This window comes from Saccopteryx bilineata, chromosome 8 (assembly GCF_036850765.1).
Source record: "Saccopteryx bilineata isolate mSacBil1 chromosome 8, mSacBil1_pri_phased_curated, whole genome shotgun sequence".
NCBI lineage: Eukaryota > Metazoa > Chordata > Mammalia > Chiroptera > Emballonuridae > Saccopteryx > Saccopteryx bilineata.
Genome location: NC_089497.1, coordinates 21,663,978 through 21,808,156, shown reverse-complemented (window position 1 = coordinate 21,808,156; position 144,179 = coordinate 21,663,978). Strand labels below are relative to the sequence as shown.

The following is a 144,179-nucleotide window of genomic DNA, read 5'->3' as shown; positions in this document are numbered from 1 at the left end:
GTTTGAGTATGTTCTCCATTCCATTTTCTCTCTCTTCTCCCTCTGATATACCTATTATTCTTATGTTATTCTTTTTGATGGAGTCAGATAATTCCTGTAGGGCTATCTCATTTTTTTTAATTTTTGAATCTCTTTCTTCTTCTCTTTGTTGAGCTTCAAGTTGCTTGTCTTCTATTTCGCTAATCCTCTCTTCTATCTGGCCTGTTCTATTAGCTAAGTTGTTACCTCATTTTTCAGCTCATGAATTGAGTTTTTCATCTCTGTTTGATTTGTTTTTATAGTTTCAATTTCCTTGGAGATATACTCTTTGTGTTCATCGAGTTGTTTTCTGAGCTCCCTAAATTGCCTTTCTGTGTTTTCTTGTATATCTCTGAGTATTTTTAGGATTTCTATTTTAAATTCTCTGTCGTTTAACTCCAAGGTTTCCAATGTCTTAAATTTTTTCTCCATAGATTTTTCCTCATCTCTCTGTGTTACCTCTCTTTCTTTTGTATCCATGATATTCTATTTTCTCTTCTTTAATGGCATCTGAGGGTGGTTTTCTTGATAGTATTAATGAGATTTTATAAGGAATAAAAGGATAAAAAAATAAAAATAAAAATAAAAAATTGCGTTTTTTTTAATTAATCATTAAATAAAGAAAAATAAAATAAGATAAAAATTTGAGGAAAAAAAGGGAATAATTCCTTTCCCTCCTTTTTTCCTCTCCTCTCCTCTCCTCTCCCCTCTTTTTTGAGAAAATCTTGTGATGAACTGTGAATTATATTGTACTAAATAGAACAAAGAATACCTGTAGTGGAGGGCCTGAATTGGGGAGAAGTAATATAGGGGTAAAGGAAAAAGAAAAAAAAAGAAAAGAAAAAAATATTTATATATAAAAAAGGGGGGAGCAGTATAGACCCACAAAAAGCAAATTAGGAAAAAATCTGGGTCAAGAATAAAATGATTTGCTTTTAGGTGTTGGCTGACTAAGAGTTATGATGAGAAGAATAAGAGGGAAACAGGAAAAAGGGGTGGAAAATTTAAAAATTACTATTGTATTTAGTGGAACAAGAACTAGGTAAAATGGAGAGCCAGGGATGGGAGCACTGCTAATGTGTTAAAAAGGTGAAGTAAAAACCCTCCAAAATGCCACAAACTTAAGTTTGAGTCCCAGATAAGATAATTTTTTCGTTATTGAGGTTTGAATGAGAGAAGACGTAAAGGAGAGAGGAAGAGACTAATATAGAGGGAGAAAAGAGAGAGAGAGAGAGAAAAGATGAAACCACTTAAAGAAGAAAAAAGAAAAAGGAGGAGAGAGAAAGAGAGAGTTAAGGGTTTTGGATTGCAACCCTCATAGAGAGAAAGGAGGAGGAAAGAAAAGATAATGGGAGATGTAACACTTATGGGTAGTGTAGTTCAAAGAGAGGCGAGAGTAAGACAGAGAGAATTAAATGACCAAATTGGAGTAGAAAAAAAAAATCAAGAATGAAGAAAAGAGACACAGACGAACAAATATAATAAAATGGGATAGGTTATAAAGTCTGCAGATTATTCTTGATTTTGAGAGGTTGTCGTCTTGCTTTTTCTTTTCTGTCTTTCTGGTTGGTGACTTTGTACCCCAGGTTCTGCCCCTGTGGCACGCTCTGGAAGAGGTTTGCAGTTGATAATTCTCTATGGCGATGTCATGTATTGGGCTTCAGTCTCGTTGGCAGTCGAGGCTTATTAGTGTTTATAGGCTCCAACAGTGAGAGGATCTCTCACTGTGAGAGTGTTCCTGGAGCCTCTCTCCTAGTCTTTCCTTCCTCAATTAGAAGCCTGATAATCCAGCTATGGGGTTGCTGCTGCCTCTGCCTGGATAGTAAGAGTCTCAAAGAGCTGGCAACTCCCCACTCTATTCCCACTCAGCACAGGGCTCTGAGTAAGGCTCAGTCAGTCAGAGCTGCTCGCATAATCAGGCGTGGCTTCCTCCCACTCAAAGACCTCTGGCTCTGCCCCTCTGTGGGATAACTCGAGTGCCCACTCCTGAGGCGTCCGGAGGAATCTCTTGCCCACTCTCCGTGCGCACCCACCAGGATGTCAGACCAGACAGGTCACACTTCGAGTGAAATCCCTACCCACACGGAAAAGATCATGCTTTGGAATTGGCTTTCGCTCTATCCCCATGCGGCTTTCCCAAGGGGCTAGGGCTGCCTGAGATTCCGCTCCTGGCCCGCTCACAGACCTCTGACTCTGCTCCTCTGTGGGAAAAACACGAGTGCCCACCCCTGAGGAGTTCGGAGGAATCTCCTGTCCACTCTTCGTGCGTGCGCCCTGACCAGAATATCAGGCTCAGGCAGGACGCCTCTCACTCCGAGAAAGCCCTCTGCCCACACGGAAAAGTTACTGGGTTGGAATTGGCTTTCGCTCTGTCCCCGTGCGGCTTTTCCAGGGCGCTGGGGCTTCCGCTCCTGGCCTGCTCACAGGCCTCTGACTCTGCTCCTCTGAGGGAAAACACGGGTGCCCACCCCTGAGGAGTTCGGAGGAATCTCCTGCCCACTCTGCGTGCGTGCGCGCTGACCAGATTATGAGGCTCAGGCTGGACGCCTCTCGCTCCGAGAAAGCCCTCCTCCCGCACAGAAAAGTTCCGCCGTTGGAGTTAGCTCCAGCTCCCTCCCCGTGCCCGGTCCCCTCAGGGCGCTGGGGCTCCTAGGAGATGCTGCTTTTTGTCCACACAGAGGTCTCTGGCTCTGCTTCTCTGTGGGTTAGCACAGGCGGCACCCACCTCTGAAGTGTTCGTAGGAATCTCTTGCCCACTAACCACGTGCGCACCAACCAGGAGATGCGGAAAATGGCTGCCCCACTTGTCTTTCTTTGTTTGGGTTTGGCGCGCATGTTAGCTTGAATTGCCCAGGTTTTTCCACGGCTTGGATCTCCGTGCCACAGCCTGGTTTGGCTGTTTGTACCGCGGCCTGGATCTATTCACTCCCTATGCCCGCCTTAGTTTCTATATTCTCAGTTCTCAGTGAAAGCCATCCTGTTTGAATTAGAGAGGAAGGCGGAGCATTTCTTACTCCTTATTTCCCCTGGGGTTTGACCATATATTTAGCCAATCTTTTGCTCGATCCTACCTTCGGGTGTGTTGTGAAGCATCTGAAGACTCCAAGGATAGGTTTTTCTGTTTCTGGTTGAAGAACTTGTTGAGTTTATAGGGAGATTTTCGGTATAGCTTCCTACCGCGCCATCACTCTGACGTCATCTCAGTAATTTTATTTTTCATATTTAACTGCTTTGCACTTATATATCTAACAACACATTGGCCAAATAATGATTCAGACACTGCACATCAATGATATTGTCTGTAAAATAAAATGTCCTCTAGGACTGTTCATCATAATTCTTATTGCTATAGCTTTTAGCCCAATAATATTAAGATTTATAACACAATTTCTCTCCAACAGGTACACACCATATTCATAGTCCGGTGTTGTCGAGACAATAACTTCGCAGAGACCAGCTGGAGTGCACCGGGGACCAAGGGGAGACCGCCTCACCATCTCCTATACAGGTTTCATGAGATGGCCCAACCCTAGTCCTCACAGGTATTTACTGATACACACAAATAGAAGCAGGGACAAAAATGAGGAAGTCAGAAAGCAGAGAAGAGAATAAGGAAGTCAGGAAGGGGAACTTCTTTAGAGCAGACAAAAGGGTAAGGGAAGTAGCTCAAATGTCCCCACCTATTGATTAATTAGAATAGCTAATTATATCCCTATTGTGCTGTGTTTAGCACATACTGGGTACTGCATTCAGTACTTTCCACCAGTGACGCCACTGTGGCTTTTGCCTCAGAACACTGTATTCTGTCCCTATTCTATGTTCCTATTCAAGGCCTTTACACTCAGGAATACTGGGAATGCTGTTCTTTGCCAACTTTGGACACCATTTGGCCAGCAGTCACGGCCGTCATGGCCATGCAGATGCAAGGGCCCATTGGTTTGGGGCAAACTGTAAAGAAACAGTGGATCCAAAGAATGGTGGGCCATTCCTTTATTAAAGTCTTGTGCTGGCCGATGAGCACCACACAGGAAAAAACACTTCCCTTTCACTCATTCAGAGCTCACAAAGCCCTGACACATTCTCCAGTTCAACAACCAGGAGAATCTTCTCCAGTTCCTTGAGAATCAAAGGCCCCACCAGTCTCAGTGGAGCTCACAAAAGCCCCTCAGCTCTGGTTCCCCCTATGCACACCTCTCTTCTCTGTACCAACATTCTGGCCAAAAACCTCTCCTCCAGCAAACATTAGCAAGACAATAGCCCTTCCCAAGCAGGAAGGTAATTTGCAATTTCAGAGATCACAGACCTGGCGCTACCCAGTGCCATTTTTTAACACTAAAAGAGAGCAAACTAAAAAAATACAAATTTTACAAACTCATTTGCCCAACACCATTCCAACCTCTTTTCATGCCTGTTGGGCAGATAAAATGTATTATGCTCACTTTGTTAAGATGGCGCTGCCCATGTGGAGGCCATTGCCCAGGTGATATTAATGTTTGTCTCTGTGGGCTGTGGGCAGGCAGAATTCCTGTAGCCTGGGGCTTGGTTTTGGGATTAAGCCTTTCCCACCCTTTTTAATATGGGGTGGTACTATCCTATCATGCCTCAGAAAGTGACTTTGTATTAGAGACTTCCCTATTTTGTATATTGGATTCAAGGTTTGGATTTCTACACTATAAAATGGAGGCAGAACGGGAGCTTACTCTCTTGGTTCCTGAGATTAGCAGAGCAGGGAGCAGAGAAAGGCCACGTGGAGTAGGCCAGGCTGCTTTGATAGTGGCAGCCCTGGCCCTGGCCACTGGCTTTACAATGCCCAGGCCTCCACCCCTTTGACAGAGAGCAAGATCTTGCCTATGGAAGAAAACTCCATTCCTCTTCAGCAGGAAGCAACTACATGAGAGATCCAATGCCCCTTTCCCTTAGAGAATTCAGAGCCAAGAACCCTTGAGTGAGGCAAATGCAGTTGGTAGTTAAGACAGACATCAGACATGAACAGAGCAGGAATGATAGTCCAGGTGTAGAGGATCACCAGAGCAGAGCCCTGGGTGCCTAGCAACAGACAAAACCACAAGCCCTTGCAAAGCTCCCTTAAGCATGAACCCCTAGAGAAAACATCTGTGCCTCAGTGTGTTTCAGCTCCTGGCCCAGAGAAGCAGCAGTCAGGCAGAGCAACATGGCTGACATCAGGACCAGCTGCTTTGACTCATGTTCCCCTACCCTGGTGCTGACCAATCAGTGACCATGACCCAGAGAGGGCACACCAGGAAAGCTGATGAACATTCTATTGAGATCCTCCCTAGACCTCCAGATAAACTGTCACAAGGGCACAGCAAGGGCACAGCATGGCCTTTTCTCCTCCGTTAGTCTCTCCAGGAGCATATCTCTCTCCTCCCTCAACCCCCAGCCCCAAGCTCCAACGGCCCTTTCTTTGCTTCAGTAACTCATTTCCTGAGCCCATTTCTTCTATGGCTCAATTTTACTGATAGGTGAATTCCAAACTGCCCTGTTGATGTTCCGCTTATCTGTCAGACCTCACCCTCACTGGACTATCGCCCCTGAGACAGAGGAATTCCAAGAAGCTGGCAAGCCCCCCAAGGAGGAGCATTCCAGACATACCAGGACTTTTGATTCAACACCCACTTGCTCGAGACTCTCCCTTTACCCTATAAATTCGCCCCCCTAGATTTTCTCCTCTCAGAACTGTGACTGAAGGCAAGGACGTCCCCATCTCTCACCAGTCTCCTCTCTGTGGGCTCCTCTCAGTCCAAACCATCCAGCCAGACTCTCCTCGGAACACGGGCTCCTCTCAATCTCAGGCCTCATAGACTACTCCTCTACTCCTTCGGGACTACTCTTTCAGGATGCTCACTCTACTCTCTGAGGTTCACAGTTTGGGAGGTTTCTACTCCAAGCGGCTAGCTTCTACAAGCTTCCTCAAACGTCTAGGTGCCTAGCCAGGTTGCTTTCTACTACCATTACAATATCTTAAAAAATCTTGACAACTTTTGCCACCAGATGGGGAGGGCATCAGAGATTCCTTATGTGCAGGCCTTTCTTCTCCCTTTGCTCCTGTCCTTAATTTCTGTGCTGCTTGTTTTACACGCAGGCCGTTTTTGGCCAGAGAAACCTCACCTAAAACCTCGGCTCCAATCCTTCCTTCTCTGAAGACTCCCAACTCTCTCCCCCTCCTGCCTGATCCCTGGGGGCACCCCTTTCTCAGGACTCCTCTCTAGTCCCTCTGCAAATCTCTTCGCTCCAGTCTCTTCCCTCCAGAAAGCCCCCTCTCCTCTCTTCGCTGAATCCTCTTTCTCATTCACCTGCAAATATCAGTCTCTCTTCTCCCCTGCTGGCCAGCCCCCCCCCTTCTCCACTGTGTTCTTAAATCCCTCCTCCCTCCTTAAAAGCTATGGCTCTGGCTGTGATGCCTGTCTCTCTTCTTCGACCCCTCCCCACTGGCTTTGGCTGTATTTTACCCATTTTCCTCTTGCCACCAGTTTCCACTACAGCTATGCCCTTCTCCCCCTCGTCCTCTCCCCTCTTTTCAGAGCTCTAGCACTTCAACCTCCTCCTCCTCCTCCTCCTGCAGATTCTGACCCTCCTTCTTTTCATCCAGCTATTCACACTGTCCATCCATCTGCTTTCTCTCTTCCTTCCCTCTATGCTGGCAACTCCCTGCCATCTCAAAAAACTTAAAAAACCAGAATTATATATTAAGCTATGTGAATAAGTAATCTGTGTTGTCTCTTTGTCAGAAAATGTCTCTAATATAATTTTTATTGAAACAAGTAAAGCACTCTCATTTAAATTCCTTAATTCATAATTTATATATAAAATCTTTGTTTACTGTGTAACTGTGTCTGTTTCCAAGGCCTTAAACCAATAATTACCCACCTCTTAAACCAGGCTTACTCATCCTCACGGACTCTCCCTGCAATACCCCCATCCTTACTGTTCGAAAACCTTCAGGGGCTTATTGCCTTGTACAAGCCTTACACCTGATCAATGAGGCAGTAATTCTCCTCCATCCAGTAGTCTCTAATCTCTATAAGTTACTGTCACACATTCCCTCAAACACCACTCACTTCACAATCCTAAACTTCAAGAATGCTTTCTTTACCATTCCTCTACACCCTGACTCTTACTGTTTGCCTTGGACTGACCTGAACACTAATGCAGCCCAGCAATTTATGTGGACTGTCTTACCCCAGGGGTTCAAAAACAGCCCACACTGTTTGGGAGGCACTAGCTCAGGATTTAGCAGCATGCAATCTCAAAACTAGTACTCTCTCACAATATGTAAATAACCTACTCTTCTGCAGCCCCTCTCTGCCTGCCTCAAGGAGACACACCACCACCCTTCTTAGCTTCCTCTCTGTAAAGGGATATCGTGTCTTCTCTGCTAAGGTTCAACTTCATTCTCAGTCTGTAGACTATCTAGGCCTCACCTTAACCCCCACTACCTGAGGTCTCACCCTAGATCGAACTTAGACCCTCCACAGTCTTCAACCACCTACCACCGCAGATCAAATCTTTTCTTTCCTCAGTCTAATAGGCTTCTTTAAACACTGGATTCCCAATTTTGCTCTCTTAGTCAAACCCCTAAGTGAGATCTTCTGAACATGGCTTTTAAGGTCTATAATGGCCAAGGAAGTAACAGATAAGGCAAATGAGGCCCAAAGAATTCAGGAAAGACCAGCTTTTGGCATACGCTCGTAAAGGCTCCAGTGCCCTAAAGGGCTTCATAGAATTCCATCAGGGCCCTGCTCCAGAGTGGAAAGAAAGGTCATTGAACTGAAGTCTGTGAGGCTACCTTGCCCCACCAGTTGACACGTCTGTGCTGTGGAAAAGGGACACAAGAAGGAAGCTGCCCCCTTGCTCCATGGAGGGAGGGTTCAGTCTCTTCTAGCCCTGCTCCATCTACCTGTGACCTGACCTGGCCCAGCTTACTGGGAATTGCCACTGAAGGCCCAAGGACGTTGTTCACGGGCCTAAGGTATTTATTCCAAGTAGCAGATAAACTGGTCTCATTTCCTGTGAACACAAGGGCCATCTACTATGCCTTGCCTGAATATTTGAGTTTTATTTATCCCTCAAAGATCTCTCTATTGTGGGTATTGACAGTTTGATTTTGTTGCTTTATTTAATGTATAGTATCTCCTTTATTCCTCTTGTCTCAATGCTTCATGCCTATTGTAGGCTGGGACCTGCTGCTAATTCCAGCTAGAAGCAGTGGTCACTAGGACTTAAACTCTAACTGCAAAGTATAGAAATGTAACCATTCTTTCCCTAAGTACTTGCAAGATTTAAAGGTTACTCAGCAAGCTGTCCAAAGACTGTCCAAGAGGTGCTTCCAGAAGTACATCACCCAAGGACTGACTTTCACATGGACAGGTCCACACATCAGGATCCTGACAACTCCCACTGCTGCTAAAGTAGAAAAACAGCATAGCACCTATATGTGTCTTCCTATTAATTGGACAGAAACCTGTACCCTAGTCTATCTCACCCCAAATAATCAACCTAATCCCACCCCATGAGCCTCTTCCAGTTCCTAGTACACTACCCATCAATCTAAGGACCAAATGAGCTGTACGAATAATCCCTCTTCTTGTTGCTTTAAAATTTTCTATAAAAGTAGGTCTAAGGGCAGGGGGACTGGCCACTTCCCTGTCTTATTCCTTCTCTCTCTCTGAAACCCAGTGAATTCATAAACATGGAATCAGTGGTTTCACACAAACTAGGTGTCTTGATTATTGCCTTTCATTAGTCCACTCACTCTCCTATTTATTTTTCTAACTTTTGGACACTGCCCCTTATGTTTGTTCACTAGTTTCTTTACAGAACCGCATGCAGACCTTAGCCAATCAAAAAATTGAAAAAATCTACCTAACCCTACACACCAACCCTGAAACCTGCCCTCGTGAAACAGAAAAATCTGAAACCCTATATCAGCAAACCTCCTAAATCCTATCTTTCAACCCCTACAGGTCCCCTAACCCTAAAGCTCTCCCGTATCCCTGAAGAACTAGGAGAATGAATAGCATTCACCTCTTAACACTTCTCAGTCTTTTTACCCTTCACATAAAAGGGGACAAGATCACTGGATCTTCTTGGCTGAAGAAGAGCCTACAAACGGACATGAAACATTTCTTTAAGCTCAAGCTAACTGCTCTCTCCAGGGCTGCCAGGAAAGAATATCTCTAACTTTACCATGGAAGAACTTTCACCCCCGCTATACAACCTCCTTATCTCTGCATTCCTAATCTCCAAATACTTACCTCCTCTTTATCAAGTTCCTACAGGCCAGGATGAGAGAAATCTCTAGGATTACCTACAATCAAATGCTCCTACACTTCTATTCTCCAATATCCCAAGGAGAACTTCACGAGGGAAATATCAAATAGGTAGGGATGACAGCAGGAAGAAGCCGCCCCTCAGCCCGAGAAGTTCCCTCCTGAATGTTCTCCAAACCCCCTTCCTTTTAAACCACACATATTCAGTCCTTCTAAAAACTTACACCAACAGGTTCTCTGTCTATAAAAATCTCCACATGTCCTCCCATTTGAGAGGAACCAGACCAGCACGTCTCATGAGGCTCATCTAGGAGACCATGTATCGCTATGTCACTCTGTCCACTCGGCACTTGCAGCAAGCAATTCACAATTATTACCTCGCAAGATTTTTTTACTTTCTCACTCAGGTTTTCGAAAACATCACCTGGTTCAGACCTTACAGCACGGAAATTGATGACCTCCGAAACTGGATGGGGAACTGGCTTGGCAAGGTTCCCTTCTTGAGTTCTCTCCAGAAGAAGCAATAATTTTCCAACTTTTTTCTCCTCTTTCTTCTCGTTACCCCTCACCATATATTATAAAATTAATAACTGCCTTTCTTTTATATGTAACCACAGAGTTGAGAAATTATAGATAGGTGAATTCCAAACTGCCCTCTTGATGTTCCACTTATCTGTCAGACCTCACCCTCACTGGACTATCGCCCCTGAGACAGAGGAATTCCAAGAAGCTGGCACGCCCCCCAAGGAGGAGCATTCCAGACATACTAGGACTTTTGATTCAACACCCACTTGCTTGAGAATCTCCTCTTACCCTATAAATTCGTCCCCCTACTGAGGCTCTTCTCCCTGGAGAAGTGCCTGGCAGTGTTCCTTTCTTCCTTTCAATAAAGCCTGTTACTCTGGTCTTTTCAGACTCCCATGGATTCCAACATTTACATGTGACTTTTTTTGCCATAAATAATAGTTAACAAGGTCTGTTTGTACAGAATTCTCTCATTCTCAATTTCCTATGGTTTAAATTTTTTTTAATTGATTTGAGAGAAGAAGGGGGAAAGAGTGAGACAGGAACATGGATCTGTTTCTGTATGTGCCCTGACCAGGAATCAAACCAGCAACCTCAGCATTTTGGGATGAAGCTTTAATTAACTGAGTCATCCAGACAGGGCTCTGTGACTTTCTCAATAAATTTTCTTTTATAGTTTAAAGAAAAATCCTCTAGAACACATATAATAGGAACTGCAACTTTCTCTTTGCTAGAACTTTCCCAATAGCTTTTTTCTCCTGATTGTTCTGATTATACTTGTTTAAAATAACATTGAAACTTTTTACAAGCTTCTTGTCAAATTATTTATTACTTTGCTATAGATTTATTTAATATATGAACCTAGTCTACAAATTCAGACCGACATGTTACAGCTTCATAGTTGTCAGAGGCTAGCATGCATTATTTCTGAGGAATACATGTTTATTACCCAAACATAAAACACATACAGAAAAATATACATAATCATTAAGACAAAAGATGTTAAAGTGTCTTAAGTGTCCAAATAATTGACCCAAGGTGGAAACCCCAGGGACTGATGTTAAGTGACATGGCTTCCTGCCATCAAGTGCTCAGTGTGCAGGAATGCATCTCTGGATGATACTTGTGATTTTGGACTCTTCTTCACCTTGTATGACAAATTTTAAACTAAGATGTATTATTTTTCACTTGCTCAGGAAATATAAAATTACTTAAATCATTTATCAGATGTGAAAAATCTTACAGCAATATGCAAATATTTGACAGACCACATGCTACCTACCCGTGGTAAATGGAATGCAGGCCAAAAAGAAGTTTCAATATTCATCACTGTCCTTCCTTATAGTTCAGCTGATGTTTTGAAAACATCACACCAAGAATCTCCTGCACAGCACATGAACATCCTAATTGTGCATTCACACTGGAGTTTTTTTTTTTACTATTTAAATTATGACATTTAACTAATAGTGGTTTTTGTTACTATCTTCATCATTTTTCAGTGAGTCATTTTTGTGAACTGGTATTAAAGAAATATGTATCAACCGCAAAAAGGCAAATTCAACCAACTTTGAAATTAATCCAAAAGCCCATTACTGAAGATGAACACCAAGTTAACTTCATGCCGGCTGAGGTAAACTGATCCACATGGTTCTTGTCATGTACACACCCACTTAACGACTATAAACTAAAGAACATAACACAGTTAACTTCATGAGTTTTTATAAAAATCATCTTACATTAACAATTTGCAAAATCTGAATTATGTGCATAAAGTTGGTCAAATATAAGTTTGGTATGTGAAAACAAAGTTTCAGTGCATTTTTTTCCCTCTAAAATTGCCAAAATATTTACCAAGAATCTCCATTCTTTTGGCAGCATTGTTCTAATCCCAGGGTTAGGATTTTCCCTATAATTCTAAGGAAACAACACATGATGACAATGGGTCAAGTAGTAACAAGGGCATCAATGAGATCACAGAGAAACATTTTCTAATAAAATAAACTTTATTAAACAGGAAACATTATATAAGTTAAACAAAGTGAGAAAAGCTTAAGAAACCAAACGAAGATATATTATGTGTCGTGTGTTGTCTGTTAAAATACCCAGTACATGGTAAATGGTCAGTAAATGTTTACAAATTGAAAGAACATTTAAGAGAAAACACTGATATATTTAAAACCAACTTTTTTCTTAGTCCTAAACTTTTATAGATTAAGGTTGCTTTTAGAGTTAAAGGATGGCTCATTCTGCAATTTCTCTTAATTCCTTAGAAGTCCATAAAATCTCTCCTAATGATTTTGTTATTGTTTCTACTAGTTCCAGCATTAAAGCTTCTGACATGTTTACCTTCTGTTACCTTGCTTCTGTGCTAAAGCTAATAAATAGTATCATAGAACTGTATTACTCCAATCGGTACAATCACAACAGTAAAACCTCATCTCTGCTAAATAAATCTTTTGTTTAAACTTCCTAGAATTAACCCAATGACCTTATGAGCAGAATTCACCCAGTGCCATGCTTCCCACAAAAAATCTTGTCCAAATCTACCATCTGTCTCCAATGTCACTCTTAAATATTTGTCCACTCCTATTCTCTTTGAAAAAATTATCTATATTTTATTATTTTAGTAATATCTTTATTATTACTAGAGATTACTGGCAGGCTGTAATTTGGACTTCTGTCAATGACTTTGTAGTTTTCTTGACTAACACATGGAAATATATTTAGACCACATGAAAACAAAGCAAAAGTTATACAGAACGGTCATTTATTTCTAGTGATTAGAAAATAGAAAATTATTTTAATGGCTTTGTATTTTTTTCTCTTTTCTAGTCTAGATTTGAGATATGTAATATTTTCACTTGTTTGTTCTTTCCTATAAGTAGAAATACACACACTAAACACATACACACGTACCCTTAAAAATGTATGTTAGAAAAAACAAAGAATAAAATGTTTTTCAATAAGCATAATTTATGAGGAAATAATAAAAGATTTCCTCAACAATGAACTTAAAAGTATTATTCTTGCATTGCTAAGACTGAAACAAATAAGGTGCTCTGATAAACATTAACAAGAGGGTCCACTTGATCTGAGGGGAAGAAACACTTAAGCCAAATCCTCAAAATGAAAACCAAGCGGCCACACAAAAAGCTAGGGAAAGATTAGACAGATGATGTGCACAAAAAGTCTGAAAAAGAAAAACAAATGCTCGACTTACTGAAATTTCCAGTTGTTAAACTCCATTTCAGTCATAATTCTTTTCTTTCTACAGTAGATTGTCAGACTGAAACAACAAAAAATTAAATTCTTCAATTCTGTATACTTGCCAATAGAAGCAAAGGGCTAGGTAAACAAGGACAAATAAATACAAAGACTACATAGTAGATGTCAGATCAAACAGTGTGCACAAATGAGTGGAATCAAACCTAGACGGTGATGAAAACCAGAGTGTGAAGTCTGGTCTTTGTTTTGGAGGTAATGAGACACCACTGAAAGTTCTGAGCATGGACCAAATGGCGACAGTTGTACCTTAAAGACATTGAAACATGTGAAATGAAGACTAATTCTGAGGCTGCAAGTCCAAGTCTCATTAATAGGAAGGGAAGAGGACAAGAAGTTGGTGTGACAGTGAGTTCAAAATTTTTTTTGATACATACTGTTACACATATTTTTACATTATTTTTGTATTACCCAATTACTTTTATTTTTCCATATGTAATACTGTCCAAGCAGTTTCAAATAACTAAACCAACTTAGAGGTATAATTAAAAGATAATAAAGTGTGCATTTAACACACTTAACTCAGTATTTAGATAAACAATTCAGAGGAAAGTAAAGATATCTTTGCTTTGGCAGTGCCAGCAAATCACAACCTTCATAATGAACATAAACAGTCAGAAAGGATTCCTCAGAAACCTCCCGCATACAAGGGGCCATCCAGTGTCGTAGTTACCCACGGCTCTCAGGCTCTCCCACCTGGCTTTAAATCTAGGCTCTCCCATCAGCTCCAAAAGCCGGGAAGCTACTCAAACCTGTTTTCTGGAAGTAAAGAAAGTATAATGGTCCGAGGACTGAGTTAATCAACACAATGTGCACAGAAAAGTAGCCAGCATATTAAGCACCTAAAATATAGCTTATATCAATATATCCCAGGGGTCCCCAAACTTTTTACACAGGGGGCCAGTTCACTGTCCCTCAGACTGTTGGAGGGCCGGACTATAAAAAAAACTATGAACAAATCCCTATGCACACTGCACAAATCTTATTTTAAAGTAAAAAAACAAAATGGGAGCAAATACAATATTTAAAATAAAGAACAAGTAAATTTAAATCAACAAACTGACCAGTATTTCAATGGGAACTATGCTCCTCTCACCGACCACCAATGAAAGAGGTGACCCTTCCGGAAGTGCGGTGGGGGCTGGATAAATGGACTCAGGGGGCCGCATGTGGCCCGCGGGCCGTAGTTTGGGGACCCCTGATATATCCTGTCCAAGGCAAAGGGAAAAAGAAGACTGAAATAGAGTCACCAGTTCTAGGAATTTTACCATCTATGTTGGGAGGCAAAGGTAACTTATATGTAACAATTTGATACAATTAAGTGTTGATACTAACCATTAGTATAGTAAAATATAGATTAAAAAAGTTAATGCAAATTTATGCAAATAAACGGTTCCAGGAAAGTGGCTTTCCTAAGTCGTTTTTAATGTTAAGAAAATATATTGGACAAGTAATCCTATCATATTGGACAAGTAATCAGTTGGCAATGGGCAGAGGATTCCTTCAGCCTTTAAATTAATTAATTCAAATGTAATTTCATACTTGAGATTTAGGGTGTCGAATGACTGAAAATGAAAGCTGCTAACCAAAAGAAGCCTCACTAAATGACTCACTTCAAAGGGAAATTAAATTTGGCAGGCCCGGGAACAGAAATGAGGAGGTATCGAATTCTAGGCCGGTGATTCAGTGATTCTAATACAGTAATTGTGAAGTTTCTCATTTAATATTTCGATGTCCATTATAACTCACAGTAAATAGCACATTTAATTTTATTATTCACGCTTTTTACTGAAAGACTACTGGAAAGGTTCACACTAGAAAAAATAAAGCTAAAAGGATTCAGTGCACTCTGATACAATTCTGAAATATTTTCCTTCCCAATCTAAATAAAGTGGTCTGTCAAAATTTTCTTCAAATCTATATGACTTAGCTAGAACCACATAGATATTTAAAATTTTAATTAAATGTTTTTTGTTGTTCTGACCATATAAAAGGATATTGCCAAATCCTTCTGCAAAGGGCCCACAGTAGTTCTCACCTTAAGAAATCTAAATCCAGAGACTGAGCTTTGCATTAAACATAAATTTAGGTAAATAACCTACTAATGGATTATATGATCTTGCACTTGATTCAGTAACTTACAAAAATCCTGTTTCTAGCGCCGCTGCTGTGCTACCTGCACTCAAGCTGAGTATATACAAAGGTCTTAAGTAGGGTTTGCAAGGAGTGGGGGTGGGGTGGGGTGGTGAGAGGAAGCAGTGTAAGGTAGATCACAAATTTAGGGCTGCAGAGAAAATGTTCATATTTCTAAAATCCTTCATCAGAATCAGCAATATACAATCATATTATTAAGTACTCCTCTTCTTAGGATAGTTTTTGTAAAGGTTTTGAGAATATATATAGTATATTTTTTCTTTGACAGTGACAGTGGAAGAGTGAGAGAGAGGGACAGACAGAAAAACAGACAGATAAACATTAATTCTTCATTGTGGAACCTTGGTTGTTCAATGATTGCTTTCTCATATGTGCCTTGACTGGGGGGCAGACTGAGTGACCCTTTGCTCAAGCCAGTGAGTGACCTTGGGCTCAAACCAGCGACCACGGGGTCATGTCTATGATCCCACGCTCAAGCCAGTGACCTCAGGGTTTTGAATCAGGGTCCTCCGTGTCTCAGTCCAATGCTCTATTCACTGCACCATTGCTTGGTCGGGCGATAATATATTTTTAAAAACATTTTCCTTTTCACATTTTTACCACTTTCTCCAAAGCATGTTCATTGCTCATTAAATTTCTCGTCAAAATAAAATCTGACTTTTATGTTTTACTTGACAGTTATTTCATCAGGTTTTGACTTAAATCTGACATCTTTTGAAAAACAAAACTTAAAGCTAACAACTAACATAAACAAATTTCCTAGAAATCATTTATAAGATTCAGTATTCTACAAATTTTCTAAAAATAAATTTTAAAATTTTAATATAGTAGAATAGTAATCTGGAAGGAAATAAAACTATTATGGCAGGATTTTAATATCAGAGTATAAGAATTCCTACAGGATTCACAGATGTGCTTTATAGAAGTCCAAGAACTCATGAAACAATCATAATATTATACACAAAAAATATTTTTTCTGGGGAGATGAAACATAGCTCTCATTTTTCAAAAGGTTGACAACAATCCCCAACAACCCAAATTAAGAACCAGTGAAGAAAAGGGCATCTAAATTTGTGAATATAGATACTAAGAAATATGTTCAAGTATAGTTTTCATTCGTTTTTATGATCTACTTAGTCTTAAGACACATTTTATTAGAACACAATGTTTCTGATAACCTATTTTTAAAATCAAACCTCTCTTCTTTAAATCCTTTTCTGGTGCTATTATGATTTCTTACTAAGTAATTACTCTTCCTTTAACATAAAACTGTTACTTTTCTGAAAACCCAGGTACATTTCCTGACTTGTATTTGCTATCTGCAAATTGATTTAATAAATTAGAGATGGTTTTTTTTTCTATTTGACATTATTTAATAAGACATGAAATATGGGTTTTTGTTTTTTTGCATTCTAGGCACTAATAAAATATCCTGACCTAACTATTATTTTAAGATTTTTTTATTATCACAAAAAAGGATACTTGATAAAGCATCCTTTTATCCTATTAATTAGGCTAGGACAAGTCAGCTTCCAGTAAATAAAAGTTCGACCACCCAATTACTCTAAATTATGTATAAGAAAGTTTTATTCTTTACCAGTTGCCTCTATAGATTTTCCAAATACCAGCTGAATGAAATAAAGCGAGGGACATACAGCTGGGTGGGGTATTAGCTAACATAAAAAGAGCCATGGGTAGTAGTAAAAAGTTGAGAGTTCAATCTGCAGTGTGCTTCTGGACCTTCTTAGAGGCCTGACCAAGTTTTAAGCTTCATGAGTGAATTTGAGTTCCTCCAGTTCTTTATCCAAACTGGGAAGTATCCACTTTCCCTATAGTAGTTTCTAGGTCAGGGGTCCCCAAACTTTTTACACAGGGGGCCAGTTCACTGTCCCTCAGACCGTTGGAGGGCCGGACTATTAAAAAAACTATGAACAAATCCCTATGCACACTGCACATATCTTATTTTAAAGTAAAAAAACAAAACGGGAACAAATACAATGTTTAAAATAAAAAACAAGTAAATTTAAATCAACAAACTGACCAATATTTCAATGGGAACTATGCTCCTCTCACTGACCACCAATGAAAGAGGTGCCCCTTCCAGAAGTGCGGTGGGGGCCGGATAAATGGCCTCAGGGGGCCGCATGTGACCCGCGGGGGCCGTAGTTTGGGGATTCCTGTTCTAGGTAATCTTAAAGCCCTACCAGTGTATGTCATTCTGACCTCGGGCTTCTGAAATTCAGCATATTTTAAGTGAAAGTTAAAATATCTCCCAGATCTGCATTAGTGTAGGGCCTAACTTTTTGTATATCCACATGAAAAACTCAAATAGACTACATAATCAAAAATCCACCACTGATAAAGAATCACCAAAGACAAAATCTATAAATAGATGCAGAAGTCTTTTGTTCACTCTTTTCACTCAGTTCAACATCAGGTCCTATGGGTATGTCCAGCTGTAGATATTCACACAAACAGTTCCTATTTTAGTCTAAAGATTTCAAAATTTTAAGTGTGACTGAGAGAATACATGCGGAGATTACAGCTTTACTTGAACATTACACACATTCAAAATTCAATATTAAAGATAGCCAGAGGCAATTTCTTCCCATCATGAGCATATGTAGTTACATTTCTGCAGCTCCTCAATCAACAGCACAGAGAAAACCAATGGGGATAGTTTTTAATTCATCCTTTACTTAGCAGATGACTTCCAACTTTAAGAAAATTTGGCTTTAACTCTAAACAATACACTATTCTAATAGCAGACAAGAGAGATTTCCCTCCTTTATTAAGTTTTAATTTGGATCATATCAATTTGTACTCCTTATAAGAGGCGTAACATTAAATAAAAACAAAAGTTTTTTCCTCCTGCTTCAAAAATTCTTCTCAGTAACCCTAGATGAACACGAGCAGTGTTAAAGGCAAAAAGTTGGAGAACACATAAAAAACATCATTCCACCATTTCCCAGTTGAATATTTTCCCAAATGGCATTTTTGGAAATTCAAATACAAACTAAGGCAAGTAGCTGCTGTAGGGTGATGAGTCATTTAAACTTTAAAGCAACTATGTAAATATTTTGACAATTTAGCCTCTTAAACCTAGAAAATCAAATTAGAGGTGAAAAAAATCCTAATAATTTAATTAATGGTGTAGGATTATATGCCCACATTATAATTTCTTTTCTTTTTTTCTGGTCACCCCATCTGTTAGTCAAATAAGTTTGTAAATATGATATATGTTTGCTTGCTTAGTTTGCAATGTGTGTGGGAGACAGGCTGTAAGCTGGCAGTTATTATAGCCTAGCAGGCATCCCCAAACTACAGCCTGCGGGCCGCATGCAGCCCCCCTAAGGCCATTTATCCGGGCCCCCGCTGCACTTCCAGAAGGGGCACCTCTTTCATTGGTGGTCAGTGAGAGGAGCACTGTATGTGGTGGCCCTCCAGTGGTCTGAGGGACAGTGAACTGGCCCCCTGTGTAAAAAGTTTGGGGACTCCTGAAAACTAAGCTTTGGCCCACACCCTTGACTGTTACATGATGTAGGGTGGTGCACTCTCATGAGGAATCCCATTATGCCTCAGATAAGTGACTTTGTATTAGAGACTTCCCTATTTTGTATATTGGATTAAAGGTTTTAATTTCTGCATTATAAAGTGGGGCAGACCGGGAGCTTGCTCTCTCGGTTCCTGAGATTAACATTAGAGAGGAGAGCAGAGAAAGGCCATGTGGAGAAGGCCAGGAGAAGCAGCCAAGATGGTGGAGTGCTGAAGAAGCCAGTTTGTGCAGAGTTTGTGCAGGGAGAAGGAAGGAGATGGGGAACAGAGGTGAAAAAGTCTGGTGAGCTAGAAACCTCTGATTCTAGGAAACTCAGTATAAGTCAGTAGCTTTGTGAGCGCTGAATGAGTGAGTTTTAGAACCCACTGTATGTATTTCTTGCCCGTCGGGTTCAAGCTAGGATTAAAGATGATGGCCCACCAGTTCCTGGCTCCGTTGTTTCATTACCATCTGCCCAAATCTAATGCGAACCTGCACAGGCCAGGCGGCTGTGATGGTGGCCCTGGCTACTCGCTTTACACCATCCCAGATCAAGTAAGAGGAAAAAACAGTAGTCAATCAGTTAAAAGTCAGAAACTGGGAACACCTTTTCAAAATTTTCAACAGTATGTTTCCTTTATATGATGTTATTACAATAATTAAACACACCATAGGCTGTTTTGAGAATAGCATTTGTAATTGTTCAAAATAGTTCAAAGAATGCTGTAGGTTATATTTACCTTGGCCTACAGTGTAGAACTTTAAGTATGATCCTCAAATTTTAAAAGTAAATTTTTCTACACCTGCTAAATTGGGACTTTTTACAAAAGAATGTCATTCAAGGTTTCCAAAATAAGAACTCTGAGTTTACATTAAACAACTCTAAAATACGCACTTTTAAACAATATTGTCATAAGATGTGTTTGTAAGCCTATCCAAATTGTTAAAAGGAAATTTGAAACGGGGAAGGCCTGAACACCATCCCTCCTTTCCCACATGGAAAGTACACACAGTAGCAGAATATCTCAGTAAAATGAAAATATTACCTGGTTTCTAAGGCACACCGTTTATAACATCTAAAGTACGATTTATTTGATGAACTACATTAAGCTCTCAGAATATTTGTTGCAATCAGGTAGAAAGAGACAAGTGTTCACATATGTTAGTCTGTAGTCAAAAAAGATATTTCAACTAAAATATGTCACTGTAGTATCTGGCAGAGTTCCGTACAGCCTGCCATCCAGGGCTCAGTGCGCCGAGGGTCACTCAGCCTCAGCTTTGTTCCGCGACGCCTCACTTCCACTGCACGGATCGGTCTCCCCCAGTGGCACCGCCCAGCGCCTGCCTTACGTTCTGCTGTCCTTCGCTGGTACGCAGGGAAGTGACTGCATTATGAAAGGCCTCCAGATCACCTGGTTCAAAGGTTATAGATGGTCTCCCTAGTGCTCCAGGAGCAAGGGAAGCCTCTCCAATAATCCTCAGGTTGACAAATTTGATTTTCCAAATATGCGCTGCAAAAGGGCAGCGGATGAGTCCAAATATTTGTTCAAAAATGCCCAAACAAGTGTCACCTCGGTGGACAGTTCCGGCAACTCCAACCATAACCAGACCATGGGGAGAAGAAGTACATTTCAATCCATGGGAATCAAGGTTGGGACTGAGGAAAAGATACTCTTCTTTCACTAGCGACAGCAGACGGAGGCTCACAATTTCTGCTCCTTGGAAGTCTGTCACGTTTTGTTCCGAGGTTCTGTAATAGAACCTGAGCTTGACGTCATGCCAGAAGTGCTGAGGCCCCCATTCCTTCCGAGGTGGTCCAAGAAACGGGTTCTGGGAATTCAGAAGCTCAAAGAACCAGCGGCAGAATTCTTCTCCTAGTCGATGAAAATCAAGTTTTTCCTGCTGATTAAGATAAATACAAAATAAAGCCAAGGTTAATCCTCATATCTATTTTTCTATCTTGTCTGCTTGAGAACGAGGTTTTAAGGTACTAATTATAGCACAAGTGAAATGAACTACATGTAAATTCACTGAGCCCATCATGCATAGTAAGTTCTTTCTGCAGAAAGGGAAAAAACATTTTAATATTTCACAGCTTAAACAACTAAAAGTCAGCTGAGAAACTGAGTTTAACAAAGCCTCTTAAACTGACGCACAAACAGTCAACAATAATGATTTACAAAGCATTTTCTCTTGATTGTGGGACTGGTTTCATAGGTGAGGAAAAAAAATGTCAAAAAATGTATGCTTTACATGAATATACACTATGGCCATAAATCATACCACAATGAAGCTGACAATAAACAATCATTACCATCGTCTTCAAACAAATACTTCTAACACTGAAATAGGTTACATTCCATGATTGTAATGAACTTTATACTATTAGTTCTCTTTACTTTCCCAAATAAACTGTTGTGGCAAAAGAATACCTGACAGTTAGATTTTAATTCTCTGATTTTTCCAGAGCACAGTACCTTACTTACATGTTATGAAATCCTGTATTTACTGAGCACATGCTATTGAATATACTGGGCACTGTCCTTGGCACTTAGTTTCCTTTAATCTTCGCAGGCCTTACTATATAAATATTATCCTTACGCCCATTTTAAATAAAGAAAATGGGGCTCAGGCCCTGGCCAGTTAGTGCCGTCAGTTAGAGCGCTGTCCCAAACACCAATGCTGTTGCTTCTATCCCTGGTGGGGGCTCTTATGGAAAGCAACCAATGAATACACAACTAAGTGGAACAACAAATGAATGTTCCTCTCCCTCTCCTTCTTCCTCTCTGTCTAAAATCAATCAATAATAAAAAAAAGCAGGGCTCAGAAAACTCAAGTTACTTGTATAATTCACACCCAGTATGCGGCAGACCCCAATGTGAAGTTACATGTTATGATTTCAAAGTCAAGATTCTTTTCAGTACATTAAGAAAGCTCTTGTTAAGATCCTTTGCTAATGTGAAGGTACTACTATCTTTCACTGTAAAATCTCATGAATTCCAAGTTATGTGGTATGTGGTTTAAAAATCTGCAAATAACCTTGGGGTTCATTCAGTCAATATTTAAATATTCACATAGTACCTAAAATGTAGAGTGGAGATATAAAAAACTAGAAACTGCCAGTATCAGGCAGAGGGAATTAAAACAATTTTTTCTAGATTAAAAAAAAATATCGGGAGATGACATCAGAGTAATGGCGGGGTAGGAAGCGGTACCGATAAATCTCCCCCAAAACTCAACAAGATTTTCAACCAGAAACAGAAAAACCTATCCTTGGAGCCTCCAGATGTTTCACAATACACCCAAAGGTATGGTCGAGCAAAAAATTGGCTAAATATATAACCAAACCCCAAAGGAAATAGGGAGTAAGAAATGCTCTGCCTTCCTCACTAACCTAAACACAGCGGCTTTCACTGGGAACTGAGAATATAGAAACTGAGGTGGGCAAAGGGGGTGAACAGATCCAGGCCGCGGCACAAACGGCCAAACCAGGCTGTGGCACAGAGATCCAAGCCGAGGAAAAACTGTTCCTGTGGCAACCCAGGCAATACAAGCTAACACTCGCGCCAAACCTAGACAAAGAAAGACAAGTGGGGCAGCCATTTTCCCCGATCCCCTGGTCGGCGCGCGCAGATAGTGGGTGAGAGATTCCTTCCAAAGCCCCGGAAGTGGGCGCCCGTGTTATCCCACAGAGAGGCAAAGTCAGGGGCCTTTGTGTGGGTTGAAAGCAGAATCTTCGGACCGCCCCAGTGCCCTGAAAAAGCCCACGGGGAGGGAGTGAGAACTAATTCCAACGCTGGAACTTTTCCGTGCGGGTGGGGGTTTCACTCAGAGGGTGGGGCGGCCGGCCTGATATCCTGGTCTGCACGCACATGGATAGTGAGCGAGAGATTCCTCCCAGCACCTCAGGAGTGGGAGCCCATATTACCCCACAGAGGAGCAGAGTCAGGGGCCTTTGTGTGGGCCGAAAGCGGAATCTCGGGCTGCCCCAGCGCCTTGAAAAAGCCGTGCACAGGACGGAGCGAGAGCCAATTCCAATGCTGGAACTTTTCCATGCGGGTGGGGGTTTCACTCAGTGTGTGAGACTTCCAGCCTGATATCCCGGTCTGCGCACAGATAGTGAGTGAGAGTTTCCTCCAAGCGCCCCAGGAGTGGGTGCCCGCCCATGTTACCGGACAGAGGGGCAGAGCCAGAGGTCTTTGAGTGGGCAGAAGCCCCGCCTGATTATGCTAGCAGCTCTGACTGACTGAGCCTTACCCACAGCCCTGTGCTGAGTGGGAATAGAGTGGGGAGTTGCCAGCTCTTTGAGCCTCTTACTATCCAGGCAGAGGCAGCAGCAACCCCATAGCTGGATTATCAGGCTACTAATTGAGGAAGGAAAGACTAGGAGAAAGGCTCCAGGAACACGGACTCTCTCACTGTCGGAGCCTATAAACGCTAATGAGCCTCGACTGCCGAGGCAGAAGCACAATACATGACATGGCCATAGAGACTTATCAACTGCAAACCTCTACCTGGGCGTGCCAAAGGGGCAGAACCCGGGGTACAGAGTCACCGACCAGGAAGAGGGAGAGAAAAGAAAAAGCAAGAAGATAACCTCTCAAAATCAAGAATACTATGCAGACTTTATAACCTATCCCATTTTATTATATTTGTTCGTTTGTTTCTCTTATCTTCATTCTTGATATTTTTTTTCCTCCTCCAATTTGGTCGTTTAACTCTCTGCCGGTTTTACTCTGTCCTCTCCTTGAACTACACTACCCATAAGTGTTACATCTCCCATTATCTTTTCTTTCCTCTTCCTTTCTCTCTATGAGGGTTGCACTCCAAAACCCTTAACTCTCTCTCTCCTCTTTTTTCTTCTTTTTGTGGTTCCTTCTTTTTTTCTCTCTCTCTCTCTTTCTTTTCTCCCTCTATATTAGTTTCTTCCTTTCTCCTTTACGTCTCCTCTCATTCAAAAAAAAAAATCAAATGTAAAAAAATACTTAAGTTTCTTTCATGGAATTTTTGCAATTTAATAAGAAAGTTTTTCAAAATAAGAAAGGACTTACAATAGTATTCTTTGAAAGTAGAAAATAATTTACAGAGAACTAAAGGCTAAATTAAAATTAAATTGATCCTACAGTCTATACACCCTCCTTTAGAAATCTAATAGCCCTCATTTGATAAGGGAATACAACTTTTTTCCCTCAGAAATCAGAATATTTTATATACATTACTAAATGTCAAAAATATTGTCTCTGATGCTCTACTGGTTTGCCTTTAGGATACAAAAGATATAAAGTAAATCTGAAATTATAAAAAGCAAAGTATTATTAACATTTTACCCCAGATTTAGGATGATGTAAAGAGTTTGAGACAGAGCTATGGTTCAAGTTATAAGATCAATTTTACCTGTTGAAAGAGTCTAATGTCCTCAGAGGTCTTAACTGGCTTTGGTGTTTCTCTCAATTTCAGATGTAACTGCTTTTTCCAATACTCCTTTGCATGCTGGATAAGACTGTGCTTTTCAGCAGCTGGAGGTGTAATAACCCCCTGTAATGCCAAGTACTTAAATATGACATCTCGATGAACTTTTTTACGCCTCAGAAGTTCTTCTACACTTTGACTGTATGCTAATATTGCACGAATGGCATCTAGAAGGAAATTGTAAAGATTAATAGAAAATCACGAGTCAATTGTAAGTTTCTACAGGATCAGCAGAAACTGTACCAAATGTTTATACTCTTGTCAAAGCATTTTTGCTTCTGCATGAGATGGTTCTTATTTTTAAAAAACAGGAAGTGGGTTGTTCGGTTTGGGGCTTTTAAAAAATTTCTCTATATTTTAAACTTCCCTACCTAAAATTTCTTCTTCCTTTCATTTCTCAGAAGATATAGTGAAACTTGAGCATTTCTTTTAAAGAATGGTATGTTTTAAGAAAAAATTTGAGCCAGAGAAAAAAATGTTTTTCTAATAAGGGCAATGAACCTAAAATCAGTTACATCCCTAAAAATCGGTAAAATTAAAATATATTAGATGGGCAAAAACTTGTAGTTCAAGCTCCTCTCTCTACAGATAATAAAACTTGAGGATACATTCAGTATCAAAATTATACTTCTAAGAGTGGCAGAACCCAGAATTACATATTTTTAATTAAAACTTATATTGGATGACAGATCAAAAGATTACTTTCAATATATGAGGCATACAGAATAGCAATAAACTAGACATACCATGTACCTACCACACAGGCATATTTTTACCCTTCCCTACTTAAAACCATTCCATCTTTCCACCTACCTCACAGGCAGCTGTTACCTTAAATGTCTCTAAACAATAAAGTTTTTTGGTATTTATTGAACATTCTGTAAACTCAACCTATCAACAGATTGTCTTTTGTAATCAGCCCTTTACTTAACGTTGTTTTTGAGACTGATCTATAAGAATATACATAGCTCTAGTTAATTCATTTTCCCTGTTGTACCAGTTAATGATGTGACTATAATATCACAAGGTATCCATTCTTCTGCACATAGGGCTTTACTGTGTGTGTCTCAATTACAAACACTAGTTTCATGTCTCCAAGTGCAGAGGGGCAAGCAGATGAGTTTCCCCTAGCCTAGGAGCTTGTTAACAATGTGGAATTTCTGGGCTCATCCCAAAACCACTGTAACAGAATCTGCACTTTTATAAGACCCCTAGGCGATTCATAGGCACATCCAAGTTTGCGAAGCTCAGGTCCAGACTATGTGCCTTGGAGTAAACAAATCTTGCATTTTAGGAGATAATGTTAAACTTATTTTCCCAAGTGGTACTTTTAAAAGTTGTTCAGATGGTCACCAATGCTTGAAATTTATATACACTGCTCACAAAAATTAGGGGATCAAGGAACGTGCATACACTCCAGTACTATCAGCCTTTTGTATAGTGCATTTTTACCAATAAAATAAAAGTTGGTTTTGCATCTCATCCACATAATCAACCTTCTTTGACTTGTCGTTTGCTTTTCTGATGTTCTTGTTTAATAAAAAAAAATCAAATGCTTCCTTTTTTAATCGCTTCATATTCATTTTGCAATACCCCCTAATTTTTGAAAGCAGTGTATTTAGTTTTTTGCCAATTTGGTACAAAAAAAGATTGCATTTTGGTTTCCATTTCTTTGCTCTCTAAAAAGATTACCTTTTCATATGTTTAGCGATCATTTTTCCCTTTTGAAGAAACGTTTCTTCAAATCATCAAACATTTTTGCACTAGTAATTTTCTTTTTCGTATTTGTTTTTAGAGCCATCAATTAAATCTGGCACTTTGACCTATCACAATTTTAAATTCCCTCACTTTGACTTTAGAGGTGACAGCATGTAAAATGTTTAAATGCTGAAGAACTATGGTAAGTCTAAAATCATTTTCAGTCTATATTGTTAGGAATTTCTTCTTTCAATGTTCATGGTTCAAAGTTTCAATCGAAAGATTTTCTAAAATGACAAAAAATGTAAATCTGACTCAAGTAGAGAAATACAGCTTTTAACTGCATAGTCTTTTGTAGATAAATCAATTACTAATATAAGGGGGCCGGATTTTTCACATTTTAAAGTAAAACCCAGTAAGTTTAAAATAAAGCCAGCCAGGTGACACACAAAACGAAATAAACGCTTAGGCTCTCCCATTGCATTTTTACCCTATTCCCTTACACTCAGGCCGAATGTTAATAACCCTTGAAATACACTCCACCGAAATGTTTACTTGGCTCTGAAAGTGATGTATTTCCTCTACTCAAAATCATCTCAGAAAAAATCTGGATCCAAAAAAAGACGTAACTTCGAACAATCTGCTTTTATTACGCAGCTGCTTGGACAGAAAGGAGCGACACCCTCTTCCAAGCTCGACAATGCCCGAGCAGAGGCTGACGCCCCCGTGTTGGTCGAAACAAAATGAGAAACACGCTGGTCCCCTAAAATGTTAAAGTGACTATTCACGTACTGTGTGACTCCTCGAAACAACACGCATTCGCCCAAAATACTGAAAACGAGTAAAACCAGCACGGCTTCCAGGGCCGCGACCCCCCGTCCCCCCGAGAGTCAAGGCGCGGCAGGGCCGCCCGAGGCCGCGGGACAGCTGCCGGGTCGAGACTCCAGAGGGTTCGGCCCCAGCGCGACCCGGGACGGGCGCGGGGAGGCCGGGGAGCGGCGGCCGCGCGCGGGGACAGGGGTCCAGCTGAGCTCACCCTGGCGGTCCTCGGGCTGCACCAGGCGGTTGGTGATGGTGTCGCAGAGGGCCATGATGTCGTCGTTGTCCAGCAGGCCGAGCAGGTCACGACAGCCCTCCCTCTCTGGGGGGCTGAGGGCCGACATCCCGGCCCCCAGGAAGGGGCAAGAGGACGCCGCGAATCCTGTCGCTCCTCCGGGCCCAGGGGGCCGGCGCCCCGCTAACAGGCACCGGAAGTGCCTTCCCGGCTGTTCTCCGCCAAAGCGCGTCGGTATTCCAAGCCCTTAAGCGGAAGTGGCCGCTAGTGAGGTCCAGCAGGGAAGTCGGCACCCCCACTTGTCGTTCCGGGCTGCCCGGGACGCAGCGCAGGCCCACGGAGCTCACTTGAGGGAACCACCCGTTTACACCGCAGACATCGACCGTCCACCAGAGAGCTGGCTGCGGAAAGCGAAGCCCCGCCCTCCTCGGGAGGCCTCCTCCGAGAGAGCATCTAGGAGGACTGCGCAGGTGCAGGTGCGTGGACAGCGGGGCGGGTCCCCAGCGCACGGCGGACTCCCGTCATGCCGCGGGGCCGGCCAATGGAGGCACCCGCTCCCCGCCCGCCGGCCCGCCCCGGGAGCGCTTGAAAGTCCTCGCGGGCACTTTTAAGTCGGTGCGCCTGTGGTTTGATATTTCAGGTTGTATGGTGCTGTGTTAAAACAATTTGGTTTTAACATCGCACGCTAAGTTTTCTTGTTTGTTTTAAATCGCCTGTCCTGCGCCACGCCTGCCCGCCTTCCAGCCGACTGGCCGCTCCAGACAGCCGAGGTCGGCCGCGGCTTCCATTCCGGACCTCGCGGGCTCGGCCGCGGGCAGCGCTGTCATGTACGGGTGTAAGGTCAGCGTCGCTGCAAGTCAGAGGTCAGGGTTGTGATGGCGATTTACTAACGGTGACCACGGGCAAGCTCTTTACCCTTTTTGTCCCCCAGTTTCTTATCTCGAAGCGAATCTGTCAGATACCGACAAGGGTTGTTGGCGAAGAGGGTTGGGGGGCGGGTGAAGAACAGTGCCTGGCCCTTAGGAAGAGCTCGACAAATATTAGTTGTTATTATTACTATGAAAGCAACCCATATTCACGAGAGAGAAAGAGTCATGCCATGCTGGGCCAAGTCCGGGTTAGGAATCAGACTTAAAACACTCGTGTCTGTCTCCTTCCATAAGTATGTTTGTTAACATTTAGTCAGTGTATTTATTGTCAGTTAGTAGCTGAAATGTATGCACATCTGCGATCCCGTGAGCAAAGTTAATATTTTTTAGTGGGGTTTTTTGTTTTTTTTATGGCAGAGACAGACAGAGAGGGCCAGATAGGGACCGACAGACAGGAACCGAGAGAGATGAGAAACATCAACTCTTCGTTGCAATTCCTTAGTTGTTCATTGATTGCTTTCTCATATGTGCCTTGACTGTGGGGCTACAGCAGACGGAGTAACCCCTTGCTCAAGCCAGCGACCTTGGGTTCAAGCTGGTGAGCTTTGCTCAAACCAGATGAGCCCTTACTCAAGCTGGTGACCTCGGGGTCTCGAACCTGGGTCCTTTGCATCCCAGTCCTGTGCTCTATCCACTGCACCACTGCCTGGTCAGGCAAAATTAGTATCTTTTTTTTTTTAATTATAGTTGTCAACCTTAAAATGTACTGTAAATATGTTCTCTAAAATAGGCATTCAAAGCGTGGGCGTTATTTAGGGTATTTTACTAAACAGATACCACTTCTTCATTTTTCATTAGGCATTAGTGAGTGCCTAGTATCTAGGTATTTAAGATTCATATAAGTGATACAAACTTTCCTTCGAGGACCTTTTGGGAATTTGTTAAGGAAAGAGATGACAAGTAAGTGCTCATAATGCTAGTATGGAACCACATGGACGACATGCCCAAGTTTTTTTTCATTCATTCATTCATTCAAAAATGTATTTATTGAGTATCTAATTGCTTGCCAGGCACTGTTCTTTATGCTTCAAACAAATGCAAGTCCTCTGGAGCTTGCATTCTAGTGCAAGGAAACAAACAATAAACATATAAGAAGCTATATACTGTCAGGAAATGCTATGGAGAAAAAAACATCAAAATGAGGGTGATGGAGGATGTTGCTATTTTATTCAGGCTGTCAAGAAAGCTTTCTTTAAGTAGTATTCCAGGAAAGACCTCAAGAAAATGAACATGAACTATAGAAGAGTGTCTAGAGGCAACAGTAGACCTAAGAAAGGAATGGGGTACTTGTCATGTAGGAAGGAGGCCAGCAAGCTGGAGCAGCTTGTGGAAGAAGGGATTAGCAGTGAGATTAGAGTTGTAGTCAAGATTGATCTAGAGCAGGATATGATAACGCTTTGTTGTGGGATGCTTAACAGCATTGCTGATCTCTACCCACTAGATGCTAGTAGCACTGCCTCCCCGTTATGGGTAACAAAATATATCCAATTTACCAAAGGTTTCCTGGGGGACAAAAAACACCACTTCCAGCTGAGAATCACTGATATTGAACCACCTGTTCAAAAGTGCTTTCTGAGATGGTGTAAATATTCTGTATCTGTTTTGTTCACTATAGTAACCATCAGCCACAGGTGGCTTTTGAGCTCTTGTAACATGGCTAGTACAACTGAGGGACTCAATATTAAATTTTATTTGAATTTTAATTGTTTTAATGCCACATGTAGCTAGTGGCTACTGTATTAGTGCAAATCTAGAGCCTTGCAGGCCATTATAGACTTTGCCTTTTTTCTCTTTCTGTCTTCATCTCCTGTTATTCTCTTGCTCTCATGCTAGAAGTGTTTCTCTTGCTGTTTGTTTCTTAAACTTATCTCTTGCTATTTTGCCTAGCACAGTCTTATCTCAGATCTCTGAATGGTGCTCTTTTCCTTCCTTCCTTCATTAAAGGTCGTGCTCAGAAATCACCTTATCAGGCCCTGGCCAGTTGGCTCAGCGGCAGTGTCGGCCTGGCGTACGGAAGTCCCAGGTTTGATTCCTGGCAGGGACACAGGAGAAGTGCCCATCTGCTTCTCCACCCTTCTCCCTCCCCTCTCTCTCACTCTTTCTTTCCCTCCCGCAGCCAAGGCTCCATTGGAGCAAAGTTGGCCTGGGCGCTGAGGATGGCTCTATGGCTTCTGCCTCAGGTGCTAGAGTGGCTCCAGTTGCAACGGAGCAACGCCTCAGATGGGCAGAGCGTTGCCCCCTAGTGGACATGCTCAGTGGATCCCAGCCAGGTGCATGCAGGGGTCTGTCTCTCTGCCTCCCTGCTTCTCACTTCAGAAAAAGTCCCCCAAAATCACCTCGTTAGAGACTTTCATCCTGCTTAAAACGATCACCCACAATGCCATCCTGATTTATCTGCTCCCTACCCCCTTAATTTTTCTCCATAGCACTTATGTTTGTTGTCCTGCAGTAGAATGACAGTTCTGTGACTCAGGGATTCTTTTTTATTTTATTGTCTAGTACAGAGTGTGGCACATATTAAGTATGCAATAAATATTTATTGAATAAATGATGGTTTGCTAAACTATTGTGGATTTTAAACTGAGGAATGGTTTGGTATCACTTGTTTCAAACAGGATCATTTTTGGGTGCTGGTCTGAAGCACAGACTGAAGAAGGGCAAGGTGAGAGAGAAGGAATCCAATTAGGAGATTAATACAGTGAGAGAAAACGACGGATTGAGGTAGAGTGGAGGACACGATCATGAGTCAGAGAAGACTGGAAGGTTTTGGTTGTGCAAGCAGAGTTGCCATTTACTGAGAGGAGGAAGACTGGGAGAAATAGGTTTCAATGGAGAATAATGAAGTCTTCAGATGTGACCAGGCTCCTGGAGAAAGTGATGCCCAAGGGTATAAGCAAAGAATGAGGGCAGGTCAGAAAGAAAGTGAAGAATTACAGGTAAAGGGAGCGGTAGTGAAAAACGCATGAAATAAAACAGCATGGCTGTTTTTTTGGCTGGAACCAAAGACAGTACGGGAGCCATAATGTGAAGAGAAATTTAATAGGATTATAACAGTAAGGGCTCAGCTCTGGGCCCTGCACAGATTTAATTCCTATAACCTTGCAAGAATAGCTCTTTTAACAGATGTGGAAGTTTGAGTTTAGGAATGCACTTAATTGCTTAAGGCACCACAAGCATAAATAAATATAGCTGATCCCTACACCTCTTTCAGCTGTTTCCATTAAATCATGTTCTGGCAGTTTCATTTACTGAATGCTTTTTGAGGAAAAAAGTTTTCTAGATTAGAGTGATTTGGGGTATTATATCATGCTATTAAAATATCCATTCACCCAAAAGTAGTTAAGTACCTATTAACAGGAGACTGCTTTAAATTTCCTGGAAACTGAGAGTTTCTGAAAAGACTGAATTTAAAGGGAAAGAGTTCATCTTATAAATAGGAAGAAACTTGCTTTAGATCTGCCATTTTCAAACCTAACAGTGCACCAGTCACCTGGAAGACTTCTCAAAAAGACAGATTGGTCCCCCACCTGTCCAATATTCAGCATTTCTTATAAGTTCTGAGGTGATGCTGATTCTGTTGCTCTGGAGACCACACTAAGAATCACTGCTGGTAGAAGAGAATAAAATAACAATACAGCTATGTCTGTAGCCAACTTCATCCACTGTCTCTGAAATCACTGATCTTCAGACTAAGTCTAGCCTTCTCAATTTGGACTTATTAGATCCACTCATGCTCTACATTTGTAGGGAAAACTGCGTGACAGAATGGAAACTGCATGGCATTATGGTTTGGGGACACATCTGATTTCTCAATTCCATCTATTTATAAGCTGTTTGACTTTAGTCAAGTTATTTAACCTTTCTCAACCTTCGTTTCTGAAAAGTAGTGTTCTTACCGTTGTTTCAACAATTAGGGATTACACATGTAAAGTAGCTGTTACACAGTAATTTAGTAAAACAAGAAGCTATTTCTTCTCCAGTGTGCAGCACCCATAGATAAGACATGAACCTCTCTCCCACTTTTAGTTTTCATTCCATGTACTGTTGGATTTTATTCATTTTAGAGAGACAGAGACAGAAGGGGGAGAAGCAGGAAGCATCAACTCCTGAATGTGCCTTGACCAGGCAAGCCCAGGGTTTTGAACTGGCGACCTCAGTGTTCCAGGTCAATGCTTTATCCACTGCTCCACCACAGGTCAGGCATCATTTGGTTGTTGATATCAGTATGGATCTTATGTTACGCTATGAAAAGCAAGATATCTGTGAACTTAGTAATATTTGATTGCTTCTCAGAATTCCTGAAGTTTCAGAAAAGAAAAATTGAAAGTGTAGTAACCGCAATAATTTTATCTAAATACCTCAAAACACTTAATAGTCTTAAGTTCATATGACCATAAATCATAGTCTGAGAATTGTAGATCTCAGCTCTAGAATGCTTTAATAACTTTCTCATAGTGTTTTTCAAAGTATAATAACATTTGTAATATGTGCAAAACACTGTATTTAACACAGTACATGTTCTTTTATTGATGAGTGCTAGCTCATCGAATTAAAGAGGTTCTTTTTCTATGTCAGGCCTATTTTTTCCAGTTGCAAGTTATAGCAAGTAATGTAGGGGTTTTCCTTTGTCAGTGCACCAACAAAGTAGGAGCCCTCCTACCCAAGGATCTGACTTTTAGATATAGATCAATTGGCTTAGTCATTTTCCTATTGAAATGCTTTTGCAGATAGTACTTTTCATCATCATCATTTACATCTTATTTCCAAATGAATTCACAGTTTTTCATTTTTTTAAGTTCCACCAGAAACTCTTCATCTTTGAAGAATTATCAGCGTAGATAAATCCATCCAGTGTCTTGTTTTTGGAGTTCTGACATTTGTCTTGTACCTGCTAACCCTGCAGCACGTACTGTCTCACCCTGAAGCCATGTACCTGACAGGACTGTAGTAACCAGCATGCTTATCAACGTGTAATCCCTGATGTGGGCATTAGGTAAAATAATTTCTAAAAAGGTCTGTTTATGTAAACTTGCTTTTTTCTCTATATTTTTTAAATCACTCAATAATCTGAATATTAACAGAAATACCTCATTCTTTTAGGAGACATAATAGAAACTTCTTCTATATACCTTAACCCTAATTTCTTTTGAGGCATTGTGCTACATAAAACTGAACACTTCATTACCAACGAGGACAATGTTTTATTGAACAAATCTATGTACAGTACAAAAAATTTCTTGAAATGAGACACTATTGTTGATTATTGCAGTTCAATGGCTCAGTTTTAACCTGTACTCTTATAAAATGCAAAGTAAAATAATTTAATGTTCAACAAGGAAGCACAAATTCCTTTCTTGCTGAATCTGTAATATCTTTCACATAGTAACAATTCCAAAATGCATATGCAGCATTTAGTCATTCTGAGAAGGTGTTTTACAGTACCAAATAAATTAAAAAATAAACACTATCATCCCTTTTAGGTTTCTCATCCATACAACAGTTTAAGCAAAACATGAAAGGAGTACTTGTGAACCTTCAAGTGTGAGCTGAGAAGAATCGCAAGTTCATTATTATAAATTATCTACTAATTATATAATTGGTGGTTTAAAAAAAAAGAATATGGCTAAAGCCCAAAGTACCAGTGTCCTTGTCCACGGAGATTTCTCTTTTCTACCTCCTCCATAATATCTGAGCAGCAAAAATTCAGATTTGCTCTTTTCTTGACCTTACTGAAACAAAGCAGAAAGCTAATATTTAATGTTTTGAAGGCAATTTTTATTTAAAAACAAAGGATGGAAACTTGGTCCATGTAAGATAAACACATCCTCAAAATAGTAGAAAAGAAAGAATAAACTGAGGAAAAAGAAGCTTTTCTTCTGGATTCCAAATTAGAACTGTTGGAAGTTTATGTATCCTCTAAAAGCAAAATGATGTAAGTTTATGTTTTATAATACATATATAAAATGTACACATTTTTTCAATAGCAATCACTTGAGTATATGAAGAGGTTAGAACAGGGTGGTCAAACAGAATTTTATAAGACATTTCTTATGTATAAACCAATTTGATCTCAGTCTTTCAGAAACAGTTTTCCCTTAGCAACACAAAAGTAGAAATAAAACCTCAAATTAAAGACAAAAAAATAACCTATGGAATATGTTTAAAACATCTTGGTATGAACTGGAAAATGAAGGTAATTTGTAGACATCATAGTTTCAACTTACAAAAAAAAGTTAAAAATGTGATAGAATGTTAAGTTGTAATTTTAAACTTCTGGAAAATGAAATAAAAATTATATTAAAAAAAAAGAAAACAAACCAAAAACTTCATTGTCCAAATGAACTAGTTTCCAAACAGACTTTTTATTATGCAATTATTTTATACTAAACTTAAATAGGTCTCTAGTACTAGATTTTTAGTGTAAGGAGTATGGAAAACATTTTAAGCTGACTTTAAAGAATTTTAAAAATCTGATTTGTTTACTTAAGTTATTTAAGTATGATTCTACAGCCTAATGTAGGCTACATAAAAAGACAAAACAAACCTAAATTTTATTGGAATGAATTTATGACTGTCAACTATATAGTACTGAATGCCCATGACAAATAAGCTAATAAAAATGGGAAATTATTTAGATATGATCTATCATGATTTGAAAATCCTAGTTAATAGAAGTCTTGATGCTACTGTGAAAGAAATGTCCCACAAGGGTATCACTCAAGAAGCTTTAATATCCAAAAATCGAATATTCAAAATATTTGGATGTAGTAGGGCCTGATCTGATTATCTGCTTTGAACAAAAATGTGTCAGTTGGAATACTGGACTATTTGGCCAACACTGGTACTTCACTAGCTCAGGTTTTGAAGAATCTGCCTTCGCATCTTGATTCGTTTCTCCCTGCTACAGGTTAACGCATTATTAAGTAAAAGGAGGTCGTCAACCTTCCTCTTTTAAAGAATGTACAACACATCCAAGAGGGCATTTTAAAAAACTTTTTCTGTCTTAATGATTTATTGACTATTAAGTTAAAATCTTCCTTAGGAAAATTACTGGTCATTAAGGAAAATAAATGCATCAATATATCTTATTGTGTTCTTGCTGTGCAAATTTTTGTGTAAATATTTATTTTCATATATATATATATAAAAATTACAATTCAGACCAAATTCATCACTAATAAATAAGAAAGCATGAGTAGTATGGCTTATTTAATAATTAACTTCCCTAACTGAATAAAACCAATTCTTGACCTGATTCCTAGCTTACATATTTTTTTACAGCTAGTTATTTTTATAGGACTGTACTTAGATAACTCACATTAATGTCTAAAGGACCTTACTATGAATCATCAAGCAATGTCCTAGCACTACTCTATATACAGATAAAAATATCCCAGTGTGCTTATACCATTATTCACATTGAGAAATTTGTAATTCAGTGTTTTCCTTCAACTAGATAGCCTTTAATGGTCTTAGACTCCTCCCATCTGTCCCCAAAGTTACCAGTGGTACTTGTTCTATTTAACCGACACTGCTGCCTTTTAAATAAAATTCATTGGTATTGAAAGGTCCTCTCAAAGCACTGTTTTATTCTTTTGCTTTTTAGTTTTCAATGTTAGCATGCCATTCATTGATCTGTGACCTATTTAATCATCTGAAAATAAATTACCATCGTTTATGGATAGAATGATGATAAATCAAGTTTAATTTTCATGTGTCAGTTTTTAAAATATAATAAACTAAAGAGCAGTGGATTCCTTAAACCATGTTTGACCAGAAGGGAAGTCATAATCAGATTACACATGATAAGAAAACAAATTTCATTTGTAGAATACTATAACTTGTTCATTGTAAACCAACCTCTCCTCTTTTTTAAATACAGTGGTACCTTGAGATACAAACAGAACAACATATGAATTTTTTTAAGATACGACCTATGACTCAGTCCGTATTTTTGTTCGAGATCCAAGCAAAATTCCGAGATATGAGTGGTGATTGGGGAAGCCACCGCTAGGTGGTGCATTGGCGCACGGGTCCAGTATAGGCAGTTTGATATATGAGTTGACTGACTTATGGAACGAATTAAATTCGTATCTCAAGGTACCACTGTAATGGGTTAACTTTTCCCTTTCTGTAAGGCTATAGCTGGTTTCTCTTTCTGACTAGTTGCCTGAACATGTTTCTCACATAAGCGAAACTGAACATGCTGCTATCAATCTCACAAACTTTTTTTAAAATGTGGTTTTCTGGATAACTGGTACTTTGGGAGTTTTGTAATAACACTTTTGGACTCTAAACCAGCACATCTCTGTGAGTTCATTCTAGACAATGTGCTTTGTCTTTATCTTTGTTATCCGAGACCACTCTAAAATTAAGGCCATCAGGGAAATAGCAAACTGATGATGCATTTTCTTGTAGTGCTTTTTTCACACTACTGCTTGATTGACAGATCTTTCTGAAACATTTTAATCAGGCACCTGTAAAACAGAACACATCTATTAATTCAGATTTTCTAGATGTTCAACTGGAATTCTAAGTCAGATTCCTGTTTATACTCTTACACATTCAAAGAATATTGATATCAGCAGAAAGGCAAGCTCTTTTGCTCATTTTTGTTTTTCACTTATTTTGTGATTCTTGTAAACTGTCTTTAGGCTCAATTTTATTTTGGTTACATTTTAGCAGAGAGATGAAAGACATTTCCATCATAATTACTTTGTTACTAGAACTTTAATTACATGAAGCTCAGAATGAAGAAAAGCCTCAGATACAGTGAAAGCATAATCAAAGAGAATGAAATACGTGTGTACAAGTTATGGCTCCCACAAGTTCACAGGCCTGTGCCCATGCAAATTACTTAATTTATCAATTTCAGTTTGATCTAAAAAACAGGACAGTACTATCACCTCATAATGGTAGTATGGACTAAAGAAAATATATAAGACGTGCTTTATTATCTAAGCTCCACAAATGTTATTTTTTAACTTCAGAGACCTATGTCATTTTCTATTTCTACAGATATAACTACTGAGAAGGTAGAAGACTTACTTTCATCATCTGAATCAAATCCAAAGAGTGTCTGACATTTCTTTTGTGCAAGGTGAGCCTCAAGTGCTTCTGCATTACAGTAGGTGGTCAGGCATTTGCCACATCTTAATCTTTTCATTGATTTTTTACAAATGTTATCTTGATCAGAACAGGCGTCTATCCTATCAGTCAGAAATTTTCTGCGTTTTGGCATACTAAGGTACCGTTCATCAAGGTAACTGGGAGGCAAGGGTCTGACATATGGCTTTGACACAATTAGGCCATATGAAGTACGTTCACTCGTCCGATTTGGTTTGGATGGTGCCTGAGATACTGGCAGGGGACTGTGTTCTTGTGGTACAACAGTGGGTAAAATGGAACCGTTTTCTGTCCTGGTTCTATTTGTATCAATTTTCAAAGCAGGGTCTGATGAAACTAAAGGTGTCTGTTCTATTCCACTGTGTCCATTGACTAAATCACTAATACAATTATTTTCAGAATTTGGCTCTGTGTCAGGCATCTTTTGGTCTATCAAGCTTGTATCAGAAACAGTGTCATTAGAATGTTCATTTCCATTCTGAACTAAATTGTCTGTCTTCTTCTCCCTACTTTCTAGATATGTCTTTGGTTCTGTAGAATCTTTCCTTGATTTGCTAGTAGAAACTGGCAGGCTAATAGCTTGTTTCTCATTAGTACATGAGTCTTTTTCCTGATGATTAGGATTGGAGTCTGTAAGAACATCCCAAACAACTGCTTCACCTGGTTGTGCAGATGATTCTGGCGTTTTACTTAAATAGTGCTGAGCTTCATGTTCATATAGCAGAGGAAGATCTTTGAAAAGCTCATGGCATTCTGGAAAACTACACTGAGCTTGAAATATCCTGTGACTTTTGATGTGCTGAGCAAGCTGGAATGGCAGCTTAAATGACTCACTGCAATTAAAATGCAAACAAAAGTACACATTGGGATAGCTGTGTCTATTGAGGTGATCTATAAAATGCTGAGAATCTTCAAACTGCCTTTGACAAAATTTGCATTTCCCTTTGCTCCACTTCATTATCGTTTGCCGCACATTTAAGTCAGTTGGATGTGCAGTTCTTGCATGTTTATTCAGAAATCCAATTCTTTTAAATATCCTGACACAGCCAAGAGCAGGGCACTTAAAATTTCCTTCTTGATCTGTATCATATATGTCTTTTGGATGGCACACAGTTCCATTGATTTTATGAAGTACTGAAGTTTCTTGATTCAGATCATAATCGTCTTCTTCATAATCACCTTCTTCATCCTCTTCCTCCTCATAGTCATCCTCACATACAGGTAAAGGCTCCAATACATTATTTACATAGCTATCAGGACTGCCATTTTCAATAATGTTTTCAACAGCATTTTCCGATACACGTAAGGGAATTTCAGTGAATTCAGCCACACACGCAGGGGTCACTTCTCCATTTCCATCACTGGAAGTATTAATAATCTGCCCTTTCAAATCTTTATCACCAGAATTCCCATTTTCAAATGAAATTAAAGAATTGGAACAATATATTTCTCCAAAGGCAGAAGTTTCCTGATCCTCTTGTTGAGCTGCAGCAATCTGCTGTCTTTGTATTTTTTTAACATGATTCTTTAAATGCTTCTGCATAAGTCCTTTGTTTCTAAATTTCCTACCACATATAACACAGGAAAAACTGCCCTTTTTCTGATGCGCCTGGGCATGCCTTACAATGTGACCACCTAGAAATTCCTTGTTACATAACATACAGCGGTGCCTCGGGACGCTGTGATCTCCTTTAGAAACATTAAGAGCGGTCAGGTTTCTCTTGGTGATAACATGGCCTTTAGGTTGTACTCCACATCCATCATCAGGGTCGAGCTCTCCAGTGCTCTGGTCTGTAAGCGAGTCAAGCCCTTCATCTAAACCTTTCTGTTCCACTGTTCTTTTAAGATTACCTGTAGAATTCTCCAGTGTATTTTCATTTAGAAATCTAATTGCTGACTTATCACTCAGTAATGCTACACAGTTTTTCTTAATCATTACAAAGTTCCAGAACTCAGGATCAAAAAACAATCCCTTTTTCAAAATTGGAAGTAATTCAAAACGAACACGATTTTGAACACTACTCATGCCTTCATTATATTCTTCATCTGGACGTTTGTAAAGCTCTTCAACAGTATGATAAGCTTCCAAGGAGCGCTCAAGAAAAAATATTGAGAGTGCACAAATCCTGAGGATCTCCAAATCATTTGGCAAAAAATGTGCAATTGTTTTATATATTAGACACTTAGTTTTGGGATCATCATGAAGGTCGAGTTGTAGAGCACAACCACATATTTCAACACAAATTTGTAAGCCTTCTTCTTCCACCTATAAAAAGAAAAAAATATTAGTACTAAATACCTTTTAAAAAATGTGTATCTTTTTAAAACACAGCTCTGAAATGAAAACTAAATACATTGTATCTCAAATGTGCAATTTTCCTCAATGGGTATCCTTAATTCTTAATTAAAAAGAAATCGTTTTAAATTTGAGAATTACCTGGAAAAGATAGCATTTTCACTTTCAATGTATTTAATTTTCAAGTTTGTTAAGCCATACTATCCGTAATACAAAGTGTTTCATAACCTTATGATGATTTAAAATATAAAATGCATCATAAACTTAAGAAGATTAAAGTTTCTTATAAATCTAGATCCTGTTTATTTTAGGTACCAATCTCACAATCTGACAGAAGGATTAAATGATATGTATTTAAATACACTTGTCAATTTTTGATGTTAAAAATATAATTTAAAAATGCTTAAAGAAACTTTCATAAAGCTGCACTAAATATTACTTTTTTTACTTAAGTAATATCATTTATTCAAGTAAGAGGAGAAATGTAGAACACTTGAAGAGGGCACTTATAATCTTTTCAAATCTAATAAGGTATCAGAATAATGAACCTATCTGAAATTTATCTAAGCTTTGAAAATTTTATGTATGACACAAAGATAGTAACTGTATTAGCTTTTACTGGGGAATTTGTTGTCTGGCCACCCTAATTCAAGTTATAAATAATGATATTAGTGATTTGGAATGATTTAAATGCTTATTTGAGTAGAAAGAGGTACAAAAGTAGTATTCTTTAAAATTGTTTGTGTGTGTACACATCGTACTTTCCTATATATGGTATGCCAGAGGCGACAGACAGGAAGACTACCTAACTAATAGTTTCATGTCCTATTAGTCCTTTACATGCTATGTGACCCTGCTTAACTATTTACAATCCCACAAATAGATCGTAACTTCGCACATCATATTCTTGTTTTATCTAGATGCTAAATTCCTACCTACCTCCTGTTCGTTCTTTGGGCATCAGTTCTACTCTGAACTGATTTTGGCCCCCACGCTGGAGTAGAATTAAACATTCTCCGTTCTCCAAAGTCCAGTCTGCACCCTCTCTCATCTCATGAAATTATAATATACACAGCTGCCCAAGTTTATAATTTTCAGGAACATGAGAAAAGGACAAAAAGGAACAGGACACTCTTGCCTGACATCCTTTAACAATTCCAGTATATTTATGGACGGAAATTTCAACTTTTAGTGTAATATTCAAGTCCCTTTAGTATAATATTTCCAGCACCTACCCCCACCTCCTGCAGGCCCTCTGATTAGTTTCATCTCCTATGGACTCCACCTAGGTTTCTTTAATACACTATTAATGTCACTGGACAGTTGTGAGAAACCATAAAATGAGGCAACAGTGCTCTGTAAAATACAAATGTATTATCCTCCTTTATTATTCAAAACTCCGTTTAAAGCCCCTTCTGTGAAGCCTTTTCACATATGCCATCGGTAAGGCCTCCTCTGACTCCTTCGGCCTCTGTGCCCCTCTCCACAGCCCTGAGGCATGCGCATGGCCTATTCCATTAGACAGGGAGGACTGTAAACAATTAAGCACATTTTTAATATTTATTTCATCTTTTGAGTTTTTCCTCTTATAATGTATTCTTAGGTTGACCAGACTTGTGAAAATAAGAAAGCTTTATGAGAATTGGCTGGATTTCACCTATGTTAAACTTTCTTTAATAAGTTAAAGTCTCTTCATTTTGGTGCAAATTAGTATCATATATAAAAAAAATATATAGATACATCTTTATTTTTTTAAAAAGTTTTACACGTGACTCTGATGCACTTTAAATGTTGAGAAGTATACTGTAGCATAATTTGTTTTCTCCCTTTTTTGGCAGGGAGAGAGGTTAACTTTGACAATGCATTTGACTGACATTTCACTATTTAGTAATGAAGTTATTAAGGCTATTAGCAGAAGAAATAGGAAAAAAACAAAAAACCACTGATACTATGTTGCCAACTTTATGTCATGGGACTATGATCTCTACATGGTCAGCATCTAGTGAATGACGTGATAATGAATGTGATAAATAAATAGATACGGAAGAGAAAAAAATCACATATATTATTTAATGGATGCCTCCTTATATATTTAAAGTAACCCACATAAAGATTCAGTTAAAATGTATGTTCTACTCAAACTTGTTAATATTTGAGGGGAAATAGTTCAAGGAGCTGCAGGATGTATTTTTATGTCTATATAAGAGTCATGTAGAATTGCACTCGCAGGTGGCTCATTAAAAACTTCAGAACTATTTTAAAAACAGATAATGGGTTTATACTACAGTATTATATAAAATAAACACTTTAAAATTTGTCCTTATGTTTCAAAATGCCTTGTATTCATGGCTTCTTTTCACCTAAACGTCTGACTTAAAACTATGAACCATATTTCTTTTTGACAGTGAGTTGGTATTGCTGATATATAGTTTGTCTGCAAATTAGTTAACTGTCATTTAATTTTCATTTAAAATAAAGGGGTAAATATATCCTCTTTACCTCATCCTTAATGATTTTCATGAAAGGAAATATGACTCTCACATTAGTTGCTGTTCTTAAAAGCTGGTAGCATTGATCTACAAAAACGTGTTTTGAAGGATTGGACTTAAGCTGAAGTTTACTCCATATGAAAATCAACTCCCTGTAATTGAGAAAAAAAGAGAAATATCAAAAACACAGTTTATAAAAACACAGACATTACTTCTCCAGTGCCCTGACTGAGACGGACAGCGAGTGGGCCTCAATGGGTATCATGTAAAACCCCCAGGCTGCTTCTGCCGCCTGGATGAGACTAATGGGAGCCGGGAGTGGGGTGGGGAGCTCAGAAACGACAGTTTGCAGTAGTAAGGAATGAATTCCAATCATATGTTGACAAACCTAAGGCATCTCTAGTACCTAATCCAAACAAATTCTCATACCAGTGTACCAATATTATGACATTACTTTAACAAAATAAACAAACTTTGGCCATTAATTAATACCCTACCTGCAAATTTAGAAATCAATGCTATAGACTTTCAGCAAAGACATGGTTCTTATTTTTCATCTATTAAGATACCAAAAGTACTACAGATTGAACGTGTAAGTATATTAGAGTACTAATTCTGAAATGTTTTAGGTTACCTGCCTTTCCATTACGATGCAATACTTTCAGTATAGACAAGCTATGTGCCATTTAAGGTGTTTCAGAGGTATATTATTTTCTAAAATATGGCCAAGGTTATTATATAATCAATGCTATTAGATGAAGCAATGGGTTTTGAGGCAAAGGATATCATAAGGTATACTTGATATATTTATATTTGGATATCACATTTTAGCAAATTAGAACTCTTTAAACATATCATTAAAGTTACATAAAGTACCTCACCAGGCGGTGGCGCAGTGGATAGAGCATTGGACTGGGATGCAGAGGACCCAGGTTCGAAACCCTGAGGTTGCTGGCTTGAGTGAGGGCTCATCTAGTTTGAGCAAAGTTCACCAGCTTGAGCCCAAGGTCGCTGGTTTGAGCAAGTGGTCACTCTATCTGCTGTAGCACTCCCCATCAAGGCAATCAATGAACAACTAAGGTGCTGCAACAAATAATTGATGCTTCTCATCTCTCTCCCTTCCTGTCTGTCCCCATCTGTCCCTCTCTCTGTCTCTGTCACACACACACAAAAAGTTACATAAAGCATCATAATCTGAAAAGTATTAAAATAATTAATGAAAATGTTCTTTTTGAAAAAAGTGATTTACTCAGTATGTACTTTGAGCCCAGTATATACACACACTATTAAATCTAAGGGCAGCTGGACTGTCATGAAGATGGACAGTCTACTTAAGACAAAACAGAAAATGATGGCAAGCAACATATTAGCACTAAACCCAAACTTCCACCTCTGTTTCATACTAGCTATGTGAGTGTTCCTAAGTTCAGTCTACCACCCACTTTTTGTTCTGCACACATACTCCTTTCAAAACTCACTGGGTTTCACACCTTGCTCTCAACTCTCTAGCTCTTACTTTACCTATTTCCGTGCCTTGGTATATTTCAATTAAGATTGCTTTCTATCACCTTAACCCTCTTAGAACAAATAATATTTCTGCAAAATTGATGATCTTTTCCTACATCAGTCAGTGGCACTACACATTCTTCTAACCTATCTATTTTTCATAGTCTTTGCATTTTGATTCTACTTTTCCTAACAGCCACCCCATTTTTTTCTCTATGCCACCACCTTAGCCTTGTATTTTACACAAGTACTTCTACAGCGTTTTTAACTGATCTTTTTCACCTCCCCAGTCATTTCCTTAGGCACTTACTCTATAATGCCATATAGTGTCAATAGCAATGGAAACGGGTTTTAGAATAAGAAGCATCAGGATTTGAACCCTGGGCACTCTTCTAGGTTGGTTCCTCACAGTTAATTTGCTTCTTTTAGTCACACTTTTGTTTATGTTGATTGCTCTCCTTGGAAAGTATTTCTCTATTTCTAAGATAAGCTTATCTTTTCAATGTCCGTATCAAGTGTCTCTTCAGGAAAGCTTTCATGAATACAACTAAACTAACGTGGTAAGACTTCAGAACAGATCTTATCCTTCTTTCTGATTTCATGCCTTTGTATATTTTCTTGCTTAGGTCCTGGTTGCCCAACTACTAATAACTATAAATCTCAATGATATACTCTATAGAAATAGTGGCAAAAACCCTGAGATTGGGAATAAGAGAGCGCTACAATCAATAGGGCACGATATGCTACCTCTATGGAATGGCATCACCCAGTTTGCAGTGAGCTACCTTTACCTGGCAGTACCCCAATACACAAAGTTGGAGCCCCAGTGACCATGTCTCCTATGTGACCCTCCTTTCCCCATTTATGCCACAGGTTGAAATTTTTGAAATTCAGTTCTTCAAAAATTTTCTTAAAATTCACATCACTTTGCCTGACCAGGCGGTGGTGCAGTGGATAGAGCGTCGGACTGGGATGCGGAAGACCCAGGTTCGAGACCCCGAGGTCGCCAGCTTGAGCGTGGGCTCATCAGCTTGAGCATCGACTAGCTACATTAAGAGTAGGGTTGCTGGCTTGAGCGTGGGATCATCGACATGATCCCAAGGTTACTGGCTTGAGCCCAAAGGTTGCTGGCTCGAAGCCCAAGGTCACTGGCTTGAGGCCCCAGATCAAAGCATGTATGAGAAACAGTCATTGAACAACTAAAGTGAAGCAACTATGAGCTGATGCTCCCCCTTACTCTCTCTCTCAAATCAATTAAAAAACATATATTACTGCCTGTCTTAACCTTTAATAAAAAGAAATTAAAGATAAGTGAAAACACCTGGGTAAAATGTCTGATATATAGTGTGTCTGTAAAGTCATGGTTCACTTTTGACCGGTCACAGGAAAGCAACAAAAGACAACAGAAATGTGAAATCTGCACCAAGTAAAAGGAAAACTCTCCCAGTTTCATACCTAGTCAGTGCTGTTCGATGTGGGCTCACGCACAGATTTTTTAGGGCTCCTTAGGTAGCTATCCTGTATAGCAGGGGTCCCCAAACTACGGCCCGCGGGCCACATGCGGCCCCCTGAGGCCATTTATCTGGCCCCCACCGCACTTCCAGAAGAGGCACCTCTTTCATTGGTGGTCAGTGAGAGGAGCATAGTTCCCATTGAAATACTGGTAAGTTTGTTGATTTAAATTTACTTGTTCTTTATTTTAAATATTGTATTTGTTCCCGTTTTGTTTTTTTACTTTAAAATAAGATATGTGCAGTGTGCATAGGAATTTGTTCATAGTTTTTTTTATAGTCCGGCCCTCCAACGGTCTGAGGGACAGTGAACTGGCCCCCTGTGTAAAAAGTTTGGGGAACCCTGCTGTATAGCCTCTACAGACTCGTCACTGACTGATGGCCTACCAGAACGGGGTTTCTCCACCAAACTGCCGGTTTCCTTCAACTGCTTATCCCACCGAGTAATGTTATTCCTATGTGGTGGCGCTTCGTTATAAATGCGCCGATATTCATGTTGCACTTTGGTCACAGATTCGAATTTAGTGAGCCACAGAACACACTGAACTTTCCTCTGTACCATCCATATCTCGACTGGCATGGCCGTGGGTTGCTCTGCTGTATACACGGTGTTACGTCATCATCTGCGCATGCACACATGCTGCCACATCATCCTACAGAAACTGGGAGGGTTTTCCTTTTATTTGGTGCAGATTTCACATTTCTGTTGTCTTTTGTTGCTTCCCTGTGACTGGTCAAAAGTGCACCATGACTTTACAGACACACTGTATACTGATGTTTAAGACTCACTAGTTTCCTGTATTCTTTCCTTGTCTTTATAAATATTTTTTTTAAATTGAGAGGGGGCAAGGCAGAGAGACAGACACTCACATAAACCCCAACTGGTATCCACCCGGCAAGCCCCATATGGGGTGGATACTCTGCCCATCTGTGGCTGCTACTCTGTCACTGGCAACTGAGCTATTTTTAGCACCTGAGGCAAGACCATGGAGCCATCCTCAGTGCCTGAGGTCAACTTGCTCAAACCAATCAAGTCATGGCTGCAGGAGGGTAAGAGAGAGAGAGAGAGAGAGAGAGAGAAGGGGCAGGGGTTGAGAAGCAGATGGTCGCTTCTCTTCTGTGCCCTGACTTGAATCGAACCCAGAACCATCCACATTCCAAGCTGACACTCTACCACTGAGCCAACTGGCCAGGGCTTGGCATTGTAAATCTTACTAGTACCAAGCTATGAGATTTGTTCAATAGATGTTTGCTAGTGATCTAAAAAAAAAACAGTATTTTTAAATATTCAAAGCATTTAGAGGAAGCCTCTTGAGGAAATAGGGTAAAGGAAAATGTAGACATGGAATGAGATAAAAGATGATGGTGGACATTCTAAGGAAGGGGTATATTATCAACAAAGGAATATAGATGGAAGAATACAAACTGATCAACTGTATCTAAAAACACATGACATAATCTCTGCAACAGATTTAAAGATAAAAAATGATAGTTGGAGCCCTGGCCGGTTGGCTCAGCGGTAGAGTGTCGGCCTAGCGTGCGGAGGACCCGGGTTCGATTCCCGGCCAGGGCACACAGGAGAAGCGCCCATTTGCTTCTCCACCCCTCCGCCGCGCTTTCCTCTCTGTCTCTCTCGTCCCCTCCCGCAGCCAAGGCTCCATTGGAGCAAAGATGGCCCGGGCACTGGGGATGGCTCTGTGGCCTCTGCCCCAGGCGCTAGAGTGGCTCTGGTCGCAACATGGCGACGCCCAGGATGGGCAGAGCATCGCCCCCTGGTGGGCAGAGCACCGCCCCTGGTGGGCGTGCCGGGTGGATCCCGGTTGGGCGCATGCGGGAGTCTGTCTGACTGTCTCTCCCTGTTTCCAGCTTCAGAAAAATGGAAAAAAAAAAAAAAAAAAAAAAAAAAATGATAGTTGGAAATTATGGGAAAGTATTTCATTCAATATTATATAAATGAATGTTTAATATATTAGAAATGTATGTATTTATTCTCCAACTTATTCCAAAAATAATTTGAGACTCCTTACAGAGATATTTTCAAGGTATAATATAATTTTTTTCTCTTTTCTGAAGAGAGAGAGATCTTCTCTTTATTTCTGTTAACTCAGGAGGAAGAAACTTAGTAAACAAAATGTAATACAAGATACAGTCAGTTCTGCAGGAGAAGGCTACCAGTATGGGTTTTAGCTTTCCAGCAGGCAAAGCAGAAACATCAGGCTGTGCTTGTGAAGCTCCCTTCTGACTCAATTTACAAAAGGAGGATCAGGCTTTACTTGTATACTAGGTTTTGAAGGAAAACATGAACAAAAAACAAAACACCCTAAAAACCACTAATATTCTTCTTTGTGAAGACCCAAAGGGAATGTTTTATGAAGCTAAAATTTTTTCAAACAAGAGTCCTTTAGAAAATATAGCACCAGTCTGGTGCACAAACACATTTACCAGGTATCAAGTGCTAATAAAATCAAAGCCATCAATTTATCTGGTTCCCGAGTGTAGGCTGTAACAGCTTTCACAAACCACCCTTACTACATAGGGTTTTTGTTTTTTTTTCATACTTGACCCATTTATAGTAAGTGATGTTTAAAAGCAGAGGCTGTGAGTCAGGCTACCTGGGATTGAATCCTGGCTTTATTATCTAATAGTTGAACAGCTTGGGTATAATATAATCTATCCCATAAAACTTTGAATAAATGAGATAATGCACATATATAGCAAAGCTTATAGGAAGCACTCAGCAAATATTAGCAGCTGTGATTACTACATCATTGTTATTCTAGTGATGGCAAGAGAAATAGGTTTAGTAGCTTACTCTACTAGCTTGAGATAGAGCAAAACTGGACTGGGGATCAGGTTCTGTTCTTAAAGGGGAAAGATAAAGGGTAAGCTGACTCAGGGAAGGTCCAGATGAAACAGACAACACAGACCTTGTAGGCTGGAAAAAATCCCGCTCTTCAAGTTACAGTGAAAATCAACTTTGAGAAGAAAAAGGATCTCAGCATTAAGAACTATAGAGCAGAGGTGGAAGAAGTAAGAGGGCAGACCATCAGAACTCGGCCTGCTCAGAAGCAAGGACAGAGAAGCAGGCTCAGGATCCCTTCCCAGCCAGGCAGCTGCCAGCTGCATTACCCAGCTTCTATTCTCGGAGGGCGACTGGCCAGGAGCAGCAAAGATAGGCACTGTTCTCTTTTTTAAGGTCCCTCCTCTGAGAGTAGAAATTGGTGAGCCAAGGAAAGAGAAAATAAAATGTTTATTGTTGTTTACACTTGATTCCAATTTACTTAAGAGTAGATTAAAATGAAAGACTGAAGATACCTTGTTTAAATATTTGAATACCACCAAGGGTAGAGAACATTCCTATCCCACAGGAAAAGATCTACTATAATGACCACATTCTGTCTTAGAGTAACTACATATCAAATGATAATACTTAAGTGTAAGTATTACCACTGCCTCCTGATCCCCTCCTGTATTTGGAATTCCAATTTCCCACATTCTAAATTACATGATTGTTAGGTATATTTGATGCTTCATATATTCTACTAATAACTTCTAAGTAATTCTTAAAATGTTTTTTAAAAATACTTAAAATGTTTTAAAAAAACTAACACAATACCATTTACATTATACACAGGTATAAATTTAACAAATATGTACAAGATTGGATGGGGAAAACTACAAAACTTAGGTGAATTTATTCAAAGAACTAAATAAATGGAGAGATTTTTCCAGGATAATAAGATACAATATTTGTCAAGATATCGGTTCTTCCCAAATTGACCTACAGATTTCTTGTAATCCTAATCAAAAGGTCATTTTATGTATATTAACAAACTGATTCTAAAGTTTATACAGAGAAGCAAAAGACCCAGAATAGCCAAGGCAGTATTGAAAAATAACCAAATTGGAGGACTCATCTACCAAACTTCAAGTCTTACTATAAAGCTAATGAGGACACTTGTTATTATTGAAAGAACAGACAAATAATCAATGGGACGGAATAGGAGTCCAGATATGGGCCCATATACAGGCAATCAACTGATCTTTGATGAAGGAACTACAATGGAGGAAAGACACTCTTCAACAAATGATGCTGGAACAACTAACTGGACTTACGCATGCAAAAAAATTAATCTAGACACAGACATTACAACTGTCACAAAAATGAACTCCAAATGGATCATAGACCTACACATAAAATTCAAAATTATAAAACTTTTAGACTATAACATAAGAAAATACCTAGTTGACCCTGGGGATGGTGATGCCATTTTAGACATTACACCAAAGACATGGTCCATGAAAGGAAGAGCTGATAAGCTGTACTTCACTGAAATTAAAACACCCTGCTCTGTAAAACACAATATCAATACAATTAAAAGACAAGCCACAGACTGGCAGAAAATATTTATAAAAGTATGATTCCAACTATATGATATTCTGAAAAGGCAAAATTATGAGGACAATGAAAAGATCAGTGCTTTCCAGAGATGGAGGCCAAGGGGAAAGATGAACAGGCAGGGCAGAGGGGCAGGCAGAGGGTAAGGGGCAGTGAAACACTCTGCATGATACTACAGTAATGGGTATGTCCTATCTGTCGGAGCCTATAGAGAATATAACACCAAGAGTGAACCGTAGATGAACTGTGAGCTTTGGATGATGATGACGTGCCAGTGTAGCTCATCCTTGGTAAAATCTGAGCCATTCTGGTGAGTGACCTTGATACGTATGTGTGGGAGCAGAGCGTACATGGAAAACATCTGTACCTCCCTCTCAATTTTGCTGTAAACATAAAGCAAGTCAGATAAAGAAAAAACTAACAATCTACATTTAATTTAAACAACTGTTTCATTATAACACAAACCTTAAACATTTATAGTATCAATGACTGGTATATGTTTTGTTTTGTTTTTAAATCTTTGGGTCTTATAAACTATTGCTTCTTATTTAACATTTTCACATAACTTTTAAAAAAATATCAAGTCCAAACTCTGCTGACCAATTCTCCTTTGGTTCCCCATCTTATTTCCATTTCTCTATTAGAACACTCACCAGACACAGTACATGTCCCCGTTCTGGAGCTGGGGAACAAGAAAAGATTCACAGAGTTGCAAGGCTAACATAGTCTTGCCTTCTTTTTCAGTGTTACAGATGATATCAATTCCACTCTTACGATCAGTTTTCAATAAATGCTGTAAAAGGAAAAGAAAAATCAGTTCACATCATTAAAAATATCTAAAAAGTTAGTTGCAATAAATGTTTAAACATTCAGAAGAAATTAGATTTCTAGTTTTTTTTCAATAAAGACTAATTGTAGAAAAATTCTCATGGTTTCAGTTTTACTATATGGAACCTACACTTTACAATGATTACTTTTAATCTCATTAAATGTCTATAATTTGTAGGTCAGTAGGGTCCATATTAGGAAAAGATTCTTTCATCTGAAAGAAAATAACATGAATATTTATTTTAATATTTTATTTAAAAGGCACAGTAATAATGCTTCTCAGTTTTTATTTGATCTGCGTCACATCAAAAACTCAACATAAAGAATGATTATGAAATGAATATTTTGTTAATTTCATCATGTTACTATCAGATTTTGTCTAATTCAACAGGAGTTTAAAGAATGGTGTCAAAGAGAATTCATCTAGATAATGTAATTTAGAAATCTTTGGTGTTACTATAAAAGGAATTTAACAAAACTTGGCTATATTTTCTTTTCATTATTGTAAGGTTAAAATGATAGGCAAACAGAGTGTTAAACAATACCTCCTGGAATAGCTGATCTTCTACAGGTGACATAAACAGACACGTGAAGAGTGCTTGATGGAAATACAAGTCTTTGCTGATTTCTGGGTGATTTATACAGGATTTAATAAGAGCCACTGCTTCAGGTATGCGTTCACAAGCAATTAGGTATCTGGCACGTAGTTCAAAGAACAGTGGGTTTTCAGAACTTAAGTATTTGTTCACTATATTAAAAAGAGAACAGACTCGTATTACTCTCAAGAAAAGATTCTCTCAAACTTTTGTTTGAAACTTTATCACTAACATGTGGCACCTAATTAGATTAACTAGTTATTTAATTAAATAATACTTTCTTAGGAGTTTACTTTTGAAAAGAATATACAATTATTTGATTGGAAAAATGGAAATATAAATGACAACAAAACAGTGCTCAAGAAACACCTGTGATTTCTTCTCAGTCTAAAAAAAGTAAAAGTAATTTTAAAAAAACCTGAAATATTATTTTTTCAGTTCACTAATATGTTAAAATAACAGAGTCTGGATATCCAGTCTAAGATTATGTACTTCTCATTCTTAGTGCTAAATATTTTCATTACTATTAAGATGAAAAGGCTGAATCCTAGTCACTAAAACCACATTAGTTCAGATTAATTATAGAGAAATATATCTGAATTAATAAAAAAGTTAAATCATACATATATTTTACTTTTCCACAAAAGAATAAGCCAAAAGGACTACTTAATATATGCTCATGTGTTACTAAGAATAATTACTATTAAATACTTTCTTTTACACAATTTAAAACAATACAAACACATCTTTATCTATATCAGTTTATTTAGACCTAACAACAACCTTATGACATGTATCATAGTATTTGTTTTAGAGATCACAAAACTGAGTCTCAGAGAGGTCAAATGACTTGCCCAAGGACAAAAATTAAGTGGCAAAGCAGGAACTGGAACCTATATTTCCTGATTTTGGACCCAAAACTATTTTATTTAATTATATATGTTTACATTAACCCCTAAAATGCTTATGAGTGATGTTTTATTTGGGCTTCAACATTTGCCTTGCAGTTGTTTCCAGTGTATGATAAACATTTATTTCTACAGTTAATGCAGAGATACACTTCAGACTAGTCTTTACCCTAATGATCACTAACTAGAAGTCACCGTATTAATGGGGCTCTAGAGCAGCTTTTCCCAGTGAGGTATGTCACTGTAAGCATGAAAGGATTATGTATAAAAAATGATATAGACATATATTAAGGCCATCAACCCTCACAGAAACCCACAATATGTTCTAGCTCCTACTCAGAGAAGCCTAAAAGCTCTACTAAAAGCCCAAACTTTCTTGTCCCGTTTTCACTCCTTGTAACGCTCTTTGTCCACCTCCTGCCCACTGGCCTCATTCCCCAGTCTCCTCAGAGCTGCCTTCAGGGTGTCGCTATGGCCTCACCTACACTTGACTCCTCATACCTTTCCTCAATAATCCAATTCTTCCTTCTCAGTTCCAGCTGCCTCCTTCTTCCCTTCTTTTATTCCTTCCCGAGACCCCCACATCCAGTTCCAGTCTCCTCTGATCCCTTGGGCAGACATCACTATACCGCAGTCACATACATACCTTCGCCCTTTCCTGGCCTCGTCTCACTCCCGTCTCACCCCACCACTGCACTGCTTCTGCGGCCTTACCTCCCCCTCCTCTCACATCTGTCGTAGGCCTCCATACTCGTATCTGGGGTCAGCTTGCTCCTGAGCCCAAGAGGCACAGCTCTTCTCCACTCTGCTCTCCTCACCACCCGCCACCACCCCTTGCGCTGGGACAAATGGAAAGATCCTAACCTGCTCAGCACAATCTGTGGTGGGAAGTGTCTTTCTCACCAGACCAAGGTCTGAATGGTTCCAGAGCGGGGAGTTCTTGTCTTTCCCTTTGGCCATCTTATCATTGCACTTCACAGGGTCTCCAGCTTTCAAATGTTTCCAGTTTTGAGTTTATTTTCTACTGCTCAGCTTATATTCTAAGTTCTGGTGACCAAAAATGTTCTGCAGCTCAGGAATAATATTGCAAATTTTTTAAAAAAGAATTAACTAGAAGCAGTTGACAAAGCCTCCTTCCTCAGAAGCAACTGTTGGCCCTCAGGAACCACTGTGCATCTAGGTTTGAGAGGAGGTGTTGTCAAAGAAGGATGCAGGTGGTAAGGGGATGAGAGAAAATTTCACTTCTATCAATGGAGGAAGTTTGGGAAATACTGCTCTACAATATTTGGAATTGAAACTTATCAATTAGTCACCATGTGGCCATTCATTCAATCAATATATACATATACTGAACACCTCCTCTGTGCCAGCCCCTGGGGCTAGGTGTAGTGACAGTGACAAAAATCCGACAACTTGCAGCCCTCACAGTTTCCTGTGTAAGGGAGATCTCATGTGCTTCAGTAGGGTGTTTTTTGTTTTGTTTTAAATGGGTGTTCCTACTTAAACAGATTTTAAAAATACAACTGAAGTGACAAAAAAAATGAACTCTGTAAGTAACATATGGACAGTAAATATGTTAACACTCTGAATTCTCATTAGAATGGGAAATTACTAGAAATAAATGTACCTATGTCTAGTGTCAAAAATCACTCTCAGGGCAGGTTAGTACAACAAATTAAACATACTTCATGTGAAAATACATAATCTTACTCAATATTATAAAATAAATAAAAATAACTATTACTGCTCTAGTTAGAAAAGGAAATTGTGTTTGCTTCTCACAAATGGTGGTTTGGATTTTGAGTCCCCTGAAGTACCTAGCTCCTGAGATGCGGGCTGGGCTTTAAGAACAGCTTGCAACACTGGATCTTCCCATGGGCCACCATCTCTAATGATTCGAGTCACCAGTTCCAGATTCACATTTCCATATCTGCGGAGGTGATTCTGGCATTCCTAGGAGAGAAAAATCATTTTGGCTTTGTGAATTTAAAGGGGTTAAAAACTAAACTTGATCATCATTGTCAATAAAATGACTGATGGCCAATGAGGCAGCTATTAAATTATAAAAGAGAAAGGGTTGCTAAGTAACCTAAGTAGGGTATCAAAACCCCATTAGTACACAAATCGACTTCAATTACAAAGGTTACACAGTTTGTACATAACTGGACTTAGGGAACCCCATTATAATAGGGATCAAGTGTAACCTAAGGAAAAATCTTAAGGGATGCATCATTTCTAGGAAAAGAACCAGGTTGCAAAATGTAAAACTTAAATGCTCAATTAGGTTTACATGAGGGCTCAGGAAATTTCTGTTGACAACGGCCTGACAATAAGAAGGGGGCAGAGGAGTCCAGCGCAGACTCTGAGTGACAGGTAGACATGGGTGCCTTGCCCCGATCCCACATGTATAACCTTAGTTGTGGTAGAAGGTTGAAAGATGAAAATTCTATTCCCCTTTGTTGTGTTAGTGCATTTGCAGTCTTGGGACAAAGAAATGACAAGCTAAAGGAATGAATCCAACCTATAATACAAAGATTTTGCATTATTAAGATAAAAATGTATTGATAAGTTGGGCATTAATTGATAATTTGTCTATGCATATTCTGGATTTTAAAAAAAAAAATTTGAAATGTTTTTAGAGAATGTGATATCTTAGACTTCAGATTATAATATGAATTAAGTAACAAGTTTATAAGCATTTAATATTTAGGAGAACTTGGCTTAATGAATTTATAAGTTTGATTTTATTAGATTTAGATTTACAAGAAGTAACTTTGATTTTGCTTTTTAATTTATTATAAACTTTGTTCAATGTTGTATCTTAAAATGTTTCAGGGTATTTAATTTGGTAATTGGAAAAGACTGACTGAAGGCCTAGTGAAGTTAATAAATTCATTTTTTTAAATGCATAAACTGAGCTTAAAGCCTTAAGAAAACACTAGATATTGCACATCAATTAAAGCAAAAAAGGCAGAATTTCTTTCTGTTCCAAAAAAAAACAAAAACAAAAAAACCCTCAGACATTAAAAAAATCAGTAACAGTTGTAAAGCAATGCTTCAGGATAAAACAATATACAGGGATGGGCAAAAGTAGGTTTACAGTTGTGAATATGTGAAAAGCAGAGTTTATTCTTATATAAATATCATTAATTATTGTATTATTTGTATTATAACTGTAAAACTACTTTTCCCACCTCTGTATGTATAGTAACACATAATACTTATTGGATAAATCACCAGGCTGCATATTCAAAGTGACAATAAACACTATGTTTTTTACTAAATTGTTATGGTCTTTCATCATTTGCATGTTGCACATATATGTCACTTCACATCTGCATGTTCCATATCTATATGTCACTTCACATTCCTTGTTAGAATATATGAGGTTTTGTTATAAGAGAATGAGGTAATAGAAGAAATCAAATTTAAGATAAAGAATCATTCAGTTAAAGAAGTCAAAGGACCCTTAACTCAAAACATGAAAACAAGTATCATCTAAAAGTCATTTTTAGGACATTCCCAAATTAAAACAAGCAAGCAAGCAAATGAGCAAGCAAGCAAACACCCTATAAACAATGGGCAAGTTACTTAACCTCTCTGTGCTCTTTCAGTTAACTCCTCTGCAAAGAGAATACTAAAAACACCACCTTCATAGGATTGTTGTGAGGATTAAATAGTAAAAAGTACTGAAAAGTGTTTTATACAGTGTCTAGCATACAGTAAGCACTTAAACACTAGGTATTGTTTCTTCTAGTATTTTCTAACATTTTGAATAAATATTCTATTTTAGGACACCCAATTGCCCTGGCATAAAATTATGTTCCCCTGTGTCAGCTTGTTATAGCTGACTCAAAAAATAAGATATAATGCTGTTGATAAGCTATGCTTTTTAAAAAGAACATAGTAATGTTTTATTTACAGAACATAGTAATGTTCTGTAGCAAAAGCTTCATGGTTAAAAACAATCATCAATTTCAAACCTCAAGGTCAACAAACTCCTAGATTACTCTAGACACACATATTGGAGTCTGTAGAATTCAAGTTGGCTTTTGGTCCAATCAGAGAACAAGAAATAGAAGGAAGGTGAGCTGGATGCTAGCCCTGAATCCCTGGTGAGCTCTAGCTCTGCTGAGTGCTTGGACAGCCCACCTTTCCAACTGTGTTACAGTAAGTGAGGCACCAATCATACAGCTGTTAACACTGTGGGACCTAGAACTGGACTTAGGCTGAAGTCAGGATATGGTGAAACAGGTCTGTTGCTAATTTCCTAAACTTAACTGAAAATAAGAATCACTTGGAGGTCTTGTTAAATAACAAGTAACAGATTCCCAGGCTCCAGTTCAAACCCACTGAATCAAAATTTCTAGGGGAAAGCCCTGATGACCTATCTGTAAATCTAACAACTTTTACCCTATTGTCAATTTTGGCATAGTTTTTGATCACACCTCCTACAGTTACTGGGTACTTTTATAAATATTCATACTATAAACTATACACTTGTATTCCCCTCAATCTTTCCATTAACCGTTAGTAAATTGGTTTAAAGGTCATGTTTTCTAAAATAATTATAAATATGAATTTTGTTTTGTGTATGTGTGTACTTCTTGAGTCAAATACACTATATTTTGGAGACCATTTCTATGAGAAATTGCTCTGGATAGGAAAGGAGATTAAATAAAATTTTATTTTGTTCCATTTTAAAAAAACAAGATGGAAGAGAACAAAGAAGTTTGTAAGTATCTTTTGGTTCTTCCTTCCTTACATAGTATGGTGGCTTTTTTGGATGATATTTAATCTAAAAACCTTCAAAATGAAAAAAGTAGTAATGAAATTACTTTAGAATTCACATCTTATCTTTCCTAGAGTATATATACATATTTTGGGGTTTTTTTTTAGAATGTTTACTTAATGATTTGGACCTGTATACTAACCTAATCCTTTACTAAGTCATCTGTCTGCTGTTACTGATACCAACTGCACTGTGCTAAATATACAGGGAATTACACAGGGTGGGGAAAAGTAGGTTTACAGTTGTTCGTGTAGAAAAAGACAATAATAAATACTACAAGAATAAACTGTGTACTCACAACTGTAAACCTACATTTTTCCATCTGTATAATTCCCTCAGAAACATCACTGCCAAAGGTAGAGAGTAAACAAGACTCCTTCTCTCACTCTTCTTTTGGAATCCATGTGATGTGAGCTTCAGGTTTTGTCAGATTTTTCTTCCCTGAACTGGTTGCCACTTTGCTGAACTCTTGCTGGCTACGGGAAGATGTCTGTAAAGCTGCAGATCCGTGTTCTGACTACTCTGCACACTTGATCGGAACCCTTCACACACTTACCTCAGGATGAAAGTCTTAATGCTCCAACTTCCTGATTAAGGACCTCCGGTCTCACCTACACGCTCACTCATCTATTACACATCAGGAAGTCTTTTCTCTAGTCGGGTCTCTCCCATGTCTCTCAAACTCACTGTTTATGCTTTTTCTCATATGCTCTTTCTCTTACAACGTCCTATGAACCCACCTAAACCTTCCTGTAAACCTATCTAAATCCTTTCCTATCTAGCTTCCCACTAACATTTTTTGCTAAGAAGCCTCCACTAGCTACCTTACTCCTAAATAAACTGAATTCCTTCTCCTGCAGTATTGAAAATCTCCACCAGTCCAGTCTTCTGGTGTTTATCATGTGAGAGAAGGGCCTTGCTTTATTTATTGTTAACATCACACTTCCTAGGTAGTTAAAAGCTCCAAACAGTCAGGAAAGGAAAGACATACCAAAGAAGATATATACTTAATAATAACTTCTTAAATCAAAATAGGGTTTTATGGAAATATGTGTAAATAGAAGCACTATGCAATATGTCTTATTTTTAATAAAATGCAGATTTCAGAGTAAAATTACAGAATACCACAGTCAGATTCATCCATAAGCAAGTTATTGTAACAAATCAAAGCAAAAAACATAAAAAGTCTTTTTAATGGGGTTAATTTTATAAAAACAGAGTCTTTAAACTATATTAAAATATTTACAATATTTTGAAGTGAGATGAGAATGATCATGACATCTTTTATTACCATTTTCATTGGTTACCTTATGGTGAAGCACTTCAAAATTTGTAAAATTTAAAGATGTTATGCTGTTTTCTTTTACAAAATAAAAAAAAATTATTGCAAGCTTGCTGTTCTTTTCTGTGATTAAATTCCTATGGAGTAATTACATATTTTAGAAAAAAACACTCTGAGTTTGCCCATATAAAGAGGATAGTATAAGAATGAAAAGTTACTGCTTTTCAAAGGAAAGTTTTTATGAAGAAAATCATTTTAAATGAATGTTTAGAAGTGTTTGCATCATTACATGGCTATTGTTGCCAAAAATCAATGTCATCTATATCGCTTATATCTATGCCATAAAAAACTTAAAATTTTTTGTTGAAAAATATTTCACCTGGACCATTTTAATGAGTTTTCAATTCATTTATTAAAAATGGTTAGTATTCAAGAAAACACTGATTGACTTCAGGAACAATGGATATTTAATACTCAAGTTTCAACAAAACTATAAATTTGGATGAAGACATTTAAAATGGAGAATCATAACTTAAAAACAAAAAGTTTCCATGTAGGTCCACCAAAGGTAACTTCTTCACCTATATGATGGGTATTAAAACAAAGTAGCAAACTCAACTCAACTTAAAATTACTCTGAATTATTACATGACCAAATATTAAAAATTTTCAAAAATACAGCGTACTTACACTGGTGTTAAAGTTTTTACACTATCAAACTACTGTATATTTTAAATGTATTTTTATGTTTCATAATGTATACAGTATTAGTACATGTGCACATAACAAATATATATAGATAGGGGATATCTATATATCAAACTGAAAAAAGAACATAGATGCGTAAGCTATCAGAAGTCGGGACACTCCTAGTTTTAGGAAGTACTTGTTTTTAAACTCAGCTTTTTCTGTTGATCCTAATGTCATGTCAGTTTTTTTTTGTTTTTTTTTTAATTTATTCATTTTTTAGAGAGGAGAGGGAGAGACAGAGGGGAGAGAGAGAGAGGAGAGACAGAGAGAAGGGGGGAGGAGCTGGAAGCATCAACTCCCATATGTGCCTTGACCAGGCAAGCCCAGGGTTTCGAACCGGCGACCTCAGCATTTCCAGGTCGACGCTTTATCCACTGCGCCACCACAGGTCAGGCTCATGTCAGTTTTCTTTTTCTTTTTTTCCTGAATTGAGAAGCAGGGAGACAGATACACTCCTGCATGAATCCAACCGGGATCCACCTGGCATGCCCACTAAGGGGCAATGCTCTGCCCATCCGGGGCACTGCTCCATTGTAACCTGTGTGCCCTGGCTGGGAATCGAACCCAGGACTTCCGCACACTGGGCTGCCGCTCTGCTGCTGAGCCAACCGGGCAGGGCCATGTCAGTTTTCTTTAACATCTCCTGACCTGCTTCTTCATTGTCACTTTTATAGTCTTACACTCTTGTCTAGACCTCAATCTGCTATTACTCAGATAATCATAGTCAAGTTTCTTCTTCCTCCTTCCCAATAAGGCAGTTTTTAGAAGGTTTTAAAAAGTCAGACCATGAAGTATTTAAGCTAGTAGTATAAATTAAACATCTTTATCCCTTTTCTTTTGACATATACATTATTGCAAACACATGATTACATTATTTCATGTAATAGATTAGAGAATACTGGAAAGAATGCTGGACTGAGAGTAAGACACAGGTCCTTATTCTGCTTCTAGAAACCTCACTCCATTGAAGCTTAATTTTGTGATATGTAAAATAAGGGATATTTAATTAAACAATTTCTAAGGTGAATCCCAGTTTCAAAAATTTAAAAATACATGAATACCTATAAACTAGATATACTAAATTTTTTATAAACTAGAATCATGTACTTAGTGAACTTTTTAACATATCCCTTGTGTGACTTTTAAAAAAATGAATATTTAAATTATGTCACAGGTTACCTGTTTAATAAACATAATTACACTTTTATACATTAAAAAATTTAGGTAATAAATGTAAATGTTACTTAAATAAGCAATCACTTTTATCTGAGAGGGAAGCCAATCATAAATATAATAAAATCATCAACTGAGAGCAGCTACATTTTAAAATTAGTGACTGCCATGCTATGAAAGCGTATACCTCCATTAACATTTTAAAATAAAAAATGAAATATTATGGCCAACAGAGAAGTGCTATTGTTACAGTTCTAACCTCCAAAACAGACCCTGAAGCAGAATTAAGGGGTATGCATGATTTGAGCACAGATTCCTACACAAAGAAATAAATTCTGTATAAAAACTGATTCAGCAGAAAGAGCTCTAGAGTCAGTCAAGAGAGCAGTCACAGTTCTGGCTATGCCACAAATTGGACAAGTTATTTAATCTCCAATAAATACTGTTAATAGATGAATGAATGAATCTTCTAATCCTTGGTTTCATCATTTATTAAAAAATTAGATTGGATTTACTGCCCTCTGCCATTCTTTAAAGCTAAATTTTCTATGCCCCAATATTTTATCTGGGAAAACATAAACTACTCCAAGCACTAACACGCTGATAATTCTAGTTATCTTGTATTAGTACACTCTTCAAGTATGAACAATGAATGCCTCACTGATCCTGATGTGCTTTCAGAGCTAGTCTCAAAGTGTAAATCCTGTCATTGATTTTGAAGGCACTTACATGCCTGTTCCAGACAACACAAAATTGCAAGATGTTCAGAATATAAGATCTTTATGATTGGAGGCTACAGGCATGAACAACTGTTAATGCACACTGATGAGTAGTACCCACTTAAATGACTGCTGTTCTATGTGTCAGGGTACAGTGACCACTCCTGAAATGCAGAACTTACTGACGCTGACAACCCTATCTTCTGGAGGCTAGCTCTTGGTCCCCTGAGTTTAAATGTCTAATTTATTTATTATATAGTATTTTAAGCTTGAAATCAGGCTTTCATGTCTCTTCAAGTGATTATAAAACCTTACCAGTTATACTGAAGTAAGGTATTTCCTTCTCCAACAGGTTATTTAATTTTTATTGATTGATTTTAGATAGAGGAAGGGAGGGAGAGAGAGAGAGGGAAACAAGAACATCAATCTGTTCCTGAACGTGCCCTGACCAGGCATTGAACTGGCAACCTCTGTGCTTCCAGGATGACACTCCACCTGATCGAGCTATCCAGCAGGGGCTCCACAGATTATTTACTAAAATATATAGAGGAAGTAGAAAATATTTCTGAGGTCATGATATATAACAATTATTAATCATGAGTAACAATTTCAAAAAGATAAATTGCCGGCCTGACCTGTGGTGGCGCAGTGGATAAAGCAGTGGAGGATGGACACAGAAGGAATAACTAACTCAAGTTCAGGAAGTAATATTAGTCGTTGCTTACTCAGTGTGGCCCCGGGACCCACATATCAGTGTCACCTCAGAGCTTGTTTGAAATGCAGACCCTCAGGCCCCACTCCAGAATACTGAGCCATAATCTGCATTTTAACAATATCCCCAGGTGCATGGCAGAGAAGAAAGCACGATCTTATGCTGGTATGAATCTATGAAAGATGCACAGAAAGAAACCACTTGGAGAAAGAGTTTATATTAGCAGTATAGAATTTCAAAAGAGGACACTGAGACTGCTATTGGATTTTCAAAGGTCAGTGAAAAGCCTGGAGAATTCGCAAAGCTTAGTAAATGCAAGGTTTTAGTGGGAAGCACATGATGGACTGCAGGTTGGCCCTCCTGGCTCTCTAAGGGCACAGCTCAATTCGGAAACTGGAGGACGCCTGACCAGGTGGTGGCGCAATGGATAGAGCGTTGGACTGGGATGCGGAAGGACCCAGGTTCGAGACCCCGAGGTCGCCAGCTTGAGCGCGGGCTCATCTGGCTTGAGCAAAGAGCTCACCAGCTTGGACCCAAGGTCGCTGGCTCCAGCAGGGGGTTGCTCGGTCTGCTGAAGGCCCATGGTCAGGGCACATGTGAGAGGGCAGTCAATGAACAACTAAGAAGTCGCAACTCGCAACAAAAAACTGATGATTGATGCTTCTCATCTCTCTCTGTTCCTGTCTGTCTGTCCCTGTCTATCTCTGCCTCTGTAAAAAAAAAAAAAAAGAAACTGGAGGACAATTCTAGAGGTAGAGCTAAAATGAAAACAGATGGTGAAGTCCCTCCTAAGAAGATGTAAAAGGCACAAGAAATGCAGAGTGGGAAAAAGCCACAGCAATGAAATGGAAGAAATGGAAGAGAAATTAAAAAAAAAAAAAAAAGGCACAACAAAAAGGAGTAGCTTTAGATTTTAAGCAGGAGCTAGAAATGGTACAAAAACCATAAACCTTCTCTGAGGAAATAATTATATACTTTTTAAAAATTATTTTTATTTATTTATTCATTTTAAAGAAGAGAGAGAGAGAGAGAGAGAGAAAGAGAAGGGGGGGCCCTGGCCGGTAGGCTCAGTGGTAGAGCGTCGGCCTGGCGTGCGGGAGTACTGGGTTCGATTCCCGGCCAGGGCACACAGGAGAAGCGCCCATTTGCTTCTCCACCCGCCCCCCTCTCCTTCCTCTCTGTCTCTCTCTTCCCCTCCTGCAGTCGAGGATCCATTGGAGCAAAGATGGCCCGGGCACTGGGGATGGCTCCTTGGCCTCTGCCCCAGGCGCTCTAGTGGCTCTGGTAGCAACAGAGCGACGCCCCAGAGGGGCAGAGCGTCACCCCTGGTGGGCGTGCCGGGTGGATCCCGGTCGGGCGCCTGCGGGAGTCTGTCTGTCTCTCCCCGTTTCCAGCTTCAGAAAAATACAATAGATAGATAGATAGATAGATAGATAGATAAATAAATAAATAAATAAATAAATAAATAAATAAATAAAAGAGAAGGGGGGCGGGAGGAGCAGGAAGCATCAACTCCCATATGTGCCTTGACCAGGCAAGCCCAAGGTTTCGAACCGGCAACCTCAGTGTTCCAGGTCGATGCTTGATCCACTGCGCCACCACATGTCAGGCAGGAAATAATTATATTGATAACTGAATGGAAACCCTGCTTATAAGAAAAAAAAAAGAAATATATTCCTTGAAAATGTTATGATTTCACAGACTGAAGACAAGTCAGACACTGCCTCTCCTCTATTCTACAGACACCTCACTCGTTCCCACTGTCAACGCTCAGCCAACATCTCCACGAAGGATTCCCTGACGACTCATTTAACCCTGAAATTTCCTCCCCAATTACTCTGTGCCATCTGTCACATTCTAAAATACTCTAATATACCAGTTTGATTTATTGTCTTTCCGTTTTCACTCTAGAATAAATTCTCCAATAGAAAGATTTTTCCGTTTGCTTGCTATCGTTTGTCCCAGAACTTAGTACCTAGCACATAGTGGAAATTCAACAGGTATTTGCAGAGTAAAAGTTTAAGAATGGATTATCAAGAATACAACTGTCAGAAGAAAAACTGAATGGGAAATTAGTAAGTTTTAAATACCTGAATTTAGGTTCTACTTGAAATGTAAGCTCCATGGCAACAGGTATTTACCTCTTTGCTGAACGTAAGAATGGATAAAGTAAAATGTTCAATATAATGTTCCTAATTTCACTAATTCTAACATGCATTTTTTGTCACTTCGCACAACTCTAAAATCAGAATATGCTGTATATTCAATATCTTAGAATCCATGTCAGCATAGTATTGGTAATAATGCTTAAGCTTTTAAAAGCCAAGTACAATAGCTTTTAGTTATTTTATTAGAAAATGCTGGATTACTCACACTTTTAATGTCACTGAAGACAAAATGGTACAGAAAAACAGACATGGATGACTGAGTGGAAAAGCAAATTGGCCCTGGCTGGCTGGCTCAGTGGATAGAGCATTGGCTCGGTGTCTAGATATCCTGGGTTTGATCCCAGTCAGGGCACACAAGGGAAGCAGCCATCTGGTTTTTCCCCTGTACTTCTCCTCATTTTTCCCCCACCCCCCCTCACAGCCGGTGGCTCAATTGGTTTGAGCTTCAGCCCAGGCACTGAGGATAGCTTGGATGGTCTCAGCTTCAGCCCCAGGTGCTAATAGTAATAGCTTGGCTTATTTGAACACTGGCCCTAGACGGGGGTTGCTGGTGGATCCCGATAGAGGGCACATGCGAGTCTGTTGTTTGTCTATCTCCCCTCCTCTCGCTAAAAAAAAAGAAAAGAAAAACAAGAAAAGCAAATCTATACTCAGATCCTGAATGTGAAGAAGTTTTAGATATGCCTTAGCCAATTAAATTTGCTTATAATTTTTCTATTTTGTGTATGTACCAGAGTGATTGATCACAAAAATCTATTTAGTCTAAAAGCTTGCTTTTAATTAATATGAAATAAAAACCCTAGGTGAAATAAAGCACTGCATGCCCTGGCCGGGTTGCTCAGTGGATAAAGCATCCACCTGGTATGCCAAAGTTGCAGGTTTGACACATGGTCAGGGCACGTAGGAAAAGCAATCAATGAATACACACTAAATGGAACTAAGAAGAATAAGTTGATGCTTCTTTCTCTTACCTTCCCTGCCCCCTTCTCACTCTCTCAAATCAATGAAAAAAATTTAAAAAAAAAGAAAAAGAAAGAAAGCATTGCATGACTTTTACGTTATTCTGCGGATCAGGAGATCACCTAAAGATGGGACAGTAGTACTCCTGCTTGACCAGCAGCCTCTCTTTTTTACACCATAGGAATAACTAACTGTAAGATGTGTTGTCTGAACAATTTACCTCTAGGGGGAGCTCAAAGCACATCTTCCTTTATTCTACCCAGGAGCTGTGCTGATGAGATAATTCCAAGGACACATTAGTGAGCCACAGTACTCGGTATTTCTTCCTAAGTAAATGGTAAAATGATCAAATGTTCTTGCTATCTACAGAGAAGTCTTAGATATTTTTTACTCTCTTCTCTCATATAGAATGCCCCCAGAATATCTGCCTTCTATGTTGGGGCAGCTATTGAGAAAATGGATGAGAAAATAATGGTACAACCAAGGAGAAAAGTGGCATGGAAGAGACAGCTTCAGTCTAGTCTAGGTAAGGGCTGAGCTCTACACGGGGCTTTGAAACCAGAGCCTAAAGCATTAAAAAAAAATGAATGTATGTCCAGGGTTTACGTAGGCATCTACAAGAGCGGTGGCAGCAGGCTCCAGTATAGCAAATGTAGAAATGGAATCCGATACCAATCTATGAACTGCTTAGAAAGACAGCTGGAAGTTCATTTTAAGAAACCTCCTTTTTCCACTTAGTATAATGGGATCCAAAACATCATCACCTTAGCAAATATAAAAACATACAGGCAATAACCAATATACTATTTTTAGGGGAAGACAAACGCCTGTTTTAAATGTAGACAAAATGTGAAGTAGTAAATTGTTTTACCTGGAACGATCCAAGAATATCCTTTAAGGGCTCTTCATAAAACTCATCTCTTCCAAAGAACAGCAGCAACTCAAAGAAACTCCTAGGAAGAAAAAGTGAATGATAACTTTCATTGCTTCTTTGACTTTTTGTCCCAATTTAAGAGTCTAAAGAGATAACAATTATGTAATATCAATTATTTAGTTTTAAAACAGTTGGTTTTGAAACATTATATTGATATTTAGGATTCATGTTTGTTTTCAATAAAATTTTAATAGAAGTGTCCTCAAGGAAAATTCAAAGAAATACACTTACTGTTCTACAACAGAATACACAATTACATTAATCATGCCTCCCAGTGTTCACACTGCAGAAAAATGCAATAGGATACTAGGTGGCAAACTGTGGCCACACATGTGAAGATGATCTAAAATGGGCACATACTCCTATTATAATTGCCCCCCCCAAAACACAAAATCTAATTTTTTCAGAGGGATATAGGGATGAATAAATTGACACAAAAATCTATTATTGAGTTACCGTGAAACTCAGCCAACACTTATATTATAGCACTATCACCAATTATGTATTTAACTAATGGCACATGGATCCTCAAACTCGAGGCTTACATTAATTATAATTATCCTACTATGACAGACTGCCCCAAATCCTCATTTTTAAATAAACTATTTGGAAAATATTGTTACTAAATATTTTATGTGCCTTTAATAATTCATTAGTTCATACATAAAAAAAATCGACTTATTTCCTAACCATAAACATGAAAAGCTATAAAATTATTAATGTATTATAGCAATCCTAAATGATAAATCCCTCAGGATCTTTAAAATTTAATTTCTGTAGAAGATACTCAACTAGGAATACCTAAAGTATTTTTATAAACACTTTTTTGCTTTTAACCTAAATTAATCACTAATAAAGACTGAAATTTTTAAATGCAAACATAACTATGAGACTGTATTGTTTTAAAAATGATATAAAAGACCTAAGCATTACACAATAATTACAAAGACCCTTCGAAATACAGCATAACAACGGTGCCCCACCAACTGATATTTTTATGAATTTGACTTAAAATTTTTAAATGTCAACAAACCAAAAACCATAAAAGCAGTCAAAAGCACAATGATACACTGAGAAGGAATCTTTGCTGATTTCCTTAATTAAAAAGCTTATACAAGCAACTTTTTAAAAGGTAAATAACCCAGTAGAATACTGGGAAAGACTACTTCACAGTAAAGAAATGCAAGTGGATTTATTTTTCAAAAATGAAAACATGTTCTACTTTACTCATAACTAAATAAGTAATTATTAACATGAACTACAATTTTTCCTTCATATTTTTAAAAATAACAATGTTGACACAGTCTATGCTGGCTTTAATATGGAGAAAAAGACTCTTGATACTTTGTTGGAGGGGCAATAAATGGTACTCTGCAGGGCAACAAAGTAACAGTCATCAAAAATTTAAACGCATCTGATTTAGTAATTCAACTCATAGAAATTTAATTCTCAAAATATATACATATAAGCTCAAAGATGTATACATAAGAATATGCATCCATAGCTGGTTTTTAGTAGCAAAAGAATGGAAACATATTAAATGCCCATCCCAGAGGACTGGGTAAATTGATTATAATACACCTATACAATGAAATATGCAAATCTGAATGAAAATATTGAGAAGATATGTCTATATGAATAGATAAGGAAGAAATTTCAAGATATACTGCTAAGCTAAGATGCAGAAATATATTCATTTCATTATCATTTGTGTAAGTAGAGGGTACATGTACACCCAATGTATATTGTCTACTATCAGAGGGATATGCAACAAACTGATAAAAGAAGTTGCCTCTACATAGGAAAAACAAACGAGGTCAACGATGAAAAGGAGAACTGTTTTTCATTAATAACCCTTTTTGCAATTATTGCACTATTTTTTTTTTTTTTTTTTTTTTGCATGTCTCCGAAGCTGGAAACAGGGAGAGACAGTCAGGCAGACTCCCGCATGCGCCCGACTGGGATCCATCCGGCATGTCCACCATGGGGCGAGCTCTGCCCACCAGGGGGCGATGCTCTGCCCATCCTGGGCGTCGCCATGTTGCGACCAGAGCCACTCTAGCGCCTGGGGCAGAGGCCACAGAGCCATCCCCAGCGCCCGGGCCATCTTTGCTCCAATGGAGCCTTGGCTGCGGGAGGGGGAGAGACAGAGAGGAAGGCGCAGTGGAGGGGTGGAGAAGCAAATGGGCGCTTCTCCTGTGTGCCCTGGCCGGGAATCGAACCCGGGTCCTCCGCACACTAGGCCGACGCTCTACCGCTGAGCCAACCGGCCAGGGCCAATTATTGTACTATTAATAAGTATGAAAAATGCCCCATTAATGTACCTCTGCAATCTTCTCCATATGTATTAACAAAGCATTAATTCACATCTATCTCTTCTTTAAATTTCTAACAGAATAGGCCAGTCTAGCAACTCCCCACTTAACTAAAACCCATGTCTGCCATTGTTATCTTCCTGAAACAGAATGATCTACTTTCAGACTCTACAAACTGCTGTTTGAATTGTACCGTCTAAAGCAAAGACCTTCTGCTGACACAACTGCTTTGTTTAGATAAAATCATTATTCTAAAATATTTCACTCAGTGGCAAATATTGAAAAACTGTGATGTTTCGGATGAAATCTGGGTTTCTTTGTGCTCTTGAAAAGCAGGAACCCCTGTAGCAGCATCTCCCCCTGGCAAGTAAGCTGAGTGGTGGCTGCGGGGCAGAAACCTCTTTTCCAATTTGCCAGTCTGCACCCACCTGTCCAACACAGGGCCTGCTTGGCTGATTTATTACTTATACTGCCTCCCAATTCTATTTAGGTATTTGAGACCGCTGAGCTAGAGCAGGAAATTGAAATCCCTCATCATAACATAAGCCTATGTCTGATCCAAAACTGCACTTACACACGTAGCTTTTCCCACAAATTCCATGCTCCCCAAGCACACCTAACTCCATTCCCTAATACTCCCCTGCTCCTAAGTCTTTAGATCTGTTGCTTCCCCAAGACCTATTTATATACTTTCACCTAGGACCTTGGCCTAAAATTCCCGTCCTTTTCTACAGACAAGCAATTAGTTGATTCTTCTATACTGTCACAGTACTGAACTTTGCATGTTATTATAACACAAAGGCATTAAATCTGCACTAGGTAGAAGGGATTGGGGCTGCATCAGTATGTTGAGTAGATAGTACTGCTGGCCGAGCAATTGCGTTGAATTGAAGACAGAGTTACAGAGGTAGGTTATTAGTAGAAATAAAATGTGTTATGGCACTAAATTTAGAGATGAGTATGTAGATCAACATGACCTTTAGGTAATCAAACAAAATACGTAGAATTATATGTCTGCATTATGTGAACATGAAAGGGGAACCGACATATTTTCCAAAAGACAAGTTTGTGCATGTGCCACAATCAGCTACCTCAATAACAATGTGCCACTCCATGATAATGATATTAAAATGAGAAAAACCACATGCAAAATAAGTAAAGAGTAAAGAAAGACAAAACAACATGGTATAGCGAGCTCTGTCTTAGAGTAAGATTCAGGTGAGTCAATAAGCACTTATGCAGTAGTGAAATCAGTAGGGGGTAAAAACCTCGATTATATGTAGAAGTAGAAATTTCATATTTCATGCATGTTGTATTTTCTATTGTCTAGTGTTATAAAGATGAACTGTTTAGAAATCACGTCTAGCATTCATGAAAGAGAACTCTACAAGGTATGGGTAAATGAGTCCAAAATAGAAAATAGGACCTGAAAACGTACACAGCAGTCTACAGCTGGTCTGGCAAACTACTGCCCACAACCCAAATCTGGCCCAAGGGAGGCCTGTTTCTATATAAGAATAGTTCGCCATATTTAAATTGTTTTTAAAAATCAGAAGAATATTTTGTAACAAGTAAAAAATTGCATGATACTTAAATATCTTTTTCAATAAATAAGTTATTATTGGAAGACAACCACACCCACCTATTTACATATTAATTATGGCTGTTTTCACACCACAATGACAAAACTGAGTAGTAGCAACAGAAGCTTTATGGGTTAAGCCTAAAATATCTGGCCCTTTTACTCACCAGTAGTCTTGAGCCACACTAAGTTTGAATCTCAGCTCCACCACTCGCTTGATATGTAACCCTAAACAAGTCACTTAATATTTCTATCTCTTGGTTTCTTTATAAAATAGAAACAAACAGTAATAGTAGCTACCTCTTGTAAAACACTTGAACAATTCCTGGTAGTACTATAGGTACTAATTTGCTAATAATAATATAGTACTACTATTTTTATTATTAACATTGCCATCCAAGTTTCCTTCAGTAATCTAAGGAAACACAGATTTTCAGATTTGTTCTTCTCAGCTGTGCATGTGTCAATTTTGTTGAAATATAAACATTAATTTTTCTTCGTTTAAATTATGAAGATAAAGACATCTGACTAAATTCAAAACAATTTGTTTCTAGAAATATTATATGATATAATATCCGTTTTTAATGTTGAATGTTTAAGACGTTTGCATAATATGTATTTAATGATTAAAATGTAATAGCTTATACATTAATCAATTTATAATTAGTTCTAATCCAAACTACAAGTTACCTAAAGTTCACTGATCTAAATTAATTATTCAAGATTGAATTACCTAAACAATTATTTTTTTTTATTTTTTTTTTATTTATTCATTTTTAGAGAGGAGAGAGAGAGGGAGAGAGTGAGACAGAGGAGAGAGAGACAGGGGGAAGGAGCAGGAAGCATCAACTCCCATATGTGCCTTGACCAGGCAAGCCCAGGGTTTTGAACCAGCAACCTCAGCGTTTCCAGATTGATGTTTTATCCACTGCGCTACCACAGGTCAGGCTAAACAATTATTTTTAGTGGGAAAAATACATTATAGATGGTATGCCTTCTGAGTTAAAAACAAAAATACTATATATAATCATACCTATTTACTTTTCATACATCAGTATATTCCTGTTAGCTATGAAAGCTTTTATAACTAGAGTACCTATTTATGAAACAGACTATATTGTCATTGGGATGTCTGGAAGTCAGACTACATTTTTGCATATATTACAAACGATAATAAAGTACCAGACTTCCTTAAAATACACAGACACTAAAGTAGATTTTTTTGGTAATTAGAATTACTATTCTCTTTTAGGTATCTGTGGCATATAAGTAATTTTCACACTGAAGAATATGGATTTGACATCTATCTACCATAAGAAAATTCCAGTAAATTATGATGCTAAGTTCTCTAAATACAAGAAACCCATTTAGCAACAGAGAGTGCAATACAGAGAAACAAAGAAATGGAAAATAAACAAGAGTTAAAGACACAGGAAATGGAATGTACCAGTCTAACATGTTTAATTGGGTTTCCACAAAAAGAGAGAGAATATGATGAAAGACAAAAACTGAGTAAGAATTTTCAAAACTGATGAAAGATACCAATCCTAGATCTAGGGTAGCCCAAGAAATCTCAATAAGGACTAATAAAAAATAAATATATACCTAGTTATATGACAGTAAAGTATAAAATACTAAGAGCAATGTATAAAACCAGAGAAAAATATAGACTGTTTACAAAGAAATAGTTAATTAAATTAGGAAGAAGAGTCTAAGACACAAAAATGTATAGACTAGAAAATTTGCTATAATAACTAACCTTAGCTTTAAAAATTATATAGTAAAAATACATGACATCAATAACATTTAAGTTGCAATGAGAAGTTTCAGTGTGTTTCCGTGTCCTAGACTGTAGGAATGTAAAAAGCATATAAAGGTACACACTTCAACAAGTTAAGCACTAAATTCTCCTTAACTAATTTATAATTTACATAAAGTAAAAGTTCCTTCAATTTTTTTCTAGAAGTACTGTACACAAATTGATGACAAAGGTGAACCTCTAGGAAAACTATGACATAACAAGAGTAATGTAAAAGGAACTAGTCAATTAAAACATTTCGTAAACCCTCTACAATCGAATCTAAGCATTGTATTGGCACACGGACAAACAGCCTAATAAAATCATACAGAAAATCCAAAAATAGCAATTCATGTGAAAAGTGAGTACATGAGAAAAGCAGCATCTCTAATCTGCTAGTAGGGGAAAAGTTGACTTCTTCATATTGAATAGCTAAACATAAGAAAAATTCAAACTGAATGAAAAACTTAAATATAAAAATTAATTCAAAAAAATCCCATATAACCTGATTATAGGATTCTGAACTAGGATTCAAAATTCAGAAGCCTAGAGGAATATTGATAACATTTAGTTACATTTTAAATGTCTAAAAATATAAACATAGCAAAAGTTAAATGAAAAATATACATTTGCAACTTACATCACTAGAAGGGGTTGAAAATATACCTAATACATAAAATGCTTATAAAAATTAAGACAAAAACTCCAAATTACAGAAAATGGACTTGAAATATATATATATAACCATATATATATATATATAGTTCATGTAAAAGGAAATAAATATGGTCTTTAAGAACAGGCAAAGAAATGTTCAGCTTCACTCCCAATAAAATACAAATTAAAACTACACTGAGGTCCCATTTCTCTTCTTTAAATTAGCGAAATATTAAAAGTTTGACAACACAAAACTGTGGTGAGGTCAGAGGTAAATAAGGACTCATTTTGTGGGTAAGAATGCAAAATGGGACAATCTGCATAGAGGGAACTTTGGGACTTAGAAAAATTACATATCTATTCATCCTTTGACACAAATTCTAGGAACCTTCCCCCAAAACCTAGCAAAAATACAAAGTGATCTATGCAAAAGGAAATTAATCATAGCATTATTTGTGCTATGAAAAAGAATGGAAAAAATTCAAATACCTATCATTACAAGACATTGAATAAACTATGGTAGATCTACAGAACAGAATACTATTAATTATAAAAAGCAGCCTTACTTTTTGCCCACTCCTTACTATTAAATGAAAAAAGCACTGTAAAATATGTATTCATTTATCTACAAAAAGGTCATGATGTATGGATGCATATCTGTTACATGGATCTTGCTTTTCTATCCAACCAATTTCTATCTTTTTTAATAGGTTTAGAATATTTATATGTAATGTAGTATTTTTAAGTTTGGGTTAAAATCTATCCTAATAGTTGTTTTCTATCTGTTCTAGCTGTTCACTGTTCTGTTTGACCTTTTCTTACACCTTTTATGGATTGAGTAATTTTATGATTCTATTTTATCTCCACTTGAACTTTATATATACACCTCAATAGTCAATGTTTTCAGTGATTATCCTAGGGTTGACTATATACATCACTAATAAGTCCTAGCCTATCTTCAAATAATATTATCTGCTTTAGGTACAGTATAATGTTTGTGCTATTTTTTTTATTAATTTTAATTTAAAATATACTATAAGCCAATAGTACACTTCACTACAATTGTTGGCTTAGTCTTGGCATTTAGAAAATATAAGCCGTAGGCTGGCTACCAGTTTTTGTAAAGAGTTTTACTGGAACACAGCCACGTGCATTCATTTCTGTATTTGTCTATGGCTGCTTCTGTGCTACAAGAACATAGAGCAGGGGTCCCCAAACTACGGCCCCCGGGCTGCATGCGGCCCCTGTGCACCCGAACGTGGTATTTTGTGGAAGAGCCACACTGACCAGGTGATAGGAGGAAGTGTGTGTTGTAAATGATCCCGCTTATGTTCTCTTAATTTCTTGAATCTGTAGTTTTAGGGTTCTCTTCAGCAGTAATTATATCTCTTCTGAGGCCTCCTTCTACACAAGTCAGTGGTTCTTCTCATCAACCATCTCGAGTCTCTGGGCTCTACCAATACATTCTCTTTCCTACATCCTTCCATTTTGAGGGTCAACAGCAACTTATTAGAGTGCTAAGTCTGATTCACCATCTTCTCCTTGTCTCTTCTCTCAAGGAAGAGGGTCTATGAATTAAATTCCCTTGATTGAATTCTCCATAATATATGATTACATTTCCCTAACTAGTTCTTGGCTAAAATAACATATATCTTAATGAAAAAGGAAACAAAAATAAGTTTATTGATAATCATTTCCTACAAGACCAACAGGAAATTATTTTCTGTTCTCCCATGTTTCAAAATTAAAATGGAAAACTTTTTCAGAATATCATAGCAAAGGAAAACCAGAGCCAACAGAGTACAGTCTACATAAGTCACATATTTATTTCAACTATGTAAAAAAATACATAAGTTTGTCTTGGTGCTTTGATCCTGCAGGATTTTCTTTTTCTTTTCTATTGAGCTATAATTGACATGTAACATTGTATTAAATTCAGGTGTACAACAAAATGATTCAATATTTGCACTGCAAAATTATTATCACAAGAAGTTTAGTTAATATCTATCACCACAAGTCACAATTTTATCTTCTTGTGATAAGTGCCAAGATCTACTCTCTTTAACAACTTTCAAGTAGTATTAACTAAAGTTACCATATCCCATTACATCCATATGTGTATGTTTGTATGTATATCCAATGTTCTTTATCCATTCATACATCAATGGGCACGAGTCACTTCCATGTCTTGGCTATTGTAAATAATACTGCAGTGAATACAGGGGTGCAAATATCTTTTCGAGTTCGTGTTTTTGTTTCCTTTGGATAAATACCCAGTAATAGAACTCCTGGATCAGATAGTAGTTCTATTTCTAATTCTTTGTGGCACTTTTATACTGGTTTCTACAGTGGTAGCACCAATTTACACACCCACCAACAGTGCACAAGCAGTGGTGGGAGTCAATTTAACAACCGGTTTTCAGTCCTAATGACCGTATTAAATATAAAAAAGTGATTTACCAAAAGGTAGTTTATTATTCAGTGCATTTAATACTTAAACAAGAATAAAAGAGGTACACAAAACTAGATTATGTTATAGGAAAGAATCTTAAAATACAAATGAAAAAATATCAAATAATACCTGACAAAAAACAGTAAGACTGCTATTTAAGCTATTTCCATAGTGCTTCTTGATTGGTGTCCTCACTTGCAATTTTTTTCACCTTTGGATGGAATGATCATTACCACGGGCTCTTAGCATACACTGTTGCACAGATGAACATTAAAAAAGAGTAAAGAATATAAATTTGTGATTTCCACATTGGGAGGCTGCCCAGGCACCCCCCTTAGATAGAACCCTGATAACAAGTGCCATTTTAACAACCGTTTTGCTGAACACCACAAAAAATTAGGTATCAGCTCTGCCGAACTGGCTGAATCCCACCACTGCACACAAGGTTCCATTTTGTTTACATCCTTGCCAACACCTGTTACTGTTTGTTTGTTTTTTTAAATGTAAACAACTTTATTTAAAAGATATGCTTTCCTGAAAATGTTTTATTTTTTTTTCCTTTTTTGCTCTATACCTCCACCTCCCCCATCCACTCCCCCCACCCCCACCCCCCTGCAGCTGTCAGTGTGCTCTATGTATGAGTTTAAAGCCTTCTAACAGGTGTGAGGTGATATCTCATTGTTGTTTAGATTTGGACTGGGTTTCCTTTGCTGGGCAAAAGTTTTCGTGGGATTTTTTTTAATTTGATATAATCTAACTTGTTTACTTTTGCATTTGTTGCCTTTGCCTACAATGTCAAATGAAAAAAAAATCCCCAACATTGATGTGAAGGAGCTTACTGTCTACGTTTTATTCTAGGAGTCTTATGGTTTCAGGTTTTATGTTCAAGCCTTTAATCCACTTTGATTTGATTTCTGTGTAAAGTGTAATTAGTGGTTCAGTTTCATACTTTTAAATATGGCTGTCCAGTTTTTCCAACACCATTTACTGAAAAAACTATCCATTCCCACTGTATATTCTTGCCTCCTTTGTTGTGTTTTACTTGACTACATATGATGGGTTTATGTCCGGGCTCTCTATTCTGTTAACTATGTGTCTGTCTGACCTTTGTGCCAATACCATACTGTTTAGTTAGTTGTGTAATATAGTTTGAAATCAGGAAAAGTGATTCCTCTAGCTTTTTTCTTCTTTCTCAGTACTAGCTTGGTTATTCAGGATCTTTTGTGGTTTTTTCTAATATTGTGGAAAATGCTATTGGATTTATTATAGAGATTGCATTAAATCTGTAGTTTGCTTTAGGTAACATGGACATTCTAATAATCTTCCAATTTATGAACATGTTTTTCTTTATTTTCTTTCGAGTTTCTTTCATCAGTATCTTATAGTTTTCAGTTTATAGGTCTTTCATCTCCTTGGTGAAATTTATTACCAGGTATTTTATTCTTTTGGATGAAATTGTGAATATAATTGTTCTCTTAATTCCTGACAGTTATTAGCATATTGAAATGCAAAGAATATTTATACATTAATTTTGTATCCTGAAACTTTACTGAATTAGTCTATTATCTAACAGTATTCTGGTGGAGTATTTAGGATTTCTACATAATATCATGAAATCTAACAAAGACAATACTTCTACCAGAGAATATAGTAACATGTTTAACTATTTTATTTATAGATATTATATAGATATACTTATGTACAGAATAGTGTAAATATTAATTTAATCCTTTAGCTTAATTATAAATATTTATATGTCAAGTGATTTAAAAATTAAAAATACATGATATATATTATAAACAAGAATTCTACAAACTGATATGAATTATAATTAAATATACTAATACTTTAACATCCTGTCTAGGTACTTTGAACATTGTTTGCCAACCCTGGGAGGCTCTACTGCTCCTTCATCTAAGTTATCACAATCATTCCTTCAGAGCTCAGCTCAAGTGTGAGCCCCCTAGCAAATTTTCTCTGACTTCCCAGACCAAGTCAGGTCCCTTGTTATATTTCCTCACTGTAACCTATAATTCTTTCATGGCTATAATTACAGAATAATGTGACTGTTTAATATCCTTTAGCTCTGTCAAGTCTTTGAGAACAAGGACTTAACTACTTTATTTTCTATTTTATTCCTAAAACCAAATACCGAGATATACAGCATGGATAAAGGAATGACTATGGAATAATTATTAGAAGGATTTTCTGGCTTACATATTTATTTAAATAAAATAGAATTACAGAGTTTTTTTTTTTTTTTTTTTGTATTTTTCTGAAGCTGGAAACGGAGAGAGACAGTCAGACAGACTCCTGCATGTGCCCCACCGGAATCCACCCGGCACACCCAACAGGGGGCGATGCTCTGCTCCTCCGGGGCGTCGCTCTGCCGTGACCAGAGCCACTCTAGCGCCTGGGCAGAGGCCAAGGAGCCATCCCCAGCGCCCAGGCCATCTTTGCTCCAATGGAGCCTCGGCTGCGGGAGGGGAAGAGAGAGACAGAGAGGAAGGAGAGGGGGAGGGGTGGAGAAGCAGATGGGCGCTTCTCCTGTGTGCCCTGGCCGGGAATCGAACCCGGGACTTCGCACGCCAGGCCGACGCTCTACCACTGAGCCAACCGGCCAGGGCCTACAGAGTTACTTTTAATACCACCATGTTGCTATTTCCCCATTTTTCTTCTGGTATTAAAAATACAATGAACTTTTCTACTAAAGTAACTTTAAATAATGCAGAAACTTTTCTTTAAAAAAACATTACTACTTGACAAACCAGTAAGATAATTTACTTTCTTTTGTCTAGCACTGTCATGTTATATATGATTTGCTTCTGCTTAATTCATTATTCCTTTAATGAGATATAGCAAAAAGTCGAGCAAACAATAATACAGAAGTCAACAAACGACTTGATTCTTTTCTTTCTCTCTCTCTCTCTCTTTCTTCTTTCTTTTTTCTTTTATTAAGTGAGAGGCAGGAGGCAGAGAGACCAACTCCCACATGTGCCCCCAACTGGGATCCACCAGGCAAGCCCCCTGCCAGGCAATGCTTGCCCATCTGGCACCACTGCTTCATTGCTCAGCAACCAAGCTATTTTAGCACCTGTGGCAAGGCCATGGAGCCATCCTTAGTGCCTGGGGCCAGTTTGCTCAAACCAGTGGAGCCATGGCTATGGAAAGTGGGGGAGTGGGGAGAGGGAGAAAGAAGGGGAAGGGAAGGGTAGAGAAGGAGATGGTTGCTTCTCCTGTATACCCTGACCAGGAATAGAACCTGGGACTTCCACACACTGGGCCGGTGCTTTATCACTGAGCCAAGCCGACAGGGCTGTTGACTTAATTTTCTTTAAAAGTACTTTTATAATCCTTAAAAGCACTTTCACATTACAATACTAAAGTTAACAAAAATTATATGGAAGGGGAGAAAATCTACATAGTCACTAAAAGAAGAATACTTTTTCCTTATAAATAATGTATATCAATACTTATTTTATTTTCCTCAGAAATTAGTAGAAAATAACTGAAACTGTTTTAGTAGTTTTCAAAATAAACATATAAAAATATTCCTCATAGTTACCTAGTTCTCTTTTATACTATCTCACTCACTACTTGTGGAAACTGACTATCCCTCCATCATTTCATGGTTCTGGTGGGGCTGCCAATGCAGTATACTCTTTTCCCCTAGCCATTGGTGGACTTGTCATCAAACCGAGACAAAAATTTCAACCACACTCTCCTCAACACAGTGATTAGGTTCAAGCAGTGGGCACACATAACCTTGGCTAGCCTGAGTCTACCACATATTTTGGGGGTTAGAGGTGAGAGTGGGGTTTCTTCTCCCTTTGTTAATAAATTAAACAGTCTCAGAATTGTCAGCAGCCCAAATAGAATGAAACCCAAAGAGAAAGATGGAAAAAACTAGTTCTAGTCTTTGCTTTTTCAAGGTTTAGTCCAGTGGTTCTCAAAGTGTGCACCAGGGCACAATGGTGTGCCCTAGAAGATTTCCAGGTGCGCCCTATGGTATTCCAGAGAAATATGTGCCTGTTGGGGACAGAGATGTGGGGAATTGGCTGTAAACTGACAGTCTGCCCAACCCCCCACATCACTTGCCTGATTAGGTTGCAAAGGCTGTTAAGCTGTGGTGCTGGATTATTCACACTGCCCCCCCCCCCCCATGTTCCCCGGAAAGACTGGAGGCAAGTTTCTTCTATCCTTTGTTTGGTGTAAAGTTAACATTATATGTATGGTGGGGGTTTTGGATTGATGATTAAACATAAGGAATTGTTTCTTAAAGACTTTTAGATTTCTATAGAAGAAGAGTATGTGGCAATATCTTAAAAAGCTTTAACATTTTACTAGTTTTCAACATCCTATTTATGTGAATTAGGATTTTCTACCCTCAACACAATTAAGAGTAAAAAGAGAGGAATTCTTCAATGTATTGACGAGGAAATGAGAGCTTGCCTTTCAAATTTATGCCCAAACACTGAAGAAATCGCTAGGACACATCAGGCTCATGTTTCTCATAAACACAAGAATGAAAACACTTAACACATTCGTGCTGAACCTGCCAAATTTACAAAATCTTACTAAAAATGTATCTCTATATATATAAAAACGTAACTTTTTTGTCGTTTTTTAAATTTTTTAACCCCTCTTTTCTACGAATTCTAAAAAGCATAACAAAAAATGTAACATAAAAATGTTTTTTAATGTCAGAATAAATTTAATTTTGTCACGCTTGGACTTTAAATATCACCACAATCAAGGTGATTAACATATCCATCACCTCACATAGTTAGTTCCCTACTAAAATTTTAAATATATACAAATAAACCTTTAAAGCATAATGAACATGCACTCTATTGAGTCAATCTTCTAGATACTTACATGCCTGGAAACATTCTTGCTACTTTTACATTTACCAGTTAGAATGAGTATAAAATTATACAATGAAAGTAATTTTCCCCCAACTCCTTACATATACTTACTAGTTATATTCTACCACAAACTTTTGGTTGTATAAGACTGCTAACATCTTCCCTGGCAGGATAGCTCAGTTGGTCGGAGCTATGCCCCAAAGTGCAGAGGTTGCCAGTTCCATCCCCAGTCAGCGGTAACAGATCAGTGTTGCCATTTCTCTCCCTCTCTCTCATCAATAATTAAATAAGCAATAAATTTAAAAAATAAATCAATAAATTTCATAAAAGACTGAAATCAATCTGATATTTGTTCCTTTATAAGTGACCCAGTTTTTCCTCTTTAGGTGTTCAAATCTGTTTTGCATTTTTGATACTCTGATGCCAGATAATGATATATTAGATGAGTACCTTTCATATTCATTGTGTTGAACACTTGCTGGTTTTTTTCAGCCTAGAAGTTCATGACTGAATTCTGGGAAATTCTTTTATTATGTCTTTGAAAATTTCCTCCTATATATTTTATCTAAGTTTCTCTTTTCTGTCTAGCTAAATCATGAAGTTCCTACATGAAGCCAACACCATTTCTTTTCTGACACATTCCTTCTCTTTGGTTTTGATTTACATTCTACCTTAGATCGTCAACTTGACTTTCCAACCTTCCTACAGAACTTTTTAGTTTCCACAAACTCATTTCTAGTATTTTTTTTTAATATTAATATTTTTTTATTAAATTTAATGCAGTGACATTGATAAATCAGGGTACATATGTTGAGAGAAAATATCTCTAGATTATTTTGACATTTGATTGTGCTGTATACCCCTCCCGCAAAGTTAAATTGTCTTCTGTCACCTTCTATCTGGTTTTCTTTGTGCCCCTCCCCTCCCCTAACCCCTCTCTCCTTCTTCACCCCCTCCCCCCTCCCCAACCCCCCCCGCCCCTGTTGCCATCACATTCTTGTTCATGTCTCTGAGTCTCATTTTTATGTCCCTTCTATGTATGGATTCATCTCAGTTTTTTTTCTGATTTACTTATTTCACTCCGTATAATGTTATCAAGGTCCATCCATGTTATTGTAAATGATCCGATGTCATCATTTCTTATGGCTGAGTAGTATTCCATAGTATATATGTACCAAAGTTTTTTAATCCACTCGTCCTCTGACGGACACTTGGGCTGTTTCCAGATCTTCGCTATTGTGAACAATGCTGCCACAAACATGCGGGTGCATTTCTCCTTTTCAAGCCGTTCTATGGTGTCCTTGGGGTATATTCTTAAAAGTGGGATAGCTGGGTCAAAAGGCGGTTCGATTTTCAGTTTTTTGAGGAATCTCCATACTGTTTTCCACAGTGGCTGCACCAGTCTGCATTCCCACCAGCAGTGCAGGAGGGTCCCCTTTTCTCCACATCCTCGCCAGCACTTATTCTGTGTTGTTTTGTTGATAAGCGTCATTCTGACTGGTGTAAGGTGATATCTCATTGTGGTTTTAATTTGCATTTCTCTAATGATTAGTGATGTTGAGCATTTTTTCATATGCCTGTTGGCCATCTGTATGTCCTCTTTGGAGAAGTGTCTATTCATCTCTTTTGCCCATTTTTGGATTGGGTTGTTTGTCTTCCTGGTGTTGAGTTTTACAAGTTCTTTATAAATTTTGGTTATTAACCCCTTATCAGACGTATTGTCAAATATGTTCTCCCATTGTGTAGTTTGTCTTTTTATTCTGTTCTTGTTGTCTTTAGCTGTGCAAAAGCTTTTTAGTTTGATATAGTCCCATTTGTTTATCCTGTCTTTTATTTCACTTCCCCGTGGAGATAAATCAGCAAATATATTGCTCCGAGAGATGTCGGAGAGCTTACTGCCTATGTTTTCTTCTAAGATGCTTATGGTTTCACGGCCTACATTCAAGTCTTTTATCCATTTTGAGTTTATTTTTGTGAGTGGTGTAAGCTGGTGATCTAGTTTCATTTTTTTGCAGGTAGCTGTCCAATTTTCCCAACACCATTTGTTAAAGAGGCTGTCTTTACTCCATTGTATTTCCTTACCTCCTTTGTCAAATATCAGTTGTCCATAGAACTGTGGGTTTATTTCTGGGTTCTCTGTTCTATTCCATTGATCTATATGCCTGTTCTTATGCCAGTACCAGGCTGTTTTGAGTACAATGGCCTTGTAGTATAACTTGATATCAGGAAGTGTGATACCTCCCACTTTATTCTTCTTTTTTAAGATTGCTGAGGCTATTCGTGTCCTTTTTTGGTTCCATATAAATTTTTGGAATATGTGTTCTATATCTTTGAAGTATGTCATTGGTATTTTAATTGGTATTGCATTGAATTTATAAATTGCTTTGGGTAATATAGACATTTTAATGATGTTTATTCTTCCTAACCATGAGCACGGTATATGCTTCCACTTGTTAGTATCTTCCTTGATTTCTTTTATCAATGTTCTGTAATTTTCCGAGTACAAGTCTTTAGTCTCCTTGGTTAAGTTTACTCCTAGGTACTTTATTTTTTTGGTTGTAATTGTGAAGGGGATTGTTTCCTTAATTTCTCTTTCTGACTGTTCATTGTTGGTGTATAAAAATGCTTCTGATTTCTGAGTATTGATTTTATATCTTGCCACTTTGCTGAATTTATTTATCAGGTCCAGTAGTTTTTTGACTGAGACTTTAGGGTTTTCTATATACAATATCATATCATCTGCAAATAATGATAGTTTTACTTCTTCTTTTCCAACTTGAATGCCTTTTATTTCTTCTTCTTGTCTGATTGCTGTGGCTAGGACTTCCAGGACTATGTTAAATAAGAGTGGTGAAAGGGGGCACCCCTGCCTTGTTCCTGATCTTAAGGGGATTGCTTTGAAGTTTTGCCCATTGAGTATGATGTTTGCTGTGGGTTTCTCATAGATGGCTTTTATCATGTTGAGGTATGTTCCCTGTATTCCCACTTTGCTGAGAGTTTTGATCATGAATGGGTGCTGGATTTTATCAAATGCTTTTTCTGCATCTATTGAAATTATCATATGGTTTTTCTCCTTCTTTTTGTTTATGTGATGAATCACATTGATTGATTTACGAATATTGTACCAGCCTTGCCTCCCCAGAATAAATCCCACTTGATCATGGTGTATGATTTTTTCCATATATTGTTGGATCCGGTTTGCTAATATTTTGTTGAGGATTTTAGCATCTATATTCATCAGAGATATTGGCCTATAATTTTCTTTCTTTGTGTGGTCTTTGCCTGGTTTTGGAATCAGAATTATGCTCGCCTCATAAAAAGAGCTTGGAAGTCTTCCTTCCTCTTGAATTTTTTGAAATAGTTTGAGAAGGATAGGAGTTAGTTCTTCTTTGAATATTTGGTAGAATTCCGTTGTGAAGCCATCGGGCCCCGGACTTTTCTTTGTTGGGAGTTTTTTGATAACTGTTTCGATCTCCTTTAGTGTAATTGGTCTGTTTAAGTTTTCTGATTCTTCCAGATTGATTTTTGGAAGATTGTACGTTTCAAGGAATTTGTCCATTTCATCTAGGTTGTCTAGTTTTTTGGCATACAGTTCTTCATAGTATTTTCTTACAATATTTTGTATTTCTGTTGTGTCAGTTGTTATTTCTCCTCTCTCATTTCTAATTTTATTTATTTGAGTCCTCTCTCTCTTTTTCTTGGTGAGTCTACTTAAAGGTGCATCAATCTTGTTTACCTTTTCAAAGAACCAGCTCCTAGTTTCATTGATCCTCTGTATTGTTTCTTTAGCCTCTATGTCATTTATTTCTGCTCTAATCTTTATTATTTCCTTCCTTCTACTACCTTTGGGCTTTACTTGCTGTTCTTTTTCTAATTCTTTTAGATGCATGGTTAAGTTGTTTATTTGAGCTTTTTCTAGCTTCTGAAAGTGTGCCTGTAGTGCTATGAACTTCCCTCTCAGCACTGCTTTCGCTGTGTCCCATAAATTTTGAGTTGTTGTATGCTCATTGTCATTCGTTTCTAGGAATTTCTTTATTTCTTCTTTGATCTCATTCTTAATCCATTCATTATTTAACACCCTGCTATTTAGTTTCCATGTGTTTGAGAATTTTTGAGCTTTTCTGCTGTGATTCATTTCTAGTTTCATGCCGTTGTGATCGGAGAAAGTACTTGATATGATTTCAGTCTTCTTAAATTTGTTGAGAGCACTTTTGTGCCCTAACATGTGGTCTATCCTAGAGAATGTACCATGAGCACTTGAAAAGAATGTATATTCTGCTGCTTTAGGGTGAAAGGTTCTGAAGATATCTATTAAATCGAGTTGATCTAGTGTTTCCAATAAGTCTGCTGTTTCTTTGTTAATTTTCTTTCTTGAGGATCTATCTAGTGATGTTAGTGGGGTATTGAAATCCCCTACTATTATAGTATTGCTGTTGATCTCGCCCTTTAAATCCATCAAAGTCTGTTTTATATATTTGGGTGCTCCTATATTAGGTGCATAGATATTTATAATAGTTATATCTTCCTGTTGGATTACTCCCTTTATCATTATGTAGTGGCCTTCTTTATCTCTTACTATATCCTTTGTTTTAAAGTCCAATTTGTCTGATATAAGTATTGCTACCCCAGCTTTTTTTTCCATTTCCATTTGCATGAAACATTTTTTTCCATCCTTTTACCTTCAATCTGTGTGTGTCTTTTGTTCTAAGGTGTGTCTCTTGTAGACAACATATGTATGGGTCCTGTTTTCTTATCCACGCAGCTACCCTATGTCTTTTGATTGGATCATTTAATCCATTTACATTTAAGGTTATTATTGATATGTAGTTGTTTATTGCCATTTTCTTCTTTAAAGGTGTATTCCTTTTTCTTTTTTTTTTTCTGTATTCTTTTCCCACTTTATCTGTTTACACCAGGCCCCTTAATATTTCCTGCAGCATTGGTTTGGTTGTAATGAATTCCTTGAGTTGTTTTTTGTCTGGGAAGCTTTTTATTTCTCCTTCAATTTTAAACGATAGCCTTGCTGGATAAAGTAGTCTTGGTTGTAGGTTCTTGTTCTGCATTACTTTGAATATTTCTTGCCATTCCCTTCTGGCCTCAAGTGTTTCTGTTGAGAAGTCAGATGTCATCCTTATGGGGGCTCCTTTGTAGGTGATAACTTTTTTTTCTCTTGCAGCTTTTAATATTTTCTCTTTATCGCTTAGCTTTGGTATTTTAATTATGATGTGTCTTGGTGTAGGTTTCTTTGGGTTTCTCTTTAATGGAGTCCTCTGTGCTTCTTGGATTTGTGAGAGTTTCTCTTGCATTAATTTAGGGAAGTTTTCAGCTATGATATGATTGAACAAAGTCTCTATCCCTTGTTCTTTTTCTTCTTCTTCAGGAACCCCTATGATGCGGATGTTATTTCTCTTCATGTTGTCACAGAGCTCTCTAAGAGTTTCCTCTGACTTTTTGAGTCTTTTTTCTCTTTTCTTCTCTGCTTTCATGCCTTCATTCCAGTTGTCTTCTAACTCGCTGATTCGATCCTCTGCTCTATCTATCCTGTTTTTAATTCCTTCCATTGTGGTCTTTATTTCTGATATTGTATTTGTTGTCTCCAACTGATTCTTTTTTATACTTGCTATTTCTTTATTTAGGTTTTCAAACTCCCCCTCCATTGTTGTTCTAAGATCCCTAAGCATCCTTACAATCATTATTTTGAACTCCGCATCTGGAAGTTTGATTATTTCCATATCACTCAGTTCATCTCTCGAAAGTGTCTCTTGTGGTTTCATTTGGATTCCACTCCTTTGTTTTCTCATCTTCTTCTTCTTTTTTTTTTATTTGTAGAGTTGATTGAGTCTAGGCTTGGTGTTGTCTGCCTCCAGTTTTCAGTTGTGTTATTTTTAGGTCTTCGTGGGTTGGTATCAGCTATTATTTGTAATCCACTTTCGGATTTGGGCAGCTTTGAAGTCTTGATTTGTTTGTTTTCTTAACAGGTGATAGTCTTGTTAACTGATCTCAGCAGGGGGCTTCCTTGAAACTGTATCCAGGAATGCTGTGGGTGTAACCTGAGACGCTGAAGGTCTCTTCCTCCAACTAATCTCACTGGGGGCAGGGTTTTTTCTCTCAGCTTTAGTAGGGGGAGGTGTATCTCAGATCTCCATGGAGACCTGAGTTACTGCCCCTCCTCCCCACTTCTTGTTTTCAGCTGTGTCTTGTTGTGCTTATTGGAGCTGGATAGATGTCCGGAGATCTCTGATCCGGAAGCACTTCAGCTCTGTTTTGTGAAAGGTTCAGTCCCTCCCCCAGCTATGGCCGCCTCCAGCACGAATGAGTCAGCTTTTTTATTTTGTTTCTTGCATACCTTAGCCCCTCACAGTCTGTCCCTCTCCCTGTCTTTTCCACTTGGGAGATAAGCTGGTCTTTTCAACCCACCTTGCTCCCTGGTCGCCAGGTAAGTGGCTAGTAGTTTCTGCTCTTTTTCCTCTGTGAAATCCTCTCTGGGCTCTCAGCCTCACCCCCCTCCTTCCCTTCCTGTAAGCAGAGGAGATTCAGGCACTCCTTACCAGGATTATTGTGGCTTCCTCTTTGCTCCTTGGTTTTTGAGAGCTGTTCTTGCAGTTCAGTGTTGGTTTTTCATGCTGATTTTTTCTAAATTGATTTGTATTCCAGTTTGGTGTTGAGAGCTGGGTGTCTGTGCATCCGCCTACTCCGCTGCCATCTTCTCTCCCATTTCTAGTATTTTGAAATTCCTTTTATACAACATGCTGTTAATGTTTTAATACTATATATGTATGTATATATCTTTTCCACTCTCTCTGAAAACACTAATTACAGATTTTATAATTCTTTTAATTTTTTTTGTTTTAAATATTAACATTTTCTTACAAAATTTTGTTTGCTCGTTTTCATTGTATTTTTTCATGTTGAAAGTATTCCCCATGTGTCTGATGATTCCTGAATATTCATTATTGTTTAAGAATAAGGTCATAAGCAAATTAATTGGGGATCCTCTAACCATGTCTACAGTTTGGTGACTGGTGAGGTGTTTTGTTTTGTTTTTTAGGATAATTAAGTACCCAGCTAGCTGTCTCAAAGAGCTAGAATGTAAAAAAAAAAAAGTAGCAATACCATTTTTCCACCCTAGCCTTGGGCCTAAAGCCTGGTGATTGGCCGGTGTGGAAAACTGCAATTAATGCCTGTATCTACACCCTCCCAAAGTATCTCATTCCCTACTCTCCATTTCATACCTTTCCTGTTCAAATTCTACACCTTTCTCGGATGCTGTGGGTAGGGAGGAAGGGCAGATGACTTCCTCCTATCTTATAAAGCAAAGGGATAATTTTCATTGCTACTGGCAGTTTTAAAAAAATGTTTAAGAAATAAGTGATAAGTTGCTTAACAACAGGAACACGTTCTAAGAAATGTGTCAACAGGCTGTTTTGTCACTGTGTAACTATTAGATGGTATGAGCCTATTGCACCCCTAGGCTATATAGTATAGCCTATTGCTCTTAGGCTACAGCCTATACAGCACGCTACTGTCGTGAAGATTGTAGGCAAAAAAGTATTTGTATATCTACACATCTCTAAAAATAGGAAAGGTCCAGTAAAAAGGACTTTAAAAAAGGTAGCACCTGTATAGCTCACTTACTGTGAACACAGAGCATGTAGCGCTGGAAGTTGTGTGGGTGGGTGAGTGAGTGAGTGATGAGTGAGTGTGAAGGCCTAGGACACTACCGTACATTATCGTAGACTTTATAAATAGTATATATTTAGGCTACTCTACTATTATAAAATAAATGGGGGGTTTTTTTGTTACTAAATTAACCTTAGTTTACTATAACATTTTTACTTTCCTATATAAACTTAAATTTTTTTTAACTTTTAATTCTTTTAATAATAATTTGCTTAAAACAGTGGTTTTCAACCTTTTTACACTTGGGGACTGGTGAAAATCAGAAAATTATTTCAGGGACTGCTAAGGCAAAAGTCAGCGTGAGCAAGGGCAAATTCAACTAAGATCATTGTGTCTATAGTCTTCATACGTCAGGGTGGTTAACTTCCGCGGACTGGCAAGAAATTCCCGGCAGACTGGTCCATGAACCAGCTGCTGAAAAACACTGGCGGAAACACAAACAAATGTTGTGCAGTAGTACAAAAGTAATTTTTTTTAAAAAAGAATCTTTTTTATTTTAATATATTGATTTCAGCTGGGAGGGGGGGGAGAAAGAGAGAGACAGGAACATCAATCTGTTCCTGTATGTGTCCTGAACAGGGATCAAATCGGCAACCTCTGTGTTCAAGCCAATGCTCCAACCAATGGAGCTATCCCGCCAGGGCAGCAATTTCTTTCTTTATATCCTTATTCTATACGTTTTATTTTCTATTTTTAAATTTTTACTGTTTATACTCTTTTTGTTAAAAACTAAGATACAAATATACACATTAGCCGAGGCATAAACAGGGTGGGATCATCAATATCATTGTCTTCCAACCCACATCTTGTCCCACGGGAAGGTCTCCAGGGCAATAACACACACGAGTTGTATTCTCCTGTGATAACAATGCCTCTTCTGAAATATCTCCTGAAGGACCTGCCTGAGTCTCTTCCTGAGGTCTCACTGTTTTCAGAAATATGTCCGTGGTCATTTGTTTGGTTTCTTTTTTACCTCATAGATTTGCTTGTAAGCAGATAATGCACCATGAACTTCCCTTTCTATTAGTGAAAAACACAGCCTTGGTGATTTTTACAGCCTTTGCACTAAGACATTAGGATGGCTATACCACTAAGCAATGGGAAATTTCCAGCTCCATTATAAGCCTATGGGACTTCCGTGATACATGCAGTCTGTCATTGACCAAAACGGCATTATGTAGCACATAACTACATAAAAATAAATATATATAAATACAATAGTACATTTCACAAAAAAATACTTATTCTATATGATGTACCCATATATTCTACTGTGTTTTGTAATGTTGATAACTGATTTCAAAACCCATTGTGATGTGGTTGCAATCTGAGGCACAAAAAGCAAATTAAGTTGTAATTGCTTCTGCCGTGTTTGAATGACCAACTACTCATCTACCTGTTTTCTATCCTTCAGAAAATTGTTGAAATCTTTCATTCACTGATGATTCTTCCCTCTTTTCTCTTCACTGTATTTCTCTCTTTTACTTCTTTACTATAAATTTTAGTAGGATCTAGGAGGATAAAAGGATAACCACAAGTCCTGAGTCTGTGATCTCTAACTCAAAGTCCTCTACAGTACAAGTATTTATAAAACCAGGCGTTTCCTAACCTCTTTCTGGCCTATTTAAGGTCCCTCTGCTAACTGTGGTGGCCTTACTGGCTGCAGTCTGGGACTTACCATTATAGCCCGGCAATGCAATCTGGGGAATTCAAAAGGAAAGGAAAGTGCTGGTAGTGACCATACGATTCTATAGAACGATTCCTTTTACAACCAAAAGTAAAAGTAAACTTGTGGCTAAATGTTCAAAATTAAACATAAATACTTAAATGAGGAAATGGAAATTTCTTTTTGAGGGAAGACTTTAGGAAAGGTGCCTTTCTCAAAGAAATAATCAAAAACCAATTTTCAAATACACCATTATAAGTAGTAAAGAGTACTTACAAAGCAAGGCTACTCAGAACATACTGGACGTGCTCACATTCATCTGGGAATGACGCGCTGGCCGACGTGAAGCAGCAAAGTGCGGTCTGCAGAACCTGCAGCTGTGGCAGAGGGACCTGCCATCGCCCAGCGTAGTCTTCCACCACCTGCCGGGGAGGCAATCCACACGGCACATTATTACAGACATGCTCGCCACGGCTCCATCTGGAGAATCTGAATAAAACTTACGAGATAAATTAGGTAAGCATGAACATAAATGATGGGGAAAAGGGACTTTCTTAGATTTTCATCTAAAAATAAAATTATCTTTGAAAATGTGGAAAGAAAATATATCATAACTGGCTGTATTATTCAGTTGCCGAATCTTTACCAAACTTTCTAGCTTGTGTCAAAATACCAATTAATATTACATAGCTAGACAGCAGAATATAGTAATAACAAAAAGTAGCAATGAGTATGCAGTATTATTATCTTTATTTGTAAGACGGAACTCTAAGCCTTCTGACAACAAATGAGTAGTACAAATGTAGTGGTGTGATGCTCTGACTATGAAAATTGAAACTACTATATATATGAGGAGAAAAGAGTCTATAATATAATCAGTTTTGGCGCCATCAATGGGTAGGTCATTTACATTTCTGTTTATTACTTTTCTTCCCATAAAATGAAGATACTAATGCTTATCTTTCATGTTTACTCTGAAGTTATGTTGGGATAATTTATGACAAAACATTTTAGAACCATCAATTACTATAAAATATTGATTTATATCTAGTATATATCTATAAACCTATATACAATTATATCATGCAAGACTGCCGTATTAAAACAATGTATTATATAAATATTTAAAAATTTTACCACATAAAATGGGTTGGCAAACCATGGCCTATAAGCCAAATTTGGCCTGCAACCTGTTTTTGTACAACCCACTGCTAAAAATGGATGTGATATTTTTAAATGGTTAAAAAACATGTTTATGATATGTGAAAATCACATGAATTCAAGTTTCAATGTCCACACAGTTTTATTAAAACATATCCAGCTTCATTCATTTATGTATTACCTATAGCTGCTTTCCTGATAAACAGCCAAGTTGAATAGTTATCACAAATTACATGGCTCACAAAGCCTAAAATATTTAATGTCTACCCCTTTACAGAAAGTTTCCCAGCTCTGATTTAAAGGCTGGTAAAACTAATGCAGAGTAAAAAGGCGAGAACACCCAGACAGAGCTCAAGGACTTTTCATCCTAATCACTTCCTTTTGGGAGACATATAATTTTTCAAAAAGACTCTCTGTCAGACTTTATCTTTTCAAATATATTTTATAGAAAATGACCTTGAAAACTAGAGATGACAGCTCCCTCCAGACCAATGAGCCTATTTACTGTCCTGAATCTTCATGATGTCATCTTCTGGCGCAAAGGGCAGGCAGATCTGCTTGCAGACCACTATAAAAGACTAGGGTTCCCTGAGCTGTGACGAAAACCTATTTTGAATGCAGGATCCACCTAAGCTACTCACAACACCTTTGTATGACTTGCAGGGCGAGTAGAAACATCACAGACACAAAGCTCAGGCTGCTTGCTGTACCATGAGGAGTGAAGTCACTTATATCTCCCCCCGAGATTCCTGTCTTCTGTCAGCACTCCTGAGTCGGTGGCAAGCTTAAACTCAGACCCTTCACTGTTCTCTGACAATTACAAGTCGCAATATCAGGTAGTAAGCACATGTCTCCAATGTTTCTAGGACCATGTATGGATGAAAAATAGCTAGAGGGTACTACCTCTGTGAACTTGTACCCCCTTCCAGATCTTGTAGTCCTTACTAGTTGGAAAGTAAAAACTCCTACTAATTATGACGACCCCAAGTAGGGCAGACTTTTCTAAACCTCCGTAGGCTGAAAAAGAATGTTAGATAAAGAGTGGTTTCCTAGCTCCAAATTTCCTCTTGCTACAGGGTTTGACCAGCTTTACTGCCTCTTTTTGGCCACCTTAGCACCATTTTTGTCCCATAAAAAAAACAGTCAACTGATAGTCCCCAAATCTAACACAATAAAAGTCCTTGGCAGCAACACTTCCAATGTTTGCCACAAAACCCTTGAAGAGGCATAAAACTGGCTGAAATCTATATATCTTCTTACACTGTTTAATGACATGGCTGATACTATTAACATAACACTGTAACACCATTTCTCTTTTACGTATTTTTCTTAAAATATGTAATACTATATACATTATGTTGCCTTTTTACCTTGAATTTTTTCTCCTGCACTATAAGCGCTAGCATAAGCATTCAGCTAATGAGAACTGATACCATGACATTATAATATGCTGGCCATAGTGCAGCAAACAACACATCTGCCATTTTTCTTTTTCTTTTGTATTCTAATAAGAAATAGTCCTAGCCTAATAGCCAGAATAATGCTAACATTGCTGCAAAGAAATAATACTTACTTAGACTTCTAAAATCAACTATTACTACAATTCTAAACTCTCTGAGAAATGGTCTAAGAAACAGAGGGTCAGGATCTGCAGTCCATTTGAGACTGGTAGAAACTGTTTTATTTTCCTCTTTTGAAGGGCATAACAAACATTACTGTACTGCAATTTACTATAAATTATAGAAACTATATGAGTACTGCTAAAAGCAGTTCGAGCCAAAGCCAACAGAAGTATGCCATGACATAGGGGAGTTGAAGGGAAGAGCAGAGCTCCTGCCGAAGAACGAGGCTGAAGATTCCAAAGATCCTACAGCACCTTCTCAGCACTCCTGTTTACAGAAGTACATACCTTGCTCTATCAGGATACAGCATATACTACACGCTTCCATATTATTTACCAAGACAAATTATTGTGAGAATGAGCAGATTCATTCTGTGTCAAAACTGTAAAACAGTCTTAAGGTAAACCTATTCAGTTCAAATTATTTATACATTCACTATTTAAGAACATTAAAATATATCATTCAAAATAGTATGAATTGTGTCTCCCTAAAATTCATGTATTGAAGTCTTAAACTATATTTGGAGATAGGGCTTTTAGGAGGTAACTAAGGTTAAATGATGTCATAACGAAGGGGTCCTAATCAGATAGAACTGTGGCCTTATAAGAAGAGGAAAAGGGGTCTCTCTCTGTCTCCCCACATGTCTGCCCTGAGGCAAGGCCACGGTGAGGCCCACAGAGAAGGCAGCCCTCTCTAAGCCAGGGAGAGTCTTCTCTACAACCCGACTGACACTCTCATCTCAAACTTCCAGCCACTAGATTCGGGAGAAAATTACCTTCTGTCGCTCAAGCCGCCAAATCTGTGGTATTTTCTTATGGCAACTGGAGCTGACTAATATACAAGTATGTAAAAATAATACAAATGTAGCAAATATAAGAACCCCACCCCAAAATGTTTCTTTATTGATCTCTTTTTTCTAACATAACAATAAAGATTACCAAACACAAATTTGTCACTGAGCAAACACCCCTCTTGATTTTGATCTAGGTAATGATCGATTAGATCATTAACACAGTATCAAGCATGACTTTATTTCTATTAGTTGGCCATTCACAACCCTGTCAGTTTCCTCCCCGAAGTCTCCCATTCTCATCAACTTTCAATGTTTCACACCTCACAGTTCCCAAGTGTCAAACTGTTCATTCTTTTTTATTTATTTATTTATTTATTTTTACCAAGACAGAGAGAGTCAGAGAGGGATAGACAGGGACAGACAGACAAGAACGGAGAGATGAGAAGCATCAATCATTAGTTTTTCGTTGCACATGGCGACACCTTAGTTGTTCATTGATTGCTTTCTCATACATGCCTTGACCGTGGGCCTTCAGCAGACCAAGTAACCCCTTGCTTGAGCCAGTGACCTTGGGTCCAAGCTGGTGAGCCTTTGCTCAAACCAGATGAGCCCGCACTCAAGCTGGTGACCTTGGGGTCTCGAATCTGGGTCCTTCTGCATCCCAGTCCGACACTCTATCCACTGTGTCACCGCCTGGTCAGGCAAACTGTTCATTCTTAATTTCAATGCTTGTTTATATAGTGAATACATCCACTTTCTAAACCTGATTAAAGAAACCAGAAGACACATTACTATTTCCTTCCATTATAAGAAAGTAAAAAAGTGGCTGGTACACAGGCCTGTATTAATCTGTTGAACAAAGATTAATACAATCTGCCTATTGAGTAAATTTGTTAATTTTCCTAAAATAAACATTATAATGAACACTGAGTTTTTCCCTACCCCTTTCAGTCTGATTATTCATTTGTAATGTATCTATCATATATATATAAATATATATATATTTCCATGTTCTGTCTACTGAGAGGGCCTAGGAGCAATGACATTCCAGTAACATTCAGTAATATTATGCATACTTAGGGCCTAAATCTTGGTTACTGAACACTGTACTCAAAAAAAGAAAAAAAGAAACTTGGGCTACTCAAGAACAAGGAGGCTGGGCTCCTAAAGACCTCCTACAGCAGGGCTAGAGCAGGAGAAATACAAGATGAGACTGGAACATTTTGTGGTGCCAAAAGTAATGAAATGCTAAAAGGGGGGGAGATTTAAATACACATGGGGCTATCCTGAATGGGCTCCTAATTGCTAAAGATGGAACAATTTGAGAAATAAAATAAATGATGGTAATACTGGACTTTAATCCATGGAACCAGATAAATATCTATGAGTCCATACTAATACAAAGAATCAAATAAATAAATAAATGCCAGACATGAGACAGCTCTTCCTCACAGTAGAACCCCAATAAATAAACGTGGAAGAAAAGAAATAGATAATCACCATTAGACAAATATACAACAATGCAGACAAAATCCATGGATCAACACTACTATTAGTGGGGGAAAGCTTGAGGAGATGCAGAATTTGTAGTCTCAAAGTATCTCCCGTAAAACATTTATCCACTACAAAGAGAAATATATTAGCTTAACTTTAGAAGTAGAGAAACCCCATAGACACAAATTTAACTAGGGTTACCAAGGTAAATATGACAGGAAGTAATAAAACATATTATCATAAATTTCTTGATACAATATAACAAGACACAATGGCATTTTTGTGGTACTTTTGCCAAAATGCATAAACTCATTCCAAACGTGAGAAATCATTAGACAAATTCAAACTGAATGATATTCTTTTTAAAATATATTTTTTAGATTTTATTTATTGATTTTTTGGAGGGGGGTTGGGGGGTAGTGAGGGGGGAGGGAGAGAGAGGGAGGAAGGAAGAGTGAGAAGGAAGGGGGAAAGTGGGAAGCATCTTTTCATAGTAGTTGCTTCCTGTATGTGCCTTGACTGGGCAAGCTCAGGGATTCGAACCAGCGACCTCAGCATTCCAGGCTGATACTTTATCCACTGTGCCACTATAGGTCAGGCCTCAAACAGAATAGTCTAAGGCAGTGGTCCCCAACCCCCGGACCGCGGATCGGTACTGTTCCGTGGGCCATTTGGTACTGGTCTGCAGAGAAAGAATAAATAACTTACATTATTTCCATTTTATTTATATTTAAGTCTGAACGATGTTTTATTTTTAAAAAATGAACAGATTCCCTCTGTTACATCCATCTAAGACTCACTCTTGATGCTTGTCTCAGTCACGTGATACATTTATCCGTCCCACCCAAAAGGCCAGTCCGTGAAAATATTTTCTGATCTTAAACCGGTCCGTGGCCCAAAAAAGTTTGGGGACCACTGTTCTAAGGGAAAACTGATTAGTTTATCAAGGTCATGAAAAACAAGGAAAAACTGAAGAACTGTTATAGAGTAGAAGAGACTAAGGAGAAATAAAAGCTAAGTTCAATGTTAGATCAGAAATAACATCCTGGAATAGAAAAAGCATTTAGTGGAAAAACTGGTAAATCCTTTTTTTTTTTTTAGTGTGTGTGAAAGAGAGAGGGTGGGGGGAAGGGAGAGAGATGAGAAGCATAAAGTCATAGTAGCAGCACTTTTTAATTGTTCATTGATTGCTTCTCATATGTGCCTTGACCAGGGCCTCCAACTGAGCCAGTGACTCCTTGCTCAAGCCAGCAACCTTGGGCTCAAGCCAGTGACCTTTGGGCTCAAGCCAACAACCTTAAGGCTCAAGACAGCAGCCATGGGATCGTGCTGATGATCCCAACTCAAGTTGGTGAACCTGCATTCAAGCCCAATGAGCCCACACTCAAACCAGCGACCTCAGGGTTTCAAGCCTGTGACCTCAGCATGCCACTGTGGATAGCCAGTGGTCTACCCATTGCACCGTCACCAGGGAGGCAAAATCGGTAAATTTCTAATACGGTATATCATTATTACCTCAATGTTATTTTCCTGTTCATGGTAACTACTGTTTTCTATTAAGCTCAAATTTTTAAGTGTTATTTAAAAACAAAACTATTTTGTTCCAACTTTTTACCTCAAATTTCAATGTTATTTATTTTCTGAAGGTTATTTTATAATATAAGTACAATTCTGTATTTACTTTCCCTACTTTGTTTCCTGACTACACATCAAGATTTAACCTTGCTCTTTAACAGTCAGATGGAAAAATAAAGCAGGTAGGTTGGCAGCATTGTGGAAAGAGTATAGGTTTTGGAATCAAACAACCCTGGCTTTGTCAATTAATAGTTGTGTTATATTAACTAAGTTATACTTCTCAGTATAGGTTTCCTATAAAATGAATTTAACATCTCTTGAATCATAGAACTATTGGAAGAACTAAGTAAGAAATATATTAAACACTTGGGTAATTCCTGGCACATAAGAAACAAGAGCTATTATTACCAGTATATTTTGTTTCAAGAAAATGGCAAGGTTAAACTTACTATGGTGACGACTTCATCACATCATTCTGAACTATTTAGTTATTTGTCTCAAAGTATGAGTAAGTACAACAAATTTTACTCACTTTTGGCCAGCAGACAGGCCACTCCCAAATAAATTCTATTTTAAAATTACCGCTGCATTTCAACTATTTAGTTCAGTACTCATTGACAATGAAGCATATCCTAGATACAGCAATATAAATAAAACACTTCATGCCTGAACATATAGCTGAGGATTCTTTTTTCACCCCACAAGTTTCTAATGAGAGTCAAGATGATAAAGAAAAGCTCTGTTCAAAAAAAAGAGAGTCACTTGTTACTTGACTTTTTCTAAAATTAAAGTCATGTTAAAAAAAATTAGCAATGGTTCAGAAGTATATGCTAGTAAATTAAAGTTGTATGAAATTTGCAAAGGGCATAATCTTTAGTAATAAGCAACCTAAAACCTAATTCTTTTGGGGGCTAAAAAAAGCATACTATTAGTTCAGCTCATTACTCCTTATTAGTTCTATAACATTAAGGTGTTTAATAGGTTCTGTAAATGTAATATGACTAAACTTTTTACAAAATGGAAAATGGAGTAAGCACCTCCAAATCTTTATTCCATATCATCTTAATATTAAAAGTAATCTTCATGATTAACTAGTCAAAGCTACCAAGCATAGCAGGAATATCACTGTCAGAAGGCTCTAAACTACTTCCTTGCGTTCTCCGCATCCATATGCTTATGAGGCAGGCCATGGTCTTCCAAGGACTCCCTGAGTATCTGCTTAAACTCCCAAGTTTCCTCTTAAGCAGCTCCAAACAGGGTAAGTAGCAGTCTCATTTTTAAGGCTTTAGATACATTTTGATCCCAAATTTTTCATTTGATTCCAAACTCACTAGGAATAGTGAATATATCAAACACTTCCTCTTCACAAGTATTAAAACTGACACATACACAGGGGAACTCCAAAATATATGCATAAGAAAACGTATATGAATGTCAAGTGGGAATGTAGGGTGAACAAATCTCCTTGTGTGAACACGTTAATGTCTTCATCACCCAGGCGAGCCGAGCAGAACTGCCTCTGACTTCAGTGTAGGATGGCCTGGCCACGGATGATACTGTACAGCTGAGGTGATGATTGTAATTTTGCTGTTTTTAATGTCTTTTAGTCAGACACATTTTTTAGATATTGGTAAGTGGACTTTTTTTGTTGTTTCTTCTCTCTGGTTTTCAATAAAGACTACAAGCCAGAGCTTGGGTCTTATCACATTAGTGTGTGAATGTCTAGCCTTTAAACCGTTAATATTAGTCCTAGATTAGTTTATCTAATTCTATCCCTCTCTCTTAATTTAGTTCTCAAATAACAGCTCTTCATTTCATGTGGCTTGTACAATGGCTTCTAGAATCACTTTCATAATATGGTCTCAAGTAGCTCCTGAGACTGATAAGGATGTAAGTGATCTAATCAAAGCTGTAGATATCAAACTTTTATCTGAATTTAACAAAGATAGCCAATGGATTTTATGAAGTGAACAGATAAAGAAAGGCATATTATTATATACACTATATAAATCTGTTTCTTATGCAGAAGAAAAGCTCAGTAAAATTATTACAAATCCAGAGACCAAAGGGAGACTTTAAAAGGCCTGTGCCTCAAACACTATAGGTACCAGGTATGCTCAGTCTCAAGAACTAAACTTGTTTGAAAAAGATTACACACTTACAATTAAAATAACAGTTTGAGAGTTAAAGAAATAAAGGTTATGATAAATAAGATAGAAAAAGGGGACTCCTTTAAGAATAAGTTCACTCTAAGCAGCTAAACTACACAGCTAAACTTCTTCTATCTGAAGAAGAAATACATACACCAGAACCACGTGTTCTTGAAGATGAAATTGGGTGGGGGGGGGAGGCGTATTTCAGTTGTTACTATTAAAAGGAAGGGTGAACTGGTTCCAAACCAACCAACAGAGGATGGAATCTCAGAGTGAACCAGAATGGAAATCCATTATGGCAAAATGCTCTTTTAAAGCAAGTCCATAATAAGTGCAAGTGAAAAACCACACCTTGAAAGCTGAGATTGCTATATAAGGTAACATAAAGTCTGTACAGATTTGAAAGGTTTAAAAAAAAAGCTGAAGATTACTTTAAAATACCTGAAGCATTTCAGGTGCATTTCAAATTACTACAGATGCTCTTTTACTTACAATGGAGTTATAGCTAGTTAAACTCATCATAAGATGAAAATATGTATTAAATGTAGAAATTCATAACCTACCAAACATCATAGCTTAGCTTAAATGCTCAGAACACTTACATTAACCCACAACTGGGCAAAGAAATCTATCACAATGCCTATTTTATAATAAAGTATTGAATATGTCATGTAATTTATTGACTATCGTACTAAAAGTGAAAAATAGAATAGTTATATGGGTATTTATTGTTAATGGACATAGCTGAAAGCCCACTGAAATATAGGTGGGCATTTTGTACACATGAGGGGATATAAAAACACAAAACACAATATCCAAAAATAATGGCAACACAGTACTATAGGGTATCAGTTGTTCACCGCATGATCACATGACTGACTAGAAGCTAAGGCTAGCTGCCCCTGCTTGGTGTCATAGAGAGTCTTACTACACATATCACTAGCCCAGGAAAAGATCAAAATTCTAAATTCGAAGTATGGGTTACTGAATGCATATTGCCCGTGTACTGTCATAACATAAAGTAAAAAAAAAACCTAAGTATAATAGAAGCATTGTAAGTTAGGACTGTCTATGGTTATCACAGAGCACAATGTGCAGGATGGCATGGTGCCACAAAGCCAAGTGCCCCCAAAACTCCAAGTTAGGCCTCTGGGTGAGAATAAGGAAATGCAACACTAAAGAAAAAATAGGGGGTCAGTCCCAGGTTTGAGGTTGAGCTGTAAGATCTTCTTAAGTCAGGAAGATGAGAGTGGGCAAAATCAGTGTCCAATGAATGCTTCTTGATGAACTCAGAATTCCTTGACTTCCATATCTGACACCATGGGAGTCTTATAAAGAGATACTTGAAGAAAAATAAAACCAGGGCTCAAAAGCTAAAAGAAAGGAAAAGGACAACTGGAGAGGCCAATTTAGAATAGGCTAAATTATAAACAAAAAGAAAATCCAACTATGTTTATCTGAAATGTCACAGCCTGTTGCTACTGAAAGAAATATACAAAAAAGTAATATTTATTCTGCTAATGGAGTAGAACTAATTGTGCAAGGCCTAGAACAGTTAAAAGCAGAGTTAAAAAAAAAAGTCTGGAGCTGGTGGCAGCAGAGATATTGTCTTCAATAAGTTCCTATGAGAGCAGACATTAGAAATATTAAAAACAGCTTTATTTCATGTACTTTCTTACAGTTATTATCAAAATATAGGGCATAACAAGACTGCTTTTATGACTTTAGTTCAATAGGCCTAGAAATTGCAGGGGGAGTGGCAACAGCCAGGGTAGAACAGGACTAAAAAGGATAGAGAAATCCAGAGACAGAGAAGGGCAGAACACAGGCGGGGGGACTGTGCTTTGAGCATGACATACTAGAAGTGATACACTCTTCACAGGTGGCAGTATAGAAAGTGCGGCGCTAAACGGAACCCACACTTAGTGAGGCACAGGCGTCCAGGACAGCACAGAAGAGATGGGCATGAACCTTTTCACATGAAGGAAATCTAGAGGAGGAAACATGAAGACCTGCTACCTAAGGCTGCCAGCCATGGAAATTTGTACACTTTGCAAGACAGAAATTCAGATACAACTTTCGAGTAAGTAGATATGTTGGGGCTAAGCACTCCCATCCACAAAAATATGGTAAAACATACACACTGGCACAATTAATTAACCACTTGATAAATTTTCCCAGTAAAGCTAAGTACAAGTTACAGGCTTTGGCAGGTGGTACAAATGACTGGCACCCGGGTGAGGCTGAAGCCAAAACTGACTTGGTACCGTTTCCTGTGTCTTCATCTTCCCTCTGCTATCACTATTGCCTACCAGCAGAAGTAATGTGAGTGAACTATACTGTGTACTAAGTTCAAGGAACTACTAGTGTTTCCAAATTTGAAGGGTACTGGGCTGAGTAGAATAATAAATGTTTATCCTCCTGACCTTCCTGATTCTTAAAAAAGTAAGAAACAAAAAATATTGGGGGTTAAGTAATTCTCATTGAGAGGTGTAAGAGAAGCCACTCCCATCAGAGGAAAACAACCCAAGGTACAAGAGAAAATCCCCAGTGCTAACCAGAGGCATATGAGCAACCCACTGGCTTTGACTAAGCAATACTCTGGGAAGGTTGTGGGTGCTTAACCTCTTTGGACTCTAAATATTAATTTCTCTTTGTGAACTTCATAGTGGCAGACGATTCATTTGATCTAATTAGACAGGACTGTTATTTTTTATAGATACTTGGCCCACTATCCACAAATTAAAACCTGACAGGAAATTTTTTAAAAAATTTTTTAATAATTTTATTTTTAATGGGGCGACATCAATAAATCAGGATACATATATTCAAAGATAACAAGTCCAGGTTATCTTGTCATTCACTTATGTTGCATACCCATCACCCAAAGTCAGATTGTCCTGTCACCTTCTATCTATTGATAGTTTTCTTTGTGCCCCTCCCCCTTTCCCTCTCCCCCCTCCCCCCATAACCACCACACTCTTATCAATGTCTCTTAGTCTCACTTTTATGTCCCACCTACGTATGGAATAATGCATGCAGTTCCTGGTTTTTTCTGATTTACTTATTTCACTTCGTATAATATTATCAAGATCCCACCATTTTGCTGTAAATGATCTGATGTCCTCATTTCTTATGGCTGAGTAGTATTCCATAGTGTATATGTGCCACATCTTCTTTATCCAGTCATCTATTGACGGGCTTTTTGGTTGTTTCCATGTCCTGGCCACTGTGAACAATGCTGCAATAAACATGGGGCTGCATGTGTCTTTACGTATCAATGTTTCTGAGTTTTTGGGGTATATACCCAGTAGAGAGATTCCTGGGTCATAAGGTAGTTCTATTTTCAGTTTTTTGAGGAACCACCATACTTTCTTCCATAATGGTTGTACTACTTTACATTCCCACCAACAGTGTATGAGGGTTCCTTTTTCTCCACAGCCTCTCCAACATTTGCTATTACCTGACTTGCTAATAACAGCTAATCTAACAGGTGTGAGGTGGTATCTCATTGCAGTTTTGATTTGCATTTCTCTAATAACTAACGAAGATGAGCATCTTTTCATATATCTGTTGGCCATTTGTATTTCTTCCTGGGAGAAGTGTCTGTTCATGTCCTCTTGCCATTTTTTTATTGGATTGTTTGTTTGTTGTTGAGTTTTATGAGTTCTTTGTATATTTTGGATATTAGGCCCTTATCTGAGCTGTTGTTTGAAAATATCATTTCCCATTTAGTTGGCTTTCTGTTTATTTTGTTATCAGTTTCTCTTGCTGAGCAAAAACTTCTTAGTCTGATGTAGTCCCATTCATTAATTTTTGCCTTCACTTCTCTTGCCTTTGGACTCAAATTCATAAAATGCTCTTTAAAACCCAGGTCCATGAGTTTAGTACCTACTGACAGGAAATTTTAAACGTAAAAACTATTATAGGTAAACTAACTCTCAAACACAGAAACAGTCTCTATTAAAAAGCCTTATACTCTAAGTACTGAAGTATTTCTAAAAATAGAAAAGAAATTTTGAGTTCTATAAATTTCAATAATCTTTATCATTGGTTACCTAAAAATGCATTGTTCTTTTAAAAATTTATTGATTTGAGAGAGAGAGAGGGAGAGAGAGAGAGAGAGAGAGAGGAAAGAAAGGAGAGAAACACTGATTTGTTGTTCCACTTATTTACGCATTCATCAGTTGATTCTCATGTGTCCTGACCAGAGATCGAACCTGCAGTCTTGGCATATGGGGATGACACTCTAACCAACTGAGCTACCTAATCAGGCTGAAAATGCAATGTTCATAAATGGGGATCAGTAGCCTCAAGATGAATAAAAATGTCCACCGGGGCTAATGACTAGCAATTTTGGGGACTCTTTCTCTCTCTCTCTATCTTTCTTTCTCTCTTTCTCTCTCTCCTCCCTCCCTCTTTCTTACTTTACCTCCCCTCCCTCCCTCCCTCCCTTTCTCTCTCTCTCTCTCTCTTTCTTTCTTTAAGAATGCATTCACTCTTTAAATCCAATAGTCAAAAATCCACTGTCCATTTAGGCCCCTTAACTGTTCCTTCTACCATTTACTGCTAATACTACCACCACAGCCCCAGACATTTACACTAGAACCCAATGCAATTTCACAAAATTCTTTGTACCTTGTCTTCACATTCAACCAGATGCCCTTTACGTCATTTCCATTATTCTTGAAACTGTTCCTGGATCTCCACTTTCACTGTCATTACCCAGCCAGGCCCTCAGCGCTCGTTTTCTGAAATATTGCAATCAGTTCTTTTTGGTATAGGCTTTCATTCTTTAGCTCCTTCATCTTCAAGTTTGAGATTAATGATGATACTGCCTTGCACTTAAACCTACAGATCAGAGGTCAGGAACCTTTTTGGCTGAGACAGCCATGAATGCCACATATTTTAAAATGTAATTCCGTGAGAGCCATACAACGACCTGTGTATGTTACACATTAGCCAATAAAAATTGGGTGGTGTCCTGGAGGACAGCTGTGATTGGCTCCAGCCACCTGCAACCATGAACATGAGCAGTAGGAAATGGATGAGATACATTAATTCTCATAATACATGAGAATGTTTTATATTTTTAACATTTTTTTAATTAAGATTTGTCTGTGAGAGGGGAGTAACACCGAGGACAGAGGTTATGGGAGCCAAATTCTGCCTACTACATCTGGCTGTTCAGACTTCTGGAAGATCTTTTGTTTTCCTGACAAAAGGAACAGAAATGGATCAAGACAAGATGGCGCTGGAGTAGGCGGACATACCAACATCTACCTCCCAGAACTAAAGTGGATTACAAACTAATTTTAAGAACTAGCATCTGGAACAACCAACTTTGAACTAAACTAAGAGGACTCTTCAACCAAGGAACGCTGAAGAAGCCACACCGAGACTGGGGTAGTCACATCCTGGAACTCCTACGGGTCTACCATATCATACTTTTTACTTTAAAAAAAAAAATTTACATTTCTTTTGAATGCTGATGAACAGGAGACATCAAATCTTTTTCGCCTGCAAACTACTACCTTCTTTGTTAGATCCAGCTAATAACACTGTTTTGTCTTTTTCCAAATAGCTCCAGATATATGGAAAAGGTTTATATAGGTGGATGGGGATCCTCAAACGCTTCAGCGAGATCTTCTGAGCATGGCTTTTAAGATACCTAAAGGCAGAAAAAGCCCAATAGAGATCAGGGGAACTACCAGCTTTTAGGATACACCCTTAAAGGCTCCAATGCCCCAAAGGGGTTTCATAGGATGCCATCTGGGTCCTGCTTCAATAGTGGAAAGGAAGGTCATTGAGCTAAAGCCTGCCAGGCTTATATGCCTCTGCTGTGAGGAAACAGGGACACTGGAAGGTAGGCTTCCCCCTAGCTCCTCTAAGGGAGGGTTCAGTCTCTTCCAGCCCTGCTCCACACACCTATGACCTAACCTTGCCCAGAAAGCTAGGGTTTGCCACTGAAGGCTGAAGGTGCCCAGGGCCGTCGGCTCCATCTACAACACTGTGGACGAGCCTAGGGTATTTCTTTCAAGAAGCAGGTAAACTGATCTCATTTGCACAAGGGCCACTTAACTATGTTTTGCCTGAATAGTTAGGTTTTTTATTCTTCCCTCAAAGATCTCTGTTGTGGGTGTTGACAGTCCTAGTTTCTGCTGCTTTGCTTAATATATAGTGTTTCCTTTATCCCTCCTACCTCAATGCCCCACTCATATTTCAGGCTGGGACCTACTCCTAATTTAGAGCTCTCTTTCCCCCTTTTGCCAACTTCTATTATGAATCTACCTTTGCCACCCAGCTTAGTGTATCCCAAGGTTCTCTTTACCATGCCACAGTCGCAGAGCTCCAGGGAAAAGCAACCTGGTCTCATCTCTCCAGGCAGAGGAGAACAGAAGCTCCATATCCACGCATGCTGCAAATGGCTTTTCCAGTCTACCTGAATCATTACCAGCTAGAAGCAGCGGTCATTGGGACTTGGACATGAGCTGCAAAGTATAGAATGGTGACAACTCCAGTGCCATGCGGACTTTTCCTGGATGTGGACTTTTCCTGGACTCCTGCTCCCTGTGACAGCTCCTAACAGACTGAACTGTGGTTGGGTTGCATTTTTCAGGGATTTGGCATGGTGATGGGGCCAACTTGGACTTGGTGAACATGTTAAGGACACTACTCTTTTATGGATTCTTGCTGTATTGGCCAAGAGTTTGCTTAAAGGCTTTTAATGACTATAAAAAAAATAGAAGACTGGATAAAGAAGATGGGGCACATATACACCATGGTATACTATTCAGCTAGAAGAAATGATGACATTGGAGCACTTACAGGAGAATGGTGGAATCTTGATAACATTATGCGGAGTGAAATAAGTGAATCAGAAAAAAACAAGAACTGCAGGATTCCATACATTGGTGGGACATAAAAACGAGACTAAGAGACATGGACGAGAGTGTGGTGGTAACGGGGGGTGGAGGGAGGTAAGGAGGGAGAGGGGTAGGGGGAGGGGTATGGAGAGGACTGGATAGAGGGTGACGGAGGACAATCTCTCTTTGAGTGATGGGTATGCAACAGAACTAAATGACAAGATAACCTGGAAATGTTTTCTTTGAATATATGTACCCTGATTTATTGATGTCACCCCATTAAAATAAAAATTTATTTATAAAAAAAAAAAAAAAGGATTTGTCTGTGAGCCAGATGCAGCCATCAAAAGAGCCACACCTGGCTCGCGAGACATAGGTTCCCGACCGCTGCTATAGATCCTACAAAATTCAAACTATTAAGTCATGATCTGGACCAGTCCATTTTTCTAATCTTAATACCCACAAATACTTTTCTAAATATATATTGTAACCTAGTGGCTCTCTACCTTAAGAACACAGCAGAATGATCTGAAAGACTTAGGAAAAACAAAAATTGCTGGGCCCCAACCCAAGTGTCAGATTCTGCAGCTCTGGGTGAGGCTGAGAATTTATATTGTTAATGGTGTTTAGGTGGTGCTCCTGCTGGTCAGGAGAAGCCCACTTTTAAGAATCACAATTCTAGCCCTGGCCGGTTGGCTCAGCGGTAGAGCATCGGCCTAGCGTGCAGAGGACCCGGGTTCGATTCCCGGCCAGGGCACACAGGAGAAGCGCCCATTTGCTTCTCCACCCCTCCGCCACGCTTTCCTCTCTGTCTCTCTCTTCCCCTCCCGCAGCCAAGGCTCCATTGGAGCAAAGATGGCCCGGGCGCTGGGGATGGCTCTGTGGCCTCTACCTCAGGCGCTAGAGTGGCTCTGGTCGCAACATGGCGATGCCCCGGAGGGGCAGAGCATCGCCCCCTGGTGGGCAGAGCTGTCGCCCCTGGTGGGCATGCCGGGTGGATCCCGGTCGGGCGCATGCGGGAGTCTGTCTGACTGTCTCTCCCTGTTTCCAGCTTCAGAAAAATGAAAAAAAAAAAAAAAAAAAGAATCACAATTCTAGATAATTAACTGCCACCATTCATAAAAATACCATGCCATCTACCTTTTCACAAATTATCTGCTCTACTTATGTCCTCCTACCCATACCATTTCATTTTTCATGACATTTTAACACTAACAACTCTTTAATATTCAATTCAAATGTTATCTCATCCACTAAAACTTTCCAAAATTATCAAGTATTGTAGTATTAACAAGTGAACTTCAGAACACTTAATATACATTGATTTAGTGGCAATAATCACTGTTTCCCTGTTTTAGGTTTATTTATATTTACTCATTCATTTATTCAGACTTTAGTGAGTGCTCACTATACTCTGATGCTCACCAAGTACTCTGACGCGTTCAGTTTTAGTTGAAGAAAAAGAGGTACAAGTATCTATTAGACGGTGTTATGTACCTGGAAAACAATAAAACACAGGTGAGGGGAAAGGAGAATGCTAGAGGTGGGATGCTACTCTATACTTTATCTGTAGTGTTCAGAGAAAGCCTCCATTTCTCTTATAAAAGGACACTTGAACAATGTCCTGGAACAAACCATACAGATATCCAAATGAAAATGGTTTATATAGACAAAACAAAAGCCCAATGCAAAGGTCAAGAGCCAGGAGAATACTTACTCAAGTTGAAAAAAGGGCTAAAATGCTAGTGTAACTGAAGGAAAGTAGTGTAGGCAAAGAGTGACAAGAAACAAGTCAAAGAACTAGACAGATCCTGGATCAAAAAGTCCTGCAGTCCACTTGAACGATTTGGGCTTTGAGTCTGAGATACAGAAGCATAGAAAGTATGTCTTTAAAAGGATCACTTTGGCTGTGTGGAAAATAAACTGAGAGAAACTGGAAGCAGGATGTTAAAATAATCCAGGGGAAAGATGACTGGTTCGGATCAAGGTCATAACAGTAAATGTAGCAGTCAGATATGCCGGTTCTCCCTAACTAGTGACTCAGCTCCTTGAGGGCAGGGGTTGTGACCTGTTCCTCCCAAATCACCTCTAACCATTAGGATGAAGTTTGCCACCTAGTACACAACCAAACTCTTATTTTGGGAGTACTTTATACAACCCTTTTATTGTACTTTAACTTGATCTATGCCTAAAATAATTAAGGATACTTCATTTGCTTGATAATAAGAAAAAGTAAATTATGTATTGTCAGAGATATACGAAGCATTTTATAAACACCTACTAAGTTATGAGCACTTAATAGTTGAAGTTAACTTCCAAATATTAAAAAAAGGACAAAGAATTTTAAGAGTTAAGGAAAAAATGGCTTCAGTTTATATATAAAGTTTTAAAGAATCTATAAATAGAATAATTTCTTATTTTTTCATAAAATTAAGAGTTAAGAAGGCATTACAAAATAAAGGAAGTGCCCACAAGGGAAGCAAAAATTGCATATCCATTCTTGTTTATAGAAACAGATGACAGCATAAGAAATCAAAATAATAAGAAAGCACGAATGAGTTTTAAGATTCTCACAACTCAGTTCTACCTAATTTTTTTACAACTTTTTCCCCTCTTGATTTATATTATACACACTCACTGTAGTAAATTTGAACAAAATAATAACCCTTCTTTTACTGCTCACATATACCCATTAGCATCATCCTGGTGTATTTCCCTTTTCTAGAGTGTGACTTGGTGTTAGTTGTTTAAGCTCTCTGAGTCTCAGATGTATCATTCATAAAATGAAGATAAAAATAGCACTTATCTCTCAGAGTTGTGGTAAAGAATAAATGAGAAACTAGGACAGGAACTGACATACTTTTCTTAAAGGGCCACAGAGCTGCTTAAGGGCCATATATCCTTCCCCACCCCAACTACTCAGCCCTCCTCTATCATGAAAGCAGCCACAGGAAATACAGAAATGGAGGGGCATACACCAATGAAGTTCTATTTGCAAAAACAGGCAGTGCTACTTGTATCACAGCTTAGAGCAAAGGTCCACAATACTGTGGTGTGTTTGCATTGTTGGGTTGAGTTTGTTCAGCAAGTTTTGAAATTCTTAAGAGAATCTGTTAAAAACAACAAAAAATTTTTTTGGACCTGCTTACCAAGAAAATACAAATGTAACTTCTTACAAATAATTTCCGAGAGTTCAGACTTCCAGAAGTATACAAATGGCTCTGAAGGTTTATCATCAAGAAATGCTGTTTCTGGAAAAGTAGCTCATTTGATTTTTCTTTACAGCATTTTCCTCCTCTAAAATACACGTGAGTTCAGTGGGAACGGCCAGCCTACGTTCAAGTTGCAAAATCCTGCTACAAACAAATTTTCCCACCTAATTCATTTATTTTTAAAATATTTTATTTATTGATTTTAGAGAGGGGAGAGAGAGAAAGGCAGTGGGGGAGGAGCAGGAAGCATCAACATGCTTCTCACATGTGCCTTGACCGGGCAAGCCCAGGGTTTCCAACTCACAACCTCAACATTCCAAGTTGACACTTTATCCACTGCGCCACCACAAGTCAGGCAACCCACCTAATTTTTTAAAATCATTTTTTCTTGGGTCATTATATAGTCATTGAAAACACCATTTTTAAGGCTGAATAACATTTTAGTTCGTAAGGGTTGAGAAGTTTAAAACTATTTGGATGTTCTGGTGTTCTTTCCTTTTCGTTTTTCCCATTTCCCTTTAAGTGAGAGCAGGGGAGACAGATTCCTGCGTTTGCCCCAACTGGGGTTCACCTGGCAACCCCTACCTGGGACCAACCCTCAGACCAACTGAGCTACTGGCTGACAGAAGAGAAGAGAGAGAGAATGAGGAGAGGGGGGAGAAAAGAATCAGATGGTCGCTTCTCATGTGTGCCCCAAATGGGGATCGAACCCGGGACTCTGCACGCCAGGCAGATGCTCTACCCGCTGACCAACCCGACCGTGGCCAGGCTTTTTTATTTTCAATTCATTCCTTTCATTTATTATAGTTAATGCTATGATGTACGGCTTTATGTTCAAATTTACCTTTCCTGAGAAATTAATATTATATAGAAAATTAATAAGTCAAAAGGTACAAATTATTTTTAACATTTCTAATATATTTTGGTAGATTATGGTCCAAAAAAGTTCTGGTGAATTTTACTCCCAGCAGCTGAAAACAGGTAACCATTTCACCACACCCTCATGATCATGGTATATAAAGTTTAGACTTTACTAGTAAGTTCCATAACCTGAGAAATTATTGGCAAGATTTTCAAAGCATGATGAAAGAATGGATAATAAAGTCTAAAACTGCACATCTATTGTACTCTGGATCAATATAGATTTCCATATATACAAGGTTAAATCTAAATACTACAGAAAGACCGAAACTTTAAAATTTAAGATAATCATCTAAAACATATTCAATACCCTTCTTAAAGAACACAAGATAAATAACATCAAATAACTTCTACTGGTTTGCAATGACCATAACGCTTGCATTTTAAGAATAGCCACATCAGTGAGCCATTGCTTCTGAGAGAAGTGTTATCTTATTAAGGTGGGTTTGAAAAAATAAATAAAAGGGTTGAGAGTCACTTCTCATAGAGAACTTCCAATAGCAAAAGTTCGATTTCTCTCTCTTTCTCTCTTATATTCATGAACATCTTTAGTTTCTGCTGCCTTGAGTTTTCACATCTACTCAGTCAATAATTGTTTTAGTATGTGTTGAAAAGATATGCATAGATGATATAATAGATACTAAATGCATAATTCTAGATACAAAATAATGTGTGCATATTAGAATAGCTAAATACACAGGTTCTTGACAATCAGACTGGCCAGACTCCAATCTATCACATACTAGCTATGTTTACTTAGTCAAGCCATTTAATCTCTCTCATCTTAGTTTCCTGATCTGTAAAATGAGAACAATGGCACATATCCTGTAGGGTAGTGGATGAAATGAGATAAAATAGTTAAAGGACTTATCATAATATCTGAAAAGTCAAAATATGAGCATTCCAATATAATGATCTTCCAGATATTAAAAACATAACACACACATTTCGTCAATAGAGGGAAAGCAGGGAGACAGACTCCCGCATGCACCCGACAGGGATCCACCCGGCATGCCCACCCGGGGGACAATGTTCTGCCCATCTGGGGCACTGCTATGTTGCATCGGAGCCATTCTAGCACCTGAGGCAGAGGCCATGGAGCCATCCTCAGTGCCAGGACCAACTTTGCTCCAATAGAGCCTTGGCTGCGGGAGGGGAATAGAGAGACAGAGAAAAAGTAGAGGGGGACGGGTGGAGAAGCAAATGGGTGCTTCTCCTGTGTGCCCTGGCCTGGAATCAAACCTGGGACTTCCACATGCTGGGCTGACACTCGACTGCTGAGCTAACTGGCCAGGGCCTCATCCACACAGTTTTGAGGGCCAGACCTCACTTCTGAGCTCTAGATTCTGCAAATCTAGCTTTAAAATCTTTCCTAGGATAAGGAAAGTTACCTTAAAGTCAACATGTTCAAACTAAACCAAAGAATTTTAGTTGAGTTCAACTTGCCAAGAATCTAAAAATAGATAAGCCTTTTATTATCCCCCATTTTGTATTACAGTAGTCCCCCACACCCTTATCTACCATCTCACTTTCCAGGGTTTCAGTTACTCATAGTCAACTATAGTCCAAAAATATTAAATGGAAAGTTCCAGAAATAAACAATTCATAAATTTTAAATTGCATGCTATGCTAAATAACATGATGAAATCTTGTGTAATCCTGTGCCTTCGCAGCCAGTAGGGGAACCATCCTTTGTGGGGTGTATTACCTCACTTCATCTCATCACAAAGGCACTGTATCATCTCACATCATTACAAGAAGGATGAGTATAAGAAGAACACTTTGAAAGAGAAACAATATAACTGATACTATATTGTTCTAATTGTTCAATTATATTGTTTTTGTTAATCTAGTGTGCCTATTTATAAATTAAACTTTATCAGAGTTACACATGTAAAGGAAAAAGACATGGCATATTTAGGGTTTTATACCATTCCTGGTTTCTGATGTCTACTGGGGGCCCAGGAATGTATCCCCCATGGAGAAGGGGGGACTATTATATGGTACACCTTTTCTTTATAGAACACCTTTTCTTTATCAAAGTTCTAACTGTATACAAAAGCAGGGATAATGCAGGTTTGCTTACCACTATATGCCCAATGTCCTATATAATCAAAAAGCTTCAGTCCTAACATCAACAAAAACTTTTTCTATTGCTTACATGGGAGTCTTTCAGCTTTTTTCATATTGACTGATGCTTTAGAGAGTTGAGAAGATTGAGTGTTTGGTACAGAGTGTCAATGTAATGGACTTTAGGATCCTATGTAACAAACTACACAGGATCAACCGCCTCTCATGTTTAGTTTGCCACCAGTGTTCTGCCATGGCTCTAATGCAGGGGTCCCCAAACTTTTTACACAGGGGGCCAGTTCACTGTCCCTCAGACTGTTGGAGGGCCGGACTATAAAAAAACTATGAACAAATCCCTATGCACACTGCACATATCTTATTTTAAAGTAAAAAAACAAAACGGGAACAAATATAGTATTTAAAATAAAGAACAAGTAAATTTAAATCAACAAACTGACCAGTATTTCAATGGGAACTATGGGCCTGCTTTTGGCTAATAAGATGGTCAATGTCCAGTTCCATATTTGTCACTGCTAGCCGTAACAAGTGATATGATGCACTTCCGGAGCCATGACACATGCGACCCACGTCACTGAAGTAGTACTGTACGTGAGTGATGCTGCGCTTTGCGGATGCATCCTGTGCTCCTTTCAGTGACCACCAATGAAAGAGGTGCCCCTTCCAGAGTGCAGAGAGGGCCGGATAATTGGCCTCAGGGGGCCGCATGCGGCCCATGGGCTGGAGTTTGGGGACCCCTGCTCTAATGAAATGACACTGATTGGGTCTTATCTCAGAGATCAGATCTACTGAACAGAGTGTATGTATTGCATAAGTAAGTAGAACAACAAATCAATGTCTCTCTTTCTCTCTCTCCCTCCCTCTCTCTTTAACATTAATAAGTAAAAAAAAATTTTTTTTAATAAATTAAGACTGCCTCTAAAAAAGAAGATTTAGCCCTGGCTGGATAGCTTGGTTGGTTAGAGCATCATCCTGAAGTGCAGAGGTTGCCAGTTCAATCCCTGGTCAGGGCACATATAGGAACAGGACGACGTTCCTGTTTCTCTCTCTCCCTTCCTCTCTCTAACATCAATAAATAAAAATTAAAAAAAAAAAAAGACTTAGTACCAGCAATACTAGTACAATTCGTGCCTGGCTTCTGTTTGGCAGACCTGCAAAATGATGGTATCATTAAAAAAAAAAAAACAGTGAACTTCATTTAAAAATATTTTCTACATTTTATATAAAAAACTAAAATTAAGTTAGACTTTTTTTTAGCCAATGTATGAGTAGAAGTTAGAAAGCAACAATGAATGTAAGTCTAATTCAAGATTATGTATAAAAAGGTTAAGTTTAGGATCTCATTGGTTAAACTATAATGACTTTCATAAATTCACTTAATCAAAACACATTTCACATATTTTTAATTAACAGTGTACTAAGCCTGACTGGTGGTGGCACAATGGATAGAGATTTGACCTGGAATGCTGAGGTACCTGGTGTGAAGCCCTGAAGTCTCCAGCTTGAGCCCAGGCTTGCCAGCTTGAGCATGGTTCCTGGCTTGAGGCCAAAGGTCGCTGGCTTGAGCCCAAGGTCACTGGCTTAGCTTGAGCACCCCCCCCCATCCAGACATTTATGAGAAGCAACCAATAACAACTAAAGTGAAGCAACTATGAGTTGATGCTTTTTACTCTTTCTCCACCCTCTCTCCCTCCCCCTTCCTGTCTTTCTCTCTCTCAAATCAATAAGGAACAATGTGAACTGAGGAACAGGAATTAAACCTGAGGGAAGGGGGGAGGGAGCTGTTTGAAGGGGGGCAAGGGAGATGTTGAGGGGATTACAGGGGAGGCAGGATGCATTTGGGGTAACACTAGAATCTATGTAAACACAATAAATTAAATAAAAATAAATATTAATATGTAAAACAGTTTAGTTAAAATTTCATCATCCTCAGAATATTTACCTTACATTTATTCACAAAAAATAAACAATCTCTGAGGTAGGGAGAGAATAAAATGTATTTTTGATTCTACTTTATTTTTCCTTTGATTATAAAGGCCATGGGTAATCAAGAAAATATAAAAATAAATAAGAATAAAGGCAAAAATAAAATTCAGCTATAAGTATATCAATAAGAAGTTATCCACTGTTCATTCCGTTTGGTATATTTCTATTTTGTTTACACAAGTGAAACTGCCTGCCTCCTGTGCCTTCTCAGTAGTTATACCATGAACAGTTTCCCATGTGACTAAATATTCTTTACAAACATGACTGTTAGGTGAACACAGTATTCCCTTATACGTAACAACTCCCCTAACTTTGGTCACTGAGGTTATTTTCAATGATTTGCTATTACATATACTTGTAAACAATTAGTACAATTAAATTCTAAAAGTCAACCTAAAAAATCATTAAACAGCAATAACAGATTAAGCTCCCTAAACACAACCATCAAGATCTAGGGTTCATTTTTTTTCCTAATTATAACAAATAAGTTAATGTCTTTCCATGGAATTTACCTTTCACGAACACTGGAAATGTAGCAAATGTGTCAAATTCTGAAAACAATTTTAAAAAATAAAATTCTAATTTACAATTTAGTATAAAAATAATTTTGCCAAAAGGAACACATAAACTCATGTAAGGAAATTATTTCTAGCTCAAAATGTTTATTATAGAGTGGATCAGGAAGTAGGATACTCTTTTTTCAAAAGTAATCACTATAAATGAATTCACATTGTTTTTCATAATTATTCTTCTTTATTGTGCTAAAACACTAATTTGAGACTTCTAGTTAAATGTGGTAGGTTGAACACATATTTACTTCTACTCAAAAACATCACTGAAATAACTGTAAAAATATTTTTGTCTTAAAAAAATCTAATCCCATAAGGAGAAAAAGAATGAAAAAGGAGAGATGACAGACAACATTTAAGTAGCTATTATTTAGAAAAGAGGAAGAGAGTTCAGGAACAAACTGATTTATGCTGAACCCCAGAAAAATCTCAGGAATCTGAAACAAACACCACAGACCTCTAAAATTAGAGGTAAAAGTAGAGTCAAAAACAGAAAGATCAGCTAACATCTTTCCCAGATCCCCTTCCTGATCACATCAATGGAAACTAGTTCTCTGGAGAGGCTGAACTCATAATGGGGCAGAGAGGGGGTGAAGGGAAGGGAGGGAGGTAGAAAGAGAGAACACTCAGGATAAAATCAAAGGGCACACATTGAACAGTAAGAGGGTAAGGCAGGCCCCACCTGCTCCGTCAACCCGGCTGACTGATCATATCTAAACTAGAAAAAAAATTACTTATAACCATAGTGGTAAGTATCGTAAAACCTAAACAGTTTCAAGTGATTGCCTCTGGGGAATAATGTGGGGAAGAAAAGGAACAGAGTATAAATCTCTATTTTATTATTATTATTATTATTATTATTATTATTATTATAAGCTGTGGGGGAGCTGGTTCACTCTACAAGATCCATTCTTGTTTTCGTCCTTCCTTATTAACAGAATCACAGACATGTTTTTATCAGAAAAAAATACAAAATTCTCTAACATTTTGGGGATAGGTAACAAGATGGAAGTGGTAGTTGCTGAGTAAGACTTAGGAAAAGATGTTTTTGGTCTACCCTCAAAAAAACCCTAATCTGCTACTTGGAACTCAGATGTGGTGGCTGAAACTCCAGCAACTATTCTGGATCATGAAGCAAACATGAGGTAAAAAGGCAAGGATGACTGATAAGAAAGAAGGAGCAAACGATGATACAATGATGGTAAAGCCACCATAACACCCCCATACTATCTATTCAAGACTTTACACATGAGTAAAAAGTTGTTTAAGCTATTTAAATCAGGTCTCTATTAGCAGCAAAATGCAATTCATAATATGTAAGTCTTATATGACTTTTTAAACTAAGTATACAGCATGAGAAGGCTGTGGTGCAACAGAGAGAGCGGCCTAGGACACTGAGAACCCAGCTTTGAACCCTGAGGTCACTGGCTTGAGTCACCGGCTTGAGAGTGGGATTATAGAAATGACCTCATGGTCACTGGCTTGAGCCCCAAGGTTGCTGGCTTGAGCCCAAGGTCGCTGGCTTGAGCAAGGGGTCATTGGCTTGGTTGGAGCCTTCTGGTCTAGGCACATATGAAAAGCAATCAATGAACTAAGATGCCTCAACTATGAGTTGAGGCTTCTCATCTCTATCCCTTCCTGTCTGTCTGTCTGTCTCTCTCTCACTAAAAAAAATTAAAAAATGAACTAAGTATAAATAAAACATTTCTAAAAATATCAAAAGTAAATTTTAAAGTAATTCTAATCAATAGCAAGAATTGTTAAAAATGTATTATTATACTATAAGAAACTACTCAAAGAACTATATATAAACATCATATAAATTATCAACACTAAGATAAGAATGTTTTTCTAAAACAGTTAAAATTTAATTTCTCTAAAGTAAAAGACTTAGCACATATTTTATAAGATTATGAGGCAAACTCTTTTTTCGATTAGATCGTCTCTTAGGCAACTATTAAAGTACCTTGCCTGGCCAGATTGCTCAGCTGGTGAGAACGTTTTCCTGATACTCCAAGGTTGTACGTTCAATCTCTGCTTCAGGGCACATACAAGAATCAACCAATGAATGCAAAAATAAGTGGAACAACAAATTGATAGTTCTCTCTAAAATCAGTAAATAAAAATTTTTAAAAATAAAGTGCCTGGGGCTTTGGCCGGAGGGCTCAGCATATAGAGCATTGACCTAGCGTACAGGCCTCCCAAGTTCGATCCCCCATCAGGACACACATTAGAGGCAACCATCTGCTTCTCTCTTTCCCTTCCTCTCCCTCTTCTCTCTCTCTTCCCCTCACACAGCCAGTGACTCAAATGGTTCAAGTGTCAGCCCCAGGTGCTAAGAATAGCTCTGTTGGTCCAAACTTGGCCCAGACAAGGGTTGCCAGGTGGATCCTGCTTGGGCACATGTGGGAGTCTATCTCCCTTCCTCTCACTTTAAAATAAAAGAAGAGGTAGGGAGGGAAGGAAGGTGGGAAGGAAGGAAGGAGGGAGAGAAGGAAAGAAGGGAGGGAGGGAGGGAGGGAGGGAGGGAGGGAGGGAGGGAGGGAGGGAGGGAGGGAGGAAGGGGGAAGGAAAATGAAGTGCCCAGTACACAGTAGTTTAAATTTATTTGATGATCATTAAATACCTTTTTAGCCACTTAAATCTGCATTACAAATATAAGTATCCACTAAGAATTCCAAAGCAAGAGTAGACCAGGTGTCTCAATTCTGGCACTATTGATATCTGGACCAGATAATTTTTGGTGGGGCCACACTGCACATTTTATCAATAGAATGTTGAACAGCATCCCTAGCCTCCACCCACTAGACGCCAGTAGCGATCCATCCCATTTAGGACAATCAAAAATAACCCTAGACATTTCTAAATGTCCCCTACAGGAAACAAAATCTCTGAGAAAAATGAAGCTGTTTTTGCAAATCATTTAGTGCTTTATCAGGAGCATTTAGCTCTTCTAGTTAAATATCAGAACTTTTTAATTGTAAGATTTCTAAATTTCCTCTCAAGTTTACTGTGGGATACAAACTATAAGTGACCTGCAGACTAGATTATCTCTAATGTCCCTCCTAAACCTTCAGAGGATTTCACATGGGAAATATTAATAGCCTCTGTCTATTTAAGCCTATCTATGTCCTAGGTATAGTACTGAACACTTCACGTTCAAACTCTCAATTTATACTCATGACATTCTCATGGGATGACTATTAACCTCATTTTAGGAAGAATCAATTTTACAGTCTTTTATCAACATAGCAAAGTGTTTCCAGAAATACTGACCATTCACTATAGTCATTCTAGCACTAAACTAAAAAGAAAAGTACCTTAGCTTGCTTAGTTTACAACCAATTTCTCTTGTTCAGGCCTCAATTTCAATTATGTATGAAAATTACATAAGAGGACCTATCTAAAGGCCTTACAAGTTATTAGACCCTCAATAAAATTAATTTCCCCATTCCTTTCATCCTCAAAGTAAATTAAATATCAGTTAAGAGCCAATTCTATTTAAGTATTTGTTGAGAGTCTACTAATAAAAAGCCAATGGGAATGTGATAGGGACAGTTAGTTGACATTACACCATGTAACTATTTGGATATCAACACTTAAGATCTCAAAAATCCATCACCATAGAAATCAGTTGAAGCCTAAGGGACTATTCCCTTAATTTAAGATTTTATAATTACTAGTATTGTTTCTCAAATGAAGAAGTAGACCCTCAAATGCATAGAATATATGCATAAGTTATCACTTACGTTATCTATTGCCCTCTGTTTTCCCTGTCCTTTTGGTAAAAGACACAAGAGCCTCTCTGGAAGTATTCTTTCCTCTCTCCCTTCACCCACACAACTAACTGCCAAGAAATTTTTATTCAGATTTCTCTCTAAGAGGAGGAAGAAAAATTGGAGCCTTTCTTTTCAGTGCCACAAGATTGTGTGTATAAATCATGTATTTAGTTAACTGTCATAACCCAAGTGCATATTACTCATTTTATAGATTACTCACAATTAAGTAATTTACTAGTAAGTGCAAGTTACTTTATATCACCTTATCCTTACTAAATATTAGGAAACCAAATGTTAAAAAAAATCTTTGGGAATTAGATTACATAATTTACTTATTCCCTTACTGGCAAATAAAACAGAACTACTATACCATTACAATTCTATTAATCAATGGATAAAATTCAACTTAATACAGGCAATCTTTTATTCTACCTTCAAGTTTTAATGCAAAACAAGACTTCACAAAAAACTCACCTGCCGGTTGGAATCAAGACAGTAGCCCTAGAAACAGATCTACTGCTAGAAAATTAGAAAATATGTCATGATGGCCCTGGCCGGTTGGCTCAGCGGTAGAGCGTCGGCCTGGCGTGTGGGGGACCCGGGTTCGATTCCCAGCCAGGGCACATAGGAGAAGCACCCATTTGCTTCTCCACCCCCCCCCCTTCCTCTCTGTCTCTCTCTTCCCCTCCCGCAGCCAAGGCTCCATTGGAGCAAAGATGGCCCGGGCCCTGGGGATGGCTCCTTGGCCTCTGCCCCAGGCGCTAGAGTGGCTCTGGTCGTGGCAGAGCATCGCCCCTGGTGGGCGGGTGGATCCCGGTCAGGTGCATGCGGGAGTCTGTCTGACTGTCTCTCCCCATTTCCAGCTTCAGAAAAATACAAAAAAAAAAAAAAAAAAAAAGGAAAATATGTCATGAGGTTTCAGGTAGAAGTCGGCAACATAGCCCTGGCCAGTGGTTCCGCTGGTGCCAATATGCCAAGTTATAGGGTTCGATCCCAGTCAGGGCACACACAAGAATCAAACAATGGGTGCATGCATGGGTGGAACAACAAACTGGTGTTTCTCTTTCTACCTCTCTCTCTTTCCCTTCCTTTCTCTCTAAAATCAGTAAATAACACAAAATGGTTGTTTTTTTTTAATTTGGTAAAGTTATTTTAGTACTATTTAGTTTTATTTCGTTGTTTACTTAAGTGGTAGTGGAGTTTTTTTAAAATAGACCTCTTCATTTATTCTTAAAATAATTTACTATCACTGTTCAGACCCTGTATTTTACAGGCTAAATTTATTTATCTGTTCTTAAACTGATTTCATTAGAATAAGAGTAGTTAAATATTCTCCAAAAATGTTCAGGCCCTCAAAATTTCAATGCAGTTTCAGCAATTAAGGGTTATCTGATCAAGTAAATTAAAGCTAAAAGTAACCAAAACCAAGTTGCTCATTAATGACAGCAAAAGCAAAAAACAGGAAAAAATAAATAAAAAAATCTTTCAGCCTATGACTACATTAAAAATATCAATTATAACCTAATTTTCATAAGTTTAAAATTATTGTACATAAAAAGTCTATCAATATCATGGTTTCTAGATATAAAATATAATTAGGCCCTGGCCGGTTGGTTTAGTGGTAGCGCATCAGCCTAGCGTGCAGGAGTCCCGGGTTCGATTCCCGGCCAGGGCACACAGGAGAAGCGCCCATCTGCTTCTCCACCCCTCCCCCTCTCCTTCCTGTCTGTCTCTCTCTTCCCCTCCCGCAGCCGAGGCTCCATTGGAGCAAAGTCGGCCTGGGCGCTGAGGATGGCTCCATGGCCTCCACCTCGGTCACTAGAATAGCTCTGGTTGCAACAGAGCAACGCCCCAGTAGGGCAGAGCATCGCCCCCTGGTGGGCGTGCCAGGTGGATCCCAGTCCAGCGCATGCGGGAGTCTGTTGATGCCTCCCTGCTTCTCACTTCAGAAAAATACAGAAAAAAAAAACACCCCAAAACAAAAAAACCATAATTAGAAACAAGTACTGTCAAGACACTGAACCTCTACACCCAAGTGAACGCCAATACCAAAAATAAATAAACAAAAATACATTTTCAAGAAAATCACTAAATAGAGAGCAATGCCAAAGAAAAATGACAACTTTTATATATGAAGACAATTTCCACCTTCAAATCAATTTAGCTATGGTGGGGAGGGAGGAATGAAATAAAAATCAAAAGACAATTTAAAGTATTAACAACTTGAGGGTGGAGGGATTGAGCAAAAAAGGACAAAACAAGAAAGAAAAACTCACGGATACAGACAACAGTGTGGTGGCTGCGAGGGGGCAGGAGGACACAGAGGGGGTAAGCGATGATGGATGAGCACTGGGGGGCGAACACACAATATGGTGTAGAGAGATGTAGACTGCGCAGCTGAAACCTATATAATTATGTTAATTAGTGTCACCCCAAAAATTCAATAAAAAAATTCCCTGAATATTTCAACTCCATCCTTTTTCTTTCAGTGCTTGGAAAAGCATAAAATCACACTTCAGAAAACATGGTGCTTCCTTCCTGTTAATTTTATTTCCTACTTGTTACCAGGATGAAATCGCTAATTTTAATTAATATGTGAGGATTCAAACATTTTACATATTCACTCATTTAATTACTATTCCTATTTGACACAAATAACCAAGGCACAGAGAGGTTAAGTAACTTGCCCAAGGAAACAACTAGGAAACGGGGGAGCATGATTTGAGCTCTGTACATCCAAGATAATAAACAAATTAAAAAAAAAAGAATGGAGTGAAAAACGAGTAAAACTTTTTTTCCAAAACAATTTGCGAAACAAGATTGTTGTGAATGAGAACAAAATGTTCAAACTATAAATATATCTAGATGTAAATGTTGATTACACGACTTTTACCCAGACAAGCACTTTGGTCCTATTATACTGTATTTGATTATGGTTACACACTTTAAATCACATCAAATTGTAGTGACAGTCGACCAAGTAAACAACGTTCTGTCACTGTTCGAACACTGTATTTTACACGCTGAATAAATACATCGTAATTTAAAGAATAAGGGGGTAACCTGAGCAATAGTTAAAGGAAAAATACTTTATTAGTAGTTAATTAAAAAACAGAGTGTGTGTGTTGCAGAAAGACGTTAAGAAAAGATGACAATCACAGTGTCTCAAACCCCACCTCCCCCCCCCCCAAAGTAACAAATCACCACGGGTCAGCGCCTAAACCAACAGAATTGGCCCACTGGGATCTCGTGAGGGGATGACAGGAGACCCCCGCGGAGGGGGAGGGGTGGCGATGACAGGAGAGGGGGCAGAAGAGAGCCGGCACGCCTCCGATCTCCGAAAAAGAGGAGATTATGGGGTGCAAGGGGCGGGGAAAGCAGGCAGGAAACGTTGCCAGAGACTCCTCCTGAAGTGAGAAGGAACGGGGTAGGGAACAAGAAGGCGGGACCCTCGGGCAGAAAGGGGTCTATTTGGGGAAGGGGAGGCATGTCAGTAGCACAGGGCTTCCTGCCAGCGGACCCCCTCCTCCAGAAGCTGCGCCCGACAAACTCGCACTTTCTCAGCAACCCCAAGGCGGCGGTCACCCCCGTCCTCCTCCCCGCCCCCCGCCCCCACCCCGAGCCGGAGAGGCGGAGGGGGAAGCTTCACCCTCACTTTCCCGATCGGGCTGGCGGACTGAGAACTGGACACGGCCCCGGCGCGAGGACGAGAAGGCCGGGAGAGGCAGGGAGGCCCGGAGCACGGGTGACAAGTCCCAGCGGCCGACAGGCGCCTCACCTGACAGAAGCGTCGGCAGTAATCCCGACTGCTGATCCCGACGCCGCCGCCAGCGCTGCAGCCGCCGCCAGTGCCGCCTACGTCGTCGTCCGCAACTCGAAGCCCCGCGGGGCCTGGCGGGGACTCCACAATGGCTACGAGCTCTTCTCCGAGGCGTTCGGCCTCTTGGTCGCTCTCTTCCTCCGCCATGAGGCTCTCGCCGCCCAGCGCGTACCAGCCCCTGCGCCGCCGCCGCTGTAGCTGCCTCGGCTAACCTCCTCCTCCTCTAGTTCCCTCCCCTTTCCCTCCGCCCTAGGCGGACAGGGGCCTCTCGTCTGGCTTTACTTCCGGCTCCGCCCACCCACGCCCACAGCTTTCATTGGAAAAATTTAGCCGCCAATCATACACATGCCCGACTTTCCACGACCATTGGACAAACCAGCCATCTGTTTAATAGAGCCGCTGTCCATTGGTCCCTGATGCTCGGCGGTTGCTGGGGTCCACCTACGAGCTTTGCCATAGGCGACTCAAGAGGACGGGGTGCGGTGGGGGACACGGCGGCCGCCGCGGGGCTCGACCGGGCAACGGCGGCGGCGTCGGCGACGTCGGCGGCGGGTCTTCCTCTTCCCTCACGCCTCGCTCCTTTTTCTCTTTCTCCTCCTTTCCTTGCCAGCCGGGTCTCGTCTCCTTCCCCTAGCGGCCGCCCGGATCCTACGGTAACGAGAAGCTCGGGAGGCTGAGGGTGGGCCCGGCCGTTGGTGCAGGCTTTGGGCCCCGGGCCTTCCTTCCCGAAGCGGAGCCGGGGGCGGAGCCGGGGCGTCGTTGTCGGCGGGAGGAAGAGGGAGGAGACGGAAAGCCTGACAGCGGCCGCCTCCGTCGGGCGCCTGCCGCCTCCTCCCCTGAGACTGCCGCCAAGTCGGCTCTCGAGTGGCCGGGCCCGCGGCCGGCAGCTGGGACGCGGCCCTGCCCAGCGAGCGGGCCGGGCGGGCGCGGGAGCCGGGCGTCTAGACTGCGGGGACGTCCCGCGCCCGCTGCTCCCTCCCTCGGGGCCCCGGGCCTGCGGCGCGCGGGGCGGTGCAGCCGCGGGGCGCACCCGCCGGAGGGCGTGGGCCGGAAAGTGTCGGGGCGAACGTCGGGCCCCGGATTTGCGGGGTCGAGTTTCCTAGGAGGGAGGTTTTCAGACACCTGCGTGGTGGTCGTTGATGTCGGTACACGTTATCATCCACCCTTCTTTCTCTCCCTGCCCCATAGATCTATTTTTTTCTGTTTGTTTTCGTATTTTGCAGCAAAGGCATGACTTCCCAGCACCGCAGGGAAAACAGGGTGCAAGCCCAGAAACTATTTCCTCACCACCACTTGTTGAAAAACTGATTTGAAAGCTTCTCTGGTTTGAACAAACAGCAGGTGCCAGGATTTCGTGCGCCTCTGGGTTTGCGCTGGGACCCTTTAACTACTAAGTTCAAGACGAAAAAAACTGGAAACTAATCCGGTAAACATTCAAACGGAAAACTTCAAATGATTTTTACTTTGCTCTACTAAGTGATGTGCTGCTTTTGTTGGCTAATTCCTGCTCTTCGCTTTTTAACGTCTGCTTTAAAATAATGGCACCTTCTTTTGAAAACACTTGTCTTTCTGGCCTAAGCTCGAGCATCCTCTGCTGTGTAGATATTGTCCTCTGCGGTAACACACAGACTTTTAAAAGTTACAGGACATTGGAATGTATAGGCCTTTCACATTTATAGGTGATGGAGCATTTTAGGACTCAGAATAACGAACTTTTTTTTTTTTTTGTAAGTTTCAAAGTCAGCTATTTAAAGACGGAAGGCTTTTCACGTAGAAAGATTTAGGCCTTACTGTGCACAAAAATGCAATGTTTTTCATAGCTCTTTTAAATCCATTACTAATTGGGACTGATTTGCTATAAGAGTATAAAATGCAAACCATTAACGTAAAGTACAAACGTGTAATGGTAACTCACTAAGTATTTACTAGGCAGGAATCATATCTGCCATTGAAAACCTATAGCCAAACACGATATTTGGCACATGAAAGCCATAAATGAAACACATTTTTAATGGAAAAATAGAGTTAAACCTGTTAAGTTCTAAACTTTACTATACTTTTTAGAATCTCTGTGGAATATTAAGTCCTTCTCTGAGTTTATGTTCATAGATGTCTAATATCTAATACATTGTCAATTTAAAGTACTTTTGAGAGAGATTTCATGTTACCCAGCCATGAATTCTCTAGTGTGGATTTAACATCACTGTTTCTGATTATACTTACAAAGCATAATTCTTAAGCACACACTTAAGAATTTGTCTCTGTCTTATTTATACAGAACAGAATTCCATCTTGAATTCTACCAAATTCATTTTAATTTCTTATATCTAGGTTAATGTAAGTTTAGCCCAGAGGCGTGGCCCTAAGAAACAAATGGTCACCAACAACGACATTTGTTCAGAATATCAAGTTTTCAGTGCCCATGATTTTGGCAATGATCATAAAGTTGATGATTAGGATAAATTTAGAAAGTATTAAGCTGCTTCTGAGTTAAGTATTTGAAAAAATAGCGAACATAACTGTGATCGAGCATCTTTTATATACTGGGTGCTGTATTAAGAAGTTCTCAGTTTCTTTTCCAACTTACGAGTTAATAAATGAAATAAATATTAACAAAGTATTAGTCTTTAATGGAAAAAGTATTAGTCTTTAATGAAAAAAAGGAAAATGTTAGAAAAAGTTGTAAATAACAATCATTACCTTTTAGAAAACTAAGTAGAAGTATAAATGCATTAAAAAATTTACTTTGAACTCTATTTTGACTTTAAAACGTAATGATACTGTTTTTGAGGTTAATGTGTTTGATCTGTCTTTCTTGGTTTTACTTTTATTCTCTGAGCAGTTTTGGAAATTACATTTATCTTCATATAGAATTATGTCAGTTTAGTTAACTCAGCTGTTTGAACAGACTTTGTTAACAATTCTCTATGGTTGTGTTTCTAAAATCAGAACTGTGTCCCAGAACTGTCAGGGAAAAAATACTCTTAAACTTGAATACACATCTCAATTGGATAAAAATAATCTATCTGATACCCTAAATATTGATCTGTGATTAGGTTTTCCTAAAGATAGTGACTTCTGAGATTGTTAAATATTTTTTCATAGTTCTAATTTATTTGAATTTTATCAAAATCAAGTAATGGATGTAGGTCTTAATGGACACATGGTCTGTTCATTTAAATTAAGTTTTCTGAAATCTTTCATCTTAAAAATGCTTATACTTTTATTGTTAATGCTTCCCGAATGAACTGTTGTTAATAACACTTACCATTTCTCTTCTCTTGAAAGAACCGTATTCAAAGTCAGAATGGAAAGATTTGTAGTGACAGCACCACCCGCTCGAAACCGGTCTAAGACTGCCCTGTATGTGACTCCCCTGGATCGAGTCACCGAGTTTGGAGGGGAGCTGCATGAAGATGGAGGGAAACTCTTCTGCACTTCGTGCAACGTGGTTCTGAATCATGTTCGCAAGTCTGCCATCAGTGACCACCTCAAGTCAAAGACTCACACCAAGAGGAAGGCCGAGTTTGAAGAGCAGAATGTGAGGAAGAAGCAAAGGCCCCTGACTGCATCCCTTCAGTGCAACAGTACTGCGCAAACAGAGAAGGTCAGTGTCATCCAGGACTTCGTGAAAATGTGCCTGGAAGCCAACATCCCGCTGGAGAAGGCTGACCACCCAGCTGTCCGTGCTTTCCTGTCTCGCCATGTGAAGAACGGAGGCTCCATACCTAAGTCAGACCAGCTGAGAAGAGCGTATCTGCCTGACGGATACGAGAACGAGAATCAGCTCCTCAATTCACAAGATTGTTGACCAGGAGGTTACCACCATTCTGATCAAGAGAAATAATGTGGCGTATTAAACTTATGTGTTGATTGTATGGTTCATTTTTCTATTTATTTCATTTAAAATCATGTGATGCAGAATAGTTTTTCAGTGTGTATATAGTTGCAGGCAAAAAAACAAAACAAAACAAAAAAACTCACCTTAAAACTTGTTAATTTTAGTCACCAATGGTGTAAAGCAAAACTTAAGGTTTAGAGTGTGTTAGGATACCTTCAAACCTGATGGTTATCTTTCAAAGGAAGGTTTTGCTCCTGAGATGTTTGCATGGAAGAACTGCCCTCTCTGATCCTCTTGCCACGTATTCCTGGTGAGATTACTTAATCTCCTGGATTGAAGACTAGCCTAGGAAGTTGAAGCTGCTGCCAGGCAACGCCACTCACAGTAATTTACAGGAATTACTTCTGATTAGAGGGTCCTCCTCCAAAAGGGAGGGGTGGTGGGAAGCTGTTCTCGGATATTCGGATCCCTAGCAGAAAATGACTGTTTATTTCAAACTCTGCTTTACTTGTATGTGATGTAGTTACCTTAACTATCCTTCAGTTCCTCCTTTTAAAGGCTTGTTGTTATATTTTAGTAGCAGCTTCAAGTGACCAAAAGACTAAAATCTCTTAATGTCAGTGCCAAAAGCCATAGGGAATTTTGCAGTGGCATGGTTTTTAGTCTCTTAATATAAAAAACAAACTTTTGAACCATAGCTTTCATTTCAAGCATCCTCTTGAGTTTGTAAGCTTTTTTTTTTAATGTCTTGATGTTAAAAGACCAGGATTGTCAATTTAAACAGACATTTTATGTGAATGAGTTTTCTGTTTTTACAGAAAATTAGTACTTTTTTGGCTGACAGATCAGAAAATAAGGAAATTGCTTTCTCTAAATTAGTTTTTTCATATGGTTTTATGAGTTTATTTAGGTTAAGTAAACTAGAAATAAGTTTACTTTCATGTTTATGTGCTTTGCCTCTGGTGGTTCAAGGTTTTTAAATGGATGGTAAACAATTGTGTGAAAATACTGGCGAGAATTTTGTAGTGGAGATCTGGCAGTATTCTGTGTAACTAACTGTTTTGGTGAGGAAATAATCAGTTCTGTTAGAGGTCAGCTATGTTCTGGAAATGATCTCTATCTGAACCTCACTTTCCTAAGGGTTATCAGAGACCCACATTATATTTTTTAAAAACTGAACAGCTGAAAACCTGGCATAGAGCTTTAAAAACTTAAATTCTTTGAAAGCATTCAATTTAAAATACTTATAAAATATATTTCTATTACAAAGCATTGACAAATGATATCCTGTGCAACAGTGAGAGTTATCTTTAAGGTTATTTTACCACAAAACTTCATTTAACAATAAAGCCAAAGTGAATAAGAGCAAGGTTAGATTTTATATTTTTCAGAACCAGCTTTTCATGTCTGCATTTCTTTCACAGACTTAAGTTCCTATTTCAGATTGTCAAAGTGTCCATCTGATATTTAAATTCAATGTGGATTTATTTTCCATTTTAAAATAAGCCTGCCACCAAAAAAAAAAAAAAAAAATCACTTATTAAAATTTGAACTATCAATTTTCCTCATGGTCAGTTATGTTAAAGTACCACAAAAAATGCCTAAAGTAGTGCTCTCTTTGATAAGGCACATACATGAGGAGACCAGCAAAACAATCAAAATGTACTTTACTTTTACTTTTAGTTCCTCTAGAATAAGAATTTGCAGGCAGCCATGTTTAATTTATCTATGATGGTAGAAAGTCTTAAGAAGCCTGGAAAATATATAATTGAATTTTATAGCACTATTTTCAAAATACAAAAATAAGGTAAAATATGCAATCATTCTAAGTTTTCAGAACTCTCATTTGATTGAGACTGCACCCTGTTTGGATATTAATTTGCACTTACAGCAAATCTGTCAAGGCAGAACAGCTTTGAGTAGTCCTAAGCCATAAACTGGGTGACGTTCCACTGGAAAAATGCCAACAATTCACATTTAAGTTTCTAGTAATTACAGTCCCATATATCTTCATGTATTTCACTAGGCTCCAAACTGTCCCCACATACACTATATCTAGGGGCATAATCCCTCCTGTTGGGATTATAGCATGTCCTTGGATGCCTTTTTCATCTTGGTGTGGAGGTTTAATGTGTTTCTTGACTTGATTATAAAAGTTTTTGTTCACTGAAACTGGTTGATTGCCTCATAGATAAAGAAGAATGATTATTTTAGCCTGCTCAAATACAAATCTGAAACCGTGGTCGCATATATTAGATAACAAATGAGAAATATCCAAGAGGCATATACTGCTGTCGAGGTGTCGTGGACGTGTGTACAGAAGCTTTCTATCTTAACTCTATAGTGTTAGTGTGATGCTATACTATTTGGGAAAATAGCATTTTCTATTTTATAAGTTGTATGCATAAACATAAGATTTGTAATGTTTAATTATAAACTGCCTTCTTCAGCAGATGCTTACCTATTGATGATAGTGTTTTCTCGAAGTATAGTAGTATGTCTTCCAGAATTTCACTTTATCCTTACAGTAAATAGTTCCTAGCTAGTTGAAATGTTAATTCCTTGTTGGTTTCTTTTGACTCTATGGGGCATATAGCAAGCCTGAAGGACATTATAATCAATACAGGGTGAAAATTTAGAAAGATTGTGTATGAGAGCCCACATAGTTATTTTACTCATTTTCATCTTTGGGCAAGACTTCCTTTTTTAATCAAATACTACTTCCAATTAATGCATTTGGCCCCACTGAATTTTCAGGGACTAGCAAACTTTAAAGAAAAGGTTCTGCATCTTAGAATTATAATCAATTAAGTATACACTTGGGATTGTTCTGAAGTACTCATTGCTTAAAAACTATTGTAAGCAACTGTTGGCAAGACCTCTAAGCAGAAAGTTCCATGTTAAAACTTTTGCCTGAAAGAATTTGTATGTGAATGTTAATAGAAAACACATTTAAACAAAATAAAATTTAAGGTGGCCCAAAATGAAAGCCACAAAAAACTCCTTTGGTGCTTAGTCTTTGTAAGGGCTCTCCGTGGTTTGACTTGCCCTAAATGCCTTTAAATGAGTACATATCACCTTCATTAAGTAGAAGATCCGTTCTATAATTTCATTGAACACCTTAGCCTAAAATAAATTGCTTTAGCTTCTGGTCAGCACTGATTAAAATGTGAGTAGTGAAGTGGCTATCTTAAATCTTGGTTTATCTGAATCCATACTATCATAGAACTGAGGTAAATACTGTTCTTAATGGTATTCCACTTGTATCCAGAATACTGTATTCATTAAAATTTTACTATGTTCATTTTTGTATTCCCGTGCTTATTTCTCTCTCTTCTTTTGCTCATGCATGTATTAGTATAAATGTGTCAGTTTTAAAGTTTTGTCTCTGTGACTTAGAAATAAATTTCAAAGAGAATTTGTTTCAGAAGTTTTTGAAAACACATTTTGTTTTGTGAGTGAATACTGTATTTCATAATTCCTAAAATTCAACAGAATTTTACTAATTGAGTTTTATTTTTCTATTTTGTGTCTATAGGATTATTTGTCCTTATGCCCAATATAAAAGTATGTATTCTCTCAAGTCAGAATCACATCATATAGATAGCCCTTTTCTCCAAAAACTATATAGGTGATATTTAAATAAGCTTAATCAGAGCTTTTAATTGAAAACATCTTAATTTTCTACTTTTAGAAATACCAATTATCAAAGATGGGCCTATTTGCATTTCATAAGTTTTATTGAGCCTTTGAAAGATTTGCTATATTCTTATTTGCCACTGGGTGTATTATATATATATATGATATGTTGAAAATTGCCTTGCTTTTTAATATTGTTACGTAGTTGTAAGGACTATTCATTTCTATTTGTCAAATTCTGTTTGACAAAAAAAAAATAAGTTTATAAAGTAACATTTTTTCTGGAATCAAAATAGTACAAAGGACCTTACAAAATCAGTCAATACTTCTGCTTCCAGTAATATATTCAAATGGTCAGAGATCTGTCTTCATTTTTTAAGAGATCTCATTGTAATCTTTATTAGATGTAAACCAGTTGAGTGTATGTGCCTCTGAGTCTCATAACCGTTCCCCTTTATTTCCTGTGTTATACACTCGTAACAGTAATAGAGTGTGTCATGGCGCAAAGTACAATAGCTCCTGTGATCTGACTAGCTAACCTAGCCCTGTGGAATCTAAAACTGAAGCACAGTAGGACTGACATGATGGGATACATTTGATATGTATGACGCTGGCTTTCATCTGATTACCCCTCCAATATGTTACATGATTATAATTGTTTTATATGCATACTATTTAGAATGAATTCTTAACTCATTTTAAATGTTGGAATTAGATAATTTTAAAGCCCATATCTTTGAGTGTTTGGATAAATTTGAGTAATATGCAATCAACTAGTAATCATCGAGACTATCATGTGCCTGATACTACTTGAGCCAAAGAGGACACATCAGAGAAAATTTTTTAAAAATCCCTTTAATTCTATTGATGATTCACTGTCATAATGTGGAGGAAGGGGTGTACACTGTTTTTTCTAAGCAACTCCTTAAGCATTCCTTGTGAGACCAGTTACTTACTAGTCAAATAGTTATTACTGGTTTCAACTTCTCAAAGTCTTATTTCATTAAAAAAAAAGTAATAAAACTTGTAGATTAAATGGTCTGCATATTCTTTGAAAATCTGGTAGTCAATGTAAACTATAAAATAGCAATTTCAAGATTAAAATCTACAGTGTGTCTGTAAAGTCATGGTGTACTTTTGACCGGTCACAGGAAAGCAACAAAAGACAACAGAAATGTAAAATCTGCACCAAATAAAAGGAAAACTCTCCCAGTTTTATACCTAGTCAGTGCAGTTCGATGTGGGCTCATGCACAGATTTTTTAGGGCTCCTTAGGTAGCTATCCCATATAGCCTCTACAGACTCCTCACTGACTGATGGCCTACCAGAACGGGGTTTCTCCACCAAACTGCCGGTTTCCTTCAACTGCTTATCCCACCAAGTAATGTTATTCCTATGTAGTGGCGCCTCGTTATAAACGCGCCGATATTAACGTTGCACTTTGGTCACGGATTCAAATTTAGTGAGCCACAGAACACACTGAACTTTCCTCTGTACCGTCCACATCTCGACTGGCATGGCCTTGGGCTGCTCTGCTGTATACACGGTGTTACATTATCATCTGCGCATGCGCACATACTGCCACATTATCCTACAGAAACTGGGAGGGTTTTCTTTTTATTTGGTGCAGATTTCACATTTCTGTCGCCTTTTGCTGCTTTCCTGTGACTGGTCAAAAGTGCACCATGACTTTATGGACACACTGTATTAAACAGTGGGATTGATCAGTTTAAATGCCTGTAAAATAAGAAACTGCCACATCTTTTAATTCAATGCCCATAGTAAATCAAGAATTTTATTGAATATTGGCGTGCACCAAAATAGTCACTGGTGTAACTAATCACATTAATGATTATTATAAGAAGACCTGAGCTATCAAATATTAAATAACAGACTCTCCAAACTTTTTTGCTTAAGCATAGAAGGAAATGTAAAATATAATCCTTTTTCCTCTGAAATTTTCTTACCATCCCCATGTACCTAACTCAATAATTTTAATCTTTTTTTGATCTAGCAAATTCTACATTTATAAATATATTCTACAGAACAAAATAGCCAACCTGTAAAGATATATGTAAAGGGATGTTCATTTTAATACTATAATAGTAAATGCTATGAATGTCCAGTTATAGGGAAATGGTCCAGAACTTATGACACATCCATAGTATGGAGACTTAAGTTATTTAAAAGTAGGATTCAGAAGAGATTCCTACAATATTGCTCAGTTTTAAAAAATCACATCATATATTTTCTCACGTTTGAGAAAAAGAATGCTATATTTGCACTATGTATGATGTAATTGACACCATGTTAAAATTGCTGACAGTGGTGACATTGAATGGGGCAGAGGAGACTATTTGCCTTTTTTTAAATACACCCCTATATATTGACTCATTTAAAACAAGAACATGTCATTTTTGTCACACACATAAATATCAGGTAGACTTTTATTGAAACCTGCTTGCACAATAGTTATATCCAAATTGTAAAGAACAGCAGCATCATGAAATTGACCTACTATATTTGTGAGAATATTAAAGAATTTTAATTTCTAAACAAATATTAAAACTATCTCTTTTAATTCTTCAAGATTTACTTTTATAAAATGTAGTTGCACATTTATAAAGTTGTCATCTCTATTTCTCAAGTTACTCATTACTAAATATGTAGTGGGTCAATTTCAAAGCTGTTACTTTAACATCCTTGTACTTTTCTTCCTAAACAGTCTAGTTGATCACAGTAATTGTGCACGTTACTCCACTGCACTTCAATAATGCCTATAACAACAATTTTCACCACTGCTAAACGCTGTAGATGTTTCAAAACCTGTCAACTAATGGAAATACAACGAATGTCATAAAATATCAGTTCCTTATAAGTTCTATATAACTAAGGTGACCAACTTTTTTACAATGAAAAGGACAAAAATAAATGGAAGAAAATAATATCATAAATAAAAGAAACATTTTATTCATTACAACAATAAAAATACACTATAATATAATAAATGCATAATAAAAACATAATATTTTATATTGTAATTTGCTTACATGCCTATTAATTTTTTAAATGTTTTTTTTATTTATTCATTTTAGAGAGGAAAGGGAGAGACAGAGGGAGAGAGAAAGAAGAGAGACAGAGAGAGAGAAGGGGGGGAGGAGCTAGAAGCATCAAGTCCCATATGTGCTTTGACCAGGCAAGTCCAGGGTTTTGAACCGGCAACCTCAGCATTTCTAGGTCGACGCTTTATCCACTGCGCCACCACAGGTCAGGCCCAACATGCCTATTAATTTTTAATAATAATTGTAAGAAAAAAGTACTCATTTAGATACAAATATGTCACATCACACGCAATGGATCAACTCTGCGTTGATCGAATACAGACAATTACAGATTAGTCTTCCAATATCAGAAAGGAGGACATGGCTTGATCAGGCAGTGGCGCAGTGGATAGAGCGTCAGACTGGGATGCAGAGGACCCAGGTTCAAGACCCCGAGGTCGCCAGCTTGAGCGCAGGCTCATCTGATTTGAGCAAAGCTCACCAGCTTGGACCCAAGGTCACTGGCCCAAGCAAGGGGTTACTCGGTCTGCTGAAGGTCCACGGTCAAGGCACATATGAGAAAGGAATCAATGAACAACTAAGGTATCACAACGAAAAACTGATGATTGATGCTTCTCATCTCTCTCTGTTCCTGTCTGTCTATCCCTCTCTCTGACTCTCTCTGTCTCTGTAAAAAAAAAAAAAAAAAAAAAAAAAAAAAAAAAAAAAAAAAAAAAAAAGGAGGACATGTAGGAGGACACTTTTCGAGGGAGGACGGAACTTACAAAAGAAGGACTGTCCTCCCTAAAGGAGGACGATTGGTCACCTTAATATAATGCCTTAATTTCCCATATCAGAAAACCATCATTAGATCGGAATTAAAATTCCAAGTCTGGTAATTATTTGTTGTCTAAAACTCTTTCGCTCTCCATGAAGATTGCTATTTTGGATCCTACAGTCCTTAGAATACTCTCTTTCTCCTGGGGGATGGCCTAACATTTCCTTGCTTAATGACAATAATAATTCCTTTGCTGCTCAGTATATTAGTAACACAGAACAATCAAGGTGCAGTCTTTCCCTTATCAATGGCCCTCTGTTCTTCATCTTTCTTTCCTGTCTGACTTCCTTTTTCTCCAGAATTCTTCTTCATCTCTTCCCCTTATCTAATTTTAATGCTACACCTTCAACTAAAAATATCAATTCACTGAGAAATCACAAGAGTTTCTAGCAAATTCATGTCTAGAATCCATGTAGTCATTCATCTACATTTTAGATAGATCCATAAAATGTAATTCAAACTTTAAATACTGGCAGAAAACTGCATCTAGGATCTTCACCAAGTTATACATGCACATGACTCCAGATTCTAATTTCTATAGAAATAAATTTTACAATAATATTGTTTGTCACTGCAATGAACTACAACTAATCTTAAACTCACTAAGGTGTTTTTTTACTGAGTCTGTCGCATTGATTTTTGTGTTTGTGAACTGGTACTGACAATGATGCTGATACTATAAATATCTGATTGACTTAATTGTTTTCTTAAGTCTGTGGAGAGAATCAGGGTATTACATTTAGGAACAAAATAACATTTATAGATGTGTTTTCAAATTACATCCAGCATATTTTTGTATTTTATCTGCTTTCATATTTTAAAATTATTTTTGTAAAAATAATATATCCACGTAGTTTTGAATGTCAGATAATGCTAAATGATGTATACTATAATTAGAAATCCCTGTTTCACCCTCTCACCCTTCTCTATTCCTTTTTTTCCTTTTTTTTTTTTTTTTTTTTTTTGTATTTTTCTGTAGTTGGAAACGGGGAGGCAGTCAGACAGACTCCCGCATGCACCCGACTGGGATCCACCAAGCACGCCCACCAGGGGGTGATGCTCTGCCCATCTAGGGCGCTGCTCTGTTGCGACCGGAGCCATTCTAGCGCCTGAGGCAGAGGCCATGGAGCCATCCTCAGCACCCGGGCCAACTTTGCTCCAATGGAGCCTCAGCTGCAGGAGGGGAAGAGAGAGACAGAGAGGAAGGAGAGGGGGAGGGGTGGAGAAGCAGATGGGCGCCTCTCCTGTGTGCCCTGGCCAGGAACCAAACCCGGGACACCTGCACACCTGGCTGACACTCTACCATTGAGCCAAACGGCCAGGGCCCTTCTCTATTCTTTAATTCTCCCAACACCTACTTTAAACCCTCTATCTGTTCATGCATCTATTTCTATGTTTCTTACTATGTTTGTATTACAACTTTGACATCAATTTCATATATGATGCTTAAAAATTAAAATTTGTTCTTTTCCACCAGCATAATCCCACACTTTTCTCACCATAGGATTTTTATGTGGTTAAAATCAATAGAAAATTTTTCCATTTTTTTAAAAAAAAATGTATTTATTCATTTTAAAGAAGCGAGGGGAGAGAAAGAGAAGGATGGGGGAGGAGCAGGAAACATCAACTCCCCTATGTGCCTTGACCAGGCAAGCCCAGGATTTCGAACCAGCGACCTCAGTGTTCCAGGTCGACACTTGATCCACTTCACCACCACAAGTCATGCAAAAATGTTCCCATTTTTTTGCCATGTAAATGAAGACTTACCACAGAACCAAATAGTATATCTTTTGCTTTCTTATAAAATTTCATTTTTTTAAGTTTTATCCTTTTTTATTATTTTATCAATTTCTATTTGCTTGTTTTTTCTCTCTCTTTTTTCAAATACACCAATAGGTATGGCAAAGATCTATATACCTATATGTGGCAGGTACCTTTCAAATGCTTAAATATTCAAACTATTCACATCATTTACTTTTCTAGAGACCTTTCCTCTCAGCCTCCCTCCAACCTGCTCAAATCTGAACCTGTTTTTCTTTAGGTTCAAATCAGCGGTCATCCTCAGATGCCCCTTTGCTTTGCTGCATTTCCTTTCCTATAACCCATAAACCATTCCTGGCTGTAAAGCCAGTATCCATGGTCACCATCACAGCAGCCTGGCCCATGCAGGTTCACATTAGATTCTGTAAAGCCAGTAGCCAGGGCCACTATCATAGCTGCCTGGCCCATGCAGGTTCGCACGGGATTCGGACAGTCGGTAAAGAAACAATGGAGCCAAAAACTGATGGGCCATCATCTTTAATCCTAGCTTGCACCCGGCGGGCAAATAAAAACACACACTGGGCTCCAAAACCCACTCATTCAGTGCTCTCAAAGCTACTGACTTAGCCCTGGCCGGTTGGCTCAGCGGTAGAGCATCGGCCTGGCATGTGGGGGACCCAGGTTCAATTCCCAGCCAGGGCACATAGGAGAAGCGCCCATTTGCTTCTCCACCCCCCCCCCCCTCCTTCCTCTCTGTCTCTCTCTTCCCCTCCCGCAGCAGAGGCTCCACTGGAGCAAAGATGACCCTGGCGCTGGGGGTGGCTCCTTGGCCTCTGCCCCAGGCACTGGAGTGGCTCTGGTCGCAGCAGAGTGACGCCCCGGAGGGGCAGAGCATTGCCCTGGTGGGCGTGCCGGGTGGATCCCGGTCGGGTGCATGCGGGAGTCTGTCTGACTGTCTCTCCCCGTTTCCAGCTTCAGAAGAAAAAAAAAAAAAAAAAAGCTACTGACTTATCCAAGTTTCCTAGAATCAAAGGTTTCTAGCTCACCAGACTTATTGACCTCTGTTCCCCATCTCCTTCCTTCTCCCTGCCCAAACTGCACAAACTCTGCACAAACTGGCTTCTCACTCAACACTCCGCTATCTTGGCTGCTTCTCCTGGCCTCCTCCATGTGGCCTTTCTCTGCTCTGCTCTCTAATGCTAACATCAGGAACCGAGAGAGCAAGCTCCTGTTCTGCCCCCATTTTATAGTGTAGAAATCAAAACCTTTAATCCAATATACAAAATAGGGAAGTCTCTAATACAAAGTCACTTATCTGAGGCATGATGGGATTGTACCACCCCACATCAAAAAGAGTGAGAAAGACTTAGTTCTAAAACCAAGCCCCAGGCTACAAGGATCCTGCTTGCCCACAGCCTGCCCCCAACACACATTAATATCACCTGGGCAACAGGCTTCCATGTGGGCAGCGCCATCTTTAACAAAGTGAGCATAATATATTTTATCTGCCCAACAATTCAGACAGACGGTAATGAAACAATGGAGCCAAAACTGGTAGGCCATCATCTTTAATCCTAGCTTGCACCCGGTGGGCAAGTAAAAACACACATTGGGTTCCAAAACCCACTCATTCAGTGCTCACAAAGCTACTGACTTATCTGAGTTTTCCTAGAATCAAAGGTTTCTAGCTCACCAGTCTTATTCACCTCTGTTCCCCATCTCCTTCCTTCTCCCTGCACAAACTTTGCACAAACTAGCTTCTTACTCAGCACTCACCATCTTGGCTGCTTCTCCTGGCCTCCTCCACGTGGCCTTTCTCTGCTCTCCCCTCTGCTCTCTCTTCTAATGCTAATCTCAGGAACTGAGAGAGCAAGCTCCTGGTCTGTCCCACTTGATAGTGCAGAAATCAAAACCTTTAGTCCAATAACAAAATAGGAAGTATCTGATACAAAGTCACTTATCTGAGGCATAATGGGATTCCTCATGAGAGTGCAGCACCCCACATCAAAAAGGGTGGGAAAGGCTTAGTCCTAAAACCAAGCCCCAGGCTACAAGGATCTTGCCTGCCCCCAACACACATTAATATAATCATGCCCATTCCAAGCATAAGGGCAACTAATATCATCACCTGGGAGACGGGCTTCCACGTGGGCAGCGCCATCTTTAACAAAGTGAGTGTTGGGCAGATAAAATATATTATGCTCTGTAAAGCCAGCAGCCAGGGCCAGGGCCACCATCACAGCCACCCGGCCCATGCAGGTTCGCATTGGATTCGGACAGTCGGCAAAGAAACAGCGGAGCCAAAAACTGGTGGGCCATAGTCTTTAATTCTAGCATGCACCCGGCAGGCAAGTAAAAATACACACTGGGCTCCAAAACCCAGTCACATTCAGTGCTCACAAAGCCACTGACTTATCCGAGTTTCCTAGAATCAAAGGTTTCTAGCTCACCAGACTTATTCACCTCTGTTCCCCATCTCCTTACTTATCCCAAATACAAACTCTACACAAACTGGCATCTCACTCAGCACTCCACCATCTTGGCTGCTTCTCCCGGCTTCCTCCACGTGGCCTCCTTCCGCTACTGGCTCTACTCTCTCCGCTCTCTCATGCTAACCTCAGGAACCAAGAGCACAAACTCCGTTCTGCCCCCATTTTATACTGTAGCTTCACAACCTCTAATCCAATATACAAAATAGGGAAGTCTCTAATACAGTCACTTCTCTGAGGCATGATTGGATTGCACCACCCCACATCAAAAAGGGTAGGAAAGGCTTAATCCCAAAACCAAGCCCCAGGCTATAAGGATTCTGCCTGCCTTTAGCCCACCCCCAACACACATTAATATCACCTGGGCGATGGCCTCCTTGTGTCATCTTTAACAAAGTGAGCATAGTACATTTTATCTGCCCAACATGCTCACTTTGTTAAAGATGGTGCTGCCCACGTGGAGGCCGTCACCCAGGTGATATTAATGTGTGTTGGGGGCGGAATCCTTGTAGCCTGGGGCTTGGTTTTAGGACTGAGCCTTTCCCACCCTTTTTGATGTGGGGTGGTACAATCCCATCATGTCCCAGATAAGTGACTTTGTATTAGAGACTTCCCTATTTTGTATATTGGATTAAATGTTTTGATTTCTACACTATAAAATAGGGGCAGAACGGGAGCTTTCTCTCTTGGTTCCTGAGATTAGCATTAGAGGAGAGAGCAGAGAGGAGAGGAGAGGAGAGAGAGGCCATGTGGAGGAGGCCAGGAGAAACAGCTAAGATGGTGGAGTGTTGAGTGAGAAGCCAGTTTGTGCAGAGTTTGTGCAGGGAGAAGGAAGGAGATGGGGAACAGAGGTGAATAAGTCTGGTGAGCTAATAACCTTTGATTCTAGGAAACTTGGATAAGTCAGTAGCTTTGTGAGCACTGAATGTGAGTGGGTTTTGGAGCCCAGTGTGTGTTTTTACTTGCTCGCCAGGTGCAAGCTAGGATTAAAGATAATGGCCACCAGTTTTTGGCTCCATTGTTTCTTTACCCACTGCCCGAATCCAGTGAGAACCTGCATGGGCCAGGCTGCTGTGATGGTAGCCCTGGCTGCTGGCTTTACAGTGAGCATAATATATTTTATCTGCTCAACACTGGCTTAATTTATTGCTTGGCTCAGCACACCCTCCAAAAGTTTCCTTAAAAAAAAAAAATATATATATATATGGAAGGTTTATTTCTTGATATTTTGTTTGACTAAAAAACAACTTCAACATTCCTTCACCGTTAATTGAAACTTCAGCTAAGGAGGTTGAAAATAACTTTCTTTGATAATAAGAAGGCATTCATTGTCTTTCACTATTTAGTATTGTATTTGGAAACTGAGAGCTTTTCAATCTGTTTTTTAATCTGTAAGGTGGTTTTATATTATTTTAAAATTATATTTATAAGATACCGCCAGGAAAGCAGCAAAAACATTTCAGATGGACCTGAAGAAAAACAGGTTCAGACTGGAGCAAGAAGAAAGAGGGCTAAAAGGAAGGTCTCCAGGGAAATAAATGGAATATATATTATTTTGTATTATATTATTTATTTGACAGTCTATTCTCCTCCATTTAGTTTATCTTGCTTTTGCTGTGCAAGACCTCTCCTCATTTTCATAACATATTCCTAGCATCCATTTTAGGGTTATGATTGCAATATTTTCTTTTTTGTGACTATTAACTATTAATCTTTTTAAAGCCCTTTTTCCTCCTGTATTGTTTCTGTTGCCTTTAGACTTTTGACTCCTTGTTTCAGTCTTTTTCTTCCCTGGGAAACACTAATTAAGTATCTAGTGATTCTTGGATGCTCATTAATATTTAAGAACCAAATAGCTGATTAGAATCTTTGTGTGCATGGGTGGGACTTGGCAACAGGTAGAATAATCAGAAGCAAAGCAGAGTCTGAAGAGCTCCCAATGTCTGATTTTGTAAATCTTCTATCTAAGTGCTTTCAGTTTCTTCAAACTCATAAGGAGAAGGAAGACAAAGATGTTCATAATATGCCCAGTATCTGGAATTCCCACAACAGAATGAGTACAGGAGATATAAAGGGTTGAATTATGTCTCTCTTCACCCCTCCCCCTGCCTTTCATTCATGTTGAATTCCTAACCCCCAGCACCTCAGAATGTGACCTTATTTAAAAATAATTATTTACAGATGTAACTAATTAAGATAAGGTCATACTGGAATAGAATTGGCCCCTAATCCAATCAGACTGGTTCCTTGTGAAAAGGCTTTAAATTTGGGTACACGCACACACACATACACACACACACGCACATGCACACGGAGAATACCACGTGAAGATAGAGGCAAAGACTGGGGTAGTACAGCAGAAGCCAAGGAACATCAAAAATTGCCAGCAAACCACAAGAGACTAGGAGAAAGAGAGAGAGAGACATGGACTAGATTCTCCCTCACAATCCTCAGAGGAATCCGTTCTGCCTGCATCTTAATCTTGAACTTTTAGCCTGCAAAACTGTGAGACAATAACATATTTCTATTATTTAAGCCATGGAATTTGTTACAGCAGTGTGATGACTAATATAGGAGCTTATGGTTCAAGATGCATTAAAGCCCCTTGCCTCATTACAGTCCTCTGTTCAACTGGCTTTCCTGAACCTGGAGCTTCTCTGGTTCAAATTATTCAGAGAAGAACCTTCTGGTTTCTTTATTAGCAAGGGATTGTGGAAGTGTGAGTGGGAAAAGAGGTATCTACTTCTGTGGTCTAGGAAAGTGGGCCTGGAACACGCTGAGAGCCTCCTTACCACCTGCTGGTGCGGAGCCCCTCAGGGGTTCCACAGGGTCAATTAATCCACTCACTCTGTGTGCTTCCTCCACTCCAGCCAGCCAACTATTCTCACAACGGCAGACAAGCACACAGACAGGGGAAACCTCTTCTCCCGCACACAGACAGCGAGAATGGCCCCTCACAGTGGCAGGCAGGCAACTTGCCGTCCACAATCCCCCATCTCTCGCGAGCACGAGCACCCATAGGCTATGCACATGTGCCGCTGCTGCCAGGTGCTTATGCACTAATCAAGCAACGTGCTTGCAGCTGGTACACCGGTGAGCAAGCCTAACACTGCTGCCCCACAGGACCTTATAAAATAAAAGAGGTTTCCATGAACAGGACATCTTGCAGCACTTCTGGATATTGAAAAGGTTGACTGTATGGGACTATGAACTGTATAGATTATAGAAAGCAGATTGTATCAGATGCGCTGAGACGTGGGAGAGTGAGAAAACCAAGGCCCAGATGCTTTGAAGAAAACCACATCCTGAAGAAAACCACTTCCGAATTCAGAGCAGATCCAGAAAAACAGCCAGCTCAAAGTGAGCAAGCGTGAAGAGCAAAAGGTTGTCTCTGAATAATCCTCAGGGTAAATAATAACAAGGCTAGGTAGGTGCAATACCTTGCAGGGCTGGCACTAGGTTCTCCAGAAAGCAGTTGTGTACTCTGAATTAGTATCCAATATACCGTGCTGTTACTACCATAGCCAGTGCAAGAATTATGTGGTGAAAATAGGAGAGCTGTCACTCATCATTATTATCCCTAGTGACCCACTAGCAAAATATATATTTTATATATATATATATATATATTTTTTTTTTTTTTTCATGAGAAAGACAGGGAGAGCTGAGAAGAATCAACTTACAGTTGCTGTTACTTTCATTATTCATTGATTGCTTTCTCATATGTGCCTTGCCCAGGGGGGCTAAACTGAACCAGTGGCCCCTTGTTCAAACCAGTGGCCTGGAGCTTCAAGCTAGTGACCATTGGGCTCAAGCCAATGACCATGGCATGGGGCAACTGTGCTGGGCTTGCTCTCTGGTTTATGGGCTGCAAGCCCTTTGCCTGATTAGCATGTGAGCACGTGACAGCATCACGTGTGTGTGGCCTATATAAGGCTATGGGTGCTTGCGCTCAGGGGGATTGCGGTGGCACAGATTGCCTGCCCGCCAAGGTGAGGGGCCATTTTGCTGTTTGTTTGCCTGAGAGACAGTCTCCCCTGCCTGTGCGCTTGTCCACAGTTGTGAGACTTTACTAAACAGAAATAGTCCAACAGGAATAATCCAACGCCTCCAGCTCTGCAGTTTTTCTACCATCTGTCCTGATCCAATGTGGACCTCCCTGGCCTCAACCACCAGCATTATATCTGGCGTAGTGGGCAGGGTTGGGAGCAGATTGGTGTGGAGCCACCACACCTTGAAGGGTGGAATAGAGGAGTAGCTGTTCCCAGTGGTTCTCCTGTTGGGGTCCGTGGACAGGGTGTTTTTTGCCGTCTTGCGAGAAGAAACCAAGAGCTCTGTGCGAGAAGCTGAGTGAGGTTGAAAGCTCCAGGATGAGCTGCAGACTGAGCACAAACAACTGCGTGAACTGGAGCGAGCGCTGGAGAGGGAAGCAGAGCGGGTCCGAGAGTTGCAGTGGGAGGTGCGGCCGAGAGCCAACGGCGCCTGGAACTGGAGTGGTCTCTGGACAAGGAGTTACGGACTCGCGAGTTGCAGTTTGCCCTGGAAGTTGAACACCGGCAGCAATGCCTGTTGAATAAACAACTGTGGGTTCAGGAGCTGGAGAGTCAGTGTCCGGCAGAGAACCGGCAGACGCAGGAGCTGAAGCAGGCGTGGAAAATGGAGCTGGATTTGTGCTGCAGTGGCTCTGAGTCGGAGGGTGCAGGCATTTCCGACTCTTCTGAGAGGGAGGCTCAGGTCGCAACTGTGGTCCACAGACTTGGAGCCCGGCAGGTGGTTGCCAAGAAGGTAAAGACCCAGCAGCCACGAGCCCCTCAGGGGAAGACACAGCCTCCTCCTCAGGTAATGGAGCACTCTGTGGTCCGGCCCTACACCCGGCAGAGCTGATGGAGTTGGGGGTGAAATTCAGGCAGAGAATTTCTGCCTGAGCCCCTGGCAGCCTGCTTGGTGCGGCTGCGGGACATAGTGGTGATGGCATCATGCGCTCTGGAACAGAGGTGGACCGTAAGGCTGTGAGGGCTGCTGCCCGTGCTGCCCTTCTGACTAAGAAGAGAAACAGGCCTGTGAAGGTTGCCCGAATATAGGTGTGGGTAGATTTGATTGTGGCTTGGGAAGATAGAGAAAAATTAGATGGCAAGCCTAATAAAGTCTTGTTGGAGCTTTGATGGCAGCCTGAGTCAGAACAGAAGTTCCAGCCACTGAAAAAGCAGGGGAAATGGGTGGCCCCAGCATCTGCCAGGAAAATGCTGGTGTTCAGGTTACAGGATCCACAAGACCAATTAATTGTCCCAGTTTGAATAGGGGGAAGGGTGAGGGACCCGTCCAACAAAGACAGGCAGAGGCCAGAGGCCCCATGTGAAATTGGCAATCCACTAGTCTCCTTCTAATGTGCAGCAGGTGTTAACATTAGAAGGTAATAGGTGCTTTTCTTTTTTCAGCAGCAGCTAAGAGAACTGTTAAGGCAACACAGGCCTTGAATGTGTTTGATCTCACCAGCCCTGTGAGCTTGTTATGGGGCTTGCGGCAACAGACAGCACACTGTGGAAAGGAGCTGAGGTCTGTTAATACAGAGCTGTTCAGCTAGTCGCCTGTAATGGACCTTTACCTTGGTGATTTGCACAGACAGCTGGGCTGTCTACTGTGGGCTGACTCTTGGATTAAGACCAGAGGGGGGCACTGGCTCCCTTGATGGATGGACACATTGCTTGTTGAGAGTACTATGAGAAACTCTGATGGGGGGGGGCAGCTCCAGTGGACACCCTCCTGCACTGGTTCTCATCCAGTTGTGGAGATGCACCAAGATACTTTACGGTTTCCATGGACACAGCCCTGGACTATACAGGCCCTCTTACTTACCCTGGGATAGGGGCTTAGAGGTGGGCTTCCAGCTGACAACCTGGACCAAGTGCTCAGGGAGACACTGTGGAGGGAACCTTTGTAATTATTGTGTAACATTGTTGCTGTAGTCCAGGGGTTGGGAACCTATGGCTCGTGAGCCAGATGTGGTTCTTTTGATGGCTGCATCTGGCTCACAGACAAATCTTTAATAAAAAAATTAATTACATTAAAAATATAAAACATTCTCATGTATTACAATTTATTTATTTCCTACTGCTCATGTTTATGGTTGCAGGTGGCTGGAGCCAATCACAGCTGTCCTCTGGGACAACACCAAATTTTTACTGGATAATGCATAACATACACAGGTCATTGTGAGTTCAGGAAGTAAACTTCCCTCCTTTTAATCAAGTAGTCAGCTAGCTAATTGCAGAAACCCTTTTGATGAAGAACATGGCTAAAAGAAAAAAAGATGAGAAGTATCGTACTTTTCAGCAGGAATGGACAGAGGAATTTGCCTTTGTGGAGAGAGCAGGTTCTGCAGTGTGTCTAATATGCAATGATAAAATTGCATCAATGAAATGGTCAAATATAAAGTGGCACTTTGACACATGCCATACTATATTTGCATAGAAATATCCAGCATGGGAGATAGCAGGAAGAAAGCATGTCAAGAGCTACTGTGCAGAGTGCAAGCTAGTCAGCAGCAACTCCATGTTTGGATCCAGCAAGGTGACTGGAATTCAGCTAGCTTTGCTGGTGCTTTACCAATTGTGAGAAACAGAAAGCCATTCACAGATGAGGAGTATGCCAAAACATTCATGCTTGATGTTGCCAATGAACTTTTTGACGACTTTTCGGATAAAGACAAGATAATCAAATGAATAAAAGGCATGCCTCTGTCGGCAAGAACTGTTCATGATTGTACCATCATGATGGCAAATCAAATTGAGGCAACACAAGTGAAGGACATAAATGCAGCACCATTCTTTTCTCTCGCTTTGGATGAGTCAACAGACATAAACCATTTATCCCAGTTCATTGTGATTGCAAGGTCTGCTGTCGGTGACACACTATGTGAGGAAAGTCTTGCTGTTTTGCCTATGAAAGAGACAAGAGGGGAGGATTTATTCAAGTCTTTCACTGAGTTTGCTAAAAAAAACAAACCTAACAATGGGTAAACTTATTTCAGTGTGTGCTGATGGTGCTTCATGCATGGTGGGGAAAAACAGGATTCATAGCACTTCTTCATGAACATGAAAAGAGACGCATCTTAAGTTTTTACTGCATCCTACATCAGGAGGCACTTTGTGCTCAGATGTGTGGCGAGCAGCTTGGTGAGGTGATGTCACTGGTCATTCAGGTGGTCAACTTTATTGTTGCCTGAGCTTTAAATGATCACCAGTTGAAAACACTGCTGGATGAAGTTGGGAATAATTATCCTGGTCTGCTTCTGCACAGCAATGTGCGTTGGTTGTCAAGACGAAAGGTGCTCAGCCGTTTTGCAGCTTGTCTGAGCAAAATCTGGACTCTTCTTGAAATGAAAAACGTCAAGCAGCTTGAGTTAGCTAAAACTGAGTGGCTCCTGAAGTTCTACTATCTTGTGGACATGACTGAACATCTGAACCAGCTCAATATGAAAATGCAAAGCATTGAACATACAGTCTTATCCCTTCAATAAGCAATGTTTGCATTTGAAAACAAGCTGGAACTCTTCATTGCTGAAATTGAAATAGGTCATTTACTACACTTTGAAAAACAGGGAGTTTAAAGATGCATGTACAGCAAGTGACCCTGCTCGACATCTTGATCTCCAGCAGCTAGTGGGCTTCACATATAATCTCCTGCAGTCATTCAAAGCACGCTTTGGAGAATTTCGTGAGTGCACTCATCTTTTTAAGTTTATCACCCATCCACATGAGAGTGCAGTGGACAGTGCTGACCTGAGTTACATCCCCGGTGTCTCTTTTAGAAATTTTGAGCTACAAGCTGCTGACCTGAAGGCCTCAGACATGTGGGTGAATAAGTTCAAGTCACTGAATGAAGATTTGGAAAGACTTGCACGACAGCAAGCAGAATTGGCGAGCAAACACAAGTGGGGAGAAATGAAAAAACTTCAACCCGCAGACCAGCTGATTGTCAAAACTTGGAACACACTTCCCATCACATACAACACATTGTAGCATGTGAGTATTGCTGACAATGTTTGGCTCTACGTATGCATGTGAGCAGTCTCTCTCACATCTAAAGAATGTTAAGACCAACCTATGATCACATTTAACGGATGGAAGTCTCAATGCCTGCATGAAGCTTAACCTCACCGCGTATCAACCAGACTACAAAGCCATCAGCAAAACCATGCAGCACCAGAAGTCCCATTAATGGTAAGAAATATTTTATTCAGCATTGGTTAGCAACAGCATAACAATGTTATTAAAAAGAATTCTGAGACTTATTGTACTTTAAAAGTGTTGGTCTTACATAAGATGCACACATTTACTTGTATTTAGTGTTAAACATATTGTATGGCTCTCACGGAATTACATTTTAAAATATGTGATGTTCATGGCTCTCTC

At 38.9% G+C, this 144,179-nt stretch overlaps 3 protein-coding genes across 5 annotated transcripts; 1 reads left to right on the top strand and 2 right to left on the bottom strand.

The window, feature by feature from the left end:
* Window positions 1–20,031: 20,031 nt before the first annotated feature.
* C8H3orf38 (chromosome 8 C3orf38 homolog) lies at window positions 20,032–27,496 on the bottom strand. Its single transcript, XM_066240833.1, has 3 exons — window positions 27,008–27,496; window positions 24,199–24,440; window positions 20,032–20,706 (listed from the first exon to the last, which is right to left on the bottom strand). The coding sequence occupies exons 1-3, from the start codon at window positions 27,132–27,134 to the stop codon at window positions 20,098–20,100; spliced, it is 978 nt and encodes a 325-aa protein (XP_066096930.1). The 5' UTR covers window positions 27,135–27,496; the 3' UTR covers window positions 20,032–20,097.
* An 8,895-nt stretch (window positions 27,497–36,391) lies between these two features.
* Window positions 36,392–120,441, bottom strand: ZNF654 (zinc finger protein 654). 3 transcript variants are annotated; one of them, XM_066241475.1, is made up of 9 exons: window positions 120,118–120,441; window positions 88,397–88,542; window positions 65,040–65,121; window positions 53,431–53,566; window positions 50,655–50,857; window positions 49,935–50,074; window positions 41,876–42,017; window positions 37,003–39,346; window positions 36,392–36,431 (listed from the first exon to the last, which is right to left on the bottom strand). In XM_066241475.1, exons 1-9 carry the CDS (start codon window positions 120,304–120,306, stop codon window positions 36,424–36,426), a joined length of 3,390 nt encoding a protein of 1,129 aa, XP_066097572.1. In that variant the 5' UTR covers window positions 120,307–120,441; the 3' UTR covers window positions 36,392–36,423. The 3 variants fall into 3 exon arrangements, with proteins under 3 accessions (XP_066097572.1, XP_066097573.1, XP_066097571.1); XM_066241474.1 differs by lacking the exon at window positions 36,392–36,431 and having other exon boundaries at window positions 36,634–39,346; XM_066241476.1 differs by lacking the exons at window positions 53,431–53,566; window positions 65,040–65,121; window positions 88,397–88,542; window positions 120,118–120,441 and adding an exon at window positions 52,478–53,338.
* A 185-nt stretch (window positions 120,442–120,626) lies between these two features.
* CGGBP1 (CGG triplet repeat binding protein 1) lies at window positions 120,627–127,304 on the top strand. Its single transcript, XM_066241477.1, has 3 exons — window positions 120,627–120,812; window positions 121,383–121,585; window positions 123,448–127,304. Exon 3 carries the CDS (start codon window positions 123,467–123,469, stop codon window positions 123,968–123,970), a length of 504 nt encoding a protein of 167 aa, XP_066097574.1. The 5' UTR covers window positions 120,627–120,812; window positions 121,383–121,585; window positions 123,448–123,466; the 3' UTR covers window positions 123,971–127,304.
* Window positions 127,305–144,179: the final 16,875 nt, after the last annotated feature.

Bases quoted from the DNA above. Each gene is read 5' to 3' on its own strand.
- C8H3orf38 (XM_066240833.1), bottom strand. From the start codon at position 27,134: ATGTCGGCCCTCAGCCCCCCAGAGAGGGAGGGCTGTCGTGACCTGCTC. The intron at 24,441-27,007 runs GTGAGCTCAGCT...ATTTCCTTCTAG, and splicing joins GCAGCCCGAGGACCGCCAGG to ATGCCATTCGTGCAATATTA. The intron at 20,707-24,198 runs GTAAAATTGATC...TATCTTAATCAG, and splicing joins ACATTAGACTCTTTCAACAG to CAGGAAAAACTTGATTTTCA.
- ZNF654 (XM_066241474.1), bottom strand. From the start codon at position 120,306: ATGGCGGAGGAAGAGAGCGACCAAGAGGCCGAACGCCTCGGAGAAGAG. The intron at 88,543-120,117 runs GTGAGGCGCCTG...CCTCCCCGGCAG, and splicing joins ACTGCCGACGCTTCTGTCAG to GTGGTGGAAGACTACGCTGG. The intron at 50,075-50,654 runs GTATTGTTTAAC...TTCCTTTTACAG, and splicing joins AAGATCAGCTATTCCAGGAG to CATTTATTGAAAACTGATCG.
- CGGBP1 (XM_066241477.1), top strand. From the start codon at position 123,467: ATGGAAAGATTTGTAGTGACAGCACCACCCGCTCGAAACCGGTCTAAG.